Consider the following 144,179-nt stretch of genomic DNA (forward strand, 5'->3'; position numbering starts at 1 on the left):
AATTATGTGGCAAATATGCCAGTGCTTTATAAGCTACAAAATGCTATACGCATACTATTTATTTATTTTTTTTATTTTTTTCGGTATGCAGGCTTCTCACTGTTGTGGCCTCTCCCGTTGCGGAGCACAGGCTCCGGAAGCGCAAGCTGATTGGCCATGGCTCACGGGCCCAGCCGCTCAGCGGCATGTGGGATCTTCCCGGACCAGGGCTCAAACCCATGTCCCCTGCATCGGCAGGCGGATTCTTAATCACTGCACCACCAGGGAAGTCCCTCTACAATTCATTCTTTACTATATTTTTTGACTACATACTCTAACAACTATGAAAATTATTTTGTATTATTTGGCCATGTTTTCTATATGAAAAAAATTTTAATTCAGGTTTTCCTCTGACATGGTTGATCAAAATTTGTTGATTTTTTTTCACTATTATTGCTTATCTAGAAATGTTTATTTCAACTTCACAGCTCATTATTGGTAATGTCATGTAAATTTTTGTAGCATATTATAAGTTTCTTGCTGAAACACAGAAAATATAATAAGTCTATTTTACATAACTCCCATCAGAAAAGAAGACAGACTTTTCATTATATAATTGTTATATGATGTATTATCAAGTATATTCCTGATAAGACAGCATTTCTATTCTAATTAGTCATCCATGGGAACCTCATCCTCCAATTACAATTTTATCATCTGGTGATTAAAATACTCTTCCATAAATTAGCTTCTGGTGCTTTATATTTCAAACATTGTTTCTTCCTGACTACCCTCATAATTCCTGTTTCAAGCACTGTGAGACACACTCATATTAACCCTGCTCCTCCATTCCACGAATGTCAATTGTATGCCCAACTCAACTTCCCCTCAGCTGCACCCCAGAAATGCCTGCAGCCACTCTAATGTCACTTGTCAGAGAGGAAAATGAGATATATGATGATGGTTTAAAAAAAAACCTTAATTTTATAATTTTTACAAAAATATAGGGCCAAGCAAGAGGCCCAGAGTAATGAGGGCTAAGGTTAGTAGGGCAATTTGGCAGAAAATGTACTGTTATTTTTTGTCATTTTTGTTGATTTATGCTGTCATATCCCAGGTTTCTTCCCTAATTACACTGGTCTTATTGATCGTTGTCTGTGATAGAACTGCTAACGGTGTAGAGCTGGTTCCTGTATTGCTACAGACTTTACACACCATGGGACACGAACTGGGTCAAGTCCGTCTCAAATCCAGGACCTTTATTTTATTAGTACCTTTGAGTAGACTAATATATTTGAAATATTAAGTCATGTTTTTCTTCCATTTTGGTCCTCCGCCCCATCTTCCTCCACAATGACTAAGTAGAGGGATATGGCAGGACTAAGTGAAAAACAAAGTCTCTCCCCAGCTCTGCTTTCCGAAAGCCTAAGGTCCTGACAGGAGCTGGTGAATTAAGAAGACTATTCCTAATCTCAAAACTCAGAGAAACAATAATAGACAAGAATTCTGCTTCTGGTCACTAGACAGAAAACATTCCTCCATTAAACAAAGAAAACAGAGTTGGAGGGGACGTGATTAGAGTGTAGGGATCAGACACAGAAGTGGAAGGGGTGAGGACAAGTGACATGAGCCTCGATTTCTGGGCCCTGTGTCCTGTTCTAGACAAATCTCTGGAGAGTCACCAAGATCCCAGAGAGAAGAAGATGCACAGAGAATCTGGGAAGATGTGTGTCAGCATGGTGGTGAATTCAGTACCTCTACACAGCATGGGATCCCATATGCCCACACAGACCACTGAAGGGGCCAACCGGACAGGCAAGAGAGATGTGTCAGACATGACCTGTGTGGACTAAGGACTATGTAGGAAGATGGACATCGATGCAGATATTTGTGAGGACAAATGATATGAAGAGTCTACTCTCCTAAGAGAGAGTAGAGGGGATTCTTTTTTAATCCTTCCAGTTTTACTGAGATATAATAGACATACAGCACTATGTAAGTTTAAGGTATACAGCGTAACAATTTGACTGACATACATCATGAAATTATTATCACAATAAGTTTAGAGAACATCCATTATCTCATGTATCTATATATGAGATACAAAATAAGCAAAAAAGGAAAAAAATTTCCTTGTGATGAGAACCCTTAGGATTTACTCTTAACTTTCATGTACAACATACAGCAGTGTTAATTATATCAATCATGTTGGACATTACATCGCTAGTACTTACTTATCTTATAACTGGAAGGTTGTACCTTTTGATCACCTTCATCCAATTCCCCCTCCCCCCACCCCCTTCTTCTGGGCTATGAGTTTGTTTCTTTTTTAGGTTTTTTTGAAGTATAATTGACCTACAAACACAATGTTAATTCCTGGTGTACAACGTAGTGATTCAATATTTCTATACATTACAAAATGATCACCACAATAACTCATCTGTCATCATATAAAGATATTACATTATTATTGACTGTATTCCCCTGTACAGTACTGTATGCTGTACATTTCATACCCATGACTTATTTATTTTGTAACTGGAAGTCTGTACCTTTTAATCTCCCTCACCTATTTCTCTAATTTCTTCCACCCTGCCAGATTGGCAGACTACAAATAGATATCAAATCAAGATATAAAATATATAAGAATTATAAATAGAATTATAAAAGGATTATAGATATAATTAAGAATTTAAAAAGAAAAACAACAAAAAATGTATACCTGTGCATACACACAAATATACCTTGCATACCTGAACTGTGCCCTGAAGAGCAATCTTCTACATCTGGTTATCAGAGGTGTAGAAGGTGGAATGAATGCCATTCCATTGTAGGCATTCAAAAAATGGCTTTCCCTAAGAAAAATCAAAGAGTTTATTAGTGAAACAAAAATCTCAAAATTCTCAAGAGAATTCTAGGTAACTTTCAGTAATTCAGACAAGTTTCTTTCATGAGGAGAGATATTAATATTAATACATTCTGGGTCTATGTCTGATGGCATATTTCACACTGTAAGTGGGAAAAGGTGTGTTTAGGTATTCATCTATTACTATAAAAGCTAGGCCTTCATTACAACATCTAGCCTTAAAATTCTCATTAACGAGCTAGTTTTTTTAATTACGAACATAATGAGAACGTTGATATTAATTTTAAATATATTAGCTATATTCTGGATTAAGCGACTTTTTATGAGGCTCATATTATTCTTAGCCCTTAAACTTGCATAAATTTCACAGAACATTAAAACATCAATTTTAAATTGGCAAATATGCTAGGTCACTAACTGAATGTGTCTAATTTGGCTGATAATCAAAGGCATATAAAGTTCATTTTTTTCAGAATTGCATTCAATTAGCTGAAACTACAATTTCAAGACAGTTGGCTGCACTGGCTATACTCTCACTACCCTCTCACAAACGGTCTCCACAAAGCCTCACTTACAAGAGATATGCTGAGGGGAATACATACGTATATAAAATAAATTCAATCAAGAGATATATTTCACCTGTGGCCTCATCAAACGTCCTCCAGTAAAAAGTTACCTGGAAATGCTCAACATCATTAATCATTAGAGAAATGCAAATCAAAACTACAATGAGATATCATCTCACACCAGTCAGAATGGCCATCATCAAAAAATCTACAAACAATAAATGCTGGAGAGGGTGTGGAGAAAAGGGAGCCCTCTTGCACTGTTGGTGGGAATGTAAATTGATACAGCCACTATGGAGAACAGTACGGAGGTTCCTTAAAAACTAAAAATAGAACTACCCTACGACCCAGCAATCCCAGTACTGGGCATATACCCTGAGAAAACCATAATTCAAAAAGAGTCACGTACCACAATGTTCATTGCAGCTCTATTTACAATAGCCAGGACATGGAAGCAACCTAAGTGTCCATCAACAGATGAATGGATAAAGAAGATGTGGCACATATATACAATGGAATATTACTCAGCCATAAAAAGAAACGAAACTGAGTTATTTGTAGTGAGGTGGATGGACCTAGAGACTGTCATACAGAGTTAAGAAAGTCAGAAAGAAAAAGACAAATACCGTATGCTAACACATATATATGGAATCTAAATTTTAAAAAAAATTTTTTTAAAGAAAATTGTCAGAAGAACCTAGGGGCAAGACGGGAATAAAGATGCAGACCTACTAGAGAATGGACTTGAGGATACGGGGAAGGGGAAGGGTAAGCTGGGACAAAGTGAGAGAGTGGCATGGACACATATACAGTACCAAATGTAAAACAGATAGCTAGTGGGAAGCAGCCGCAAAGCACAAGGAGATCAGCTCGGTGATTTCTGACCACCTAGAGGGGTGGGATAGTGAGGGTGGGAGGGAGGGAGACGCAAGAGGGAAGAGATATGGGAACATATGTATATGTATAACTGATTCACTTTGTTATAAAGAAGAAACTGGCACACCATTGTAAAGCAATTATACTCTAACAAAGACGTTAAAAAAAAAAAAAAAGTTACCTGGAGACTTGACGACAGAAGGTAGACAAACCCCCGGTTCGGCTGTACCACAGACACGCGGGCACCCAGCTCCCAGTTCCCCGAGGCCACAAGCACCGGCCAGAGCCCTGACAAGCTGCAGTGCCACATTTAGCCCTGGAAAAGAACCTGGAGAAGCCGCTCCACGCGCGCAAGAAACTCAGGCACAGCCTCAAGTGCCGGAAGCCCTGGCTTCACGTGGACTATAGACGTCGTACGCCTGCGCCTGCGCCTGCGCCCACTGCACCCGCACGAGGGCAATGAGCAGGCGCAGCGCCTGGTCAATGACCCGCAGCCTGCAGTGATTAGCGCCTGCAGCCTGCGCCTCCGCCTAGTGTTGGGCACAGGTACCGCGCCCCCAGCCGGGGTGTCCAGCGCTTCCGCACTCAGAGCAGTCTTACAGGCAGTTGGTCCTCCCTCTCCCCTGTTCCACCCTCCTTCCGAGTGCCTTGGAGCAGAACTATAATTTAAAATAACACTACCGGGCTTCCCTGGTGGCGCAGTGGTTGAGAGTCCACCTGCCGATGCAGGGGACACAGGTTCGTGCCCCGGTCCGGGAAGGTCCCACATGCCGCGCAGCGGCTGGGCCCGTGAGCCATGGCCGCTAAGCCTGCGGGTCCGGAGCCTGTGCTCCGCAACGGGAGAGGCCACAACAGTGAGAGGCCCGCATACCGCAAAAAAAATAAAATAAAACACTACCGTTTCAAAATACACACACACATTTTTGTGCTAGCTAGCCCCAATTGCCAGTATCAAATTTCTGTTTGTCCATCGTTTAAAATTATAAGCACCTAAGATGTTAATGTGCATGGTATATCCAACTAAACTTGTTAAACTTGAACAACCAAGGATAAGGTAACAAAAAAACAAACAAACAAAAAAGGCGCCAGTCTGGGAAAGTTCCCAATTTCAGTTTTAATCACCTAAAATCCTAAAATCATTTTAAATGCAGTTGTAGGAGAAGAATTGGTAATAAGAAAGAAAGCTCACTAAGTAAAAATTTCATGGACCTTTTTCTTCTTTATTCTGTTATAGTGTCTCCTGTAGCCACCCGGAGTACTTCAGGACTTCCTGTTCTTTCTACTATGACAGAGAAATGTCCACCCTCCAGCAGCTGACCCTGGAAATAGATGCATTGGAGAAGGATCTGAGGGGAAGAGAACTGGGCCATTTGCCCCTAGCAAATAAGGTTTTGTAAGAATCCAAGTTTGAGTCAGGACTGGGAGAGGAAGTAAGGGTGCAGTGGTGGGTTTTGGAATTGGGGTTGAAGACTGTACACAGCTGTAAATCTCATTATCATTTTCAGGGTAATAAAGGACAAGGAAAATGTGAAGTAAATCACTAAATTCCCCCAGGGAGTCAAGTGTGACAATTCTGTAAATTTTCCACTCCATAAAATTTCATCTCAACATACAAAAACAGGAAAAGATGCAAAGAAAGGGAATTATTTCCTTTTAGCACAGTAATGATTAAAAGAAGCTACCTGGTAGGCTGTAATCCCAAATAGTGCACAAAACATGCCTGCAAAGCAACTGACTAGTCACATGTATAACACTCATTCATTCCCTCATTCAACAAATAAATATTTGAACACTGGATACAATGATAACAGGAAAGATACTGTTTCTAATTTTCATGAAATGTTTAGTCCAGTGTATGTGTGTATGTGTTTGGGGGGGGAGAGGTAGGGATTAATCAATTTCCTCACTGAGCTAATATTTATCAAATGACTGCAGTATGCTAGACTGCTTTTACATGTTAGCAATGAATACATCTCCTTTCCTTGGGATGGCTCACATTCTAATGAGATAAACAATAAATAAACAAATAACATTTAAGGCATTGGCAAATCCTATTAGAAAAACAAAAAACAAGGGAGTGATGAGAGTATGTGTGATTTATGTGTGAGTGCACGCTATTTAAGAATTTAGGATTTGGTTGTTCAGGACAGCTCCTCTTTGGAGGTGATATTTCAGCCGAAATCTTAATAAAATGAGAAAATGAGCCACTGGAATACATAAGGAAGAAACATTTTGAGCAGAGAGAATTTCAGGAGTAAAGGCCCTGGGTTGGAAATATGCTTGCATGTTTAATATCATGGATGACAAATTTATTGAGCACACAATTTATTTAGCTCTGACTATACGCCAGGAACCGAAGACCCAATGTAAGTGAAATCAATATAAGTGAAGTCCTAAACCTCAAGAGGTGTAATGTCATCCCTCAAGGATTATAATAGAAACAAATACCACAAAGCTCCATCATCCCAATCAACTCCAGGAAGTTGGGCAAATTTTCTTAGAAAATCTCTGATAAAGTTAATACATGGAATTAATATCATTAAGGGGTACCAGAAATTGGAATCTGCAAAGTTAAGCCAGCTCTAAGGAAACACATGACCATTAGAAACAAGAGAATTAAATGTCATCAATGGGAGGAATGGGGAGGAGGTATGAGTACAGGAGGAGGAGAAAACACACACTTTTAGAAAAGGTAGGATGAGTAAAAAGGTACTACTGTTACCTCCAATTAGAAACAAATAATTAAAGTGAAGTTGGTTACAATGGTGTCATGTAAACACCAGTCACCACTGATTACAAATCACACCAACTGTTTATATGTGTATATATATGCTATGAATGACTGATGTCTTCAATGTGCTGTTAGTAGGACTGTTAAGACAAATAAGAACATTTAAAATAATAGATTCCCAAGTTTTCTGTTATTAACAACCAAAATCACACAGCTTTATGGGGGAAACAAACCACTTTGGGCATTCCATATAATTTTATTAGAAATTCTTCTACTTCTGGTTTAACTAAGTAATCTACCACCTTCTGAGACGATAGAAGGTTTTTGAAGGTTGTCATAAATAATCTATTCCCTTATCAAAGGGAGTGTTTATGCCACACACATGTACAAACATAGGTCCGGACTTGTCAAAAAGATATAAATGGGGCTGACCTTGCTGAGGTTACTTATCTCTTATTTCTAGAATGCCTCGAATTACTCAGGCAAACTTTTGAGCAGAGGCAACAGAAATGAGGAGAATGGATTAAAAATTGATTCCAAATTTTCTATGAAAATTATTTCATTAGTTTTAAAAATTAAACTACTGATCATTTATAACATCCTTCGATTTTTTTTTTCCTTTGTTAGTTTGGTCAGATTAGAAGTCAACTGGGATTAAAAATTAGTGTATTCTGAGTCATTTCTAAAGAACAGTTGACACCCTTTAAGAACTGTAGCTACAGAAAAAGAGACAACCTACCAGGTAGGTTAAGAATTTAATTAAACTACAACAAAGCCAAGGGGAAGAATTGCAAATCAGTGCTTTCTGAACTTCAGAGATTTACACCATGCTACCCTTTTCAAATTAATACCTGTTTACTGTCCCAGTGCATAAGAAATTCACCTACTCCCTAGGCATTTGTTTGTGTACATAAGCCATGGCAACAGATCAAAATCAAATGTTCTAGTGCCTACTGTGTGCCAACATCTGGCACACAGATATGTGTGAGATATCTGAGATACTCCATGTGCTTTTCTCACCTTAAAGGCTTATAATAAAATACCCTCAAAAATGATTTTTGACAAACTCATTCTTCACCTGCTGTTCTAACTCGAGCTGCTCTCAGAAATAATATCCAAGGAAAGAGAGTAAACCTGAAACTCCATGACCCTAATCATCTACTCTCATTCCTGCAATTGCGAGAAAATAGCCTGTTAGGGGCAAATTCAATTTCTTCTCTGCTGCCAAAAGCCCTACAGCCAAGCCTGTAACTTCCTTAGACACATTTTTATAGAGAGTCAAGTTCACAAAATATGAATGACTATGAAAGGTCTCACTATTAATATCTGATATTCCTGTGTATAAAAAATGCACATAACCTACTCTCACATATACACATGTGCTCACACCATTAACATTATTCATTCAGAATATTTAATCATAGAATTTTCTCTCCACCTAAAATCTCTTGTTAAACAAAAAAGACTAATGTGATTGAGTGATGGCAAGAAAACCCATGTCAGTGGCACTACGAGATGATCCATATGCATAATGTGAAATTAGGAGGCACCTGGGGAACTTTCCAAGGTTTCACTGAAGAAGAACAGCTTTTGGTGGATTCTGAACCATTAATTTTCTCTTTTATTTGAATAATTATATATCTATCAACTGAAAGTGAATTACAGAATGTCATTTGATCATAGTCAATCATTGTGATGGAATCAACCAGGATGCCAGGTGCTCCTGCCATGAAATTAAAAGTTAAAGTTTTTTGAGAACAGTGAAGAATATGAATTCAACACCACACACACACACACACACACACACACACACACACACACACACACAAATCTCACTATGAACATTTATTTCCTATGCACATAAAGTGAATACTTATAAGTCAAATATTACTTTTGCTTTAAATAATAAAATTGAAGCTGTATTTCTAAGAAAGTATAAACAAAAAGGAAGAATATGGTAAATCTTTAAAATCTCCCATTTTTTACATTGTCCTTTAAAACATTTATTCCCTTTAAAGCAATTATTCCATTTCTAGGAACTTACTCTAAGAAAATAATTAGAATTCTACTCAAATAAGGACTTTTTCTGAGCATTATTTATAAGAACAAAATTGTATAAACATCCTAAATATCTCTCACTAAAAGATGAATTTGTAAATTATGGCAAACACATCTAATGGGATATTCATCCTTTAAATAACATGTTTTCAAATAAACTTTGATACTTTAGAAAAATGTTCAGGGTATAATGTTAAACAAACAAAAATTAAAATAAAAGAAGCATATACATTATTTAACATTTCATATACATAAATGTACAGAAAAGAGGGCTTGAAGGGAATAAATTAAAATGGCATCTGTGCTCCACTATGAATAGTAAGATTATATAATTTCCTTTTTATTCTATTATGTACTGTACACATTTCCTATGATAAGCTTTTAATACTTTTTTCAACATAAAGTTATTTTTTGAGAGCAGGCAGGAGGAAACTTTTGGAGGTAATGGATATGTTTATGGCATAGGTTGTGTCGACTGAAAAAAAAATGCACACTTAAAAGTTGAGAGTTATGTTTTATTTGGTGGACAAAACTGAGATGGGATGCAGCCTGGGATGCAGGCTTAAGCCTGGGATGCAGCCTCTCTCTAAGGCACTGCTCTGAAGAGGCAAGGGGGGAGCCTGGATATATAGGACTCTTTGCAACGAGGACCAGGTAGTAGGAACATCGAAAGATTACTGTTAATTAAAGAAAACCAGATATCTCAAATTAATGAATGTAGTGCTTTTCTGTGTATGGAAAGATGCAAGAGTTTGGGCTCACTGAAATCATTCCTTCCATGTGCACCTCAGCTATCTGGGGCCCTACCCTGTGCTTTCTCATCCTGAGTTTCCTCATGGTGCACTGTCGGGGGATGGGGGCGTGGCTGCAGTGGCTGATGATTGGTTGGTGGGCCTTATGTTTCCACCCTGAGTTCCCTCAGGGCTAACATCTGGTGGCTGTAGTGGCTGATGACTGCAACATCCTTTGTTTACTGATATGGCAGGCACCATTTTTAATTCACAGTGGTGATGATGGTTTCACAGGTCTTATCTCCAAACTCATCAAATTGTATACATCAGAGATGTATACCTTTTTGCATGTCAAACATACATCAATAAAGTGTTCTTTTAAAAGATATTTTTAATTGCTAATTGTGTCTAAATCTTTATAATCCTCAAAATTTCATAAACGGTAAGAACTACATTTATGCAAAAATGTCTTGGAAATGACTTCAGAATATTTCATTCAAAAAAAATTTTATGTGCTAGATGCTATGAGTCAACTATTACAATGCTTTATTTTGTTAATAATTTTTAAATTTAAGTAGTACTTTTAGGAGCGATGTTTATTATTATTTTTTGTTTTGTTATATTTTTATTAGTTTTTTCTTCTCCAGAAAGTCTATTTTGTACTTCCACTTGGTAATCATTAACCATGATTAGCTACCCGATTAATATATTTACTTAAGATCTAGTTGTCACTTAATTATGAGTTGAATGTTTGTGCCACAGCAGCATCTTCCAAAGTGCTATGAGAAATTGGTCCCGTTATCAAGTAAGTTTGGAAAACACTGCTTAACATCTCCCACCACTTTCTAACTTAGAAAGTCAGAATTTAAACATGGATATGTCTTGAGAAGTACTGTTGTATAAGAACCTGTATGACTATACTTAGCCGACTCTTCCCCACGCTTGTTTTTTACAGAATCCTTTCCAAGAATATACGTTTTAATAATCTGAGAAACTAGTGTTTGGGAGCAGTGTTTAGCAAGCTTTAATTTGCAAAAGAATCACCTGGGGAAAAGGTTGAAGTTGGTAATCTGATCTAGAAGGTCAAGGGTGAGGCCTGAGATTCTGAGTTTCTAACAATCAGCTTGGTGATGCCTGTTTTGCAGATCTGCTGACCACACTTTGAGTCCTAATAGGAGAGGGAACATACTTCAGGAAGTGGACAAAAGCCTGAAACATACCACACACCCACCCACACATGTACACCCATTTTTTTCTGTAAACTAGCATTCTTTCATCAGATATTTATTGAACACACACACTGTGTGAGGTATGGTATCAGGTGAGTACTAAATGTTAGCTTTAACAATTAGATATCTGAAAAGATAATAGCTTTGGCTTCCAGGAATGCCTTATGTTGTCTTTCCACGTAGGTTAATTCATAGTACAAACAACCTGATTTAATGTGTTACTGAATGGGCACTTACCATTAAATGTCTGAAGCCTAGGTTGGGCTCTTGGCTGTAATAAACTCAGATGGCAGCTCATAGGCATGGAGCACCTTACTTTGTATCAGCATTTCTATTCCTTTGACAAGTCCATAACTGCTTTGCTATGTTAACTTTGAGACCAAGAGTGAACTCTTGCTAATTCTCTAAAGTCATGTAAATTATATTTTAAAAAATCAAAGAATAAAATATATACCTCTTTTTTGAAATGAAGTAATAATGGAAATTGTACTGCTTAACTTTTACTTTCTCTAAAGCAGTAGTCTCAACCAGGGGCAAATTTATGCCTCAGGGGGCATCTGGCATTATCTGGTGACATTTTTGGCTGTCACACTGTTTGCATGGAGGGAGGGGGGTTTCCAGTGGCCTCTAGTGAACAGAGACCAGAGATGCTGCTATACATCCTACAACACACAGGACAGTCCCCCACAACAAAGAATTATCTGGCGCGAATATCAATACCCTATCTAGATTAAGAATTTGTGCTTTTTTTCCTAATATATTCTTTGATCTGATTCAGGTCGTAGATTGGAAAACTCTGAAAAAGAATGTGCTAAGTCCTAGACCCTGTTTCACCTGGAATAGATTTAATGCTGATTTGCAAATAGAAGTGAAGAAGAGGGAAACTACTGGTCGATAGCTCTCCTGAGAAGATGAAGGCATTTAGGCACATTACTAAAATGTTCAGTGGCTGTGGTCACAGTCTCAGGGAAGGAGTTGCGCCATTATCTTGTTATAATTGGTCAGTGTGCCACTTTTCATGTGTACATGTTGGGTTGCTATAAACCAGTGAAGAGGCTAAGATTTTCCAGGGTTCCTTTAGAAAAAAAAAAATATCACAGTTTCCGGGGCTTCCCTGGTGGCGCAGTGGTTGAGAATCCGCCTGCCGATGCAGGGGACACGGGTTCGTGCCCCGGTCCGGGAAGATCGCACGTGCCGCGGAGCGGCTGGGCCCGTGAGCCATGGCCGCTGAGCCTGCGCGTCCGGAGCCTGTGCTCCGCGACGGGAGAGGCCACAACAGTGAGAGGCCCGCGTACCACAAAAAAAAAAAAATCACAGTTTCCAAGTAGGTGCCAAAACAGTCGTGAAAAGTGGCAGACAGTCCTCACAAGTTGAAACTGTATGACAGTGAACAATGTGCTTAACCTCCTTGTTCATATAGACCTGAGCTGCAGATTAAAAGTGAGAAAATACATGATGATGATAATGAATTGCTTTCTGCCCAAATGTCCTTGTTATTCTACACACTGATGCCGACCATTTTCACACCCCAAGCCCAACATAAAGGCTGTTTTAGGAATGTCAGATATTCACTCAGTGTAAGAATAAAGTGGGAATAGGAGTTGGACTGGGTGAATTAGGAAGACGCGGCAAGAGGATAGTGGTCAGAGAAAGCTCCAGGCTGGTACAGATTGGGAACCACTACTTCAAAGCCCAGGGAAACAGAGTAGACATCTGTAAGAATGGCTTGTCCAGACTTCACCATGAAAATGATTGATGACCACATGGAATGTTTCATAGGACCAGGCAATCCTATATGAGCTTTTCATTACACTGAGTTCAGAAACTATGGGTTGTGAATATGCTTATAGTGGGTGTACAGATGACACGCCATTTTTATAAGCATACTAGGCAACCAAAATTACTGTGTTATGTCTCAATTTTATCAACATACAAAACGACTAGAGTAACAAGAAGAAGTATATATATTGGGAATTTTATTTTTTTTAATTTAACCAATAATGTGTATATAAAAACTAACATTGTTTGAACCAGGAAAAAATGTAACAGTGGGTTCTTTAAAATGTGGATTATATAGATTTGAAAATGAAGAATAATTGGACATGGTGGCATGTGCAGAACTAAATGACAGGATTCAAAATGTGCTGTGATGTGCTTGTAAAAATTAATATAGCTATGGCTGGGGAGGAGTGTTGTCCCAGTAGGTTCCTTGGGATGTAGAACATGTAGGTTTGAAGTAAAGAGCAATTGAATGTGGTGGTATCTGGAGAGCTAAGTGACAGAACTCAGATGGTTAATAGGATTTCCACAGCTTTAATCCAGCTGAAATAGCAGAGGCGGGATGCTGCATGCCAGGGCAGCTGAGGATTGCTGGAGAGGCTGTTACATTCAGGGAAAACTGGGTGCACTGGGCACAGTACTGAGGTAGTGAAGAAATTCTAAGGAGGACAGTAGAGGCAGAAAAAAAAAAAAAAAAAAACTGTACTGAGAAAGGACAGGAGTCACTGTGTGCACTGCCATCAGAGAGATCCAATATGTTGAGGAGTCATGACTAGAACAGAAAATTGGACATTTAAAAAGAAAAATCTTACGATGCCACCAAGCTCAGTAGAAAGTAGTTTGAGGTTGGTAGTTGGAAGTTGTTTCTACAGAAGAGCAGTGTGTTTCATGGCTCACCTGCATCAGAAGAATTACCTGGGCACATATTTAAAGTACAGGTAGATGAGTCAGAAACTCCTTGCTGTGTATAGAAAAAAGCTTTTATAAGTTTCCAGTGTGACTGAGGTGCACACTCAAGAATGAGATGCACTGTACCTGAGATGAGAAAGACCACACTGGGGTCAGTGGTCACAGACCTACATGAGCTGGTCAAGGACAGAGCCGGAAGGGGATCTGAAGCCTCTGCAGTGGGGCACTACTGGAATCACTGACTATCGAGGTCCTCCCGGGAGCCTGGTGAGACCATAACTTAAATAAGTAATTTCCTGCATTTATTTTTTTTCTGCTACAATTATAGTAAAATGTAATGTGAAATAGGAATTGTCTCATAAAGGTTAGCATGCCATTTTAGAGGTCGTATTAATTTAGTGAGGTGAGTTCATGACTTGATTTTATGACTTTTATTTTCTTTAGAAAGTGTAAGTCTGGAACATAGGCTATCTCCTAGAGTTCTGTTTTTTTTTTTCTAAAGTTCTATGTTTTTTTTCATTTCCCAGATAGACTAAATTTCTTGAGGGCAAGAATATGCTAATGTTTCTCTACACTAAAATTATGCTCAATAAATACTTGTTTGAAGGAATTAACATATTAACGTACCAGAGAAATATGTATTAATTAACATATTAGAAAAATATGGGAGGGAAAGAAGATGACTGGCTAAAAAATAATATAAAAGAATTGAACACTATTTTATATTCCAACAAGAACCAGTTAAGAAATGAAAGAAAAAATTTCATTCAAAAGTATAACAAGAAAATGAAACAAAAAAAAATCTGAGAGACAAGAAACATTCAGAACCTTTTGAAGAAAAAGTCAGAATTCTACTAAGAAGCATAAAAAATGATAAAAATAGGATATCTTATTCTTGTAAGGCATAGTATTAAAAAGTTGTAAATGTCACCAATCCTAATAAAAACTACAAATAGGTCTCCAATTCCTTTTTATCTTTCTAAGAAACCATTTTATTATGGTCAAATATATATAACAGGGACTTCCCTGGTGGTGCAGTGGTTAAGAATCCGCCTGCCAACGTGGCGGGCACGGGTTCGATCCCTGTTCTGGGAAGATCCCACATGCCGTGGAGCATCTAAGCCTGTGCACCACAACTACTGAGCCTGCGCTCTAGGGCCCACAAACCACAACTACTGAGCCCGCATGCTGCAACTACTGAAGCCCGCATGCCACAACTACTGAAGCCTGCGCACCTAGAGCCCGTGCTCCACAACAAGAGAAGCCACTGCAGTGAGAAGCCCGAACACTGCAACAAAGAGTAGCCCCAGCTTGCCGCAACTAGAGAAAGCCTGCGTGCAGCATCAAAGACCAATGCAGCCAATAATTAATTAATTAATTAATTAATTTTTAAAATATATATAACATAAAATCACCAATTTAACCATTTTTAAGTGTACAGTTCAGTGGCATTAGGTACATTTACATTGCTGTGCAACTATCATCACCATCCATCTCCAGAACTTTTTATTTTCTCAAACTGAAAACTAATAAACATTAATTTTCCATTCCTCCCCACCCTCCAACCCTCAGCAACTCCCATTATGCTTTCTCTCTTTATTAATTTGACTACTCTAGGGACCTCATTGAAGTGGAATCATACAATATTTGTCCTTTTGCCACTGGTTTATTTCACTTAGTATAATATGTTCAAGGTTTATCCATGTTGTAGTATGTGTCAGAATTTTCTTCCTTTTTAAAGCTGATAATATTCCATTGTATGTACATACCAAATCTTGTTTATCCATCCATCAATGGACACTTGGGTTACTTCTGCCTTTTGGCTATTGTGAATAATGCTGTTATGAACATCTGGGCACAAACATGTGTTAGAGCCCTGCTTTCTATTCCTTGGGGTATATACCCAGAAGTGAAATTGTTAGATCATGTGGTAATTCTCTTACTTTCAGATTAATCAATTTCAGATTAATCAATTCAATCTTTTGAGAAATCATCATACCATTTTCCAGTGCCTGCACCATTTTATGTTTCCAAGAGCAATGCACAAGAGTTCCAATTTCTCCACATCTTTGCCAACATCTGTTATTTTCTGGTTTTTATAATAGCCACCTGAATGGATGTGGAGTTGTATCTCGCCATGGTTTTGATTTGCATTTCCTTAATTATTAATGATGTTGAGCATCTTTTCATGGGCTCATTGGTCATTTATATATTTCCTTTGGAGAAATGTCTGTTCAAGTCCTTTGTTTAACCAAGTTGCTTGTTTTTGTCATAGTTATTGAGTTTCAGTAGTTCTTTATGTAGTCTAGATATCAATTATTATCAGATATATGATTTGCAAATATTTTCTACCCCTCCATGGTTGCCTTTTCACTATTTTGATTATGTTATTTGATACACAAATTATCTAATTTTGATAAAGTCCAACTTACCTACTTTTTCTTTGGTTGCCTGTGCTTTGAATGTCCCACCTTTTTTTCCTAATGGCCAACCAATTCTAAAGTTCATCTGGAAAAATAAACATGCACAAAAATAAACTCAAAATGGATTAAAAACTTAAATGTAAGGCCTGAAACTATAAAACTCCTAGAAGAAAATGTAGGAAATATGCTCTTTGACTTCAGTCTTAGCAGTTTTGGGGGGGAATCTCTCTCCTCAGGCAAGGGAAACAACAGCAAAAATAAACAAAGTGGATTACATAAACTAAAAAGCTTTTGCACAGCAGAGAAAACTGTTGACAAAATGAAAAGCCACCTACTGAATGAGAGAAGATATTTGCAAACGTTATATCTGATAAGTAGTTAATATCCAAAATATACAAAGAACTCATACAACTCAACATCCAAAAATAAACCCAACTAAAAAGATGGACAGAAGATCTGAATAGACATTTTTCCAAAGAAGATATACAGATGGCCAACAGGCACATGAGAAGATGCTTAACATCACTAATAATCAGGGAAATGAAAATCAAAACCACAGTGAGATATCAACTCACACCTCTCAAAATGGTTATTGTCAAACAACAAGTATTGGTGAGGATGTAGAGAAAATGAAACCCTCGTACACTGTTGATGGGACTGTAAATTGGTACACCCACTATGGAAAACAATATGGAGTTTCCTCAAAAATTAAAAGTAGAACAACCAATGATCCAGCAATTTCATTCCTGGGTATTTATCCAAAGAAAACAAAAACACTAATTTGAAAAGATATATGTACCCCTATGTTCAATGCAGCATTATTTACAATAGCCAAGATATAGAAGCAACCTAAGTGTCCATCAGTAGATCAGTAGTTGAGTGGATAAAGGAGTTCTGTATATATATGTATACATATATATGTGTGTGTATATATGTATGTATAATGGAATATTACTCAGCCATAAAGAAGAATGAAATCATGCCTTTTGGGACAACATGGATGGACCTAGAGGGTATTATGCTAAGTGAAATAAGTCAAACAAAGAAAAACAAATACTGTATGATTTCACTTATATGTGGAATCTTAAAAAACAAAACAAATGAAGAAACATAACAATATATAAACAGAGTTATAGATACAGAGAACAAACAGGTGTTTACCAAAGGGGATAGGAATGGGGGGAGAAAGAAATAGGTGATAACTATGTAATATTTCTTTTTTTTTTTTTTTTTTTTTTTTTTTTTGCGTTACGCGGGCCTCTGACTGCTGTGGCCTCTCTTGTTGCGGAGCACAGGCTCCGGACGCGCAGGCTCAGCAGCCATGGCTCACGGGCCCAGCCGCTCTGCGGCATGTGGGATCCTCCCGGACCGGGGCACAAACCCGTGTCCCCTGCATCGCCAGGCGGGCTCTCAACCACTGTGCCACCAGGGAAGTCTCTGTAATATTTCTGTATGGTGACAGATTATAACTAGACTTTATCATGGTGATCTGTTTGAAATGTATAGAAATACTGAATCACTCTTGTGTAACAGGAACTAGCATAGTATTGTATGTCAATTGTACATCAAAAACAAACATTTAAGAAAGTGATAAGATTTGTGGTTATCAGAAGTGGGGGGCAGGATAGTGGGAAGAATTGGATGAAGGCTGTCAAAAGCTACAAACTTCCAGTTGTAAGATAAATGAGTACCAGAGATGTAATGTACAACATGTTAAATATAATTAATACTGCTGTATGTTATGCGTGAAAGTTTTGGGGAGAGTGGGTCCTGGAAGTTCTCATCACAAGAAAAAAAATTTTCTATTTCTATAATTTTGTTCCTATGTGAGAGGGTGACTGGACCTGTGATAATCACTTCATGATGTACACGGGTCAAATCATTATGGTGTACACCTTAAACTTGTACAGTGCTGTATGCTACTTATGTCTCAATAAAACTGGCAGGAAAAAAGCAATGGAGTAAATCCCTGTTTACTGGTAAGGTAGATGTTCAAGTTTTAAAAGTTTAAACAGTAAGTTGTTAAGTATTGTTATAATAGGATCCCATTTGTGAAATAATATAGGTGTCTGTGTGTGTATATGTATATGTACATACTTGTATACACATATATGTATATGTATACATATTTATATTTATCCATATATATTTGTATATACATAGAAACTCTGGAAGGTAAACTTAACTGCAGGAGGGACTTTTATGTTTACTTTATACTCTTCTGAATGGTATGATATGTCAATTTTATAATTAAAATTTACTTTTACCATTAAAAATAAATACTTTGTGCTGGGTATAGTAGAGTTCCATTCTTGAAATAGACTCAGTAAATGAGATTGTTATTGAAGAGTGTGGAATGGGAAATAAAGGTACATTTCAGGAACATGGCCAGCTTTAGGTTTGAAAGTACAAAGGGTTCTAGATGGTTTATATTTGGGCAAATCACTTTTCTTCAATTCATTCTCCTTATGGTAATATATGGGAGATTGGACTAGAGGATGACTAAGTTCTCTTATGGGATGACTGAGGTTCCATATAGATTATGAGCCAGAGCAACCAGGAGACCAAAATGCATGGCAAAAGAATAAAGACGCTGTACTAGAGATACAACTTAAATTGTCAACATGATGTGTTTCTTCATGAGATGTCAGCTCCTGGAGTCTGTAGCCAGGCCTTGAATATTGTGGTAATAATATGAAAACAGATTTCTCAAGACACTTGCCCTCAATTCCACCTAATAGTAAATAACTTCTGTTTTGCTTCAATGCAAGATGCAAAGAATTTCAATTTCTTTAATTTTCAAGTTCTTCAAATAAATGTCCTTACCATTTCCCCATTTCAAACATCTTTTCTCATTTCCACTCTTTTAAATACAACCCATTTTTTAAAAAAATTAATTCATCAGCATAAAATAGACCAAAAAAACAAATCACAAGAATGCATATTCACCTCATATTTCAGCTTTCTCCAACCTGCTGATGCTGCTAATATTGTTGCCTCAATAAGTAAACATTTTGCATGTGGTGTAGAATATATTTCACAAACTCAAAATTTATAGGTAAAAGTATTATCACAATTCAAGTATCTTTTTCCCTAGGGTCAAAGTAGGCAGTTCTCAAGTGTCATATGGGCTGTGTCCCAGAATTTAGAGTTTAAATCTGCTAATATAAAAGTGGGAATATACTCCCTAAAGAATCAGTATTGTAAATGCTTCATGTGTTCTCAGCCTAAACCACAGTGACCTACTTAATCCGTAGTGTACCCAAATCGGAGTATTTCTGAGCAATTCTGGAACCTAACAAAGAAAGCAAACACTTTGGAATCAAAACCAGATTGAAATCCTGGCTCTGTTGCTTCCGAACTGAGCAAGTCATTTAAAACCAATGAGCTTCAGTTTATTCCTGTGTGAAACAGTGATCGTAATATTTATTTCCCAGAGTTACCATGAGGATTATCTGAGATTATGTCGGTGGTCACTTTTTTTCTTCCTGCCTCCCCTTCTAGGCTTCTCTTTATGCTAGCTTTTGCTACTCATTTGAAACCAGAGGAGGTTTTTTACTTTATTTGCTCTACACCATAATTACAGTATTAACTAAACTATGAAAATGGGCTGGCCTAATTTCAATCACAGCCCAAGCAACATCTGAAGGATGGGTACTGCTTCAACCCTGGAGAAACAGAACAGAGCCTTGGAGCTGCTGTTATGCTCTTGGGTGGTGACGGCTCATATCACAGCGGCACCTACACTCATCAGTTAGTAAACAGTACAGGCTCTGGCGTCAGAAGGATGAAGTTCAAAATCCTGGAATTACCACGTATGCGAACTTGAACAATGTATTTAACCTTCGTGCCTCAATTTCTTCATTTGTAAAGTAAGACGAGTAATAGTACCTTCTATCTAAGGTCTGTTGAAGATTATATGAAGAAGTGCATGTAAAATATTTACAATAATACCTCTCTGATAACATTTTTCTATAGTTTAAGCTTACTAATTATGGTTTTGATGCTTTCCAACAAAAAAAAAGTTTAAACAAAAAAAGAAAGCATGTATATACTGCTAACTATAAGTTGGGTAAAATATTACAAGTTACTTTCCAAAAGCTTCTTTTTTTTTTTTTTTAACATCTTTATTGGAGTACAATTGCTTAACAATGGTGTGTCAGTTTCTGCTTTACAGCAAAGTGAATCAGTTATACATATACATATGTTCCCATATCTCTTCCCTCTTGCGTCCCCCTCCATCCCACCCTTCCCATACCACCCCTCTAGGCAGTCACAAACCACCCAACTGATCTCCCTGTGCCATGCGACTGCTTCCCACCAGCTATCCACCCTACGTTTGGTAGTGTATATATGTCCATGCCACTCTCTCACTTCGTCACAGCTTACCCTTCCCCCTCTCCATATCCTTAAGTCCATGCTCTAGTAGGTCTGTGTTTTATTCCCATCCTACCCCTAGGCTTTTCATGACATTTTCCTTTTTCTTAGATTCCATATACATGTGTTAGCATACAGTATTTGTTTTTCTCCTTCTGACTTACTTCACTCTGAATGACAGACTCTAGGTCCATCCACTTCACGACAAATAACTCAATTTCGTTTCTTTTTATGGCTGAGTAATATTCCATTGTATATATATGTGCCACATCTTCTTTATCCATTCATCTGTTGATAAACACTTAGGTTGCTTCCATGTCCTGGCTATTGTAAGTAGAGCTGCAATGAACATTTTGGTACATGACTCTTTTTGAATTATGGTTTTCTCAGGGTATATGCCAGGTAGTGGGATTGCTGGGTCGTATGGTAGTTCTATTTGTAGTTTATTAAGGAACTTCCATACTGTTTTCCATAGTGGCTGTATCAATTTACATTCCCACCAACAGTGCAAGAGGGCTCCCTTTTCTCCACACCCTCTCCAGCATTTATTGTTTGTAGATTTTTTGATGATGGCCATTCTGACTGGTGTGAGATTATATCTCATTGTAGTTTTGATTTGCATTTATCTAATGATTAATGATGTTGAGCATTCCTTCATGTGTTTGTTGGCAATTTGTATATCTTCTTTGGAGAAATGTGTACTTAGGTCTTCTGCCCATTTTTGGATTGGGCTGTTTGTTTTTTTGTTATTGAGCTGCATGAGCTGCTTGTATATTTTGGAGATTAATCCTTTGTCAGTTGCTTCATTTGCAAATGTTTTCTCCCATTCTAAGGGTCGTTCTTTGGTCTTGTTAATGGTATCCTTTGCTGGGCAAAAGCTTTTAAGTTACATTAGGTCCCATTTGTTTATTTTTGTTCTTATTTCCATTTCTGTAGGAGGTGGGTCAAAAAGGATCTTGCTGGGATTTATGTCATAGAGTGTTCTGCCTATGTTTTCGTCTAAGACTTTGATAGTGCCTGGCCTTACATTTAGGTCTTTAAACCATTTTGAGTTTATTTTTGTGTATGGATTTAGGGAGTGTTCTAATCTCATACCTTTACATGTACCTGTCCAATTTTCCAAGCACCACTTATTGAAGAGGCTGTCTTTTCTCTACTGTATATTTTTGCCTCCTTTATCAAAGATAAGGTGACCATACATACGTGGGTTTATCTCTAGGCTTTCTATCCTGATCCATTGATCTATATTTCGGTTTTTGTGCCAGTACCATACTGTCTTGATTACTGTGGCTTTGTAGTATAGTCTGAAGTCAGGGAGCATGATTCCTCCAGCTCCGTTTTTCGTTCTCAAGATTGCTTTGGCTATTCGGGGTCTTTTGTGTTTCCATACAAATTGTGAAATTTTTTGTTCTAATTCTGTGAAAAATGCCAGTGGTAATTTGATAGGGATTGCATTGAATCTGTAGAGTGCTTTGGGTAGTAGAGTCATTTTCACAATGTTGATTCTTCCAATTCAAGAACATGGTATATTTCTCCACCTATTTGTATCATCTTTAATTTCTTTCATCAGTGTCTTATACTTTTCTGCATACAGGTCTTTTGTCTCCTTAGGTAGGTTTATTCCTAGATATTTTATTCTTTTTGTTGCAATGGTAAATGGGAGTGTTTTCTTAATTTCACTCTCAGATTTTTCATCATTAGTGTATAAGAATGCCAGAGATTTCTGTGCATTAATTTTGTATCCTGCTACTTTACGAAATTCATTGATTAGCTCTTGTAGTTTTCTGGTAGCATCTTTAGATTTCTCTATGTATAGTATCATGTCATCTACAAACAGTGACAGCTTTACTTCTTCTTCTCCACTTTGGATTACTTTTATTTCTTTTTCTTCTCTGATTTCTGTGACTAGAACTTCCAAAACTATGTTGAATAAGAGTGGTGAGAGTGGGCAACCTTGTCTTGCTCCTGATCTTAGTGGAAATGGTTTCAGTTTTTCACCATTGAGAACAATGCTGGCTGTGGGTTTGCCATATATGGCCTTTATTATGTTGAGGAAAGTTCCCTCTATGCCTATTTTCTGCAGGGTTTTTATCATAAATGGGCATTGAATTTTGTCAAAAGCTTTCTCTGCATCTATTGAGATGATCATATGGTTTGTCTCCTTCAGTTTGTTGATATGGTGTATCACGTTGATTGATTTGCATATATTAAAGAATCCTTGCATTCCTGGAATAAACCCCACTTCATCATGGTGTATGATCTTTTTAATGTGATGTTGGATTCTGTTTGCTAGTATTTTGTTGAGAATTTTTGCATCTATGTTCATCAGTGATATTGGCCGGTAGTTTTCTTTCTTTGTGACGTCTTTGTCTGGTTTTGGTATCAGGGTGATGGTGGCCTCATAGGATGAGTTTGGGAGTGTTCCTCCCTCTGCTATCTTTTGGAAGAGTTTGAGAAGGATAGGTGTGAGCTCTTCTCTAAATGTTTGATAGAATTCGCCTGTGAAGCCATCTGGTCCCGGGCTTTTGTTTGTTGGAAGAGTTTTAATCACAGTTTCAATTTCAGTGCTTGTAATTGGTCTGTTCATATTTTCTATTTCTTCCTGGTCCAGTCTTGGAAGGTAGTGCATTTCTAAGAATTTGTTGATTTCTTCCAGGTTGTCCATTTTATTGGCATAGAGTTGCTTGTAGTAATCTCTCATGATCCTTTATATTTCGGAAGGGTCAGTTGTTACTTCCCCTTTTTTATTTCTAATTCTATTGATTTGAGTCTTCTCGCTTTTTTTCTTGATGAGTCTGGTTAATGGTTTATCAATTTTGTTTATCTCTTTAAAGAACCAGTTTTTAGGTTTATTGATCTTTGCTATCATTTCCTTCACTTCTTTTTCATTTATTTCTGATCTGATCTTTATGATTTCTTTCCTTCTGCTAAATTTGGGAGTTTTTTTGTTCTTCTTTCTCTAATTGCTTTAAGTGCAAGGTTAGGTTGTTTATTTGAAATGTTTCTTGTTTCTTAAGGTAGGATTGTATTGCTAAAAACTTCCCTCTTAGAACTGCTTTTGCTGCATCCTGTAAGTTTTAGGTCATCATGTCTCCATTGTCATTTGTTTCTAGGTATTTTTTGAACTCCTCTTTGATTTCTTCAGTGATCACTTCGTTATCAAGTACTGTATTGTTAAGCCTCCATGTGTTTGTATTTTTTACAGACCTTTTCCTGTAATTGATATCTAGAGTCATAGCATTGTGGTCGGAAAAGATACTTGATACGATTTCAATTTTCTTAAATTTGCCAAGGCTAGATTTGTGGCCCAATATATGATCTATCCTGGAGAATGTTCCATGAGCACTTGAGAAAAATGTGTATTCTGTTGTTTTTGGATGGAATGTCCTATAAATATCAAGTAAATCCATCTTGTGTAATGTATCATTTAAAGCTTGTGTTTCCTTATTTATTTTCATTTTGGATGATCTGTCCATTGGTGAAAGTGGGGTGTTAAAGTCCCCTACTATGATTGTGTTACTGTCAATTTCCCCTTTTATGGCTGTTAGTATTTGCCTTATGCATTGAGGTGCTCCTATGTTGGGTGCATAAATATTTACAATTGTTATATCTTCTTCATGGATCGATCCCTTGATCATTATGTAGTGTCCTTCTTTGTCTCTTGTAATAGTCTTTATTTTAAAGTCCATTTTGTCTGATATGAGAATTGCTACTCCAGCTTTCTTCTGATTTCCATTTGCATGGAATATCTGTTTCCATCCCCTCACTTTCAGCCTGTAAGTGTCCCTAGGTCTGAAGTGGGTCTCTTGTAGACAGCATATATACAGGTCTTGTTTTTGTATCCATTCAGCCAGTCTGTGTCTTTTGGTGGGAGCAATGAATCCATTTACATTTAAGGTAATTATCGATATGTATGTTCCTATTAACATTTACTTAATTGTTTTGGGTTTGTTCTTGTAGGTCTTTTCCTTCTCTTGTGTTTCTTGCCTAGAGAAGTTCCTTTAGCATTTGTTGTAAAGCTGGTTTGGTGGTGCTGAACTCTCTCAGCTTTTGCTTGTCAGTAAAGTTTTTAATTTCTCCATCAAATCTGAATGACATCCTTGCTGGGTAGAGTAATCTTGGTTGTAGGTTTTTCTCCTTCATCACTTTAAATATGTCCTGCCACTCCTTTCTGGCTTGCAGAGTTTCTGTTGAAAGATCAGCTGTTAACCTTATGGGGATTCCCTTGTGAGTTATTTGTTATTTTTCCATTGCTGCTTTTAATATGTTTTCTTTGTACTTAATTTTTGATAGTTTGATTAATATGTGTCTTGGCGTGTTTCTCCTTGGATTTATCCTGTTTGGGATTCTCTTTGCTTCCTGGACTTGATTGACTATTTCCTTTCCCATATTAGGGAAGTTTTCTACTATAATCTCTTCAAATATTTTCTCAGTCCCTTTCTTTTTCTCTTCTTCTTCTGGGATCCCTATAATTCGAATGTTGGTGTGTTTAATGTTGTCCCAGTGGTCTCTGAGACTGTCCTCACTTCTTTTCATCCTTTTTTATTTATTCTGGTCTGCAGTAGTTATTTCCACTATTTTATCATCCTGGTCACTTATTCGTTCTTCTGCCTCAGTTATTCTGCTATTAATCCCTTCTAGAGTATTTTTAATTTCATTTATTGTGTTGTTCAACGTTGCTTATTTCCTCTTTAGTTCTTCTAGGTCTTTGTTAAATGTTTCTTGCATTTTCTCTATTCTATTTCCAAGATTTTGGATCTTTACTATCATTATTCTGAATTCTTTTTCAGCTAGACTGCTTATTTCCTCTTCATTTGTTAGGTCTGGTGGGTTTTTACCTTGCTCCTTCATCTGCTGTGTGTTTCTCTGTCTTCTCATTTTGCTTATCTTACTGTGTGTTTGGGATCTCCTTTTTGCAGGCTGCAGGTTCGTTGTTCCCCTTGTTTTTGGTGTCTGTCCCCAGTGTCTACATTTGTTTCAGCAGGTTGTGTAGGCTTCCTGGTGGACGGGATTAGTGCCTGTGTTCTGGTGGATGAGGCTGGATCTTGTCTTTCTGGTGGGCAGGTCCACGTCTGGTGGTGTGTTTTGGGGTGTCTGTGGCCTTATTATGATTTTAGGCAGCCTCTCTGCTAATGGATGAGGCTCTGTTCCTGTCTTGCTAGTTGTTTGGCATAGGGTGTCTAGCACTGTAGCTTGCTGGTCATTGAGTGAAGCTGGGTCTTGGAGTTGAGATCTCTGGGAGACTTTCACCGTTTGATATTACGTGGAGCTGGGAGGTGTCTTTTCGACTAGTGTCCTGAAGTTAGCTCTCCCACCTAAGAGGCACAGCACTGACTCCTGGCTGGAGCACCAAGAGCCTTTAATCCACCCGGCTCAGAATAAAAGGGAGAATAAGTAGAAAGAAAGTAAGAAACGGGATAAAATAAAATAAAGTAAGATAAAAAAAATAAAGTTATTAAAATACAAAATAATTATTTTAAAAATTGTTTTTAAGTAAAAAAAAAAAAAAAAAAAAAAAAAAAATGGACAGATAGAACCCCAGGACAAATGGTGAAAGCAAAGCTATACAGAAAATATCTCACACAGAATCATACACATACACACTCACAAAACAAGGAAAAGGGGAAAAAATAATATAACAGGCTCTCAAAGTCCACCCCCTCAATTTGGGATGGTTCGTTGTCTATTCAGGTTTTCCACAGATGCAGGGCACTTCAAGTCGATTGTGGAGCTTTAATCCACTGCTCCTGAGGCTGCTGGGAGAAATTTCCCTTTCTCTTCTTTGTTCGCACAGCTCCCGAGGTTCAGCTTTGGATTTGACCCCACCTCTGCATGTAGGTCACCTGCGGGCGTCTGTTCTTCGCTCAGACAGGACGGGGTTAAAGGAGCCGCTGATTCGGGGGCTCTGACTCACTCAGGTCGGGGGGAGGGAGAGGCACAGAGTGTGGGGTGAGCCTGTGGCGGCAGAGCCCAGCATGACATTGCACCAGCCTGAGGCGCTCCGTGCGTTCTCCTGGGGAAGTTGTCCCCGGATCACCAGACCCTGGCAGTGGCGGGCTGCACAGACCGCTGGGAGGGGAGGTGTGGAGAGTGACCTGTGCTTGCACACAGGCTTCTTGGTGGCGGCAGCAGCAGCCCTAGCATCTCATGCCCGTCTCTGGGGTCCTTGTTGATAGCCGCGGCTCCGCCTGTCTCTGGAGCTCATTTAAGCAGTGCTTTTAATCCCCTCTCCTCGCGCACCAGGAAACAAAGAGGGAAGAAAAAGTCTCTTGCCTCTTCAGCAGCTCCAGACTTTTTCCCAGACTCCCTCCTGGCTAGCCGTGGTGCACTAACCCCTTCAGGCTGTGTTCACACCACCAACCCCACTCCTCTCCCTGGGATCCGACCTCTGAAGCCTGAGCCTCAGCTCCCATCCCCAGCCCGTCCCGGCGGGTGAGCAGACAAGACTCGCGCGCTGGTGAGTGCTGGTTGGCACTGATCCTCTGTGCGGGAATCTCTCCGCTTTGCCCTCCGCACCCTGTTACTGCGCTCTCCTCCACGGCTCCGGAGCTCCCCCCTCCGCCACCCGCAGTCTCCGCCCGCGAAGGGGCTTCTAGTGTGTGGAAACCTTTCCTCCTTCACAGCTCCCTCCCACTGGTGCAGGTCCCGTCCCTATTCTTTTGTCTCTGTTTATTCTTTTTTCTTTTGCCCTACCCAGGTACGTGGGGAGTTTCTTGTCTTTTGGAAGGTCTGAGGTCTTCTGCCAGCGTTCGGTGGATGTTCTATAGGAGCAGTTCCACGTGTAGATGTATTTCTGATGTGTCTGTGAGGAGGAAGGTGATCCCCGCGTCTTACTCTTCCACCATCTTTGGCGCCCTGCCCTCCATCTTGATACTCTACTAGATTATGTATTCTGTCCTTCGAAGGACGGATTGTGTTGTTGTTCATACAAACCGTGTCAAAGATAAACAAAGCTCCAGTTTGGGTTTAGGTTTAGAAACTAGCAGAAGCATTTTTAAAGCCACTGCATAGGAGAGACAAAAAGAGGTGGTTGCTTTTTCAAATATCAGCATTTACGCTGACTTTTCATAGAGCTTGTTATAAAAGACCTACCAAGATGAAGTGGGAGAGGTGACAGGGAAAGGAAAAGAAATCACTGTGTTTATTACACAGACATTTAAAATAAAATTAACAACAGATAAAACTTATGAATTGATAGCCGTCTTCCAAGTTTTCCCTGGTTTGTGACTTACTGTAATTTTCTAAAACTATTTCATGAAATGTGAAGTTCATATAAACATACACATTGGGATTTATATTTTTATAAAAAGAAAAAGACAGACTCTGATTATTTGAGAAAGCTCTGTTCTCATCGGAACTTTGGTGTGAACAAACGCAATAGCAGAGTTGAAGCTTCATGAGAAACATGGAGAATAGTAATCTGCGCTTTGACCTAGGACCTTTGATGTTAACCTAATCAATCCTATTCCAGTTATGGTAAACATACAGAGGCAATTCCTTGGGCTGCCCTGGATAAACAGTAAATCTAACTGATTCCTTTATAATTTTCCCATAATTAATGCTAAATCACTTCTGAAAGGTAGATTCAAAGTTGTGATTTCATGTTCTAATCGCAAAGATGGAGTTCATTGTATCTTGTTGCCACACTGGAAATAGCCACTTACTCTCCCTGAATTGGTCTCTTGGGAACCGTAGCACACTCAGGCCTTTTGTATGGCCAGACAGGGAGACAGCCATGAATCTGTGTGAGGCTAACAGGCCCTGACAGAGCTAGAATTCCTCCGGTCAGCCTGCACCCAGGAACATGATTCTGTAACCCACAGGTCTAAATGGCCACAGGCAACAGATACCATTATGCTAGGACTGATTAAACATTAACTGGGAACTAGAAAGTTCTTTGCTTTTAATAACAGCAAGGTGGTGCTTTTTAAAAATTCTCTTCCTTTATGCAACAATAGGAAAATATTCTTGATAAAATCTTAAATTTAAATAAAATGAAAATATATCCCATTTAGGCTATGATTACTGTTATATAAATTTCATAGATATGTGAAAAGAAATGCATTGGAATGTAGAAAAATAGAAGATATTTTATTTTTCAATATTGCTGAATTTCAAGTAATTCCACTTTTTATGTTTTGAATTGCTATTGCTGTTACAATTTTTTTATATAAAACACACACATACACAGTACAAAAACTCATCCTTAAGTTAGAAAAGAATTGTGACTTCACATCTTATCCCAGTTGAGACTCTCTATATTTTAGTTAGCCAGTATTTTTTATATTCCTTAATCCTTTCATATATTTGACCCAAATAAAAAGCGTCTTCAAGTTGGTAACTCACCAACACCTAACTGAAGTTTCTTCCGATTTCCAAGGAACTTTAGAAAATAGGTACAAGTCAAAGAAGTATGTTGAAAATGTCTTCTTGAGCTACTCTTATGAAACATGTTAAAATGTATTTATGCTATTTTGTATTTAATAATTAAAATATATAATATTTTATAAAGCTGAGGTACAGGGAAATTAAGTAGCTTGCCCTAAGGTTGCACACCTAGCAGGAGACATAGACTAGAGTCAATCCAGCAATCTAGTTACAGAGTCCATGCTCACTATCACTTCAAAGTCATCTTCATTATCACCATGTAAATATTGTCCAGTGCAGAATCAACAGTACAAATATTCATGTTAGGATTTTTTCTTGTCCAGTTTTTGCTTCTTTTTCTTGGAATTAATAATTATACCTCTTTTTAACCTGCTTAGTTTTTCTAATATCCTTAATTCTTTCTAGATGCTTAATCATTATACCTACTTTATCAAGTTGATTTTTCCTGGAAAGCTTCCACAAGTGTCCTCTCATTTTATTCTGGACTTCTTGTTCTCTGATCTTGCTGTTTGTGTTGATCCATTGCTTCCAAAATCCCAGTTCTTTCTCTTTTTTAGTGTAATCCCTTGTTTTCTTAGAGCATAGTCTCTGTATCTCCTTAGAAAAGGGTTCTATAAAAGGTTAAATTTCTGAGTTTTCAAAATTCTGATATCTTCATTTTCCCCTGAGGTTTAATTGATAATTTAGAATATTACAATGTGATAGAATATTATAGCTTAAAAGTCATTTTCCATCAGGGTTTTCAAAATAATTCCCACTGCTTTCTAGAAGTGAGAATTGTTTTGAGATAGTCAATGTCATTTTAATTTCCATTCTCCTGTATGGAAGCTTGCTTATATTCTCTCTGAAATAAGACATTGTGATGCCGATGAAAAATGTCACCTGACATATCAGTAAACAAAGGATGTTGCAGCCATCAAGCCATCGGCCACTGCAGCCACTCCCAACTATGCAGCCTGAGGGGATACAGGATGAAGAAGAACAGGATACTGGCCAGAGATAATTAACATGCATATGAAAGGAATGATTTCAAGGAGCCCAGGCTCTTGCATTTTCCCATATATAGAAAAGTACTAAATTCATCAACTTGAGATGTTCGTTTTTCTTTAATTAACAGTAATCTTTTGGTGTTCCAACTACCTGGTTTTTGTTGCAAAAAACCTCATATATATCCTGGCTCCTTCCTTACTTCTTAGGAGCATTCCCTCAGAGCTGAGAGGCTGCCTTCTGGGCTTAAGTCCCCAACAGTCTGTTTAATAAAACATAATTCTCAGAGGGACCTTCAAGATGGCAGAGGAGTAAGACATGGAGATCACCCTCCTCCCCACAAATACATCAGAAATACATCTACATGTGGAACAACTCCTACAGAACACCTACTGAACGTTGGCAGAAGACCTCAGACCTCCCAAAAGGCAAGAAACTCCCCACATACCTGGGTAGGGCAAAAGAAAAAACAGAGACAAAAGAAGAGGGATGGGACCTGCACCAGTGGGAGGGAGCTGTGAAGGAGGAAAAGTTTCCACACACTAGGAAGCCCCTTCACTGGCAGAGACATGGGGGTGGTGTGGAGGGAGCTTCAGAGCCTTCGAGGAGAGTGCAGCAACAGGGGTTCAGAGGGCAAAGCAGAGAGATTCCTGCAGAGAGTATTGGTGCTGACCAGCACTCACCAGCCTGAGAGGCTTGTGTGCTCACCCACCAGGGTGGGTCGGGGCTGGGAGCTGAGGCTTGGGCTTTGGAGGTCAGATCCCAAGGAGAGGACTGGGGTTGGCTGGGTGCACACAGCCTGAAGGGAGCTAGTGTGCCACAGCTACCCGGGAAGGAGTCTGGGAAAAAGTCTGGAACTGCCTAAGAGTCAAGAGACCATTGTTTCAGGGTGCGTGAGGGGTTTCAGAGCACCACCTAAATGGGCTCCAGAGATGGGTGTGAGCCGTGGCTATTGGCGCAGACACCAGAGATGGGCATGAAATGCCAAGGCTGCTGCTGTAGCCACCAAGAAGCCTGTGTGCAAGCACAAGTTGCTATCCACACCTCCCTTGCCAGTAGCCTATGCAGCCTGCCACTGCCAGGGTCCCATGATCCAGGGACAACTTTCCCAGGAGAACACACACTACACCTCATGCTGTTGCAACGTCACATTGGCCTCTGCTGCCGTAGGCTTCCCCACATTCCACACCCCTCCCTTCCCCCAGCCTGAGTGAGCCAGAGTCCCCTAATCAGCTGTTACTTTAACCCGTCCTGTCCAGGTGGGGAACAGATGTCCTCAGGCAACCTACACACAGAGGCAGGGCCAAATCCCAAGTTGAACCACAGGTGCTATGCAAACAAAGAAGAGAAAGGCAAATTTCTCCCAGCAGCCTCAGGAGGAATGGATTAAATCTTCATGAACAACCTTATGCACCCTACATCTGTGGAATACCTGAAGAGACAACAAATAATCCCAAAATTGAGGCGGTGGAATTTAGGAGCAACTGTAGACTTGGGGTTTACTTTCTGCAACTAATTTGTTTCTGGTTTTATGTTTATCTTGGTTTAGTATTTAGAGCTTATTATCATTGGTAGATTTATTTATTGATTTGGTTGTTCTCTTCATTTTAAAAAATATATATATTAAAAAATATTTAATATTTCTAATTTTGTGAGTGTGTATGTCTATGCTTCTTTGTGTCAATTTTTCTGTACAGCTTTGCTTTTACCATTTGTCCTACAGTTCTATCTGTCCTTTTTTTGTGTTTGTATTTTTGTTTGTTTGGGGGTTTTTTAGTATAGTTTTTAGCACTTGTTATCATTGGCGGACTTGTTTTTTGCATTGGTTGCTCTCTGCATCTTTTTTTTCTAATTACTTTTTTATTTTAATAATTTTTTATTTTAATAACTTTACTTATTTTAATTTCTTTCTTTCTGTCTGTCTGTTTGTCTGTCTGTCTGTCTTTTTTTTCTCCTTTTTCTTCTGAGCCATGTGGCTGACAGGGTCTTGGTGCTCCAATCTTGGTGCTCCAAACTTGGTGTAAGGCCTGAGCCTCTGAGGTGGGAGAGCCAAGTTCAGGACATTGGTCCACCAGAGATCTGAAAGCGCCACATAATATCAAATGGAAAAAGCTCTCCCAGAGATCACCATCTCAATGCTAAGACCCAGGTCCACTCAACGACCAGCAAGCTACAGTACTGGACACCCCAGGTCAAACAACTAGCAAGACAGGAACACAACCCCACACATTAGCAGAGAGGCTGTCTAAAATCATAATAAGTTCACAGACACCACAAAACACACCACCGGACATGGCCCTTCCCACCAGAAAGACAAGATCCAGCCTCATCCACCAGAACACAGGCAACAGTCTGCTCCACCAGGAAGCCTACAGAATGCACTGAACCAAGCTTACTCACTGGGGGCAGACGTGAAAAACAATGGGACTACGAACCTGCAGCCTGCAAAAAGGAGACCCCAAACACAGTAAGTTAAGCAAAGTGAAAAGACAGAAACACACACCAGATAAAGAAGCAAGGTAAAATCCCACCACACCAAACAAATGAAGAGGAAATACACAGCCTACCTGAGCAGGAATTCAGAGTAATGAGAGTAAAGATGATACAAAATCTTGGAAATAGAATGGATAAAATACAACAAACTTTTAACAAGGACCTAGAAGAACTAAAGAGCAAACAAACAATGATGAACAACACAATAAATGGAATTAAAAATTCTCTAGAAGGAATCATTAGCAGAATAACTGAGGCATAAGAACTCACAAGTGAACTGGAAGATAAAACGTGGAAATAACTATGGCAGAGCAGAATAAAGAAAAAAGAATGAAAAGAATTGAGGACAGTCTCAGAGACCTCTGGGACAAAAATAAAAACAACATTCGAATTATAGGGGTCCCAGAAGAAGAAGAGAAATAAAAAGGGACTGAGAAAAATATTTGAAGAGATAATAGTTGCAAAGCTCCCTAATATGGGAAAGGAAATAATCAAGTCCAGGTGCAGAGAGTCCGATACAGGATAAATCCAAGGAGAAACATGCCATGAAACATATTAATCAAACTATCAAAAATTAAATACAAAGAAAAAATATTATGGGACTTATGGGGATAAAGTTAACAGCCCATCTTTCAGCAGAAACTCTGCAAGTCAGAGGGAGTGGCAGGACATATTTACAGTGATGGAAGGGAAAAGCCTACAACCATGATTACTCTACCTAGCAAGGATCTCATTCAGATTTGACAGAGAAATTAAAACTTTTACAGAAAAGCAAAAGCTAAGAGAATTCAGCACCATCAAACCAGCTTTACAACAAATGCTAAAGGAACTTCTCTAGTCAGGAAACACAAGAGAAGGAAAAGACCTACAATAAAAAACCCAAAACAATTAAGAAAATGGTAATAGGAGCATACATATCGATAACTACCTTAAATGTAAATGGATTCATTGCTCCAACCAAAAGACATAGACTGTATGAATGGATACAAAAACAAGACCCATATATATGCTGTCTACAAGAGACCCACTTCAGACCTAAGGATACATACAGACTGACAGCCAGGGTATGGAAAAAGATATTCCATGCAAATGGAAATCAAAAGAAAGCTGGAGTAGCAATTCTCATAACTGACAAAACAGACTTTAAAATAAAGACTATTACAAGAGACAAAGAAGGACACTACATAATTATCAAGGGATCAATCCAAAAAAAATATAAGAATTGTAAATATTTATGCACCCAATATAGGAGCGCCTCAATACATAAGGCAAATGCTAACAGCCATAAAAGGGGAAATCGACAATAACAAAATCATAGTAGGGGACTTTAACACACCAGTTTCATCAATGGACAAATCATCCAAAATGAAGATAAATAAGGAAACATATGCTTAAAATGACACATTAAACAAGATGGACTTAAGTGATATTTATAGGACATTCCATCCAAAACCAACAGAATACACTTTCTTCTCAATTGTTCATGGAATAGTCTCCAGGATAGGTCATATCTTGGGTCACAAATCAAGCCTTGGTAAATTTAAGCCTTGTATGAAAGGCTTATGACTAATTATGACTAATTATTATGACTAATAAAAAGCTGATGTATAAAAATATAAATAAAATTCAAAAATTCACACACATAAAAAGATGACAACCAAACTTTAGAACAGAAAAGACCCTTCTTCATTTGGGAGACAGAAGCATTAAACATACTACCTACTCCCCAAAGGGGATTATGAATCTTTGACAGGACTAACCTGGTGGTTCAGTGGTTAAGATCCACCTGCCAATGCAGGGGACACGGGTTGGAGCCCTGGTCTGGGAAGATTCCACATGCTGAGAAGCAATGAAGCCCATGTGCCACAACTACTGAGCCTGCCCTCTAGAGCTCACAGCCAAAACTACTGAGCCCACGTGCCACTACTACTGAAGCTCATGCTCCTATAGCCCGTGCTCCACAACAAGAGAAGCCAACAAAATGAGAAGCCCACACACTGAAACTAAGAGTAGCCCCCACTTGCCACAACTACAGAAAGAGAGAGCCCATGTGCATCAACGAAGACCCAACACAGCCATAAATAAATAAAAAAACAAACAAATAAATAGAAATAGCCAAAAAAAAAGATTCTTTCACCACGGAAATTCAGGTGCAAACATACTAATGCTTCAGAATGTTCACAGCTTCCTCAAGTCTTAAAGGAAGGGTACTATTAGTATATCCTGAGTTATACAGGGAAGTTGTCCTTACCCACTGAGATGAGGTTTCTAATGTTCTCTAGCATCACATCCCAATTAAAAAAAAAAAAAGAAAGAAAGACAATTGAAATCGTATCAAGTATCTTTTTCAACCACAACTCTGAGACTAGATATCAATTACAGGAAAAACACTATAAAAAGTAAAAACACATGGATACTAAACAATACACTACTAAATAACCAACAGATCATTGAAGAAATCAAAGAGGAAATCAAAAAATACCTAGAAACAAATGACAATGAAAACACATGGCCCAAAACCCACAGGATGCAGGAAAAGCAGTTTAAAGAGGGAAGTTTATAGCAATACAATGATACCTCAAGAAACAGGAAACATCTCAAATAAACAACCTAACCTTACACCTAAAGCAATTAGAGAAAGAAGAACCAAAAAATCCCAAAGTTAGCAGAAGAAAAGCTCAGATCAGAAATAAGTGAAATAGAAATGAAGGAAACAACAGCAAAGATCAATAAAACTAAAAGCTGGTTCTCTGAGAAGATAAACAAAATAGATAAACCATTAGCCAGAATCATCAGAAAAAAAGGGAGAAGACTCAAATCAATAGAATTAGTAAGGAAAAAGGAGAAGTAACAACTGATACTGCAGAAATATAAAGAATCATGGGAGATTACTACAAGCAACTGTAGGCCAATAAAATAGACAACCTGGAAGAAATCGACAAATTCTTAGAAATGCACAATCGTGAGAGACTGAACCAGGAAGAAATAGAAAATATAAACAGAACAATCACAAGCACTAAAAATGAGGCTGTGATTAAAAATCTACCAGCAAACAAAAGCCTAGGACCAGATGGATTCACAGGCAAATTCTATCAAACATTTAGAGAAGAGCTAACACCTATCCTTCTCAAACTCTTCCAAAAGATAGCAGAGGGAGGAACACTCCCAAACTCATTCTATGAGGCCACCATCACCTGATACCAAAACCAGACAAGGTTTTCACACACACACACAAAAAAACTACAGGCCAATATCACTGATGAATATAGATGCAAAAATCCTCAACAAAAACACTAGCAAACACAATCCAACAGCACATTAAAAGGATCATACACCATGATTAAGTGGGGTTTATCCCAGGAATGCAAGGTTTCTTCAATATATGCAAATCAGTCAATGTGATAAACCATATTAACAAATTGAAGGAGAAAATCAATATGATCATCTCAGTAGATACAGAAAAAGCTTTTTTCTTTTTTTTATGGTATGTGGGCCTCTCACTGTTGTGCCCTCTCCCATTGTGGAGCACAGGCTCTGGACGCGCAGGCTCAGCAACCATGGCTCATGGGCCTAGTCGCTCCACAGCATGTGGGATCTTCCCAGACTGGGGCACAAACCTGTTTCCCCTACATCAGCAGGCAGACTCTCAACCACTGCACCACTAGGGAAGCCCAGAAAAAGCTTTTGAAAAAATTCAGCACCCATTTATGGCAAAACTCTCCAGAAAGTAGGCATAGAGGGAACTTACCTCAACATAATACAGTCCATATATAACAAACCCACAGCCAACATCGTTCTCAATGGTGAAAAACTGAAACCATTTCCACTAAGATCAGGAATAAGACAAGGTTGCCCACTCTAACCACTATTATTCAACATAGTTTTGGAAGCTTTATCCACAGCAATCAGAGAAGAAAAAGAAATAAAAGGGATCCAAATCAGAAAAGAAGTAAAGCTGTCACTGTTTGCTGATGACATGATAGTATACATAGAGAATCCTAAAGATGCTATCAGAAAACTGCTAGAGCTAATCAATGAATCTGGTAACGTAGCAGGATACAAAATTAATGCACAGAAATCTCTTGCATTCCTATACACTAATGATGAAAAATATGAAAGAGGAATTAAGGAAACACTCCCATTTAACACTGCAACAAAAAGAATAAAATACCTAGGAATAAACCTACCTAAGGAGAAAAGAGACCTGTATGCAGAAAACTATTAGATACTGATGAAAGAAATTAAAGATGATTCCAACAGATAGAGAGACATACCATGTTCTTGGATTGGAAGAATCAACATTGTGAAAATGACTGTACTACCTAAAGCAATCTACAGATTCAATGCAATCCCTACCAAACTACCAATGGCACTTTTCACAGAACTAGAACAAAAAATTTCACAATTTGTATGGAAACACAAAAGACCCAGAATAGCCAAAGCAATCTTCAGAAGGAAAAATGGAGCTGGAGGAATCAGGCTCCCAGACTTCGGACTATATTACAAAGCTACAGTAATCAGGAAAGTATGGTACTGGCACAAAAACAGAAATATAGATCAATGGAACAGGATAGAGAGCCCAGAGATAAACTCATGCCCATATGGTCACGTTATCTTTGGTAAAGGAGGCAAGAATACACAATGGAGAAAAGACAGCCTCTTCAGTAAGTGGTGCTGAGAAAACTGGACAGCTACATGAAAAAGAATGAAATTAGAACATTCCCTAACACCGTACACAAAAGTAAACTAAAAATGGATTAAAAACCTAAATGTAAGGCCAAACACTGTAAAACTCTTAGTGGAAAACATAGGCAGAACACTCTATGAAATAAAACACAGTAAGATCCTTTTTGACCCACCTCCTAGAGGAAAAGAAATAAAAGCCAAAATAAACAAATGGGACGTAGTGAAACTTAAAATCTTTTGCACAGCAAGGAAAACCATAAACAAGACAAAAAGACAACCCTCAGAATGGGAGAAAATATTTGCGATCGAAGCAACTGACAAAGGATTAATCTCCAAATTTTATAAGCAGCTCATGCAGCTCAATATCCAAAAAACAAACAACCCAATCCAAAAATGGGCAGAAGACCTAAATAGACATTTCTCCAAAGAAGATATACAGATTGCCAACACACACATGAAACAATGCTCAACATCACTAATCATTAGAGAAATGCAAATCAAAACTACACCAGTCAGAATGGCCATCATCAAAAAATCTACAAACAATAAATGCTGGAGAGGGTGTGGACAAAAGGGAACACTCTTACATTGTTGGTGGGAATGCAAATTGATATAGCCACTATGGAGAACAGTATTGAGGTCCCTTAAAAAACTAAAAATAGCATGATCATATGACCCAGCAATCCCACTACTAGGCATATACCCTAAGAAAACCATAATTCAAAAATGGTCATGTACCACAATGTTCATTGCAGCACTATTTACAATAGCCAGGACATGGAAGCAACCTAGGTGTCCATCAGCAGATAAACGGATAAAGAAGATGTGGCACATATATACCATGGAATATTACTCAGCCATAAAATTGCTGAGTAACTGCGTTATTTGTAGTGAGGTGGATGGACCTATAGGCTGTCATACAGAATGAAGTCAGAAAGAGGAAAACAAATACCATATGCTAACATATATATATGGAATCTAAAAAAAGAAAAAAATGGTTCTGAAGAACCTAAGGCAGAGAGGAATAAAGATGCAGACATAGAGAATGGACTTGAGGACACAGGGAGGGGGGAAGTGTAAGCTTGGACGAAGTGAGAGAGTGGCGTGGACATATATACACTACCAAATGTAAAATAGATAGCTAGTGGGAAGCAGCTGCATAGCACAGGTATATCAGCTCGGAGCTTTGCGTCCACCTAGAGGGGTGGGATAGGGAGGGTTGTAGGGAGACAGAAGAGGGGGGAGATATGTGGATATATGTATATGTATAGCTGAGTCACTTTGTTATAAAGGAGAAACTAACACACCATTGTAAAACAATTATATTCCAATAAAGATGTTAAAAAAAACCCACATAATTCTCAACTTATAGGTTGTGCATTTTTTTTCAGTTGACATTGCTTTGTTGTGTTTCTGTTCTCATTTATTAGCCCTGACACTTGCTAGATTTTTTTTTTTTGGTGGTATGCAGTCCTCTCACTGTTGTGGTCTCTCCCGTTGCGGAGCACAGGCTCCGGACACACAGGCTCAGCGGCCATGGCTCATGGGCCCAGCCGCTCCGCGGCATGTGGGATCTTCCCAGACCGGGGCACGAACCTGTGTCCCCTGCATCGGCAGGTGGACTCTCAACCACTGCGCCACCAGGGAAGCCCCTAGACATTTTAATATGAAGACTTGTATTCATGTCTCCAGAACGTTCTCCTTTTATTGCTTTGATTCCCTCTGCTCAATCTTCTGTTTTCTCCTATTAGTCAAATGATGCAACTACTATGTTCATCTTCTAAGTCTTTTATTGTTATTTATTTTTTTGAATATTATTCCTTCTTTTGGTCATATTTTCTGAGAAATTTCTTTGAAAAGTTCCCCCTAATTTTTAAAAAGGTTTGCTATGATTTTCACTTTCTCAGTTTAGCTATTCTGTTTTTCCTTTTTTATAGGAATTTATTCTGGTTTTATACATGTTACATGCTTTTATAGTTCTCTTAGGATACAAATTGATTTTTAAATATTCTCTATGTTCTGTTCCCTGCATTATCTGTGTCTCTGATTATTTATACTGCTTTTTCTTTTTAGTCTCTGCTTTAAAGCTAGTAGTATTTACAAAATTACAATGAGGTATCACCTCATACCAGTCAGAATGGCCATCATCAAAATGTCTACAAATAATAAATGCTAGAGAGGGTATGGAGAAAAGGGAAACGTAAACTGTTGGTGGGAATGTAAATTGGTGTAGCCACTGTGGAGAATCGTATGGAGGTTCCTTAAAAAACTAAAAATAGAGTTACCATATGATCCAGCAATCCCACTCCCGGGCATATATCCAGAAAGGATGCAAATTCTAATTTGAAAAGATACATGTACCCCAAAGTTCATAGCAACACAATTTATAATAGCCAAGACATGGAAACAACAAAAATGTCCATTGACAGGTGAATGGATAAAGAAGATGTGGTATATACATATAATACTACTCAGCCTTATGAAAGAATGAAATAATTCCATTTGTAGCCACATGGATGGGCCTAGAGGTTATCATACTAAGTGAAGTAAGTCAGACAGAGAGAAACAAATATATCACTTATATGTGAAATCTAAAAAAAAAAATGGTACAAATGAACTTATTTACAAAACAGAAATAGACTCACAGACATAGAAAACAAACTTATGTTTACCAAAGGGGAAAGCAAGGGGTAAATTAGGAGTTTGGGATTATAATACACATACTAATATATACAAAATAGATAAACAAGGTACTACTGTTTAGTACAGGGAACTATATTCAATGTCTTGCAATAACCTATAATGAAAAAGAACCTGAAAATATATATATATATATATATATATAACTGAAGCACTTTACTTTACACCTGAAACTAACACAACATTGTAAATCAACTGTGCTTCAAGAAAAGTTGTAGTAGGATTTACATGAATGTTTAATGATTTTTATTTGTCTATTGACATATGATTAAAACACTTAAGAATCGGTTTGTTAGTTTTGACTGCAGGGCAGGGACTTATCACTGGAAGTCTTCATTTCTGAGTGATTAGTCATGAAGGTGACCTCTTAATAGAGTTCTCCATGTTTTGGAAGTCTTTTCTCAGGGTTAATTTAGGACCTCCTGAAAATTCTTCAGGCTTCCATTTGTGGTAGGTATAGATGCCAGGCTGTTGCTGTCCTGTGACTGTGATGACAGGAGAGGGAGATTATTATGAACTAAAGTTTGTGTTTCTCCCCCCCCCCACCCTCATCTGCAAAAAATAAAAATTCAGATGTTGAAGCCCTAACCCCCAATGTGATGATATTTGGAAGGGGGACCTTTGGGAGATAAGTTTAGATGAAGTCACGGTGGGGCGGGGGTTCACCATGGGGTTAGTGTCCTTATGAGAAGAGGAAGAAAGACAAGAGCGCTCTCTGTCTCTCTGTCTCTCTGTCTCTCTCTCTCTCCTCTCTCTCCTACACACACACACACACACACACACACACACACACACACACACACTCACAATCTGCTATATAACGACAGAGAGAAAACGCACATCTGAAAGCCAGGAGAAGGGATGTTACCAGGAACCCAATCTCCCAGCACCTGGATCTTGGACTTCGCAGCCTCCAGAATAGTAAGAAATAAATGTACGTTGTTTAAGCCTCCCAGTCTATTGTATTTTGTTGTGGCAGTCCAAGCTAAGACAGAGCTGGTGATCCAATCATTTTTGTTACAGACTCTAAACTCTCTTATGCTCCTGAATCCCAGGCTACTCCCACTAACTTCTCAAAACAGAAAAAAAATTAAGTGTCAGCATTTTGTGTATTCCCTACATAGAATTTCAAACTTCATCCCTGACTTCTTACTCCATTCCTCTTTCTCACCATTCACTATAACTCATGCTTTCAAACCTGGGGTTTTGAAGTGTAAACTAATATCTTATTAATCTCCTCTGCCGAACACATTTTAAATTGTGGCTCCCTGTACACTGTTAACAATAATACATTATCAAAATCTTTTATCAACTGGTGTCCTCATTACCACTAAGTGGAGTCTTGGTTAAGAGAAGAAATAAACATGTGGGTCATTTCTTTACTGTAACAGGGAGGATGGATTTGCGGGGAATCGACTAGTGGAAGGTATACAAATTAAGTTATGGAACTTACCTGAAGGTAGGGTTTGGATATATGATATATGCCTATAGTGTGTGATTGTGAATGGAGACTATGGTTTGAAAGAGATTTAGGAATGGAATCCACAGACATTTGTGACTGAGTAGATATGACAGATGAAGCAAAAGTAAAACTATAATGATGACATTATACTTAAAAGCTAAAGGACAATGCTACCTCTGAAACAGAAAAGAATGAAAGGCTAATTTAAAATGTTAATAAATTTTCAAAGTTGGAAAAGACATAAATATTTGTATTTTCATTCAACAGACAATTATTTAAATTCATTCAGAGGCAGACGGGTAGGCAATGGGCATAAGAAAGATGAAGAACTCTTTCTCAGGAAGGATTTACAGTTTAGCAGATTCAGTTGGAGTTTAAATTTGATAGCTCTTACTGGATTAGAAAGCACCAAAATATATCAACCCCACAGGAAAAAGTGTGTGGTTTTTCTCCAGAATCACAAATCTACTCTAAAGTAGGAGCACATGATGATAAATTAGCGTAGATGATACAGAAGGTAACTGAGATAAATTTCTGAAAGGATTGGTGAGATATAGTTTATGGTTGTATGACATGGGATCCTTATTTGGGTGAAAGAAAATGAGTCCAGAAAGGGACTGATTAACTTGCCTACAAATACTGGATCAAGGAACTGGAGGTTCCAACGAAGTCAGTGAATAGAAATGCAGTGAGAGTTGTAGCAGAAACAGCTAATGGTAGCCCCCAAACCTTTCTACCTTTCTTCCTTTCAGAAACGGAACCTCCCAATTTTCGGCTGAACAAAAGATGCTTAGCTAGGGACTACATTTCCTCGTGTTCCTTTTACCTAGGTGCTATATACTGAATGTTTATGTCCTCTCAAAATTTGTATGTTGAAACCTAATCTCCAATGTGATGCTATTTGGAGTTGAAGCTCTTGGGAGGTGCTTAGGTCCTGAGAGTAGATCTTTCATGAATCGTGTTAGTACCCTTATAAAAGAGAATCCAGAGAGCTCCCTGGTTTCCAGGGATGTGAGAACACAGCAAGAAAATAGCCATCTGTAAACAAGGAAGTGCGCTCTCACCAGACACCAAATCTACCAGCAACTTGATCTTGGATTTCCCAACATCCAGAACTCAGAGAAATAAATTTCTGTGGTTTGTAAGCCACCCAATTGATGGTATTTTGTTTTTGAAGCCTGTATGGACTAAGACATTAGGTATGACCATGTGACCAAACTTTAGCCAACCAGTCATGGGTATAAGGAATACGTGCAACTTTTGGGTCACATCTTTTAATAAGAAAGCAGCTAGTCTTTTATTCTCTGTTTTCCAAGTTCTGGAAAATATATATGATAGTAGTACATCAGCTTCAAATATGGGAATAAAGATAGGCCCCACAAGGGCAGCAGAACTATAAGATAGAAGGAACTTGTGTTCCTTGTTGACCTTGTAGAATAGAGCCTTTTGCCACCCTCGACCACCCACTTCTGAACTGTTACATGAGGAAGAGCCATTGGATTTGGGGTCTGTCCATTTCAACAGCTTACCCTGTAACTAATTTAGGTGGAATAAAGACGTGCAACCTGAAATAATAGGATTATAATCAGAGATTAGGATTTTAGATTTTATGACTTCAGACACAATGTAATTCTGGAGAACAAATGTTCAGGATGGGATCATGGGAATTGTTCACTGAAAGCAAGTGAAGATAAATAGAGTGAAAGATGGAAAGAAAGTATAAATTTAGTAAATTGGGTTAACAATCTATATGGTTATAAAATCACCTGGATGAGAACAGGAATGAGGATGGCAAAACAAAAACAATAAGCCATATGACAAAGTCCTCAATAGATGTTGGAAAACCTTGAGCATCATAACTAAGAGGGACATGGAAGAAAGGCAACTGCTACAGTTGATTGGTGTGAGGCTCAAAGTCCCAGGGATATTTTCCCCAGAGTGGAGGAATAACATTATAGAAGTAGTAATAAAGGCTACTGGTGATTCTAGTCCAGATACTATCATTAATTAACTTTTACATCTCTAAGTCAAAAAACTCTCACCTATGAAAGGAAAATTGCACTAGATTATAGTTAGTTTCCTTGCAGCACTAACATTTCATGATTTTAACTTAGAATTGAATCCAAATTCCCTAATTCTAATAACAGGCCAATCTTCCACTTGCTTTAAAACCATGTCACTACATCTTTCATGGAACATAAACCCAGGGCTAGCGCCTCTTGGGGAGAGTGATGAAATGGTATATAAACAAGTCACTTCCCTTATCTCTCCAGCAGAGAGGCCCAACTTGAAATTTCTTCTCTTTTCATCTGTGAGCTGTGGTTCACAGCTGTGTGAGCTGATTCCCAATTATGATGATTTGAAGGAATATATAAGCCCAGAATGTGATGGGGCCTATGGGAGTATCCAGGCCCAGGTCAGTCAGGCAGTGTCTTGGGTGACCTCTTTCTGACCTGTGCAGTTTTATTACCCAGCTGCTGGTGGAGAGTGGTTGCTTACACAATAGCTTTTCCATTTTCTTCTGCTATTTGGATGTTCTCTCTTTCATTTGTTTTTTGTCTTTTGATTTCTATAATAATTTCCACTTTTGAATAGACTATTTCAAATCATATGTGTATTGTATGTGCATTACACACACATATATACAACATAGCATTACTAACTTCCCAAACTTTCACGTAATCCAACCACAATTTTAATAATTGAGTGCTATAAGTAAGATGATGCTCTAGTACTCTGCTAATGAGTCCCAGGCCTTTCATTTTGGCCTCTTTTACCTTTGGCAATGCTACTTTGCATCTTTCTAAGCCCCTGAGTCTCTTATACTTCCCCTCTTGGGCTTGACCCAGCCAATGTGGGTGTAGAGCTCTTGCCACACACCTGGTCCACCTTCTGTATTTTTTTTTCCTTTTCCAGTAGGATAAACAGCAGCACAGGACAGAGTTAGAATCAATTATTAAGGTAAAGATATAGATTCTATTAGATTGCATTTGTCTTTAATAACCAAGGAATAGGACTATTTCAGATCTATTTTCTTTTCCATTCTCTTCTATTTCTGACTCTTATATGGGGGATCAATATTTCTTAGGTGCTGTGATGAAAACACTGAAGTTAGATTCCCCTCACACCAAAGATCTTTCTGATTCTTTCATTGGTTACCATGCCTACATGAAGGTCTAAAGGTGAACTTTAATATTTTAATGGGGGGAAGAAAAAGGTTAGTTGGGAAAGAGTTGTTGATTATTGTTTACTTGTTCTATAACTAATGCTACCTTTCTTGTTTTGTGTTGATTTTCTATTAAAGAGGGAGATGTTAGTTGTGAAGCTAAGGCTAACAGAGCTTAACATCCTTTAACCCATCAGACCAGGTCTGCCATTGCTGTTTTTTCTTAGCATCTGTATAGATCATTGTAGCACTTATTGCAGTGGTACATTCGTCATTTGAGTTTATTTACTGAAAGTGAGACCTGCTAGCTTGCAATCTCCATCAGGGTTAGAACATATTTTTATTTTTCAGCACTCTATTATGACTTGCAGTTTCTAGGTACTCAAAAATTTGAGTGAATGAATGTAAGAAGCATTATACTGAGTAATATTTTTCAGAGATTTTTTTAAGTGTTCATGTCTGTGAGGCACTCAGTTTCTGGAAGTTCCTGCATAAGTGTTAAGCCCTGAAAATAGTAATAGGTAAGATTTGAACAAGAATTGTTACAACACTCATAACTGCATTGGTAATTTTCAAAGTATCAGGAAAGAACCTACAACACAAAGAATACCCATTCAGAATGCAATATCCTCCTTTTCTTTCTTTTCTTTCTTTCTTTTTCTTTTTTTAATTCAGCAAGCACTCCAGGGTCATCTCTGTTAACGTCTATTATCTCTACATTTTAAATGTGTGGAAGTGTAGCTAGGAAATTCACAGTTAACATCTTGCCATGTAAACCAGGCTTTAGTAGAAAATGTAATATTAAAGTGTCACTGAGCATAATCAGTCACCTATCTCACATCTCCCACTCTGCATTAGCAATCGCTAAGTATTTATTGCTACTTTTTTCTTTTGAATTATTGTATTGATAGACGGTCAGATGTGCAAAATTAATGGGCATAATTCAATCAGGGTGCATCTTAAGCTCAATCATACTCATTTTTTCTAAACTATGGCATAAATGCCAGTATTTCTTATTACATATGCTTATTGTCATTGAAATCTCTCATGTAGATATCAAATACTACAATTTCTGTCTGTTTCAAATAAAATCAGATGAAGGACTACATGGATTGCATAGGACTTTCCTACTAAGTATGCAAACCATAAATGGATGTGTGAATAAATAGCCAAACCTTTAGCACATGCCTATATCATTCAAAGAACAGATCTCCAGAAGAAGGTTGATGACTATTTTTTTTAGCATTTTTAGTAGATAAGTTTTATTTTCTAGTTCTTTTTTAAAAATATTTATTTTATATTGGAGTAGAGTTGATTAACAATGTTGTGTTAGTTTCAAGTGTACAGCAAATTGATTCAGTTATACATACACATGTATCTATTGTTTTTCAAATTCTTTTCCCATTTAGGTTATTACAGAACACTGAGCAGCATTCCCTGTGCTATACAGTAGGTCCATGTTGGTTACCTATCTTATTTTTTTATTTTTTCTTTGGCCGTGCTGCATGGCATGCGCAATCTTAGTTCCTAGACCAGGGATTGAAACCACGCCCCCTGCAGTGGGGCACAGAGTCTTAAACACTAGACCGCCAGGGAAGTCCCAGTTATCTATTTTAAACATAGCAATGTGTACACATCAATCCCAAACTCCCAATCTGTCACTCTCCACCCCAACCCTTCCCCCCTGGGGAAGGGTTGAACCATAAGTTCATTCTCTAAGTCTGTGAGTCTGTTTCTGTTTTGTAAATAAATTCATTTGTATCATTTTTTTTTAGATTCTGCAAATAAGTGATATGATATGATATTTGTCTTTCTGTGTCTGACTTACTTCACTTAGGATGATAATCTCCAGGTCCATCCATGTTGCTGCAAATGGCATTATTTTATCCTTTTTAATGGCTGAGTAATATTCCATTGTATATATTTACCGCATCGTCTTTATCCATTCATCTGTCGATGGACATTTATGTTGCTTCCATGTCTTGGCTATTGTAGACAGTGCTGCAGTAAACATTGAGGTACATGTATCCTTTCAAACCATGTTCTTCTCTGGATATATGCCCAGGAGTGGGATTGCTGGATCATACGGTAGTTCTATTTTTAGTTTCTTAAGGAAACTCCATACTGTTCTTCATAGTGGCTGCACCAATTTACGTTCCCACCAACAGTGTAGGAGGGTTCCCTTTTCTCCACACCCTCTCCAGCATTTGTTGGTTGTAGATTTTTTGATGATGGCCATTCTAACTGTTGTGAGATATGTCATTGTAGTTTTGATTTGCATTTCTCTAATAATTAGCAATGTTGAGCAGCTTTTCATGTGCCTCTTGGCCATCTGTATGTCTTCTTTGGAGAAATGGGTTGATAACTATTTTGACAAAACTATTATTTTCATTCCTCAGTCCATACTTCAATATAATATAATTCTTCTAGATTTAAATGTTTTTGATTGTAGGCTCTCTTGCTTGCAGTTCTTGCAAATTCTAGAAAGCACAAGTCTGTAAGTGTAGATACCTCATTCCAACAAATTCACATTTTTATTCATTTGACCATTAGTACATAGTATTTATTTTACTTAAAAAGTTATTAAAAACTGAATCTGTATTGACATTATTTAATATATTCCCGATATTAAAATAGACATGTCTCTTAGATCTTCCCCCTCCTCTCCCATTCCTATTGTCTTGGAACATCTTTGTTTAAGAACAGTAAAGTGTTACCATTTATAGGAAGTCTAAATCACTGCCTCTCTCAAGCCTTTCCATAACATGACTTCATCCCTCGCCATGTCCAGCTATTTAAGCCTCTCTACACCATATGGCTTCTGTTTTGATAGACTTTTAGTCATTTGTTTAATCCCACATACATTTGCTTATCTTTATCTTTTGCACTTAATATGCCATCCAGCTCTCAATATATCTGCTTGTTTTTTTAATTGCTATTGAAATATAGTTGATTTACAATGTTGTGTTAGTTTCAGGTGTATAGCAAAGTGATTAAGTTATATATATACATATATATGTGTATATATATTCTTTTTAGATTCATTTCCATTATAGGTTATTATAAGATATTGAGTACAGTTCCATGTGCTATACAGTAGGTCCTTATTGATTATCCACTTTGTATATAGTAGTGTTATATTTTAATCCCAAACTCCTAATTTAGATCAGCTTGTTACTCATCCTTCAAGTCAAGTTAAAGTCTCAACTTATGAAAGAGACCTTCTGTTTGGCTCTCCAGATCCACTCTCCACCCTGACCTCTGTCCCAAAGGCTAATGGACTACATTAACAGGTTCCTTTGGCCTAGATGTCAGATAAATTTTGCCAAAGGGGAGCCCTGGCAGATGGGAGGGGAAGAAAGAAAAGAGTAAGATTGTGGTATTTCTTCCACCAATCCCTTTCTATAAGGTAATGTTTATCTCACTGCATCCCTCAACCAAAGGTAGCCCTCTCCACATGACTCCCTTCTTCCAGGTTCCAGGAATTACTCTAATCCTTAGCCCCTTAGTATGGTAATGGCCTGGTTGTCATTAGCCCCATGGTAATGTATTATCCCTTATGGCTTCCACTTATGCTGAATGCATCTTTGTAAATGATACCGTTATTGAACCTTCCTGAAATTATCTATTTCCTGCTAGGATCCTAATTGATACACATCCCTTCCAAGAAGCCTTAGCCAATAACTCCCATTCACTTTTAGATGATGGCATTTATCTTTATCACACTGTGTTGACTTTTCAATATGCCCACAAATTCTTTGGTATTCCTCTCTTCAAAGAATGGAGTCTAAGTCCCCTCTCCTGGAGGCTACAGAAAGTGACAGAAGTGTTGTCACATGACTTCCTTTTTTAGGACACAAAAGGCATTGTGGCTTTTGCTTGCTCTCTCTCTTGGATCGCTCATTCTAAGGAAGCCACCTGCCAATTGACACTGGCCCACATGACAAGGAACTGAGATCTCCTGCCAATAGCCATGTGAGTGACTGAAGCAGATCCACCAGCCAGAGTCAAGCCTTCCAATGACTGCAGCTGTGGTTGACATCTTGACTCAACCTTATGAGAAACCCTGTACCAGAATTACCCAGCTAAGCTGCCCTCAAATTTCTGATTGACAGAAAGTGTGAGATTATAAAGATTTGTTCTTTTAAGCTGCTATGTTTGGGAGGTAATTTGTTATGTAGCAATACATAATACTAATAAATAACTAATATAGCCAGATACACAGACAGAAATATATTCTATTTAAAGGGTTTTAGGCCACAGAGGTATAATGCAAATTCAACATTGGATCACCCTAGAACTCTTTGCCTTTAATTATCTCATTTTTTCCCTATTAAATAATCTTTGGGTCCTCCCAACAACCATGACTCTGAATTCCTCCATAACTTTGCTCTTAGTGTAGCTTAGTGAATCTCCTGCTAATGACACCAGATGTGCCCTATAATTTTGCCTTTTGTGCCATGGATTAAACCTAAGAGTCCCACTCACTACTTCTCCAATCCTGACCATGAAAATATTTTTACTACCAAATCTGTGCCACAAAAGGATAGCACTCTCACATTCTTCTTTTCATTTTCCTATTATATTTACAATATTACATTATTTAAGACTTAAAGCAGTAGTATATGCCTTGCCCTCCTAAATTGAATTGCAAAGGGAGGAATCATAATCTCATGCTTATATTCTATTCCTTTCAATTCTGTTGAATATATAGGAGAAGATAAGGGCTTATAAATGTGGATATCTCATGACATTATGTTTAATAAATGCTCTTTTTTTCTTGCTTCATTCTTCCTTCTGCTGCTACTACTACCCTACCACCCCCAAAATCTATATGTCTCATTTGAGTTAGAAGATTTTTATGTTTCCCTGAGCTCCTCTGCCATCCTCTGGTGCAAATTATTATATATTCTGTATAGATGTTAAACTTTTAGGGGGGGTTTAACCTGTTTATTTTAATTTAGAGCAATTTGCTGGTCAAATACATCACCTTCATCCATAATCCCAGAGTAATTATATAGAAAACATTGCTGCTGTTTGCCACATTCAACTTGGACATAAATGAAGATGACTCTATCCTGATGTTACTGTGTTGGCTCTCGGATAAATAGGAACATATGTGGCATGTCCAAAGTAAATGGATGACTTACTCTCCTAGATAACTTCATTTGTCAAAAAGAAAACAAGGTTTCCTGGCTCTTTTTCCTTTTGTCCAATAAAAATAAGCCTTTGAGACAGCTTTTCTCTCATTGACACACCATTAATTGCCAATATTGCTGGAGCTACACAGTTATAAATATGCAAAGTGTGATATATGTGGGCCTATTTTGCATACTGTGCCTGTGTCCCCAGCTGCCTGCTATTTTTGTTCAAGTCAAACATGCTTTGATGTGCTTATTTTGTTGTTTTTGTTTGAATTCTGTTATACTGAATGATGAAAAACAGTTTATAAAAATCATCAGATATATAAATGTTGCTGAAATATATCCAAAATCTAACCTTCTGTGCTTGAATATAAATATCAATGCTAATATGACAGTAACAGAAATTTGTATTTCATAAAATTCTTCACACATACAGGATTTCAATGATACCTAAATCATATAGACAATGTGCATATAAATTCCAAAAACTCAGTGTGTATAATTAAGTTATGTAATTACAGAGCAGGATGGAAATTCAGAGATATTTGGATTCAACTTTTTCATTTGTGAAGAAGTTGAAGTCAAAGTATATTAGGGTATTTGTTCATGGCTACACAGCCAATTTAATGACAAACTACACAGAATCAGATTTCTAGTGACTCTTGGTTCAGAGTTCTTTTCCTATACAAAAATCAGAAGTAGTAGCTGTGTCATCCAGAAGTAGACAGGGTGGCTTTTATTTGAGAGTGCGTTATTCTCCATGTTCTGGGATGTGCTGCCCTGCCAAGACAGGTGAACCTTGCTCTTTCAATATGCCCAGGGATAAATAAGTCCCTAGAGGCAGAGTCTCACTACATGAAAGGTATTTAACACTGAGGAAGTTATAAGAATGAAATTTTATAATTTAACATTGAGAAATGGAAAATTCTATAGACTATAGGATTCAGGTAAGCATTATCATTACAGCCAAAGCTAGATATACATAGCTTTATTCATTAGCCATGATGAATTAGCACAGATATCAAGAATTTATTCTTATATACTCAGAAAATTTCTCTCTACATTCAGAAGATACAAACTCAAAAACCTATAGGGGCTGGCAGTTAAGTTGCTGAAACAGCTGGGTGTGATAGCACAGGGAATAGTGAAGAATCTGGTAAAATAGAACATAAATATCCTATTTAAAGGGAGCAGCTGCTATTCATCTCTAGACAGTACCTATCAGCTAGAAATTTGGAACTAACATAAAAACTTTCTGTGTTTGGAGAGGAAGCAAGATTGATTAAAAACTACTTTCCCACATTTCTCCAAAGAAGACATACAGATGGCCAATAGGCACATGAAAAGATGCTCAACACTGCTAATTATTAAAGAAATGCAAATCAAAACTACAATGCAGTATCACCTCACACCAGTCAGAATGGCCATCATTAAAATGTCTACAAATAATAAATGCTGGAGGGGGTGTGGAGAAAAAGGAACCCTCCTACACTGTTGGTGGGAATGTAAATTGGTGCAGCCATTATGGAGAACAGTATGAAGGTCCTTAAGAAACTAAAAATAGAGCTACCATATGATCCCACTCCTGGGCATATATCTGGAAAAGATGAAAACCCTAATTCAAAAAGAAACGTGCACCCCCATATTGATAGCAGCACTATTTATACTAACCAAGACATGGAAGCAACCTAAGTGTCTAAGTGACAGATGAATGGACAAAGAAGATGTGGTGTGTATATATATATATATATATATATATATATATATATATATATATATACATACTATGGAATATTACTCAGCCATAAAAAAGAATGAAATAATGCCATTTGCAGCAACATGGATGCACCTAGAGATTATCATACTAAGTGAAGTAAGTCAGACAGAAAAAGACAAATATCATATGATATCACTTATGTGTGGAATCTAAAAAAATGATATCAGTGAATTTATTTACAAAACAGAAATATACTCACAGACATAGAAAACAAACTTATGGTTACCAGAGGGGAGAGCAGGGGTGGGGTTGGGGGATATAAATTAGGAGTTTGGGATTAACATATATGCACTACTATGTATAAAACACATAAACTAAACAGACTTACTGTATAGCACAGGGAACTATATTCAATATCTTATAATAGATAACCTACAATGGAAAAGAATCTGAAAGAATATATATATTATATATTATATATATAGCTGAAATATGTTGCTGTACACCTGGAGCTAACACAACATTGTAAATTAACTATATTTCAATAAAAAATAGTTTTTAAAAACTACTTTCCCAATTTTTATATACTCACGATGATTTATGAATATTTATTTTAATTACATAACACAAAAAACTTTTGGTCTGAATTTGGTCTCTGGGTCTTCACTTTACAACATTTCCTATGCAGACTTACATAGAAAGTCGAATCATAACCAGATGTTTTCTCACATATAATAGAGTCAGAACAAGGAGAGTTATGATTATTTAATGTCCCAGGTCTAATAAAGTCCCATATAGAGTTTCCATTAGGGATAATGCTGCCAATGAGGAACAGAAATATTATAAATTCACTCTCTCCATTCCTTGCATCTATGTCCAAACCAAGGAGGGACTTGCCATCGACCCAGAGATACTCCTGCTCCAATAGTTGAGACTCCTTTTCTCTTGTATTGTACATATGGCTATATCCAACTTAACTTCAACAATTCTCTAATTTTTCTGGAGAAAAAAAGTGGCCAACCCCCTTCTGATTAAAAACAATCTCTTCTATAGATATTTCTATAGAAGATTATTGCTAATGAATAGAAATAATACATTATTTCTTATAAATGTAAGGTTGGTTGGCCTGGGAATAGTCCTGTTTCCTTCAGGTGAATTTGGATTTGCCTGTTCAGATCCTTCCTGTGTTGATTTTATATTTAACTTTGAGTGTTAACACTACCTTTCTCATGTCCAAGTTCTCAGAGGACTACTTTAATGCAGCTTCTAATTCTGACTTTTTAAGACCAGCTAATGACACAGTGTTCTCAAGTTCATGGAGTGACATGAATTTCCAAATACTCAAAAAATTAATAGGTTAAAAATTACTTTATGTCTAAAATATCAAACCAGTTGCTGAACTGGGTGGCATTTACAGTATCCTGTATTCTCCCTTCCAAATCTTGATGCATGCTAGCAACCCACTACCATTTGCACAGAAGTGGTTAAGATCTTAGTATAGTCCTTAACAATCAGGGTACACTGAAATTTATCAGGCACCCAAATTACTGCCTCAATTTTTCCTCATTCTTGACACACAAAAAGTGCGTACAAGAGAGGGAAAAAAGCACTGGATTTGCAAACAGAACAAACCATGTTCCCTATGAGATCTTGAGCTGGTGGAGTCATGAGCTAGTTCTTTAGTGGGGAGTGACAATGCTATCTCAATATTCTACTTGCTTAGGTACCAAGGAACTTGTCGTGGAGACCACTTGCCAGATAGCAGCTCCAAGTTTCCTGTCAGTGTCGCCAGAGGAGAGGAGTCAGATAGGCAGGTGGTATCTTAATTGCCTTTAATAAAGTTCCAAAAATCTTTTAACTATAATCAGCTTATATCAGCTCTAATTATTCTGTCCCATTAATTAAGAATTGTAGCCTTCCCCCTTTTTACTTAACCTTGAAAACTATACTTAGACCCAGTATAGTATTATGGTATGGATTCCAAAATAAAACTGACTTCACAGCTTATTCTGCCACCTAAAACACCTCTGCCTCAGTTTCTTCAAAAAGGTATTAACATAGCGTCTATGTCATAGAGGTTATTGTAACTATTAAATGAGTTAATGTCTGATACTTAGGATAGTGCCTGGCCTATGATAAGCACTATATACATTTTATTTAAGTATTTTTTATTATCAACTACATTACTGTCTCTGCAGCTGTGCCTTTATAATTTTTTTCCTGATGATTCTGTCCTAGTGCCTTCGTAATCTCATACATATTTGTCAAGCAGATGTCCAAATTTCTGGTTTGGAAAATATGTTCATCATAATTAAAGAAAACATATTTCTAAAATAGTACTGCTGTTCAATTTTCCGATCCTTAAATGCCAGCTGCAGAGTCCCCCGGCAGGAAGTATCTCTGGATGTCTCCTAGTCCCTAGTACTCTGCACCTCTTCAGTGGCTTGGTCCATAAACAGGTAATTTCTTTAGACACTTTTGCTCAAAATCAAATCTCAAATGTCAAACAATGAGTGTGTTTTTTTAAAAAGCCACAAAAGGATACTCAGCAAGCTGATCCAATCCTTTGCTTCTAGACCATGCACTCTTTCCAAATTAATGAGGCTTTTTAAACTCCACTGTCATTTTCATTTTGGCTCTGTTCAGGATAACTAGACTTCTGGTCATTAAAAATAATTTTTAGAAAAACTCTGTTGGATCAGAGATAATCATTACTTTAATATAACAAGCTAGTCTATCCAGTGTGTCATGTGGGATTCATTACTTTTCACATGTTGCTTTCATTATTCAAAATATTTAAGGAAGATACAATGTTACCTATTGTTATGGAGGTAACTTTTTCAGCTATCCATTGCTATGTGATAAATCACCTCAAAATTTAGTGTTTTATGATAACAGCCATGTTAGTATCTCTCATGTTTCTTTGGGCTGACTGGCATCATTTGGACAGTTCTACTGTTCCATAGGATATTGGCTGGATCTACAGTTGTCTGGGGGCTCAACTGCACTGGAACAGGCAAGATGGCTCACTCTCAGGCTGGCAGTTGGTACTGGCTGTCCACTGACAGCGTACCTTGGCCTGTAAACCAAAGCACCTCAGGTCTCATGCTGCTAATGGCATGACAGCTGGGTTTTTCAAAGGACCATCGCAAGAGTGAGTGTTCTAAGAGGAAAGGAATAGAAGCTGTTAGTCCTTTTAAGACCTAGACTCAGAAGATCCAGAACATTCTAATAGTCAAAGCAGTCACAAGAGCAGCCCAGCTTCAAAGGGAGGGGATATTGTCTTTTCCTGTGAGAAGTGACATACAGTGCAGAGAAGGTAGAAATTGCAGGGTCCATCTTTGGAGACTGGCTACCATGGAAACTAAAACCACCCTCTTCTCCCCAGATTTATTCTGTCTGTTGATGGACAGCAAATGGAGTAAGAATTAAGAAAGTAGTTCAGTAGGTCCTTGTTGTTTATCTATTTTATATATAGTAGTGTGTATCTATTAATCCAAAACTCCTAATCTATTCTACTATATAGCACAGGGAACTATATTCATTATCTTGTAATAACCTATAATGGAAACGAATCTGAAAAAGAATAAATATGTATGTATAAATGAATCACTTTGCTGTATACCTGAAACTAACACAACATTGTAAATCAACTATACTTCAATTAAAAAACAACATTAAAAAAAGAAAGTAGTTCAAAATACAAAATAAGTTACAAATTATGTCTTTAAACTGTATTGAAATTGAATAGAAAGAAATATGATCTTGGAATCAGAACATTGGGGTTCTAGTCCAGGCTCTACAATTTGTAAGCTAATGTGACCTTGAACAATTCGCCTAAACTGAATACCTTAGATCATTCTCTTACAAGAACAGATGGAGAAAAAACAGGCAAGAAACTGACCCTGGGAATGAAAGTAAAATAACTGATAAATGGACCAACATATAACTTACAAAGAGAAAATCATTAATCAGACTTAGGAAGACAAATTCAGTGTCTCAACATTGTCTCAGGATACTGTCAGGCTCCTCTGATTGTTGTCATAACCACAAAACATAAAAGCCACATGGATGGGTCAGTCACTGTGGAAGGTCAAAGACAAAAGGCAAAACTCACCAGGATAGACTGAGGAACTGGGATGCAGGCATGGGTCAGACAACAGGGAGAGACAAAGAGATTAGCACAGTCCTGGTCTCTCTGCATTTTTATTCAGATATTCTGAATTAATAAGCAATTCTAAATTTAAAATTTTCAACTCTAGTTCTACATCAAAACTGCCTGTGTGACTTAAAAAAGCATAAGTCCACATCGTGCACACTATTCCTCCACCTGGAATATGCTTTTCTCCTGGTTAATTCCAATCCATCCTTTAAGTCTCATCTCAGTAGTCACCGTCTCCCAAAGGGCTTCTGAAAGAACCCTTCAACCCAGGTCACAGTCTGTATACCTCCTTTGTTCTCCCAAAGATTATCTTTTTTTTTCTTTCGGTACGCGGGCCTCTCACCGCTGTGGCCTCTCCCGTTGCGGAGCACAGGCTCCGGACGCGCAGGCTCAGTGACCATGGCTCACGGGCCCAGCCCCTCCGCGGTATGTGGGATCCTCCCGGACGGGGGCACAAGCCCATGTCCCCTGCATCGGCAGGCGGACTCTCAACCACTGCGCCACCAGGGAAGCCCAGATTATCATATTTAATATGCCCTATTTTCTGTTTCTCTTCAGTATACTGTGAAGCTAATAAATTTCTAAGGTTTAACACAGTGCCATCATCTGCCACCACCAAGATAGGTGATAGGTAGATAGATGATGGATGGAAGAAATGCAGGAAGGAAGGGAGGAAGAGGGGAAAGATGGAAGGAAGGAGAAGGGAGTAGAAGAAGGAAGGAAAGAAGAGAAGAAGATGATCACATTCCTAGCTTCTTTCTACCATCTCCAATACACATATGCATAAACATTTACACCCTGGCCACCACCGCAAGATTCTAAATCAATGGATATATATTTTTATAGATTCTATTCCTGATGTATAGTCAAGGTTGATATTTATTGTTTTATGTTTGACAAGCAGAAAGTCAGCTTGTACTGGCACAAGAATCTTATGTGGTCCAAATGTTGGGCATGAAATCCAAGGGTAGGAATACTATGTGTTTTTCTTGGTCCAGATATGGAAACCAAGGGAACTAACTAACTAATATTTTTTTAGCATTCATTATTTGTCAAGCAGTGTTCCAAATGTCCTAAATATACTTTATTCTCACTGTAATGACAACAACCCTATCTTACCATCTCCATTTTTACTGATAAGGAAGTTGGGGAATGATACAGAGAGAATAATTCAGCAGGTAACATAGAGCCTGGTACACAAAAGCAACCATAGCAGCTTAGGGACTGTGTCCCATTAGATTCTCTGTATACTGTTGTATACGAGACTATAGACAGATTGATGGTCAATTCATGTTTATCAGCAGCAGCACATGGTTTACTTGTCTCCTTTGTAGTCAGAAAACATACTAGTGCATATAAAATGAGTAAGGCAACAAGTATATATTCAACTACAGTGCTACCTCTGAGAATGGCAAGATGGCAGAAGATGGAACATGAAGTAATGCAGCAGAAAAAGTAATGACCAAATTGAGTAAAATGTTTTCTAAGCAATAGGTGAGACACTTTCAAGGGGCATCTATATGGGTCGGTGTTCTTTCCTTCCCACAAAATCCAATACCAGTGCCTACTTTATGGTGCACAACTTGTGGAGATGCACAGGGCCCATGGTTAGAAGGCAGGCTCCTCTTGGTTTAATGCTCTGCTGTCACTCTCTCAAAAGTTTTAATAAATTTTGAAAAACCACCCATTTACAGTTTACATTTAGTCCCACCAATTATGTAGTCAGTCCTGTCTAGGAAATCCTATAAAGCCCCTCACTGCAGAGCAATATGTAAGGGAGACACTTTGTAATAGGTGGCCACAGCCAACATGTTTGCAAAAATGAGAAAAGTTGCTTAAATATCTGTAATAATAAATAAGAAGAGAATTGTTAGACTCATAGAAATAAAGACAGAGTCTTAAAAATCCTCATAATTAGCATATCAGCCTTAAATCAAAGAAGTGACAAGGCTGACATGAAGCAGATTGGATCAGCAGGCATTGGCCCAGCATGGAATACAGAAATGGATCAATGGACAACAGTGAACAAGGATGGTGAGAAAACAGACATGGATAAAAATTAGAAGGACAATATCCTTAGCAGTAGAGGCAGAGTATTTTTTCAAAACCTCTGGAAAAATAAATTGGTAATAAATGTAGGGAAGGGCATTCATTTATCTGGATATCATTTTTAACTGTGTTATGCTTAAGTGAACTACTTAGTAATCTATACATAATTTAATTTCATGATGTGAATTCAGTCATTCTCAATTAAACATTTTTGACGTCTTTGTAAACTACTGAGTTACGAGAATCTATTCAAGAATTATTAATCACAGGAAAGTAACTGGATATTTGTGCTGACATTCTTATTGCTCAGAGGGAACAAATGAGGCAAGAACATAATACTGAAGGATCCCATGGAGACTTGTTTCTGTTTAAGTAAGCTAGTTGCTTAAGACATTCATAGGGAAGAAACAGGTATTCATAACAATGCCTAACATCTAAGGGCTTTTGTGCATTATTTGTTTAACCACTTTAAGAACTCTATGAGGCAGATACTATTTTAATCCCCATATTATTTTTTTCATTCATTTATTTCATTTTATTTATTTATTTTTATTGAAGTATAGTTGATTTACAATGTTTCAGGTGTATAGCAAAGTGATTCAGATGTGTGTGTACATATATATATATGTATACACACACATATTTAATTTTTCAGATTCTTCTCATTTATAGGTTATTACAAGATATTGAATATAGTTCCCTGTATTATACAGAAGGTCCTTGTAGTTTATTTTATATATAGCAGTGTGTATATGTTAATTCCAAATTCACAATTTATCCTTCTCCCCTTTTCCCTTTGGTAACCATAAGTTTATTTTCTATGTCTGGGAGTCTACTCCTGTTTTGTAAATAAGTTCATTTGTATCAATTTGTTTTATTTCACATATAAGTGAAATCATATGATATTTGTCTTTTTCTGACTTACTTCACTGACTATGATAATATCTAGGTTCATCCATGTTGCTGCAATGGCATTATTTCATTCTTTTTTCTGGCTAATATTCCACTGTATATGTGTCACATCCTCTTTTATTTTTTAAATTGAAGTCTAGTTGATTTACAATGTTGTATTAATTTCTGCTGCACAGCAAAGTGATTCAGTTATACACATATACACATTCTTTTTTATGTTCTTTTCCATTATGGTTTATCTCAGGATATTGAATACAGTTCCCTGTATATATACCACATCTTCTTTATTCATTCGTCGATGAACATTTAGGTTGCTTCCATATCTTGACTATTGTAAATAGTGCTGCTATGAACATTGGAATGCATGTATCTTTTAGAATTAGAGTTTTCATCCTTTCTGGATATATGCCCAGAAATGGGATTGCTGGATCATTTGGTAACTCTATTTTTAGTTTTTTAAGGAACCTTCATACTATTCTCCATGGTGGCTGCACCAACTTACATTCCCACCAACAGTGTAGGAGGGTTCCCTTTTCTCTACACCCTCTCTAGCATTTATTATTTGTAGACTTTTTGATGATGGCCATTCTGACCAGCGTGAGGTGGTACCTCACCCTAGTTTTGATTTGCATTTCTCTAGCGATATTGAGCATATTTTCATGTGCCTGTTGGCCATCTGTATGTCTTCTTTGGAAAAATGTCTATTTAGATCTTCTGTCCATTAAAAAAATTTTTATTGGAGTATGCTTGATTTACAGTGTTATGTTAATTTCTGCTATACAGCAAAGTGTTTCAGTTATACAAACATATATATATTCTCTTTTATATTATTTTCCATCATGGTTCATCACAGGGTATTGAATATAGTCCCCTGTGCTATATAGTAGGACCTTGTTGTTTATTCATCCTGTATATAATAGTTTGCATCTGCTGATCCCAAACTCCCAATTCTTTCCTCCCCCACATCCCCTTCCTCCTTGGCAACCACAACTCTGTTCTCTATATCTGTGAGTCTGTTTCTGTTTCATAGATATGTTCATTTTTGTCATATTTTAGATTCCACATATAAGTGATATCATGTGGTATTTGTCTTTCTCTTTCTAACTTTGGTATGATAATCTCTAGTTCCATCCATGTGGCTGCAAATGGCAATATTTCATTCCTTTTTTTATGGCTGGGTAGTATTCTGTTGTATATATGTACCACATCTTCTTTACCCATTCATCTGTTGATGGACATTTAGGTTGTTTCCATGTCTTGGCTATTGTAAGTAGTGCTGCTATGAACATAGGGGTGCATGTATCTTTTCAAATTACAGTTTTGTCTGGATATATGCTCAGGAGTGGGATTGCTAGATCATATGTTCAGCCTCTTCACTAAAGAAAAGATATAGATGGCTAGTCAGCACATAAAGGATGATCAACATCATTAGCACTTGGGAGATGAAAATTAAAACAAATGAAATACCACCAGACTCTCACTAGAATGCTTACACTAAAAGACTGTCTAATATCAAGCTTCAGTGAGGATGTGGAGCAACCAGAACTCTCATATACTGCCACTGGGAAAGCAAAATAGACATTTTTGCTTTTAGCCATTTTGGAAAACAGTTTAGCAGTTATTCGTTTGCATTAAGAAGATACTTATTATGTGACCCAGCAATTCTACCTCTAGAAATTTACCCAAGAGAAATGAAAACATATGTCCACACAAATAGTAATTCATAACAGGTTTATTCATAATTGCCAAAAACTGAAAAGAACTCAAATGTCCATCAACTTGTGAATGCATATATAAGTTGTGGTATATCCATACAAAGGAATATTACTCATCCATAAAAATAAACTACTGATATAGACAAGAACATAGATTAATCTCAAAAGCATTATGCTAAATGATAGAAGCCAGACACAAAAGACTTTACACTCTATACTCTTACTTATATAACATTTTTAAAAAGGCAGACTGTAGATACAGAAAGCTGATGAGTGATGGCCAGAGCCTGAAGGAGAGGATTGACTGAAAATGGTCATGAAAGAAATCTTTGGGATGATGAAAATATTCTATATGATGACTGTGGCAGCTACACACTGTACATATTTGTTAAAAATCATTAAGTTGTACACTTAAACTATGTTAATTTATGCAAATTACATCTCAATAAAACTGATTTTAAAAACCTCTTTAGTTAATTATAATGTAGCGAATTTGTTGAACAGCTACATCGTAACAAAATTGTGAACCTAAGTAATATTATATTTCATCTTCATTCATCTGTAATTTTTGACAGGTAATTGCTTGCTCATTTATTGTTTCCAGTACCATTTTATAATCACACAAATTACATAACAAGTATTTTCTGATGAAACACATTTGCTTTGAAACACATATGTTTCATTAAATCACAGATACTAGATTTCATAAAGATGAAGTATTGTTTTTGCACTGCCAGCATTTAATCAGCATATGGGGTGGGGGAGCTTCTTGATTTCCATGTATAACATACTGAAGTCATCCCATCTTTTCCATCCCATCTCAATCACTTGTGGTGATTGTTTATATAGATGGCTACTGCCCAGATGAATTTAGCAAAATCTTAAATGCTCAGGATTCATCTTGATTCATTGTTTAGTGCTTGTGGATGAAAATCTGCCAGCTAAATTCCTTTTTTCCAAACACTCACATTTCAGATGAGGGAAGGTCTGAAAGCCCAGATACTTGTTTCCTGCTTCTACTATCATCCATGTCCACACATATGTAGATGCCAGCAGGAGTCTGGACCACTGCTGTATCTTAAAAACGGACTTTTAGAGAATTGATTGAACCCCAAACCTAAACAAAATACTTTTTCATTCCCCTTTCCAAATCAAGTTTTTTAAAGTAATATAGATAAAAACAAAAGTGTTTCAAAGTTCAGCAGCGAAAATAATAATTTTTTTAAAATAATAATAATTGTGTCATGCTCTCTGCTTAAAAATGCCTTCTTATACATTATCTCCAATCAAACCAAACCACCAGAGGATCAGCCACGATTTAATATTAACTCCTCAGTAATATTTTTTTCTTTGACTACAGAACATTTCTGGAAAATTTCCTAACACCAGCCTGCCCTGAGATAGCTCAGCATAATACACCCCTCACTGCACAGATGACACATGTCCTTCCTTTATAACCTGTGCATACCACTTCCACACATGGAATGCAAGGAGAAAGACCAGACCTCTTTGGTTGTTAGTGAGAATACACTTAAAAGGGGCTTTTTAAAAATTAATTAAACCCATGTCATTTCCAAATACAACCAAGTTCCTACTGTTTCCAAACAGCTAATATCTCAAAGCGAAGCATATTTGGCACAGCCAAATCCAGATTACACTTTCAGGCTCCATTCCCTGGATTTCTTCCAGGAGGAAAGTCGATTTGTCTGATTAAAAATGATGAGATTCCACTGGATACACAGACTTTGGGAAAAGTCAGCTCTAGGATGAATGGTGAAGTAGGAAAATTCTCATTGGGGATACATAAATGGAGATATTGGGGTGTGCTTCAAGACCCTGAAAATAAGGTGAGTTTTGAAGAATTAAATTAATAGTAATTCACATTTTCATATGCAGCAGTAAAGTAAAAGATTATCTGTCATATGATGAAGAGTTTAGGCACATTAGAAATCTAATCAGGGTAGTTTATTCATTTTATCCTTTTCTCCTCCTTAAGAAAAAAGAATTCAAGGTAGCACACAGAAATATATACAATACAATAAGAGGGTAATAGATAAAAAATAAATGTTGACACCTCTACCTATTAGAATGGAGACTTGAGCACACAAATCTACTTTTGCTTTCTTCTCAAATCCCACTAAAATAATAGAATAGAGACTTTAAGGTATAAGAGCAAAAGATGGAAGAACTGGGGGTAATAGCAACATTTTGGAAGAGATGGGCTACTGGTAATGATATAAACTTATAAAAGTCTCATAAATTGATGGTACCAGTTCACTTTGGAAACGATAATAAAGTGAGTATCCTAAAATGAGGAGGATGGCTTGAAGCAGCAATTCTTCAAATCCTCTCTCCTAACTCAGCAAATGACTGAAGTTTTATGTATTAGAGAAGTTAAAAGAAAGAGATTCTGGATTTAGGAGGCGGTGGTACAGGTGAGGGTAGAAGTATGAAACCAAATACAGAGAGATTAAGTACCACATCCTCACTGGATTCTTAGACCCCAGTCTACTTTCCCTACTCAGATCTCAGAATGTTGGCAACTGATGGACCTTCTACATGCATGTAGAAGATGTGAAGAGTGTTCTTCAGAGAATCTTACTAGTTAAGAGAAAAGATCTGGAAGATACCAACATTAGAGGTCGATCCAAAAAAGGCCCAGCCAGATTGCCCTATAGTAAAACTCATGGTACACCAACTCTAAATTCACCCTCAAACCTTATAAATGGCTTTTTAGACTCTGACTATTAAATGGAAGCAGCAAACAAAAATTACCAACATCTGAATAAAGGCCCTGATGCAAAAGATGACAATTTGGAGGAAACAAGGACTAAACAAAGAGAAGAAAGAGTAAAAGTTATTAATATACTCAAAGAGATAAGATAAGCTATTGCATAGAGACAGAAACAGTGCTGTTAGGAACATTCCAAAAACAAGCCCCCAAAAAGAGCTCTTTAAAATTAAACATGATTATAGAAGGGAAAAACTCAGTATAAGTATTGAAAGACAAAATTGAGTAAAGAAGGAAAACAATCCAGAAAGAGGAAAACAAGAAATTAAGGCAAAAGAACATACTCACTAGAGATACAAAAAGAATTCTCAAGTGATGGTAAAGAAAGTTTCTATACTAACAGCTGTGCCCCAGCAAAGAAGGAAAACAATCCAGATTGGAGCAGAGCAGAAAGTTCTTCAGGAAGAGATTTCTTTAAGTAGATGAAACTGATAGAACACCTGATATATTTCAAAATCTTGAGAAGATATTCAGACAATATGACCTCCAGGGAAAACATAAAGTTGTGCAAGAAAAGCAAAATTATCAAGATTTACTACACAGCTCAATTGTCAATTGTGTTTATCAAGGGGACATGGGCTGGGAAGTAGTATTTGTGCAGTGGAGACTGGAAGTGGTTAAAAAGAGCTAAATCTGTAAATTTTGTAGTTAGAAGTCAGTAAGTCATGCCTAAAATTGACACACCAAGAAGTGGCAATAAACCATGATATTCAGTGACATAGAAATATATCCCAAAATAATCCACCAAAAGTAAGGCAAAGTACACTACTGGTTTTCATAACAAACCTTGTAAGAACTACTGGTCTCTTTAAACTGTGGATATATAACTTTGACATAAATTAAAACTAAGAGCAATACAGCAAGTAGTTACTTATGGAGATTATGAACGTACACCAACAGAACATATAAGAGCACCAACCTCCTAATGCGATGCAAGTAATTGTAGTGCAGAATGAATTTTCACTGACATCATACATAAAATTAGCAAGTGCATATCTCAAAAAATTTAGATGGAAGTGAAGATGACATTGTCAAATATCCAGTAGCCCAAGACCTAAAGTGAACACTGTTACACTCCATTCCTTTGACATAACATGGAAACTGATCAGAGGTAGCTTTTTCAAATTAGTTATATTTATTATAGAAATACACAACACAACAAAAAGATTCAATTTTAAAACCACCAAATCAATCTAAACTAAACTTTTCTATTAATGAACTCACCGTAACCACACATATTTCTTTAAGTAGGGGTGTAAGGCCACACAGGTGGGTGTCTGTGACAGGCCATTATTTGACTTGTAGGGATAGATGATTTTGCTTTTCCAAGGGGTTGCTAGCCATGCTTGTGGATTGCATCTGGTACAAGTGCTCTCCAAAGATTATTCCAGAGGCTCTGGACAGATTCTCAACCCCTAGGCATCAGGAGAATGAGAGAACAGCATATATATTTGCCATAAGATCAACCAGTGACATTGAGCTATGTAAGCTCAGGATGCTTATACTTAGTGAACTTTCTTTTATATGCTGGTCTTAAATATTATTACTGTATATTTCACCTCTTCTACCCTCACCAATCAATCTGTAGGTTTCATGTCTATATAAATTAAGAGATTCTATTATGTGGATCCTGATAAGAAGTAGGGTCCCTCATTACTGTCAGATTTATGGGTTGAAAAAGATATGGTGCTGTGGTTAGAACTGGACTTAGAGTTATAATTCATACATACATTCTGTGGATATTTTCTGGAAAATTGTCTTTTGATTATAGAGGTATTGATGGCAAAGATGCATGTGAATAATCTGAACTAAACCTCTACTTAAAACATGTAGAATCTAAAAAATAAAACAATTGAACAAAAAAAACAAAACACAGAGTCATATAAACAGAGAACACACAGGTGGTTGCCAGAGGGGAAGAGGGAGAAGACTAAGAATGAAATAGGTGAGGGATATTAAGAGGTACAGCCTTCCACTTACAAAATAAATAAATCACACAGATGACATGCATAGCATGGGAAATAATTCAAAAAGATGCATGCACCCCAATGTTCATTGTCGCATTATTTACAATTGCCAAGATGCAGAAGCAACCTAAATGTCCATCAACAGATAAATGGATAAAGAAGATGTGATTTCAGGACCTTCAAGATTGTGAAAGAGTAAAAAGTGGAGATCACCTTCGTCCTCATAAATACATCAAAAATACATCTACATGTGGAACAATTCTTACACAACACCTACTGAATGCTGGCAGAAAACCTCAGACTTCCCAAAGGCAAGAAACTCCCCATGTACCTGACTGTGTGGCTGACAGGGCCTTGGTGCTCCAGCTGGGTGTCAGACCAGAGTCTCGGAGGTGGGAGAACTGAGTTCTGAGTTCAGGATATTCGACCACCAGAGACCACCAAGCCCCACATACTATCAATCAGCAAGAGCTCTCCCAGAGACCTCTGTCTCAATGCTAAGACCCAGCTCCACTCAAAAACCAGTAAGCTCCAGTGCTGGACACCCCATGCCAAACAACTAGCAAGACAGAAATGCAAACTCACGCATTAGCAGAGAGGCTGCCTAAAATAATAGTAAGATCACCGACACCCCAAAACACACAGCCAGATGCAGTCCTGCCCACCGAAAAGATAAGGTCCAGCCTCATCCACCAGAACACAGGCACCAGTCCCCTCCAACAGGAAGCCTGCACAACCCAATGAACCAACCATACCCACTGCGGGCAGACACCAAAAACAACAGGAACTAAAAACCTGCAGCATGCAAAAAGGAGACCCCAAACACAGTAAGTTAAGCAAAATGAGAAGACAAAGAAATACACAGCAGATGAAGGAGCAAGGTAAAAACCCACCAGACCAAACAAATGAAGAAGAAACAGGCAGTCCACTTGAAAAAGAATTCAGAGTAATGATAGTAAAGATGATACAAAATCTTGGAAATAGAATGGAGAATATACAAGAAACCTTTAACAAGGACCTAGAAGAACTACAGAGCAAACAAACAATGATGAACAACAAAATAAATGAAATTTAAAATTCTCTAGAAGGAATCAATAGCAGAATAACTGAGGCAGAAGAATAGATAAGAGACCTGGAAGATAAAATAGTGGAAATAACTACCACAGAGCAGAATAAAGAAAAAAGAATGAAAAAAATTGAGGACAGTCTCAGAGACCTCTGGGAAAACATTAAATGCACCAACATCAGATTATAGGGGTCCCAGAAGAAGAGAAAAAGAAAGGGACTGAGAAAATATTTGAAGGATTAGAGTTGAAAACTTCCCTAATATGGGAAAGGAAATAGTCAATCAAGTCCAGGAAGTGCGGAGAGTCCCATACAGGATAACTCAAAGGAGAAACATGCCAAGACACATATTAATCAAACTATAGAAAATTAAATACAAAGAAAAAATATTAAAAGCAGCAAGGGAAAAGCAACAAATAAAATACAAGGGAATCCACACAAGGTTAACAGCTGATCTTTCAGAAGAAACTCCGCTAGCCAGAAGGGAGTGGCAGGACATATTTAAAGTGATGAAAGGGGAAAACCTACAATGAAGATTACTCTACCCAACAAGATCTCATTCAGATTTGACAGAGAAATTAAAAACTTTACAGACAAGCAAAAACTAAGAGAATTCAGCACCACCAAACCAGCTTTACAACAAATGCTAAAGAAACTTTTCTAAGTGGGAAACACAAGAGAAGAAAAAGACCTACAAAAACAAACAAAAACAATCAAGAATATGGTCATAGAAACATATATATCGATAATTACCTTAAATGTGAATGGATTAAATGCTCGAAACAAAAGACACAGGCTCACTGAATGGATACAAAAACAAAACGCATATATATGCTATCTACAAAAAACCCACTTCAGACCTAGAGACACACACTGAAAGTGTGAAAGTGAGGGGATGGAAAAAGATATTCCATGCAAATGGAAATCAAAGGAAAGCTGGAGTAGCGATTCTCATATCTGACAAAATAGACTTTAACATAAAGACTATTATAAGAGACGAAGAAGGATACTACATAATGATCAAGGGATCATTCCAAGAAGAAGATATAAAAATTGTAAATATTTATGCACCCCAAATAGTAACATCTCAATACATAAGGGAAATACTAACAGCCATAAAAGGGGAAATGAACAGTAACACAATAATAATGGGGGCCTTTAACACCTCACTTTCACCAATGGACAGATCTTCCAAAATGAAATAAATAAGGAAACACAAGCTTTAAATGATACATTAAACAAGATGGATATTGATTATAATAATTAATAATATATTATTAATTATAATTAATAGTATTATTAATAATAATTAATAGTATTATTAATAATAATTAATAGTATTAATTGATATTTACAGGACATTCTATCCAAAAACAACAGAATACACTTTCTTCTCAAGTGCTCATAGAACTTTCTCCAGGATAGGTCATATCTTGAGTCACAAGTCAAGCTTTGGTAAATTTAAGAAAATTGAAATCATATCAACTATCTTTTCTGACCACAATCCTATGACACTAGATATCAATTACAGGAAAAGATCTGTAAAAAATACAAACACATGGAAGCTAAACAATACACTACTTAATAACCAAGAGATCACTGAAGAAATCAAAAAGGAAATCAAAAAATACCTAGAAACAAATGACAATGATAACAAGACGACCTAAGATCTATGGGATGCAGCAAAAGCAGTTCTAAGAGGGAAGTTTAGAGCCTACCTTAAGAAACAAGAAACATCTCAAATAAACAACCTAACATTACACCTAAAGTAATTAGAGAAAGAAGAACAAAAAAAGCCAAAGTTAGCAGAAGGAAAGAAATCATAAAGATCAGATCAGAAATAAATGAAAAAGAAATGAAGGAACAATAGCAAAGATCAATAAAACTAAAATCTGGTTCTTTGAGAAGATAAACTAAATTGATAAACCATTAGCCAGAATCATCAAGAAAAAATGGGAGAAGACTCAAATCAATAGAATTAGAAACGAAAAAGGAGAAGTAACAACTGACACTGCAGAAACACAAAGGAACATGAGAGATTACTACAAGCAACTATATGCCAATAAACTGGGCAACCTGGAAGAAATGGACACATTCTTAGAAAAACACAACCTTCCGAGACTGAACCAGGAAGAAATAGAAAATATGAACAGACCAATTACAAGCACTGAAATTGAACCTGTGATTAAAAATCTTCTAAAAGACAAAAGCCCAGGACCAGATGGATTCACAGGCAAATTCTATCAAACATTTAGAGAAGAGCTAATACCTATCCTTCTGAAGCTCTTCTAAATACTAGCAGAGGGAGGAACACTTCCAAACTCATTCTATGAGGCCTCCATCACTCTGATACCAAAACCAGACAAAGATGTCACAAAGAAAAAAACCTACAGGCCAAAATCACTGATGAACATAGATGCAAAAATCCTCAACAAAATAATAGCAAACAGAATCCAACAGCACATTAAAAGGATCATACACCATGATCAAGTGGGGTTTATCCCAGGAATGCAAAGATTCTTCAATATATGCAAATAAATCAGTGTGATACACCATATTAACAAATTGAAGGATAAAAAACATATAATCATCTCAATAGATGCAGAGAGAGCTTTTGACAAAATTCAACACCCATTTATGATAAAAAACCCTCCAGAAAATAGGCATAGAGGGAACTTACCTCTACATAATAAAGGCCATATATAACAAACCCACAGCCAACATCATTCTTAATGGTGAAAAACTGAAGCCATTTCCACTAAGAACAGGAACAAGACACGGTTGACCACTCTCACCACTATTATTCAACATACTTTTGGAATTTTTAGCCACAGCAATCAGAGACGAAAAAGAAATAAAAAGAATCCAAATCAGAAAAGAAGTAAAGTTGTCACTGTTTGCCGATGACATGACACTATACATAGAGAATGCTAAAGATGCTACCAGAAAACTACTAAAGCTAATCAATGAATTTGGTAAAGTAGCAGGATACAAAATTAATGCACAGAAATCTCTTGCATTCCTATACAATAATGATGAAAAATCTGAAAGAGAAATTAAGGAAACACTCCCATTTACCACTGCAACACAAAAAGAATAAAATACCTAGGAATAAACTTACCTAAGGAGACAAAAGACCTGTATGCAGAAAACTGTAAGACACTTATGAAAAATAATTAAAGATAACACAAACAGATGGAGAGATACACCTTATTCTTGGATTGGAAGAATCAACACTGTGAAAATGACTCTACTGCCCAAAGCAATTTACAGATTCAATGCAATCCCTATCAAAGTATCAATGTCATTTTTCACAGAACTAGAACAAAAAATTGCACAATTTGTATGGAAACACAAAAGATCCTGAATAGCCAACACAATCTTGATGAAGAAAAATGGAGCTGAAGGAATCACACTCCCTGACTTCAGACTATACTACAAAGCTACAGTAATCAAGACAGCATGATACAGGCACAAAAACAGAAATATAGATCAATGAAATAGGATAGAAAGCCCAGAGATAAACCCACACACATATGGTCACCTTACCTTTGATAAAGGAGGCAAGAATATACAATGGAGAAAAGACAGCCTTTTCAATAAGTGGTGCTGGGAAAACTGGACAGCTACATGAAAAAGAATGAAATTAGAACAATCCCTAACACCATACACAAAAATAAACTCAAAATGGATTAAAGACCTAAATGTAAGGCCAGACACTATAAAACTCTTCAGGGAAAACATAGGCAGAACACTCTATGACATAAATCTCAGCAAGATCCTTTTTGACCCACCTCCTAGAGAATGGGAAATAAAAACAAAAATTAACAAACAGGACCTAATGAAACTTTAAAGCTTTTGCACACCAAAGGAAACCATCAAAAAGGTAAAAAGACAAGCCTCAGAATGGGAGAAAATATTTGCAAATGAAGCAACTGACAAAGGATTAGTGTCCAAAATATACAAGCAGCACATGCAGCTCAACATCGAAAAAACAGACAACCCAATCCAAAAATGGGCAGAAGACCTAAACAGACATTTCTCCAAAGAAAATATACAGAGTGCCAACAAACACATGAAAGGATGCTCAATCACTGATCATTAGAGAAATGCAAATGAAAACTACAATGAGGTATCACCTCACACCAGTCAGAATGGCCATCATCAAAAAATCTACAAACAATAAATGCTGGGGAGGGTGTGGACAAAAGGGAACACTCTTGCATTGTTGGTGGGAATGCAAATTGATACAGCCAGTATGGAGAACAGTATGGAAGTTCCTTAAAAAAATAAAAATAGAACTACCATATGACCCAGCAATCCCACTACTGGGCATATACCCTGAGAAAACCATAATTCAAAAAGTGTCATCCACCACAATGTTCATTGCAGCACTATTTACAAGAGCCAGGACATGGAAGCAATTTATGTGTCCATCGACAGATGAATGGATAAAGAAGATGTGACACATATATACAATGGAATATTACTCAGCCATAAAAAGAAATGAAATTGAGTTATTTGTAGTGAGGTGGATATATCTAGAGTCTGTCTTGCAGAGTGAAGTAAGTCAGAAAGAGAAAAACAAATACCATATGGTAGCACATACATATGGAATCTAAAAGAAAAAAAATGGTACTGAAGAACCTAGGGACAGGACAGAAATAAAGACGCAGATGTAGAGAATGGACCTGAAGACAAGGGGAGAGGGAAGGTAAGTTGGGAAGAAGTGAGAGAGTGGCAATGACATATATATACTACCAAATGTAAAATAGATTGCTACTGGGAAGCAGCTGCATAGCAGAGGGAGATAAGCTCAGTGCTTTGTGACCACCTAGGGGGTGGGACAGGGAGGAGGGGAGGGAGATGCAAGCGGGAGGGGGATATGGGGATATTTGTATTTGTATAGCTGACTCATTTTGTTATACAGCAGAAACTAATACAACAATGTAAAGGAATTATACTGCAATAAAGATGTTAAAAAATATATATAATAGAAAAAAAGATGTGGTGTATATATATATATATATATATATATATACACATATACGTACATATATACATATATATCACATATATATATATAATGGAATACTACTTAGCTATAAAAATGGAATTATGCCATTTACAGCAACATGGATGGACTTGGAGGGCATTATGCTAACTGAAGTAAGTCAAACAGAGAAAGATAAATACTGTATGATATCACCTACATGTGTATCTAATAAATACAACAAATTGATGAATATAACACAAAAGAAACAGACTCACAGATATAGAGAATAAGCTGGTGGCTACCAGTGTGCAGACAGAAGGGGGGAGGGGCAATAAAGAGGAGGGAGGCTCCCTGACTTCAGATTATACTACAAAGCTACAGTAATCAAGACAGTATGGTACTGGCACAAAAACAGAAATATAGATCAATGGAATAGGATAGAAAGCCCAGAGATAAACCCACACACATATGGTCACTTATCTTTGATAAAGGATAGAAGAACATACAGAGGAGAAAAGATAGCCTCTTCAATAAGTGGTGCTGGGAAAACTGGACAGGTACATGTAAAGGTATGAAATTAGAACACTCCCTAACACCATACACAAAAATAAACTCAAAATGGTTTAAAGACCTAAATGTTAGGCCAGACACTATCAAACTCTTAGAGGAAAACATAGGCAGAACACTCTATGACATAAATCAAAGCAAGATCCTTTTTGACCCACCTCCTAGAGAAATGGAAATAAAAACAAAAATAAACAAATGGGACTTAATGAAACTTAAAATCTTTTGCACAGCAAAGGATACCATAAACAAGACCAAAAGACAGTCCTCAGAATGGGAGAAAATAGCTTCAAATGAAGCAACTGACAAAGGATTAATATCCAAAATTTATAAGCAACTCAGGCAGCTCAATAACAAAAAAACAAACAACCCAATCCAAAAATGGGCAGAAGAACTAAATAGACATTTCTCCAAAGAAGATATACAGATTGCCAACAAACACATGAAAGAATGCTCAACATCATTAATCATTAGAGAAATGCAAATCAAAACTACAAGAGATATCATCTCACACTGGTCAGAATGGCCATCATTAAAAATTCTAGAAACAGTAAATTCTGGAGAGGGTGTGGAGAAAAGGGAACACTCTTGCACTGCTGGTGGGAATGTAAATTGATACAGCCACTATGGAGAACAGTATGGAGGTTCCTTAAAAACTAAAAATAGAACTACCATACGACCCAGCAATCCCAGTACTGGGCATATACCCTGAGAAAACCATAATTCAAAAAGAGTCACGTACCACAATGTTCATTGCAGCTCTATTTACGATAGCCAGGACATAGAAGCAACCTAAGTGTCCATCAACAGATGAATGGATAAAGAAGATGTGGCACATATATACAATGGAATATTACTCAGCCGTAAAAAGAAATGAAACTGAGTTATTTATAATGAGGTGGATAGACCTGGAGTCCATCATACAGAGTGAAGTAAGTCAGAAGGAGAAAAACAAATACCATATGCTAACACATATATATGGAATCTAAGAAAAAAAAATGTCATGAAGAGACTAGGGGTAGGATGGGAATAAAATACAGACCTACTAGAGCATGGACTTGAGGAAATGGGGAGGGGGAAGGGTAAGCTGTGACAAAGTGAGAGAGTGGAATGAACATATATACACTACCAAATGTAAAATAGATAGCTAGTGGGAAGCAGCCACATAGCACAGGGAGATCAGCTCAGTGCTTTGTGACCACCTAGAGGGGTTGGATAGGGCAGGTGGGAGGGAGGGTGACGCAAGAGGGAAGAGATATGGGAACATATGTATATGTATAACTGATTTACTTTTTTGTGAAGCAGAAACTAACACACCATTGTAAAACAGTTATACTCCAATAAAGATGTTAAAAAAAAAAGAGGTAGGGAATTAAGACATACAAACCATTAGTTATAAAATCAGCTACAAGTATGTATTGTACAACACAGGGAATATAGCCAATATCTTATAGTATCTATAAATGGAGTATAATCTTTAAAAATTGTGAATCACTATATTGTACACGTGTAACTTACATAATATTGTACATCAACTATACTTTAATTAAAAATTAATTAAAAATAACAATGTAATATCTTTGTATGGTGACAATAACTAGACTTATTTTGGTGATCATTTTGTAATGTACAGAAATATCATATCACTATGCCATACACCAGGAACTAACATATTGTTGGTGTGCAATCATACTTCAAAAACAAACAAAAAGCAAACAAAGTCATAAAAAAAGCGATCAGATTAGTGGTTACCAGAGGTAGGGTTGGGGGGTGGGGGAACTCGATGAAAGTGATCAAAAGGTACAAACTTCCAATAATAAGAAAAGTATGTATAAGGGATGTAACGTACAACATGATTAGTATACAATTAACACTGCTGTATGTCATATGTGAAAATTGTTGAGAGTAAATCCTAAGTTCTCATCACAAGGAAAAAAAACATTTTTTCTTTTACTTTTATTTTGTATCTATAGGACATGATTGTTCACTAACTTTACTGTGATAATCATTTTCTGATGTATGTAAGTTAAAGCATTATGCTGTACACCTTAAACTTATACAGTGCTGTATGTCAATTACAACTCAATAAAACTGGAAAAAATTAGTGAAATAATTCTAAATTAATAAACTATATATTTCATTATATGTAATAAAAGAAACAAGTGAATTACATATACATTTTTTAAAAGAGAATGTTTGGGAAAATAAAGGAAGCCAGAGAAAAGGCCAGGGATGCCCAGTGCAATTCATCAGATCCTTCAAGATCACTTGCTGGTCCTCCTCAAGGAAACATGGGATTCTGAGAATGACAACGTTATACGACGCTCCTACAGCAAATAACAACAGTGATTTTCAATGAGTTGTCTGATGGCAAATACCAAAGGACAGGTTAGTAAAAGTAATATTATGAAGAGCCAAAGCAACCTATGTCATATTCACAATTCTCTGATGGTCTCTTGTAAGAGGAAGAGTGTGTGGTGAAAAATGCTTAGGACTAAGATTTTTAAAATCCAGGTTCTCATCCCAGGTCTGCCACTTATAAGATATATGACTCCTGGGCATATATCTGGAAAAGATGAAAATTCTAATTCAAAAAGACACATGCACCCCAATGTTCATAGCAGCACTATTTGCAATAGCCTGGAAGCAACTTAAGACATAGAAGCAACTAATAGACATGGAATCAACTTAAGTGCCCATCGACACATGAATGAATAAAGAAGATGTGGTATATTTATACAATGCAATATTACTCAGACATAAAAAAAGAATGAGGGCTTCCCTGGTGGCGAAGTGGTTGAGAGTCCGCCTGCCAATGCAGGGGACACGGGTTCGTGCCCCCGTCCGGGAAGATACCACATGCTGTGGAGCGGCTGCGCCTGTGAGCCATGGCCGCTAAGCCTGCACGTCCAGAGCCTGTGCTCCGCAAAGGGAGAGGCCACAACAGGGAAAGGCCCGCGTATCGCAAATAACAAAACAAAAAAACAAACAAAAACAAACAAACAAACAAAAAGAATGAAATAATGCCATTTGCAGCAACATGGATGGTCCTAGAGGTTATCACACTAAGTGAAGTAAGTCAGACAGAGAAAGACAAATATCATATGGTATCACGTATATGTGGAATCTAAAAAAATGATACAAATGAACTTATTTACAAAATAGAAATAGTCTCACAGACATAGAAAACAAACACAGTTACCAAAGGGGAAAGGTGGGGGGAGGAATATATTAGGAATTTGAGGTCAACATATACACACTACTATATACAAAATAGATAAACAACAAGGCCCTCTGTATAGCACAGGGAACTCAATTCAATATCTTGTTGAGGGCTTCCCTGGTGGCGCAGTGGTTGAGAATCCGCCTGCCGATGCAGGAGACACGGGTTCGTGCCCTGGTCCGGGAAGATCCCACATGCCGCGGAGCAACTAAGCCCGTGAGCCACGGCCGCTAGGCCTGCGCATCCGGAGCCTGTGCTCCGCAACGGGAGAGGCCACAACAGTGAGAGGCCCGCATACCGCAAAAAAAAAAAAAAAAAAAAAAAAAAAAATATCTTGTTGAATAAATAGTTGAAAAGAATCTGAAAAAATCTGAATCACTTTGCTGTACACCTGAAACACTGTAAGTCAACATACTTCAATTAAAAATGACATGAAATACACATTTTAAAAAAGATATATGCCATTGGCAGTTTGGTCATGGTAAAATACTATGATTTGATTGTTCTACTGTGATTTAATGTAACAAGATAACTCTTTATATCCAGCAGAAATAAGTCCCATGGGAGATAATGGCAGCTGAGATGAAGCAATTACAGGGGGGCCTTGAGCTTCATAAGGACATTGGTATATTAGTTTCCTAGGGTGTCTGTAACAGAATTCCACAAACTGAGTGGCTTAAACAACAGAAATTTGTTTTCTCACAGTTCTGAAGGCTAGAAGTCCAAGATCAAGGTGACAAGAGGGTTGGTTTCCTTTGAGGGCTCTTTCCTTAATTTGTAGATGGTCACCTCTTGCTGCCTCTTCACATGGTTGTCTCTCTGTGCACACATGCCCTTGGTGTTTCACTTTCTGTATCCATATTTCCTCTTCTTACAAGGACACCACTCAAATTGTATTAGGGCTCACCTTAATGGCCTCATTTTAACTTAATCGCCCTGTCTCCAAATATAGTCACATTTTGAGGTACCGGGGGTTAGGACTTCAACATATGAATTTAGAGAGGATGTTACTTAGTCCATAAAAACTGTGAAGAAGACGGGACTTCCCTGGTGGTCCAGTGGTTAAGAATCCGTCTTGCAATGCAGGGGACACTGGTTTAATCCCTAGTCGGGGAACTAAGATCCCACATGCCACAGGGCAACTAAGCCTGCATGCCACAACTAGAGGGCCCACGTGTTCTGAAGCCCGCCCACCACAACTAAGAGAAGCCATGCACCACAAGTAGAGAGAAGCCCCCGCACCGCAATGAAGAGCCCGCGCGTAGCAACAAAAGATCCCGCGAGCCACAACTAAGACCCGACACAGACAATAAATAAATAAATAAATATTTTTTTAAAAAAACAAAAAACTGGTTAGCAGACAAACCAGTGGATGCTAGAAAGGCAATAAATGAGAGGCGAGAAGACACCAAAACCAGGAGTGGTGTCCTTCCCCACCCGGATGCACGTTGGCTTCAATTGTTCTCTCCTCTCAGCTGTCTTCCTGCAGAGCTCAGAGAGAGCCTGAGAGGGAAAAAAAATCCTTGAGCTCACCCTCCAACCCTGCGGAGTGTGGGGATGATGAAGCAAGGAGGTGAATGGGAGAAGAGAATGGGAGCCAGCTGCATTATAACTCTCCAGTGTGCCACAGATGACAGGAGAGTTCACGCAGGGTCACTAAAACTAGCCCTTTACCGCTAAACCTTTCAGCCCATCTGTAGCACACATCATGGAGAGGCCTCCCTCTCTCTTTTTATTTTTCACTAGCCCCATGAGCCGGCTATGGGGATCCTCCAGGACTATGCATGAAGGGAAATCGTGCAGGGAGACAGAAATGACATAATGCTGCGCACATCCACAGGCCCATAGATTTAGTGCACATCACTGCACCCTTGCCTATTTGTTCATCCCATAGGACAAATGTCATCCCTTAATTTTCAGCATAACCTCTTCAGAAATTCTATTGCTTTGGATTCTAATCTACTCAAAGAGTTGAAATATATGCTGCTACTGATGGCAGTAATGGCATTAGTTAAATATTACAGTAAAAAATGTGTAACACACACTCTGACACCTATGCATTTATAGCATTTGCTGAATTTCAAGATAGCAAGCTATTTCCCTTGGAAAAGTTTTCCACCTTCTGCTGTCCTATGATATTCCTATCAGGTAAAATGGAATGGTTTTAACACCTCAAAATTACCAGTAACCATTTTTTTCTGGGAAAAAATTATGGGAGTATAGTTTTCTAATTACAGCAATTTGCCACTAACGTTTAAAATGATTTCATGTATAAAATCCATAAAATTGAAGAAAAATATATCTCTGACACATGCAAAATGTTGTGGTCGGTTTTTCAGAGTGTTAATCTGTGGCAGCATAATTAGACGTGCGCACATTTGACAATCCATGTAGGTGAATTGTCTGACTTCCAATTAATATTTTTGTGTCCAATCCTTTTACTACTAAATTGTTTGTTTTTTAAGAGTAACAGCTCTCCTCTGTCTCAGTTTTACACAATTTGTGTCTGACACCAGAGTTTTCCATTGCAAGGTACCTATATGGTGATTTACAGATGCAACAAACTGAACAACCTGGGTCCAGCAGCCACCGTATTTCACTACCATATTATAAAGTTGTTTTTGCACCTCAGAAAATATTCAGCAAAAATTCACAATGAGCTCTCTAACCTGGGGCCAAATGCAGTGACAGGATTCAGCCATCAAATATAATATATTCCTGATTCTCTGTGTGTGTGTGTGTCCTAGTTTTTATTCTCATTACCATGAGTCCAATTTAGGCATTCATTAACCTATTCTTGAATTATGGCAATACCTTCTTAACACATTTCCTTAGTTCAAGGTCTACTCAATCTCTGTACTACTTTGTCTTATATCCAACAGCACATTAATCCTGCTACAGCACTGCTGTCATCCTACTACTCTCCACCCCCACTACTTTGTTTTCTGAAAAACAGTTACAATCAATTTCAAAATAGAACACAGATTCTATAACCTGTATTCAAGACCTTCTATTATGGACTGCATGTTTGTGATCCCTCCCAAAATTTATGTATTGAAACCTAAGTCCCATTGTATAGTACTTGGAGGTGGAGCCTTTGGGAGGTAATTAGGTCTTGAGGGTGGAACCCACATAAATGTAATTAGTGCCTTTACAAGAAAAGACCCAAGAGAGGTTGCTTCTCTCTCTGTTCTCTGCCATGTGAAGGTACAATGGAAAAACAGCCATCTGCAAGCCAGAAAGCAGGCTCTAACCAGATCCCAGATATGCCAGCAATGTTGCTGGACTTCCCAGGCTCCAGTACTATGAGAAATAAATGTTTGTTGTTTAAGCCACTCAGTCTATGGTATTCTATTACAGCACTCTGGGCAGACTAAGACACTCTCCAAAAACTGTGTCATAATTCCAATCCCACTTTTCAGTCACCCAACCCAAATCCTAGTTTCAGATCCATTTCTACATTGGCTCCTGCCTGTATGGTATTTATAATTCCCCATCTTTCCTCATTTTTCTACCAACCTAGAAAATTCTCTTATCCTTATTACCAGGCAGCCAGATTAGTCACTGGATAGATGACAGTACTGGAAGCTGGGGGACCTGAATTATAAACAAGGCTCTTTGGTGAAAGTTTCACCTTCAGTACTAAAACTATGTCATCCCTGGCTATCTATAACTGCATGTCCAAATTCTCCTTCTCAGTTCAAGCTCTTTATCTTTGTCATCTCTGCTATTTTCCTTCCTCTTCCCAACACCCAAATGTTTCTGCCTCAAACTCAGTTCAAAGACTTTGAGATATTCTTGACCCATATTTCTTTCGTCCCTTAGAATCAGGCTTCAAATCCTGTCAATTTAAAACTGTTCCTTTCTTTACATTCCCACTACTACTACCCTTTTCTGTGAGCTTATGACATCCTACTTAGATTCTGACGGTAGTTTCTGAAGTCAAATGAAGAACCATATGCTAAGCACCTACCACAATAACCTGAACATACCAGATGCTTAATAAAGGTAATTCCCTTCCTCTCTCATCGCTGATTTCCTTGATTTCAACAGGCTCTCAGTAACAGATCCCCAAACATTTAACACATTTTTTTTGCATATGTCAGTCTCTGCTTGCAAACTTTCAATCTGCCCTCTATCTACCTCTCGCAATTTGTAATATATTAAACATCTAAAGAAACACTACACTTAATCCTACCAATCCTGCTTACTATTCCCCAAAGGGTCATTCACATTTTTATCTCTATGTCATTGTTCATTTATTCCATTTTCCTACTGTCTACTAATATGTGTAACTCTTCCATTAAAGTGTATCTAAGACCCATATTCTCCATCTACTTCAGGCTTTGGTATTTGTTGCTGAATTATTTTGGCATTTACAATACTTACAATCATTAGGTTCTGAAAGGCTGTTTGAAATCTCATCTATTTGTAAGGCCATACTGACTTGTACAAGAGGCTATCAACACCACCTGCTTTTGGCACGCTGGGTTGGCAATCTTTTGCTCTGGCAAATAGCATAGTTCATATCAGTGATGTTTCCTACTGGGATTTCCCTGGTGGCCCAGTGGTTAAGACTCCATGCTTCCACTGTAGGGGGCACAGGTTTGGTCAGGGAACTAAGATCCTGCATGCCTCTCAGGGTGGCTAAAGAAAAAAAAAAATGATGTTTACTACTTTGAAAGTTTGTAAGAGGAGATGCTTCTGTAACTTGAGCTCCTCTCAATATACTTAGCTACATTTTGCATTATTATTTAGCTTTTAGTGAATAAGTCTTCTCTGTTCCATCTAGCATATAAGTGAGAGGCTTATCCAACCTTAAAAATCTTTGCTTCCTACTTCCCTAGCATAATAAAATCTCAATCAATATTTGTTGATGATAATAAAAAGAATATTAAAATATTTCCCCATTTATATCACAGGAATATTGTGAAAATACATCTTTAAAGCACCATGAACTCCTCTGAGATACACAATTTACACTGGAGAAAAAAATATTTATTTTTTTAAAACTCTTTAGGCAGTATTAGATTTTGAGGAAAAAGGATAGCAATACAAACCTGCCATGTCTCAAAGGCAAAATTTTAGGTCTTTAAAATCTGTTAACTCTGTATAATTTGTATAATTATTTGGGAAAGACAAAATCATATTCATTAGCTGAAAAAACTGAGAGATACTTATGACCAGGTTGATTTTACAAATGGAGCTTGAAATATATACTGACGACCCTGAACACAACATAAAGGACAATATCTGCTTCTAGTTCAAGGCAAAAAGTAAATTGTCAATTAAGCTGGCATGTGACAGCCTCTAGGAGCAATATAAAGGAGAGATATACAACATTCTTACAGAAATGGTGAAAATCAGATACTCAGAGACTAAGATAGAACTGCTACACTAAATTCCATACTATGCGAATGCATATTCTTGTAAACCCCAAAATGCGTTCATGGTGGACAAAATACTAAATTCAAGATCGAGATAAGTAAGAAATTTAGATAAAGAAAAGCAATTTTCAAATTATTTAAATAATAAGAAATCAAAATGAAAAGTACATATATAAGAGGTCATCAGAACACTAACATATTCTGATAGGATAGGGACATATATCCAGAGATCCATATTTTAAATTTCGTATAGACTGTAAGAAAAGCTTAGGTCAGAGACTTACAGTTTAGAAATAGTTTAGTCATCTTTTACTTTGTCACCTTCTCTCAGCAACTCAGCTTCCTCTATAAACTGTTGGTACACATCTTTCTTCCCTCTAATAGGTTGCTATAAAGAAAATATTTTACGGGAGCGAGAAGATGGCAGAGGAGTAAGACGCGGGGATCACCTTCCTCCTCACAGATACATCAGAAATACATCTACACGTGGAACTTCTCCTATAGAACACTCACCGAACGCTGGCAGAAGACCTCAGACCTCGCAAAAGGCAAGAAACTCCCCACGTACCTAGGTAGGGCAAAAGAAAAAAGAATAAACAGAGACTAGGGACGGGACCTGCACCAGTGGGATGGAGCCGTGAAGGTGGAAAGGTTCCCACACATTAGAAGCCCCTTCGCGGGCGGAGACTGCAGGTGGCGGAGGGGGAAAGCTTCGGGACCGCGGAGGAGAGCGCAGCAACAGGGTGCGGAGGGCAAAGCGGAGAGATTCCGCAGAGGATCGGTGCCGACCAGCACTCACCAGCCTGAGAGGCTCGTCTGCTCACCCGCCGGGGCGGGCGGGGCTGGGAGCTGAGGCTCGGGCTTCGGACGGAAGCCGGGAGAGGACCGGGTTTGGCGGTGTGAACACAGCCTGAAGGGGTTAGTGCACCACAGCTGGCCGGGAGGGAGTCCGGTTGAAGTCTGGAGCTACCGAAGAGACAAGAGACTTTTTCTTGCCTCTTTGCTTCCTGGGGCGCGAGGAGAGGGGATTAAGGGCACCGCGTAAAGGAGCTCCAGAAACGGGCGCGAGCCGGGCCCCTCGGCACGGACAGTAGAGACGGGTGTGGGACGCTAGGGTTGCTACTGCCGCCACCAAGAGGCCTGTGTGCGAGCACAGGTCACTCTCCACACCGCCCTTCCCGGGAGCCCCATGACCCGGGGACAGCTTCCCCGGGAAAACGCACAATGCGCCTCAGGCCGGTGCAGCGTCACGCCAGCCTCTGACGTCACAGGCTCGCCCCGCATCCGTGCCCCTCCCTCCCCCCGACCCCCGGCCTGTGCCAGAGCGCCCGAATCAGCTGCTCCTTTAACCCCGTCCTGTCTGAGCGAAGGGCAGACGCCCACGGACGACCTACACGCAGAGGCGGGGCCAAGTCCAAAGCTGAACCCCAGGAGCTGTGCGAACAAAGAGCAGAGGGGGAGGTCTCTCCCAGCAGCCTCAAAAGCAGCGGGTTAAAGCTCCACAGTCAACTTGAAGTGCCCTGCATCTGTGGAAAACCGGAACAGGCAGCGAAATATCCCAAGTTGAGGAGGTGGACTTTGGGAGCAAGATATACTATTATTTTCCCCTTTTTTCTTTTTGTGAGTGTGTATGTTTGTGCTGCTGTGTGAGATTTTGTCTGTATAGCTTTGTTTTCACCATTTGCCCTAGGGTTAGACCGACCCGTGGTTTGTTTTTTTTTTTTTTCTTTAATAGAAATTTTTCTTCGTAATAATTATTTTTTATTTTAATAACTATATTTTATCCTACTTTATTTTGTCTTCTCCCTTTCTTTCTTCTTTTCTTCCCTCCTTTCCTACTTCCCTCCTTCCTTCCTTCCCTCCTTCCTTCCTTCCTTCCTTCCTTTCTTCCTTCCTCCCTTCCTCCCTCCCTCCTTCCTTCCTTTCTTTCCTTTCTATTTTTTTCTCCCTTTTATTTTGAGCCATATGGATTAAAGGCTCTTGGCACTCCAGCCAGGTGTCAAGGCTGTGTCTCTGAGGTGGGAGAACCAACCTCAGGACACTGGTCCACAATAGACCTCCCAGCTCCACGTAATATCAAATGGCGAAAATCTCCCAGAGATCTCCATCTCAACACCAAGACCCAGCTTCACTCAACGACTAGCAACGAACAGTGCTGGACACCCTATCCCCAACAAAGAGCAAGACAGGTCTACAGCCCCATCCACTAGCAGAGAGGCTGCCTAAAATCATAATAAGGCTACCAACATCCCCAAACACACCACCAGACGTGGACCTGCCCACCAGAAAGACAAGAGCCAGCTTCATCCACCAGAACAGAGGCACTAGTCCCCCCAACCAGGAAACCTACTCAACCCACTGAACCAACCTCAGCCACTGGGGACAGCCACCAAAAACAACGGGAACTACGAACCTGCAGCCTGCAAAAAGGAGACCCCAAACACAGTAAGATAAGCAAAATGAGAAGACATAAAAACACACAGCAGATGAAGGAGCAAGATAAAAACCCACCAGACCTAACAAATGAAGAGGTAAGAGGCAGTCTACCTGAAAAAGAATTCAAAATAATGACAGTAAAGATGATTCAAAATCTTGGAAATAGAATAGACAAATTGCAAGAAACAGTTAACAAGGACCTAGAAGAAATAAAGAGGAAGCAAGCAATGATGAGCAACACAATAAATGAAATGAAAAATACTCTAGATGGGATCAATAGCAGAATAACTGAGGCAGAAGGACGGATAAGTGACCTGGAAGATAAAATAGTGGAAATAACTACTGCAGAGCAGAATAAAGCAAAAAGAATGAAAAGAACTGAGGACAGTCTCAGAGACCTCTGGGACAACATTAAACGCACCAATATTCGAATTATAGGGGTCCCAGAAGAAGAAGAGAAAAAGAAAGGGACTGAGAAAATATTTGAAGAGATTATAGTTGAAAACTTCCCTAATATAGGAAAGGAAATAGTCAATCAAGTCCAGGAAGCACAGAGAGTCCCATACAGGATAAACCCAAGGATAAACACGCAAAGACACATAATAATCAAACTGTCAAAAATTAAATACAAAGAAAACATATTAAAAGCAGCAAGGGAAAAACAACAAATAACACACAAGGGAATCCTCATAAGGTTAACATCTGATCTTTCAGCAGAAACTCTACAAGCCAGAAGGGAGTGGCAGGACATATTTAAAGTGATGAAGGAAAAAAACCTACAACCAACATTACTCTACCCAGCAAGGGTCTCATTCACATTTGATGGAGAAATTAAAACCTTTACAGACAAGCAAAAGCTGAGAGAGTCCGGCACCACCAAACCAGCTTTACAACAAATGCTAAAGGAACTTCTCTAAGCAAGAAACACAAGAGAAGGAAAAGACCTACAAGAACAACCTGAAACAATTAAGTAAATGGTAATAGGAACACACATATCAATAATTACCTTAAATGTAAATGGATTAAATGCTCCCACCAAAAGACACAGACTGGCTGAGGATACAAAAACAAGACCCATATATATGCTGTCTACAAGAGACCCACTTCAGACCTATGGACACTTACAGACTGAAAGTGAGGGGATGGAAAAAGATATTCCATGCAAATGGAAATCAGAAGAAAGCTGGAGTAACAATTCTCATATCAGACAAAATAGACTTTAAAATAAAGACTATTACAAGAGACAAAGAAGGACACTACATAATGATCAAGGGATCGATCCATGAAGAAGATATAACAATTGTAAATATTTATGCACCCAACATAGGAGCACCTCAATGCATAAGGCAAATACTAACACCCATAAAAGGGAAAATCGACAGTAACACAATCATAGTAGGGGACTTTAACACCCCACTTTCACCAATGGACAGATCATCCAAAATGAAAATAAATAAGGAAACACAAGCTTTAAATGATACATTACACAAGATGGATTTACTTGATATTTATAGGACATTGCATCCAAAAACAACAGAATACACATTTTTCTCAAGTGCTCATGGAACATTCTCCAGGATAGATCATATATTGGGTCACAAATCTAGCCTTGGCAAATTTAAGAAAATTGAAATCGTATCAAGTATCTTTTCTGACCACAACGCTATGAGACTAGATATCAATTATAGGAAAAGATCTGTAAAAAGTACAAACACATGGAGGCTAAACAATACACTACTTAATAACGAAGTGATCACTGAAGACATCAAAGAGGAAATCAAAAAATACTTAGAAACAAATGACAATAGAGACACGACAACCCAAAACCTATGGGATACAGCAAAAGCAGTTCTAAGAGGGAAGTTTATAGCAATACAATCAAACCTTAAGAAACAGGAAACATCTCGAATAAACAACCTAAATTTGCACCTAAAGCAATTAGAGAAAGAAGAACAAAAAAACTCCAAATTTAGCAGAATGAAAGAAATCATGAAGATCAGATCAGAAATAAATGAAAAAGAAATGAAGGAAACAATAGCAAAGATCAATACAAGTAAAAGCTGGTTCTTTGAGAAGATAAATAAAATTGATAAACCATTAGCCAGACTCATCAAGAAAAAAAAAAGGGAGAAGACTCAAATCAATAGAATTAGAAATGAAAAAGGAGATGTGACAACCGACACTGCAGAAATACAAAAGATTATTAGAGATTATTATAAGCAACTCTATGCCAATAAAATGGACAACCTGAAAAAATGGACAAATTCTTAGAAATGCACAAGCTACCAAGACTGAACCAGGAAGAAATAGAAAATATGAACAGACCAATCACAAGCACTGAAATTGAAACTGTGATTAAAAATCTTCCAACAAACAAAAGCCCAGGACCAGATGGCTTCACAGGCAAATTCTATCAAACATTTAGAGAAGAGCTAACACCTATCCTCTAACTCTTCCAACAGATAGCAGTGGGAGGAACACTCCCAAACTCATTCTATGAGGCCACCATCACCCTGATAACAAAACCAGACAAAGACGTCACAAAGAAAGAAAACTACAGGCCAATATCACTGATGAACATAGATGCAAAAATCCTCAACAAAATACTAGCAAACAGAATCCAACAGCACATTAAAAGGATCATACACCATGATCAAGCGGTGTTTATTCCAGGAATGCAAGGATTCTTCAATATACGCAAATCACTCAACGTGATACACCATATCAACCAACTGAAGGAGACAAACCATATGATCATCTCAATAGATGCAGAGAAAGCTTTTGACAATATTCAACACCCATTTATGATAAAAACCTTGCAGAAAGTAGGCATAGAGGGAACTTTCCTCAACATAATAAAGGTCATATATGGCAAACCCACAGCCAGCATTGTTCTCAATGGTGAAAAACTGAAACCATTTCCACTAAGATCAGGAACAAGACAAGGTTGCCCACTCTCACCACTCTTATTCAATCTAGTTTTGGAAGTTCTAGCCACAGCAATCAGAGAAAAAAAAAGAAGTAAAAGGAATCCAAATAGGAAAAGAAGTAAAGCTGTCACTGTTTGCAGATGACATGATACTATACATAGAGAATCCTAAGATGTCACCAGAAAACTACTAGAGCTAATCAAATGAATTTGGTAAAGTAGCAGGATACAAAATTAATGCACAGAAATCTCTGGCATTCTTATACACTAATGATGAAAAATCTGAGAGTGAAATTAAGAAAACACTCCCATTTACCATTGCAACAAAAAGAATAAAATATCTAGGAATAAACCTACCTAAGGAGACAAAAGACTTGTATGCAGAAAACTATAAGACACTGATGAAAGAAATTAAAGATGATACAAATAGGTGGAGAAGTATACCATGTTCTTGGATTGGAAGAATCAACATTGTGAAAATGACTCTATTACCCAAAGCAATCTACAGATTCAATGCAATCCCTATCAAATTACCACTGGCATTTTTTACAGAACTAGAACAAAAAATTTCACAATTTGCATGGAAACACAAAAGACCCCGAATAGCCAAAGCAATCTTGAGAACGAAAAATGGAGCTGGAGGAATCAGGCTCCCTGACTTCAGACTATACTACCAGGCTACAGTAATCAAGACAGTATGGTACTGGCACAAAAACAGAAACATAGATCAATGGAACAGGATAGAAAGCCCAGAGATAAACCCACACACATATGGTCACTTATCTTTGATAAAGGAGGGAAGGATATACAGTGGAGAAAAGAGCCTCTTCAATAAGTGGTGCTGGGAAAACTGGACAGCTACCTGTAAAAGTATGAAATTAGAACATTCCCTAACACCACACACACAAATAAACTCAAAATGGGTTAAAGACCTAAATGTAAGGCCAGACACTATCAAACTCTTAGAGGAAAACATAGGCAGAACACTCTATGACATCAATCCCAGCAAGATCCTTTTTGACCCATCTCCTAGAGAAATGGAAATAAAAACAAAAATAAACAAATGGGACCTAATGAAACTTAAAAGCTTTTGCCCAGCAAAGGATACCATAAACAAGACCAAAAGACAGTCCTCAGAATGGGAGAAAATATTTGCAAATGAAGCAACTGACAAAGGATTAATTTCCAAAATTTATAAGCAACTCAGGCAGCTCAATAACAAAAAAACAAACAACCCAATCCAAAAATGGGCAGAAGAACTAAATAGACATTTCTCCAAAGAAGATATACAGATTGCCAACAAACACATGAAAGAATGCTCAACCTCATTAATCATTAGAGAAATGCAAATCAAAACTACAATGAGATATCATCTCACACCGGTCAGATTGGCCATCATCCAAAACTCTAGAAACAATACATGCTGGAGAGGGTGTGGAGAAAAGGGAACCCTCTTGCACTGCTGATGGGAATGTAAATTGATACAGCCAGTATGGAGAACAGTATGGAGGTTCCTTAAAAAACTACAAATAGAACTACCATACTACCCCGCAATCCCACTACTAGGCATATACCCTGAGAAAACCATAATTCAAAAAGAGTCATGTACCAAAATGTTTGTTGCAGCTCTATTTACAATAGCCAGGACATGGAAGCAACCTAAGTGTCCAACAACAGATGAATGGATAAAGAAGATGTGGCACATATATACAATGGAATATTACTCAGCCGTAAAAAGAAATGAAACTGAGTTATTTATAATGAGGTGGATAGACCTGGAGTCTGTCATACAGAGTGAAGTAAGTCAGAAAGAGTAAAACAAATACCGTATGCTAACACATATATATGGAATCTAAGAAAAAAAAATGTCATGAAGAGATTAGTGGTAGGACAGGAATAAAACACAGACCTACTAGAGCATGGACTTGAGGATATGGGGAGGGGGAAGGGTAAGCTGTGACGAAGTGAGAGAGTGGCAGGGACATATACACACTTCCAAATATAAATTAGATAGCTAGTGGGAAGCTGCCGCATAGCACAAGGAGTTCACCTCTGTGCTTTGTGACCACCTATAGGGGTGGGATAGGGAGGGTGGGAGGGAGGGTGACGCAAGAGGGAAGAGATATGGGAACATATGTATATGTATAACTGATTCACTTTGTTGTAAAGAAGAAACTAACACACTATTGTAAAAGTTATACTCAAATAAAGATGTTAAAAAATTTTAAAAATAAAAAAGAGACACATTTTTGATCTACCCATTAAAAAAAAAAAGAAAAAATTGTAAGTGTTTGAATGTAGTTTGATCTCTTTGAAAAATCTGCACACATAAGTACAAGGCATTCCAATAGGCACACGAAAAGATGTGCAACATCGCTAATCATTAGAGAAATGCAAATCAAAACTACAGTGAGGTACCACCTCACGCCAGTCAGAATGGCCATCATTAAAAAGCCTATAAATAACAAATGCTGGAGATGGTGTGGAGAAAACGGAACCCTCCCACATTGTTGGTGGGAATATAAGTTGTTGCAGCCACTGTGGAAAACAGTATGGAGGTTCCTCAAAACTAAAACTAGAATTACCATATGATCCAGCAATCCCACTCCTTGCATATATCCAGAATGAACTATAATTCAAAAAGATACTTGCACCCCTATATTCATAGTAGCACTGTCTACGATGGCCAAGACATGGAAACAACCTAATGTCCATTGACAGATGAATGGATAAAGAAGATGTGGTACATATATATACAATGGAATACTACTCAGCCATAAAAAAGAACAAAATAATGCCATTTGCAGCAACACAGATGCAACTAGAGTTTATCATACTAAGTGAAGTAAGTCAGAAAGAGAAAGACAAATACCATATTATATCATTTATTTGTGTAATCTAAAATATGACACAAATGAACCTATCTATGAAACAGAAACAGAATCAGGGACATAGAGAATAGACTGGTGGTTGCCAAGAGGGATGGTGGGTGGGAGAGGGTAGGAGTGGGAGTTTGGGATTAGCAGATGCAAACTGGTATATATAGAATGGATAAACAACAAGGTCCTACTGTATAGCACAGGGAACTCTATTCAATATCCTGTGATAAAGCATAATGGAAAAGATTATGTAAAAGAATGTATCTAGGGCTTCCCTGGTGGCGCAGTGGTTGAGAGTCCGCCTGCCGAGGCAGGAGACACGGGTTCGTGCCCTGGTCCGGGAAGATCCCACATGCCGCGGAGCAACTGAGCCCGTGAGCCAAGGCCGCTGGGCCTGCGCGTCCGGAGCCTGTGCTCCGCAATGGGAGAGGCCACAACAGTGAGAGGCCCGCATACCGCAAAAAAAAAAAAAAAAAAAAAATGTATCTATATGTATAACCAAGTCACTTTGTTGTACAGCAGTAATTAACAACACTGTAAATCAATTATACTTCAATAAAAAATAAATAAAATTTTAAAAATAGATAAAGGCATTCAACTATAGGTGGTTGTGAATTTATTTAATGTTCCCCAAGCTACTAATAGCTCAAAAACAGCTAATCAAAGCTGTTCAGTTAGGAAACAGATGACTTTTCTGCTTTATTGATCTGTTTCTGATCTGAACTGAGCCAGGCAGGTATGTTCCTATCGTTAATGGCACATTTTAACAGATTTTATTTAACTAACTAAATCAAAAGTCCATTACTTCCCAATTTGATTTGAAAATAACTGCTGGAACAGGGATCTTGGATAGTTTGGACACCTGAGCTTCTGCATTAGCTAGCATAAAAGACAACAAGTAATTGTATGAACCAAACACAACCAATTTGTACAGCTAATCATCACAAAGTCCATTTTCTATTATTTATCAGTATGGAAGTATCCGAATGTCTTAGCTGAATCTACATTGGATTGCTTTTTGTGCATTGTCACCTGCAGATGTCTATTTGTGTCTATGGATGTGAGGGAGGGGTTTTAATTTTTTGATTGAAGGAGAAAGTGGAGATTTTATTGTTGTTTATGGTGATAGTACTGGTAAGACAAAGACCCATGGGGGAAGAGTCTTGATAAACACCGTGAAAGCATAGACATTGTGCTCTCCCTTTACTTGAACTGATTAACCAGCTCCAAACCTCTGTAAAAGAAGGGTTAAGAGTAGAAACTTGCAGTTATGTTCATAAAAGATGTTATGAGACTCAGCTTATTCAGTGCTGTTTTTAGGTCCAACTGAGAATTAAAGGAGGAAACAGAGTAAAGAATTTGTACTGAGAAGACTCAAATATTTGGGAGTAGACTGAGGCTCGCCCCTCAAAATGGTTTGAGTATTGGAACAATTGAGATTTAAATGTTAATGTGAATGGTATTAAGTATGTTCTCCCAGGATAGTGAAACCAGTTACATATACCCAACCTATTTACATACACAAACTGTATCTATTCCAATGTATTTTCTCTTATTTATCCAGCAACAACCCAATAATCCATTTCAAGGGTAAACTATACATACCCAACCTTATATATAATCTAAATCTCTTTAGCTGAAGTGATATTCTTTTTCTGTCTCATAAAGACCCCACATAGGTCATCTGAGTATTGAACTTTATACAAGCATAGTGACTACTCTGAATATTTATTATTTTAAATAAATAAGCCATCTTTATAAATAACAACGTGATATTAACCATTTTGAGACTAGGGACAATAGAAGAAAAGGTAATTATTGTTAAAAGTGTTTGAGCTGTAGGAGACCCCTGCTGCAATAGAATTTGCAATTCCTCATGAGCACTCAGCAAATACAACCCTTCCTGTATTTGTGGAATCCCCTAATCATAAAAGTTGAAAATGCCCAACATTCACCATCCTACATCTTTGCAATGAGGACCTGAGCATACCACCTAGACTCTGCCAATCAGATTTGGTGGTTCTGGATTTCCACTAGTGAGATGACATGAAGCAGTGGAGACCAGAGAATGTTCTCTGCTGGCTGAACCAGTTGCTTCAAAGCTCAAGTTCCCTGCTCAGCACTGTTAGAGGTTCCAGCTATTGGGGTTCTAGTTCTTGTTAACAGCACTGTGTTTCTCATCAGACCACTTTTTCATCTGACCTGGCTGTATAAGTCTGCACCAAGTTTTTCAACATTCTTTGAGCATCTGTAAACTATCCAATTTGCTTTTACTAAATTACATTTCTGTCCCTCGCAACAAAGAACTCTGATTAGTAAATCTGGGAGTGAGGAAGCTTCTTCTAAATAGTTCAAAAAATGTCAAACTATTATTTATTATCTATTAAGCTGCACAGGCCCTTCTACCAGACAACGCCACTCTCTTGGTCTCTTTATTAAAAATCTCTGCCAAAAGTCACCTTATCAGACTTTTCTAAAAAGTACTCCTGATCAATTCTACACCTTCAAGCCCTGCTGAATTTTTCTTGATATCACTTGTCTCTGACCCCATATTATATTATTTCTTGTCTTATTCCCCCACTGGTACATAAGATCCATGAGAGCATAGGCTTAGTATGAGTTTTCTATCACTTCCTTTACTGTAGCCTTTTTTATATACTTTAAAATTAGAGCTTGTAGGAAAGGCAATTACATTCTAATATATTTTATGGTGATCCACTTGTATCAGCCACTCAAGTAGCTGTTGTAATTTGTAATTTCTTTAAAATCCAACATTGGATATGGTATGGGAAATTAAGCATTATGGAAGCAATTTGACATAAAATCAGAAAATTTAATGATGATGCACTGCTGGAATATTAACTGTTTATATATGACTTAATCCATATTTTTAGGAAAGGACAATATAAATGCTTGCCTTTCCCCTCCATTATTCTGGTGTAATCTTTAATATATGTATATAATTTAAAGTACTATCAAGCTGAATTACTAAAGCAAAAACACTACTGTTGGCTTCTTACATTAAAGTGTTTTAGGTTATTTTACACATTAAAGGATATTAGCAGCAGCCCGATCGTTTTAGTGAAGAGAAGTTTCTGTCCAGTGTAAAGTAAGGCTACTGTGTTGCAATTCCACATGCTGATTATTAGATCTGCTTTTTACATAACTGTACCAAACCCATATTTTTCTGAAGAGCTCAAATATTTTACAGAAAATTCCGTAATTGCAAAATTTTAATGTAAAAAAGGCAAATCCCAGTCCCCAGATACAGGAAAGTGTTATGGCCTCCCCTCAATCTCCAAACAAGGCTCCTCATAAGTCAGAATCAGGAAGTCTGTTGTCACTGTCAGGTAAGTGCTTTGAAACAGTGTAGGCAGCACAGGTGTGGTTGTTCTGAAAGGGGTGGTGACAGCTGTGGAAAGAGCATTTGGTGAGGGTTAGGAGATCTCAGCTTGAATTTCGGCTCTCTCACTAACCAGCTGTGTGATTATGGGCCTCAGTTTTCTCATCCAAAAAATAGGGAAGTTGATTTTCTTCTTACTCTGAAATTCTATGAGTTTTTCAGTCTAGAGAAAAGGTCAGATGTCTGCTTTAAGAATAATAATACTAAAACTGATTCCTGGACAGCGAATCAAATCTAGTTGTACAGAATATCCTTTTCTAGGTTTAGCAATTCAGGGGCCCTTGAACTTCAGTCACTGGGTACAGTCACTTTGATCACAGAGCTCTTCTAGGGAGCAGGAGAGGGGAGAGTGCCGTCATGTTTGCTCATTCTTGTTAGTCATCTGTCTCTTGAATAAAAGATAACAACATTGTGGACAAAATGGAGAGAGAAGATGCTACTGACCTGGCAAAATCTGGGGGAACTCTAGGGCACTTGAGATACGAAGGGTTCTCCATGGGCTCGCCTAGCTTCCTTTCCAAGGACACTCTGTATCTATGATTGCTTGTAGCTCACACTCTGTTGTCACTCACCATTCAGTTCTCAGGGATGAGGAGGTAAAATACCTCTTGTTCATTGACCTAAATTGAGGATGGCAGGTGAAAAACCAAGCATTTGTATTTCTTGTATAAAGTTAGTAAGTATAAAAGCTTTCCTGTCCTCAGGCAAAGATCTAAATTGTGAATCAACAGGGTGATACATAGATATGAGTACAGAAACCTCAGAAACCTTTTATAAGTCTCAAATGTCCATGTCTGCAAGCAGGTTATAGCGTCAAACATTCAAGTACTGGCTGGGGTTGGGATCTCAAATCATTTTTTTAAACATCATAGTCCTCAGAGCTATCAACTAGGTATCCAAATAAACTGAAGCCTATCTTTTATCTACAGGTCTTACCTAACATGGGCATCATTGAAATAAACACCTCTGCCATAGGCCGTGGTTCACTGCAAAGCTATTGTAAAGAAACATGTGCTAAGGAGGGAAAAGGAGCTACTTTGGGTTTTCCCTTCCCATGGAACAGTGGTATGCAAATATCACTGCACACTGGAATCACCTGAAGATTTTTAAAAACCCCAATGCCTGGGTTCTACTCCTGGACATCCTGACATAATTGGCCTGGGTGGGGTCTGGGCATCTGTATTTACAGAGCTCTTTGGGTATTGCCAGAGCTAAGAACCATTGCTTATCGAGGCCACCAGTGAAGGGGCCATTTGGTCCTTTTAGTGATTGTTAGCTTGGATGCAGAATGCGTGTTTACTAAGAAATTGGGCTGAGGTGGCAATTCATTCTGTTCAGAGCACAAGATCACAATCAGCTGTTAATGGCTTTTTTACTGCACTGACCTATGCTGGATTCAAACCAGCAGTGACCTTCATTTTCCATTGTCTGTAATTAAGGATGTCTGCCACCACCATGATCCAGTTTGGGGCCTGATTAATTCTCATAATTACCAAATGCATTTTGGCAGCTGTAGAAAAAGAAGGCCTAGGCCACCGAAATGAGATAGAGCCATGATGGCAAAAAATAAATAACAATGATGTTTAGCGTTTATTTCATGTTTAATCATTATTTTTTATGCTCTTGACATTTATTAACTAGTTATTCCATATGATGTCCTGGGGAAGTAATGCAGGATTACTATTTGCATTTTATGTTAGTCAGTGGGGCAGAAAAGTATTTTGTCAGGTCTTAGGAGTCGTAATTTTTAAATCCTTTGGTGCATGATGAAGCTTGTGGCTTCCCATTAAAGAAGGGACTCAGAGACAGTGAAACGTGCACTGATCTCAATAAATAACCTCTATCAAAGTGGACAAATTAATGATGGATTTTATGACTAGCTCATTATTATTATGGTCTACTTTCCTTTTCAGGGTACACTAATAATCTCTAAGGGATTTTAAAAGTCTCCATGTTTGGTGTAAAGAGCCAAAATCTTTTCACCTAAACAATAACTCAAATGTTGTACCCAAAAAAGCAGATAGTGCAATTTTTTAAGTTCCAGACCTTGTAAAGGAAGATAGGAAATTCCCTGCCTTTTCCCACTTCCAACTCCCAATTTCAATATTCTCCAATACTCACTTCTGACCACAAGGGGCTGAACATGTAATATTTTTATCATATTCCATTTATTGGGTACTTCCCACACCTAATATTGTGCTACACACCTTTATATACTTTAACACATTTACTCTCAAATTGTGTACTGGGTAGCGGTTATGATCCCCTCCCCAGGCTATGGATAAGAAAGCTAGAGCTCAAAGAAATGTAGGAACTAGTACAAGATATAACAGATAAGAACAGGATTAAAGCCCAGGTCTGTTTGACGCCAGAAACCTAAAAACAAAACAAAACAAAAACCCTGTAGAAATTGTTGATGTTTATCTTTGGGCTTTCCCATCTCATCTTTCTAAATATTCCCTCAGCAAATTCCATCCACTGCAGTGACCCACCCTGTGTCTGAAACTTAGCCTCCTCTCCTTCCAAAGAAGCTCCTATGACATTCTCTTCTGTCAGACGCTCACAAACTGGCTAAATCCAGCCTGTTACAGCCTAGAAAGGAATCATGTTGCGATCCCTCCCTCAGATCCCTGGATTCCAGCTGATCACTATTTCTGTCCATCATTTCCTATTGATGTTGATTCTAGTTCTTTCATTACTACTTTTAGTCCAGGCTCTAGAACAGCCTCCCCTCATTCTCAGCATCTCCTGCACAGCCGATTATTGCCTCTGGACCAAGAATCCCCAAATGCTACCTTCTGACTCAAAAACCCTCCATGGATCCTCATTTCCTATCATAGCAACGCTAAACCTTTGAATTTGGTTTTCAGTGCATCTCATATTATTTCCCCACACTATTAACGATTTCCATTTCCTATGCAATTTAATTTCAGCTTTATTAAGATCTCATAAGTTGTCATTAGATCTCTTAATTAGTCATTGTTAGATATGATCATTAGTGAATTACTAATTATTAGATCTTAATGATTTATTAGTTACTAATTTTAGATACCATAATTAACTAATTGTGGGTGGCATGCAGGGTTGTCCAGTGAATGATCGTAGGTGATTCTGTGTTGCCTGGCAATGAATGAGAAGGGACCAATGGCTTCTACTCCCAGTGATCTCTACTTCCCCCAAGGTTTTCAGGAGCTGGACAGCAGGCATTCCCAGAATCTCATTCAAGCTCGAGACGTTTGACACCCAGACTCAGGCCATTCCTCTTACACGGCTACTCTCACAGTTGCCCTATAAGCAGAGAGCAACATGAGGTGGGGCTGCTCTCCTAGAGAACAGACTTGGTGCATACAGCTGCCCCTGACTCAAACTTGCCTCTGAGAAGGATGCTGTGTCCATAAAGAGTGCTGGCATCAGCAGACTTTTAAATGGAGAAATGGGCATGGCCTTGTTCAACAATTCAACATGTAATAGGGAAGAACCTTTGTATTCTATTACAAGTTCATCACTAAAAAGGGATGTTGCCTGTAAGCTTAAAGTACACATAATGGCCCATCTCTAGGAACCCTGCCTCCTAGGTAATGAGCTTTAGGCTAAAATACCTTTGTTTAGCTCACGGGAAGCATCCCGACCAGGGCCACCTGTGAATGGCTGCCGGAAGGAAAAACTTAACACATCCCCTCAGGGGTCTGGTCAGAATCAGGACTTTACCTCCTCCCCTTTTAATATAAAAGAAGCCTGAATTCTAACTCAGGGAAGATGCTTCTTTGGGACACCAGTCTACTATCTTCTCGGTCTGCTGGCTTTCCAAATAAAGTTGCTATTCCTTGCCCTAACATCTCGTCTCTTGGTTTATTGGCCTGTCATGTGGCAAGCAGTTTGAGCTTGGACTCGGTAACGAAAACATCAGATTAAGAGTTGAAGACCTCAGAAACTGTACTATCCAAGAACTATCCAAAATGAGTTTAAATTAGAACAGAAAGGAGAACTCTGCTGATTTATAAGCGTGTGTAGTTTTTGTAGTTATTGCTGGAGTTTCACACAGATGGCAGCTACTGAATTATAGCAGATTTACTTTCCATCAAGTTCAAGTATACAGTTTGCAATTCAGAAAGTCAAAAAGAAATGACACTATGAGTAGTGAACAAAAAGAAAAGCAAAGCAATAAGGAAACAGAGTTCCAGATGAGCTTAAACCTAAAACTCATGGTACCTAAAAGAACAAGAGTAACAAGAAAGGACAGAGAGACAGAAACAGAGAGGAAGGGAATTCACTTCAGATCATATTGGGGTGAATGAGATAGGAAAATTGATATTAAGCTGTAAAACAGTCATGATGACATATAAAGAGCTATACAATGGATTATAATACAAAGATGATATATAAAGGGTAGAAACAATAGCAATAATAGGAAACACATTTATTGAGGGCAAACTGTGCACTACACAGAGTCTAAATACTTTATATGGATGATTTTATTTAATCTTTAAAACAAATCTATATGATAGATGCTGCTCTTTTTTTCTGATTTTAATTTTTTATACAATTTTTAAAGGTTATACTCCATTTCCAGTGCCTATCATACACCCAGTAGTTTGTCCTCCCACTCCCCTACACCTATATTGTTCCTCACCCACTCCCCACTGGTTACCACTAGCTTGTTCTCTGTATCTGAGTCTGCTTCTTTTTTGTTATATTCACTAGTTTGTTGTATTTTTTAGATTCCACACATAAGTGATATCATACAGTATTTGTCTCTCTCTCTGCCTTATTTCACTTAGCATAATGAATTCCAAGTTACCTGTGTTGCTTCAAAAGGCAAAATTTCGTTCTTTTTTATGGCTGAGTAGCTTTCCATTGTGTATGTGTGTGTGTATTTATATATACACACATACATACACAAAAAATAATTAAAACCGTAAGCTGCCTCTATCAGCAGTCTGTGAGGGAGATCATAACACCTGGTTGGGTCACCTAGTTACACTCTCACTTTGGTTGGAACTTCAGGGGGTGAGAGGGGAAGATGGATATAATAGTGCCAAAACTTACCTATAAATTAAGAAGAGTTTTTATTACAATTTTTCACCACTGCTCCTATTCCTCCTCCTTTGTCCTTTTTTCATCCTTTTTCTCTTCTCTGCATCAGTGCATGACATTTAATGCTACATATAGTCCCAGCTGATGCCAATAATAAAAGAAAAGAAACCACACACACACAAAAAGCAACCTAAGTGTCCATCTGTTGATGGACACTTAGGTTGCCTCCATATCTTGGCAATTGTACATAATGCTGCTATGTACACTGGGGTGTCTGTATCTTTTCAAATTAGTTGGGGGGGGGGTTATATATACCCAGGAGTGGATTTGCTGGGTCATATGGTAGTTCTATTTTTAGTTTTTTGAGAAACCGCCATACTGTTTTCCACAGTGGCTGCACAAATTTACATTTCTACCATCAGTGTACAAGGGTTCCCTTTTCTCCACATCATTGCCAACATTTGTTACTTGTTATTTTTTATTCTTTTTGATGACAGTCATCTGACAGTTGTGAGGTGATATCTCATTGTGGTGTTGACTTGCATTTCCCTGATGATTAGTGATGTTGAGCATCTTTTCATGTGCCTGTTGGCCATCCACATTTTTTAATTTTTTGTTGCTAAATAAACTGAGGTTCAAAGAGCTTAAGGATTTTGTGCAAGTTTTTCAACCAAGAGAAAAGATTAAAGGGAGGAGGGGGGAGAAGTCATTTCCCCATGGTCACACAAACAGCAAACAGCAGAGGCAGAATTCAAAACCAGCTCTTCTGATTCCAGGTCATGTGCTTCCAGCCAGTATATAAACACATGCAAACTTAATGGAACCATGCTGCAACTACTGCCTCCTAGATGTATTTTTTTGCCTATACTATGGACTCCCAATGGGAGTTGTCCCTAATCCTCTAGCTTGCAAGTTGTGTGGGGAAGAAGAAATAAATGGATTTGACAGAAGAGGTAGCACTGCCACAGTCCTTCGCCTCTGGTTAATTAGGAGCAAGCATGCAGGACAGAAAGATAGTTAAGGTATTGGAAAGAAATCAGATTTAACTGCTCAGAGTTAGAGAACACCCTGCTGTGAAGATGGGCACCATGGAGAGGGCAGAGCTGCAATGCTCACGGGACTTTTACTGATGTAACATCACAAGCAGCTTTTAAATTAAGATGATTTCTTCCTGAACCATGAATAAAGGAAAGCTAGAAAACAGAAAATGAGAATGGTAAAATGTCTGGAAATTAGGTTTTATTTAATGTATTCAGTCAGGCAGGCAGGCTGTTGGTTAACAAATATTTATGAAGAGTTTGCTCTCTGTGAGGGTCACTGAAAGCTATGAAGAACATAAAAATACATAAAACACAGTCTATCCTCAAGGAGCTTATGGCTAGGGAGATATTATATGGCACAATGTACCAAACTGTGCACAACATAAAGACCTGACAATCTGACAAGGTACACGAATCCATTTGAGCCATTTGATTCCCCAGTATCTAATGTCATACTTAGTGCAAACATACCTGCCCAGCTTCATTTAGTAATATATGTTGAACACACTAAGCTGAGTAGGCATATTTGCTTCCCAGGAATAAACAACTGTAATATAATAAACTAGGATATAATTTTCCTTCCTTTCACTGTTTTGTTTAAAGTGCCATAGATAAAGAAAGATCATCTTAAGCAAAGTTTAAATCAGTCTTGCAATTAGTTTAAAATCATTCAGGCCACTGATATCTCTTCTCAGTTCAGCTATTAGCTCTATACTTCACAATTTCTCCCATCAACCCACTTCCTTTTTCTACTTCTTCAATCATCAATTCAATATTTGGCAAGAAAAAGGATAATTATACACTGGAAATATTCTTATAGCTTCTCTCCCCCCACCAAAACAAATTGAAATATCAAAATTTTTAAAATTCAGAAGGGCAAGGGCTGGTTGGCTTTCATTAGCGTAACTGATTTACTTTAAGTTATGGGTATTGGAATGAAGACATAATTTCAGAAGAAAGTAAATTTAGCTAAGAATTGGAAGAGAGTAGATTTAGCTAAGAATTGAAACTACCATGTAAATTTCCCTGAGTCTACAGGATCAAACCACCAAAGAAACAAGGTTATTAGGCAAAGATCTCTATAGTACCAGTGCATGGCTGAAAACAAACCAAAAGGCACAAAAAATTTGATCATAAGGGAAACATTAAGTTATTAATAAAGGTTCCCATTCACTAAGTGCCTACTCTACACCAGATATTGTGTTAATTGCCTTGCTCTATGCTTTAGCACATTGCAGGCTCTTAATAAGTATTGGTTGATTTAACATCTTATTTTTAACCTTTACCAAAAAACCTGCATGTTCCATTTTCCATGTGAGAAAATCAGGTCAAATAGCTAATAAATGGTATCTAAGCATTTTTCTCTAGGCTGAGCTGCCCCTCACCAGGCGAAAGAAATCTGATTATTCTATATTCTGCATTGAATATACAAAAAAATTGACTTTGTTTTTTGTAACTTAAATGCCCTTAAACTGGGCATTTGAAAGACTCTTCTAAATTGCAAGCATATAGAAAATACAAATGCATCATTCTACGTGCATAACTGAGTGGTTAAAAATGCAAATACTTGACCTTCCGTTGTTGTGGATTTGCACACACAATTTGGAGGTCCTTTGAAGAAGACAGAGCAAGACATCAAAAATATTACTTAACTTGATAATCATTATCATAGCAAACACAACTGTAAATAATGTATAATTGTATTTCCAACTGAATTAATTTGTAATTATGGAAGATTATATATAGAGAGATTATACATGTATATATATGAAGAGAGATTATATATGTACATGTATATTTATATATATATATATGAAGACAGAGAGATGGAACACTTGACATTTGGCCTCTATAGCCTTTTCTACCTCTAACATTTTAGAATATAAATTGCCAATAATGTAAAATTGTACCCACTTTATTTTTTTTTCATTGGAAACAAATTTGACATACCTTCTTCCTTCTTTTTATTTCTATTGCTATACCTATATAGTATACTATCCTCCCTCAAACTCATATCATCATCAATTTAAAAATCAGTTTAATTGATGGCAAATCACTATGGATATTTTCATATTGGAGATGGAGAAATTACAATAGGGAAAATTTGTGATTAACCAAGATCTTGAATCAAATGAGGAAAACATAAACATAAGAAAACAGACAACAAGTTGCTTCAACACCATGATGTATATCCTAAAAATTAAAAATGTTATTGATTACTCTTGTTTTACTCTTGTTTTTAATGCACTGTCACAACTGTGAAGTGACAATTACATATTATGATACATAAGAATAGATATTTCTAATATAAAACAAATCATATGTGCATTTTATTTCTACAGAATTTTGATTTTTTAAATATTTATATTAAATCTAAGCAGAGATAAATCAAATATTAAGCATAATATAGTATTAGATTACCTGTATTTGAATTTTATTTACCAGTAATTGAGGTAGAAAGATTATACATCAATAAAATCTATTTATATTCCCTCTACATTATTTGTGAGGTTTGGACTGACCTTAATAAATTAAATATTATGAATACATTAGCCCTCAGAAACAAGAATAAAGAGGATGTAGACATTCTCTTGAAAATCTATGACCTTGCTTGCTTGAAAGATTCAGTAACTGTCGCGGCCATGCCAGTTTGAATGATGGATATTTTACAATGTTCCAGGGAACACACAGCAGAATCCTTCATAGAAAGCAACAATGGCTTTACATAAAATCTGCCCAATGCAGACATAATTCCTGAGATTCAGTAGACAGCCAGGAGTATGGGAAGAAAGACAGGACACTCAAGGCAGTCGTGGATTTGAAGTTCTCTCCACAACTTAGTGAACATAGGACCTTGGGCAAGTTATTTCCTTGCTCAAAGCCTCAATCTCCTCATTTTCAAAATAAAGCTAATAACACCAAACCTGAAGAGTTATGACAGGAAAAAAAGGCACCTTGACAGACATGCTGATTTCATTAACTGCATAACTAAGGCTTCAGGATGGGAATCTGTAAACTGCAGCTTAATTTTCCGCAGGACACAGGCTTCACATGTGTGCTTTGTCAAGTGGTAGCTCAGTCTCTCCATCTGACACATGACCCCTCCCTCGTAAGTATAAGGTGAGAACTTCTTGGAATAATAAACTTGTAGGGATTTATATTGCATATTATTTACTTTCATTTTTATTTATAATTTTGAAGGAAAATTACAGTTTTTCACTATAGGAGTTCAGTTAGGTGAAATAGAGTTCCATAGTATTTGCAGTTTGGAAGTGGAATTGGGGGAAAGGGAAGAAGGAAATAGTCAAAAACATTCCAAGTGACCTCTAATAAGTACCCAGAGTTATTGAATTACATGATTTCAGTAGGTCGTGGAAACCTCTGCTGATATACCCAACACCTTTAGACAGTCGCTTGAAAGGTTTAATTCCCTGTGATAAATAAAAAAACTTTTATCTCAAAATCTGAGAAATGTAATGCATGTCTAATTCTGATCCACAGACACATTGATCAACTGGCATCTCTAATCTACATGTTGAGCATTTTACCTTTTCACTTGCATTTACTTATTTATCTCTTTGTTTACATAGTTACAGTATTGTTTCCTTCCTACTTAAGAATGAAAACTGGCAGCTCATTAAAGCTGGAAAATCAGAGGCATTAAATGCAGCAAGAGCAAGAAAGGAACAATTACCCACAATAAACAAAAAAAAAGTTTTCTCTGAGAGCTACATTAAGCAGCATGTTTTTGACAGCTTTTATGCTCTGTCAACTTCCAGGCAGGCCATTAGAGGAAGAGGGAGGAGAAAGAAGACAAAAAGACCTCAAAGCAGTTGGCCAGTTTTCCATAATGAGCTTCCTGTCTAACTCTGCAATGAACAATAAAGACCAGCTCCAGTAACGAGTCCCGGGTGAATTTGAGGTTCCTAATCCACATGTGTTGCTCCATACAGCTGCATGAGGAAAAGAGGGACCAAAAACTATCCCCACCTTTTATACAGCTCCTTAAAGGCAAGGTCCAAGACATGATTCATCTCTCTATCCCCAGCTCCTGCCAGGATTAGGTGTTTGTAGGATCAATTTGAATATGATTATGTGTTTTTGAGCATGTTAGATTAAAAGATCCTTTAAATGACTTATTTATGAAGCATATTTTTCCCCTGACCAAACTATGTCAATTCCAATGACTGTGTTAATCCATGTTGATCAGTGAACCTCCTCCACCAGATACACAAACATTTGCTATAATCTAGTCCTGTTTCTCACCTGCTTATCCTCATATTTAACGAATCAACCATTGACTTTCAGACTTCCTTTCCAGTCCAGGTGCTTTGACTAGTTTCAACCTTACCTAAGACATTCCAGTAGCCAGTCTCTAAGGTTATCCTTGATCCCCTCTCTTCCTACATGGTACAGGAAAATGAACCTAAGAACATTCTCCCAAAAAGCTGGAGGCTTGGGCCTACTCCCTCTAGCCCGCTCCTGCTATGCCTAGCAGGCTTTTGAAGGACCACACCATCAGCAAGAATTCTAGCATTCTCACTAGCAGCCTTCTTTCCAGACCCACCTGCCCCACTTACACCCATCTACCACCGAAGCTCCAGGAGAACCCTATGTCCTCCACAGTAAGAATCCACTTGGAGTTGAGCTTCTTTATTTGCAGCAGTTTGGCTTTTGAGCAGTGACTGCAGTCAGTAATAGAGGCAACAATGTCCCCACAGGACAAGGTCTAAGCAGCAGCACTGCAAAGGCAGGCATTGAAGACTTAGTGACGTGTTCTGCGTTCAAGGTGCTGAAGGTGGTCTCAAGCAGTGCCTGTGAGCTCCTCATCACTCTGCCATGAGGCAGGTGGTGTTTCAGAAGGTTAAGGTCTCATATTATGCTAAAAGGACCTGAGTCATCAACTACTGACTGCAATATGTGCATCAACAAATTCTCTCAACAAGCAGAGGAAAACCTGCCACCATCACAAATGCCACTGTAATGAAGCAATTCTGCTCAACAATGCCATGGCCAAGACCCAGGTAAAGCTCCCCTGAAAAAGCGACATTTTTAAGAATTATTTTTTAGAACAGATTTAGTTCCATAGCAAAATTAAGACGAAGGTACAGAGATTTCCCACATAACCCCGGCCCCCCCACATGCATAACCTTCCCCATTATCAACATCCCCACCAGAGTGGTACATCTATTGTAACTGATGAACCTACATTGACATCATAAACACCCAAAGTTCACAGTTCACCTTAGGGTTCACTCTTGGCGTTGCACATTCTATGGGTCTGAACAAACGTATAACACCATATATCCAGTGTTACAGTATTATACAGATTATTTTCACTGCTTAAAACAATCCTCTGTGCTCCGCCTATTCATACCTCTCCCCTACACCCTAACTCGTGGCAACCACTAATCTTTTCACTGTTTCCATAGCTTTTGCCTTTTCCAGAATGCTCAGATGCATAGTTGGTATTATAGAGTGTACACCCTTTTCAGATTGGCTTCTTATACTAGTAATGTGCCTTTAAGGTTTTCCATGTCTTTTTTTTTAAAATTAACATCTTTATTGGAGTATAATTGCTTTGCAATGGTGTGTTAGTTTCTGCTGTATAACAAAGGGAATCAGCTATACCTATATAAATATCCCCATATACCCTCCCTCTTGCCTCTCCCTCCCACCCTCCCTATCCCACCCCTCTAGGTGGACACAAAGCATCAAGCTGATCTCCCTGTGCTATGCGGCTGCTTCCCACCAGCTATCTATTTTACACTTGGTAGTGTATATATGTCCATACCACTCTCTCACTTCGTCCCAGCTTACCCTTCCACTTCCGCATGTCCTCAATTTCATTCTCTACCTCTGCATCTTTATTCCTCTCCTGCCCCTATGTGTTAGCAGATGAAGGAACTGAGGGCTGTCTCAGCTAATAAGTTGTCCAGCAGTCAAGTCCTAGTCTGTGCTCTTAACTGCTAACTTGACTGCAAGTTCCTACTTGTGTAAAATAACTGCGCCTGTAAGGGCAGATGTATGTAGATTAGGGAAGGAGAGTGAAATATGGAAAAGGCACTGTTGAAACGGAATTTTATTCTTTAATGTAAATACTATGATCTTGTTTGAATTTTTACAGCAATCAGTCCTGTGTCAGTTACGAAGCAGATGCTGAGAAGTCAGAAATGCAAGTGGTTTATTGGGAGGTAACGCTTGTGAACGATAAAGCGGAAGCAAAACTGGGCAGGGAGAGCCTCAGACTATCAAATAGACGGGCCTAAATCTAAGCCAACAGTGGAGAGCTCTGAAGTGAAGACTGCCTACTCAATCTCATGTTGAGTAGAAATGGCCAGGCCCTGGTAGTCCCATCATGTTCAGTCATGGGCTGTGGACCACTTGGAAAAGCGAGCCCTCACCTTGAAAAAAAGCCCAAAAGGATCCGGAAGGCACTGCAGAGAAAGGCTGTCAACCACCGGCACTGTAGCAGAACAAGCTCTCTCTTTAAAGAGATCTGAACAGCTCTCCTCCTTGGCTGCCACACCACCAAATGGGAAGAATATATTTTCTTACAAAGTTCTTAAGTGTACAGTGTTTCCCAGAACTGCTTGGGAGGCAAGTGGAAGATCCGCAATGATGATAAAGCATTGCAGATCTCAGTGAAATAGAAATGAGCAAATATATCCATTAGACAAACTACTCCAACTACTGATAAGAAGGTTTGGAGAAATATCCATTTCTTTTTTTTTTTTGCGGTACGCGGGCCTCTCACTGCTGTGGCCTCTCCCGTTGCGGTGCACAGGCTCCGGACGCGCAGGCTCAGCGGCCACGGCTCACGGGCCCAGCCGCTCCGCGGCATGTGGGGTCTTCCCGGACCGAGGCACGAACCCGTGTCCCCTGCATCAGCAGGCGGACTCTCAACCACTGCGCCACCAGGGAAGCCCTATCCATTTCTTTAGTATATTTTTTTCCACCCTGTGGAGAAGAAAAAGCAAATGCCCAAGTATACTGAACCTTCTCCAAAAGAAACTGCTTCTTTATACCTGCCCAGTGTGGAAGACAATTCAACCACTCCCTCTAAACAAATCCTCCTCAAGAAGGTCTTACACTCTGTTTGATAATACTATGTGAGATAGAACTCCTATACTAGTATTCATTTATTATTATATTTATTATTGTTGTTATTGTTGTTGTTACAGCATTTAGCAGGTTCCATGCAAGGCAGAACAAGTCAAGGTGGAATCTAAAGTCATCAATGCAAAAGAGTCCATTTTTATTTTCAAATTCAATTGAGTGAGATATGCAAGTAAACATGCTCAAAAAGGGAAATACATTTGTTATCCCTAATACTTTCCCAATCAAGGAAAAGGGAATAAATCTCCAGAATATTGAGTGAAAAGGACATGGTGAAATATCTTGGCCAGTCTGTCCTGCCAAGTAAAGCAGTCTCCAAGTAAAGAGGTTGCATTACTGAGCCATATGAATAATTAAGCAAGCTCTTGCCACCTGTAGGAAACAGAAAATGAAGGATAATATCAAGTGCTTCTCAACTCTAACTGCAAAAAAAAAATCTTTTTTTTTTTGGAAAATCAGTGGTTCCAACATGATAAAACTGACACAAAATTATTAATTCTCTATATTTTACAAATTGAGACACAGCGCTTTTCAAAAGTTTATCTCCTCATCTTTGATGGTTATACATTCTTCCCTATGTTCTCTCTTTTTCAATCAACTTCCATCCCCTCAACACACACACACAACAATATTTTAAGCTTGTAGTATGATTATGGAAATAGATTGTGAATCAGAAGAACAAGGTTTGATACTCATATCTGCTACAGAGTATTCTGTCTTAAGTTAATTTTTCATTTAAATTAACTTTGACACAATTTTCTCAAATGGCCAAGTAATGACTAAAATATAAATATTCAAACAAAGATACACTTTCTGTATTCTGCCTCCAAAGCACCAGCCACAGTCTCTCTGTTCAAGTAGTGTTTCATCTATGAAAAAGCAAGAACAAACATAAAATCTATGGAAAAATGTTAAGGAAAAGGAAACCATCCAATTAGGAATTATGAGCCCCTTGCCTGTATATATGCGATGGCTATAGCCAGACAGCACTTTGAAATACCTGCTTAAGATGAATCTGATTGTGCATACATCAAAAGACAAAGCAAAAATTCAAGACTGTGACTCAGATAACATTTAAAACTAAGTACCCTTCATTGAGCTTTTTGCTGTGTCTCAGATTCTGTGCTAAGACTTTACTGACATTATTCCTTTTAAATAACAATGTTAAAAAGTAGATATGAAAATCTTCATTCTAGAGATGAGAAAAATCAAAACTTAAAGGAGTAAATATCTTACACAGTAAAAGTTCCAGAATTCAAAGCAGCTTTGTTTTATTCCTAAACCTGTACTACAGTGACTCCATATAAAACAAAAGAACACTGTCAGTGGCCCGCAAACATTCATGTGCATCAAAATCACCTGAAACACCTATTAAAACAGACTGCCAAGCCCACCCTCAAAGTTTCTGATTCAGTAGGTACTGCAGCTGGAGAATCTGCATTTCTATCCAGTTCCTAGAAGATGCTGATGCTGTTAGTCTAGACGCTACATTTTGAGATGCACTGTTCTAAACTAATGGTTTCTAGACCTCTAGATTTCAGATAGTAAAAAAAAAAATTTAATAAAGTTTGACAGATCACCAAACTTTATTATACTAAGTTGCTACATAAATACACACACCAAAACAAAACAAAACAAAAACCTATATTCTAGGATCTCTATAATTTTTTTTCAATTAAGGCATAATTTACATATTGGAAAATTGACACTGCAAGTTTTGACAAACATATAGTCATGTAACGGCACTACAATCAAGATATAGAATAGTTTCTTCATCCCAAAGAATACCCTGTGCTTCATTTTAATAAACCCCTCGCCCACCCCCAGCCCCTGGCAACGACAGATATGTTTTCTGTTTCTATAGTTTTACCTTTTCCAGAATGTCATACAAGTGGAATCATACAGTATGGAACCATTTAAGTTTGGCTCCTCTTCCTTAGTATAATGAATTTGAGATTCATCTAGTTTGTTTTGTGTAATTTGTATACTGGTATACAGTCTAGAAATACAGGTATTCCCCGCATTTTGAAAGTTCGCTTTACACCTCTTCCCTATTCCAAAAATCCTACATTAGTATCTGTTTTCGTTAACGAAAAGAAATTCAAAAAAGAATTCTGCTTTTACAAAAAAAGGTGGATAGCGTATATAGTGTTCAGCGTTTGTTTTGCAGCAAGGCATTATAGAGGCAGCGTGTGCCCTGAGCAGGGAGTGGCCCTGCCAGACTCCTTCCCCAGAACTACACACAGCATCTCTGCATCAAGCCGCTGTAGCTTTGAACTGTGTCTGTGAGCCTCTAAGCTTTATCTCAATTTATTTTGTGTATCCGTTAGGAAGATGTATCCTAAGGTAATTGCTTCTTCTCTTTATACTATTTTGACTGTCTTACAGAAGGTTCCATAGGAACTCTCTAGTTTCGAATAGCAGGAAAAGCTGTATTCCATTGTATGGATATGTCACAGTTTGCTTAGTCCCTAGCTGAAGAGTATTTGGGTTGTTTCTAGGTTAGAGCAATTATGATAAAAGCTGTTATAGGGGCTTCCCGGGCTTCCCTGGTGGCGCAGTAGTTGAGAGTCCGCCTGCCGATGCAGGGGACACCGGTTCGCGCCCCGGTCCGGGAAGATCCCACATGCCGCGCAGCGGCTGGGCCCGTGAGCCATGGCCGCTGAGCCTGCACGTCCAGAGCCTGTGCTCCGCAACGGGAGAGGCCACAGCAGTGAGAGGCCCGCGTACTGCAAAAAAAAAAAAAAAGCTGTTATAAACATTCACATACATGTTTTTATGTATGGATTAGGAATGGGGTAGCTGAATGATATGGTAAGGGTAATTTGAGCTATACAAGAAACTCCCGAACCGTTATCCAAGATGGTTGGTTGCATCATTTTACATTCCCACCAGCAATAGAGTTGTTCCACATACTGACCAAGACAAGATTGTCAGTTGGGGCTTCCCTGGTGGCGCAGTGGTTGAGAATCCGCCTGCCGATGCAGGAGACACGGGTTCGTGCCCTGGTCCGGGAAGATCCCACATGCCGCGGAACAACTAAGCCCGTGAGCCATGGCCGCTGGGCCTGCGCGTCTGGAGCCTGTGCTCCGCAACGGGAGAGGCCACAGCAGTGAGAGGCCGTGTACCGCAAAAAAAAAAAAAAAAAAAAAAGATTGTCAGTTGTTTTGTTTGTTTTTAACCTTAGCCATTCTAACAAGTGCATAATGAGATCTGACTGTAGTTATAATCTGTACTTCCCTAATGAATAATCATGTTGAGCATCTTTTTGTGTCTTCAAAACTTGTTCTTCTTTTTCGAAGTTGTTTGTCTATTCTAGTTCCTTTGTTTTTCTAGAGTCGGCTTGTTAATTTCTATTAAGAGTCCTGCAGGGATTCTGAATGTCATTAAACTGACTCTAAAGATCAATTAAGTTATGAACAAAATTGGTTCTGCCAGTCCACAAATATGGCATAACTCTCCTTGATTTCTTTCATCAGTATTTATTTGTTTTCAGCATACAGATCTTGAAGATATTTTGTAAAATCTACACCTAAATGTTTCATTTTTTGGTGCTACTGTAATGATACTTCTAAAATTTCAATTTCTAATTTTTCATTGCTAGTATATCAATAATTTAATTTTCAAAGATGTTTTAGTGCTGAAAGTGAGAAAGGTGTACAGTAGTGTCAATAACTATTTTTGGTTTAGTGAATAAATTAATAAGAAAGTAAACTGAGGGAAAAACACAATAAGGAGCTTCAGGTTCTAGACAATGGGGTAAACCTAAGGACCAAGAGGTCTAAATTCCATCCTGATGTCATTCAGCTATCCTCTGGAGCTTCTCTCATGTTTCCTAGACCCTCAGATATGTGCCTCCTTCTTGACAGTCAGGTCTCAAATTACATGCAACTCAGACAGCCCAATCTCAGCCCTACCCCTTATCATTTTCTGTCAATCCACCCTGTTTTTGTTTTTTCCTAACCTTTTTTATTGCTTGATCTTTGCTTTTTATTGACTTATTTGATTATTTTTGGTCTTCCCTCACTAGTTTTGTTTACTGCTATATCAAAGTACTAAGAACGATGTCTGACACATAGAAGGCATCAGGATGTGTTTATTGAATGAAAGAAGGAATGAAGGCTTAGTTACAAGAATGAGCTGCAAAAATAACCATTTTTAAACATAACAAAAAAATAAAATGCACTTAAAAGAGCAAAAAAAAAATCAAGTACTAGAAATAATTTTTTTAAGTGTGCAAGACCTTCATGGAAGAAATAGAAAATATTTATTGCAAACATAAAAGAAGTCCTGAATAAACACCATATTTATGATTGAGAAACTCAAAGTCACAAACTATATTAATTTTCCCTAAATAAAATTATAAATGCATGTGCTTCCCAAGTCACCACAGTGAGAGGAGTGAGGGAAGTGAGGGCCTTCACAAGAGTGCAACATTTAAAAGGACACCAAAAAACTCAGTAGTCAAGATCAAAAATATTTTAATTCAATGTTTCTTAAAAATCAAAATTAATCAAAAAATTAGTAATTAACAAAGTGTACAAATTTTCAAGAATGGATGAAAGACAGGATCAGCCTTGACTTTCCATTTTGCCCCTGCCTCCAGTATGGCTTGACATTGTAACTATTACTGATACGATCTTTATTAAAAAAATTTAATATTTTGTTATCAGGTACTTTCGGCATTCATTTTTATTTCTAAAATATTATTTATCTTGATTATTGAGCTTTTTTGGGAACCCCCTTATATTTTGCTCTTTAGATAAATGCATCACTTGACTCACCATGGTTTTGTCTAAAAAAAATTCTATGAAAATTACATGGGATTTTTATTTATCAAACTGATTCTGAAGTTTATATATAAGAACACAGATCTGAGAATAGTCAAAAGGCACTGATATCTAACTAGGCAATCCTTGGAAAAACTACTAATTTGTTATCATCACAGGTCAGGGCATAACCCTCATTCACCTCAGGAAGGACAGAGATGAGGCAGAGTAGCTGCAGAGTGTTGCCAAGAGAACAGGACAGGAGCAGCAGGGGCAAGAGGATGAATCTGAAGCAACTTTTGCTAAAAGATGCCTCCAAGTGTCCATACAGAGCATACCTATGACCCAGAAAAGCACCAGGAAACAGAGTAACAGAGTGGATGGAGGACTTGGAGGGAGGGCCTGGAGTCCCCATTCACTAGGTAGTGTCAAGAAGACATGGGATATCTTTAAAACAATCCAGGTACAAAAATGTATGTTCAGGAAGCAGTTGAGAAGAATCACCAACCAGATTTACAGTACATGTCCCTCACCAATCTCCATGTATACACCCTTGCTATGTGGTAGCTTTGGATGGCCCCTTGGATTTGACTCACTTTGATTTCTTGACTCCTACCTTGGATTCACCCCTATTGCCATGATAGCTTGGGTCATGGGTTCATCCTTTTTTTTTTTTTGGTTCATCCCTTTTGACTTTCAGACTTCCCCTGTCCCCCTGGCACCTTACCTGGCAATTATTACTCTGCCCACATCCTTAATCCCACCCCACCCCACCATCTCCCAATTGGCTTTCCAGTTATAATCTTCACCCACTCCTACTTCTAGTTCCTCATGAATAGGTCACATGCAGGGCTGTGTGGCCCATGGAGGAAGAATCAAATGTATTTTCCTATCCACAAAGTGAAGTATAAAAATCAGTTATGAGAAAAAGAGAGACTCTTTTTATTGTGGAAATTAAGTTACTATTTAAAAAATTGATTAAAGCTGAACTAAAATTTTGGGGAAAAATAGAGCAATTTTATCTGCTGTTAAATTGAATACAAAATTTAAAAGGGATGCTGGGATACAGAATTTCTACTGATTACTTTATCAGCACCTAATGCTAATACATTTCTGAGAGGCAACCATGTGCAGCAAGTATACAATTCATCACAAAACTGAACAAAGAAAACTGTCTACAGTCAAAGAAGGATTTTTTTCCCCCTCTCATTTGGCCCTCTCTAAAGCCTCCTGTAAACATGAGAAAGACAAGCTGACTATGCCTTTTCTACCATCAGACGAAACCACTGGTTTTCTGAAGTGTAGCAGCATCTCTGTCCTAATAAAACAAAGCTCTTACGGTGTGAAATTTAAGCCAGGTCGGTGAAAACTGACATGGTTAGCACACTCATTACTGCCCATATCTGGAAACAACACAGTAAAAAAGAACATTCGCTGAGGCCAACTAACCATCTCAGCAGGACACATTTCCTATCTTCCCCAAAGCATTAATAATCTCATTTATCAGTTATTAGACATTTATTTCTGGTAGATTCCTTTCTAATGAAATTCACCTTACCAAACCAGAAGTAGTTTAAGAAATGCAAGTTATATAATGAGTGCAGTTACAAAGATACTGTCCAGAGAAATTTATTTTTCCAGTGTTAATTTTTGGCTTGACATAAATTGCTAGCACAAGCCCTATAACAGTGCCACATCTAAGCATGCTGGATGCTTTATGATGCCTTATTTGTGATGTCCTGAATACATTCTAGAGCTTATTATATTTTTCCCTATTTCTGACTCCCCAAAGATGGATTTTTATATATTTTCCTCTTTGTACTGTTTCATTTGCTTGATATTATCAACAGGAAAATGAGACTGTATTCTATAGGTCATTTTTCCTTTATTTCTTATAATCCATTCAAGGCAGATTACCAATATATTTTCAATTAGTAATACCAGAATCACAGGGCAAGAGGTAACATTGTTTATGTAGCAACTGGGCTGGGAATACTAATAAGCTTGGCACATCAATCATGGCAACATCCTATAATTCCAAAGTTCACCTTGAAATTTGCATTGCATTTTGTCATTCCTTTTAAATGTGTGTCTTTGTCAAAGCAAGGGATGCAACTTTTTCTTTCATTCTATTAGTAATCCTTAAAAACTAAATATTAAAGTCAATGCCAAACCATAGTTTTATCAATATGCTAAATTTCCCAGTAACGTAACATATTTTGGGCTCAAAACATTTTTCTTTCTTAATTTCCTTGTTTTTACTAATGCATCCTAAAACTGCATGCAGATACACTTTCTTTAAAAAGATGCAAAAACTAGTCTCCCAGAAAGCATAGAATAATATTTTTGTTCTTTTATTGGATTCGCATTGACTAAATAACCATGGTAGCTCCAGACTGTGACGGGTGGTGGATAAAGCAATCTTCCATAAGAGTTTTAAATATTATTCAAATTTGGTAATATGACACAGATTTACTATCACAAATATGTAATTTTCAAATCAATTTAACTTGTCTTATAAATTCCATGCCTTACTAGATTAAATTAGCAACTTGGTACAAATTCTCATTCTTTTTTAGAACTTAAAGTTACAAATTCTTTTTTGTTTATAGTAAGGCAGATCAAATTTTCACAGATTATAAGATAGTAATATGAGATTACTACATCCTATAGTGAAATATTCAAATATTATGAATACCTACTATGTGTTATGCTCAACCTAAGTATTGGAGTACACCACTTACAAACTAGACAAAAATCCTTCTTTTAAGACATTATAGTTTAGTTGAATGGGGGCAGAAAACAAATAAATAACATTTAACATACACTGTGTTGTAAGGGGTTAAGTGCTATGAAAAAATAAATCAGGAAAAAGGAATAGGGTCTACAGGAAGCAGCACTTGTTGCATTTTTAAATAGGCCAGAGTAAGAATTACTGAGACAATAATTTTATGTTAAAACCTGTAGAATGCACGGAAGAAGCCATGCATATCTCCGACGGGAAAGCACAGAGAACAGCAGGGCAATGGCTGTGAAGAGTATTTGGCAAGTTTGAGTACTAGCAAGTATGTCAAGGGGATTGGAATAGAATAAATAAAAAGAGAAGTAGTAGAAAAGGAAGTCAGAGAGATAAAAGGAGGAAGTGGTGGGCTTCTGTTATGACTCATCCTATTCTATATGGTGACACCCTCTGTAGTTGTACACTTGTTCATGGCAACTAACTCCAGGATTACATAGGGCTTGGTGGGTCCCAAAATGACTTTGGCTTTTACTCTGAGTAAAGCGAAAAGACACTGGAAGATTTTGAGCCACATAGCAAAATGTTCAGACTTAAAATTTAGTAGGATTACACTGGCTGCCTAATTTCTTTTCTTAAAAATAAACAAAAAAGGGACTACAGAGGAAGCTGGGAATCTTAATAGGAAGCTGTTGAAATAATCCAGGCAAGAGATGGTGATGGCTTAGATGAGAGGAATAGAAATGGAGACTGTGAGAAGATATTAGAGCCTGATTATACTTTTCAAGATTTGCTGGTAGATTGACTAAAAGAAAAGAGATAAACAGAAGAGGGAGGGACGGCCCCAAGATCTTTGGCCTGAGAACTAGAAGAGCAAGACTGTCATTGACTGAAGTGGGAAAGATTGCCAGAAGAATGCGTTTCAAGGTGAAAAGCTCTGAGCTCTTTTCAGACGTATCAAGACATCCAAGTGAAGATGTAAAATAGACATCCAGACAATGATCTGAAATTAAGAAGTCTGGAGTGAAAATATACATTTTAGAGAATACATTTATAAGAGAGAAGTTATTTAAGCCATAAGACTAGATAAAATTACCAAACATGTACTGAATGCACTGGTACAGGATCCAGAGGACCTGAGTTTTGGTTTCAGCTATGTGGTTTTGGACATCAGTGAATTTCACTGTGGCTCTAGTTTCACATAGTTAAAATAAGATTATTACCACTTCTACATCATAAAGGTATTGTGAAAAACAAATAAGATAGTATTTCAAGTAAAACAAGTTAGAAAACATAAGTAATTATCTGAATAATTCAGGAATGCAAATATTTTAAGATAAAAATAAAGATAATTATATTAGTTTTTCAGTTATTGTCTGTTAGGTTCAAATCCAACTTCTATACTCTGCAAATCATACTTCTGCAAATGGGAGGTATTAGAGGAAGACCTCAAAAATGGAGGATAAACAAGGGGCCTACCTTTTCCCATTTGCTCATTTTTGGCCTCTTGTGTGCATCTTGTTTCTTTTAGCATCACCCCAGGCTTGCTTCTTCAGCCAAGCAACAGTGATTTGTTTCCGTAGCCTCAGTTGAATCTATTTTGCAGTGTTACTAACACTTGCAGAATCTACCTTATTATGTGCCTTCAGAGACCCTGGAAGAGCCAGCCATCATTCCCCTCCTCAGTGGGCTGAGTCCCAGCCTCATAGACCCCACCTCTGAGCTTAGAGACAAAAGCACCATTTGACAAGCCCCTTCAACTGTGAGGCCAGGATTTCAATTTGATGGAGTCCCTTCTAAAATTATCCAAGTTTTAAGCATTCTATCTTCTTTCCTTTCTTCTTCCAAAACTAGGAATGGTGGCTACTTCTTGCAATTGCTATTTCCATGATACCATCATGTTCTTTTTTTGTGTTTTCTCAGTTATAAATATCTAGTCAACAATTCTTTATGTTGAATTTCCTCCATTAAAGTAACTTGTACAGTTTCTATCTCCTAATGAACCTTGACTGACACAATGCTATGGAGCCATTAGCATGAAGAGTGGATCTAAAATATTTTCAATAAAAACTTCACACAGGGCTTCCCTGGTGGCGCAGTAGTTGAGAGTCCGCCTGCCGATGCAGGAGACACGGGTTCGTGCCCCGGTCCGGGAAGATCCCACATGCTGCGGAGCGGCTGGGCCCGTGAGCCATGGCCGCTGGGCCTGCGCGTCCGGAGCCTGTGCTCCGCAACGGGAGCGGCCATAACAGTGAGAAGCCCACGTACCACAAAAAAAAAAAAAAAAAAAAAAAAAAAAACCAACAAAAAAAAAACTTCACACAAAGGAAACACTTTTGAAGAATTGCAACTTAGATCCTTAAAAATAAAATGCATATCCTTCATTAAAACCTAATAAAATAAAATAAAATAATTTTTAGAAATAAATCCACAAGGACAAAGTAACCAGGAGAAGAGACACTAAACAGAAAATTTTGAAAAACTGGAAGCAGATGGAAAAATGACAACTGACCTAGAAAACCTGAGAATACTAAAACCTAAGCCCCAAGGGAAGAAAAAGCACAGAAGCAAGCCAATTTGCACATTAGAATCAAAGAAATATTTCAGCAACTAGAGGCATGGGTACTTATGAGCAATGAGTTCCCTGTGTTTTTTTTTTTCTCTCCTCATATATCCCAGACTGGGTGCTGAAGCAGCAGGCAACCTAGAAATAACAACAGGCACAGATAAATAATTCCCTTAAGGAAAGCCTTCCCAATCCAGCCAAAGATTCAGAAAAGGGGTAAACTATCAAGATTTTTTAAAATTACATAATAACCACTCTACTCCAGCCAGAAATATAGAAAAATGGTGATCTCCATTCACAGCTCTGCCATCAAAAGCCAAGTGAGGAAACTAGAATTCTAGCCTCACCAGGCTGTAATAAGTCACCCCAATTCTTCTTCCAGGGAGGTTCCAATGAAGGCTAAGAAAGAATATGGGACTTTTATCCCTAGTGAATGGTAATAAGGTTACCATGTGGGAAACCTGGTCTTCCACCCCCACCCATAGGTATTGACCCATAGGTATTGACGTCCCTCTCATTTCCTGCTGAGTTGGTATCAGATAAGGCCTAGTACAGAGTCAGGTCTTTTGCCAACACCCAGTAATAACAAGGTACCACCCCCCCAACAGTGTCAGGGATGCCATGTGGGGAGTAATGAGGACCCCTCCACTCCCAGCCAGACTGCTATTAGTGGATGCACAATAGAGAGCCTTGACCCCCATCCTTACCCAGAAGCAACAAAGCACCTCTCTACCACCAGTGTCAGTGGAAGTCAAGTTAGGAACCTGGACTTTTAACACTATGTGACACTATGAGGTGATATCCCTCTTTCCTCATTGGAATGGTGTCACAGGATGCCTGCTATACTAAAAATTTAAGTAAGATCCAAAATTTCACAACGTAATAACCAAAATGTCCAGGATTCAATAAAAAAAAAAAAAATCACTCCTCATACAAAAACTAGGAAATTCTCAACTAGAATGAGAAAAAACAATCAACAGATGCCAACATTCAGACCAGGTGTTAGAACTACCTGACAAGAATTTTAAAGTATCCTTAATAAAAATGCCTCAATAACTGTGAACAGACATGTTAAATATAAAGAAGGTCTGAATGCATTTTTAGAACTAAAAAATAAAATAAAAATTTTAAAACTCAATGAAGCTGCTCAAAAGCATAATGGAGAGAACAGAGGAAAGAATTAGTGAACTGGAAGTTAGAACAACAGAAATTAACCAATCTGAACAACAGAGAGAAAATAAACTAAAAAAAAAATAACAAGGACTTATGGGACTTTAACAAAAGCTCTAACATTCTTGTCATAGGAATCCTGGAAGGAGAGAAAAAAAATGGTACATCTGAAAAGTATTCAAAGAAATAATTGCTGAAAGTTTCTCAAATTGGTAAACAACAACAACATAAGCTTACAAATTCAAGAAGTTATGCAGACATGAAACAAAATAATCCCAAAGAAATCTACACCTAAGCACATCACAGTCAAACTCTGAAAGCTAAAAACAAGAAATCTTGGAAGCAAGAAGAGAGAAATGACACCTTACCCATAGGGGAAAAATTTCACATAAGATCAGATTTCTCATCAGAAACCATGGAGGCCAGAAGGAAGTGGTATACTATTTTTCAAGTGCTGAAATAAAAGGACTTCAAACCCAGAGTTCTTTATCTAGCAAAAATACCCTTCAGGAATGAATGGGAGAAATGTTCTCAGATGAAGAAAAACTAAGAGAATTTTTCATCAGCCAGCTGAACTACCCTAAAATACTGGCTAAATGAATTTCTCTGAACAGAAAGGAATTGATAAAATAAGAAGTCTTGGAACATCAGAAAGAAAGAAAGAACAACAGAAAAAGAAAAATTATGGGTGAATATGATAGATTTCTCATCCTCTTGAATCTTCAAAGTTATGTTTGATAGTTGAAGCAAAAATTTTAATACTGTCTGATGTATTATAAGCCAGTCTAAATATATTAGAAAATATGTAAGGCAATTATATTATACATGGATGAGGGTAACAGGACATAAAGAGAGGTAAGATTTCTATAGTTCAATTGAATACCAGTAGACTGATAAATTATGTATATGTAATGTAATATCTTGAGAAACCACTAAAAAGCTATACAAAGAGATACTCTAAGAATAAAATACATGGATAAATCAAAATGGATTTCTAAAATATGTCCAAGTAACCTATGTAAAGCAAGGAAAAAGAAAATGGAGAAGTGAGAAACAGAAAGAACAAAGAGAAACAAAACAGCAGACATAAGCTTTAACTTATTAGTAATTATATTAAATGTAAATGATCTAAATATACAAATCAAAAGACAGAGTTTGGCATACTCAACTATATGCTGTCTACAAGGAACTTCAATCATAACAATATAAGTAGATAAATAGAAAGAAAGAAAGATATGCCATGCAAACATGAATTAAAAGAAAGCAGGAATAGTTCTATAAACATCATATAAACTTGACTTCACAGCAAAGAAAATTACCAAGGATAGAGAAAGACATTACATCATAATAAAAGGGTAAATCCACAAAGAAGACATAGAAATCCTAATTGTCTATGCATCAGACAACAGAGTCTCAAAATACATGAAGTAAAAACTGATAGAACTGAAAGGAGAAATAGACAAATCCACAATTATACTTGAGGATGTCAACACTCCCCTCTCAGCAAATGATAGCATTAATAGACAGAAAATTGGCAAGGGTCAAAAAGAACTTAACAACATCATCAACCAACAGGTTCTAATCAACATGCAGAGAGCAGTCCACCCAACAATAGAAGAATATACTTCTTTTCAAGCTTGCATAGAACAAATACCAAGATAAACCATATGCTGGGCCATAAAACATTAAAATCATACAGAATGTGTTCACTGGTAATAGTGGAATTTAACTAAAAGTCAATAACTAAAAGATAACAGAAAAATAACCAAATGCTTCAAATCTAAGCAACATGCTTCTAAGTAGCCCAAGGGTCAAAGAGGAAATCTCAACGGAAATTTTTAAATACATTGAATTGAATGAAAATGAAAATACAACATACTAAAATTTGTGTGACACAACTAAAGCAATGCTGCTAGAGAAACATATAGCATTAAATAATTACATTAGAAAAGAGAAAAGTTCTCAAATCAATAATACAGTTTCCTACTTCAAGAACCTAAAAAGAGAAGAGCAAAATAAATGCAAAGCAAACAGAAGGAAGGAAATAATAAATATAAGAGCAGAAATAAATGAATTGAAAACAGAACAACAACTGAGGAAATCAGTGGAACTGAAAGCTGGTTCTTTGAAATGACCTTCAAAAATTATAACCTCTAGCAAGAGTGTCAAAGAAAAAAAGAGAGAGAGAAGACACAAATTAGCAATATCAGGAAGGAAACAGACCCTGCAGACATCAAAAGGATAATAAGGGACTACTATGAACAACTATCCATGCATAAATTGGACAATTTAGATGAAATGGACCAATTCCTTGAAAAACATAATCTAGCACAATTCATGCAAATTGAAGTTAATAATTTGAATATCCCCATAACTGTCAAAGAAATTGAAATTAATAATTTAAAAACTCCCCAAAAGGACACATCCAGGTCCAGATGGTTTCACTAGAGAATTCAACCAAATGTTAAAAGAAAATTTAAAACTAATTCTACACATTTTCTTATAGAAAATAAATGAGAAGGCAACATGTCCCCATCATTCTGTGGAGGCAGTATTATCCTGATTCCAAAGAAAATATAGAAAATGAAAACTGCAGACCAATATTCCTCATTAAATAGCCACAAACAAAACTTTAAAAAAATATTAACAAATACGTTTTCAGCAATAAATTTTAGAAATTATGTACCATGGCCACATGATATGATTACTCTAAGGAGGCAAGACTGGTTCAATATTAGAAAACGAATCCATGTAATCCACTGTATTAACAGCCTAAAAAGAAAAATTGTATGATCACATTAATTGATGCAGAAAAGGAAGTTGGCAACACACACTACTCATTTAAACTAAAAAGTCTCAGAAAACTAGACATAGAGAGAACTTTCTCTACTTGAAGAAAATCATCTAAAAAAAGCCTCCATCTAACATCATATTTAACGGTAAAAGACTGAAAGCTTTCCCCTAAAATCACAACAAGGCAAGGATGTCTGCTCTCATCATTCTATTCAGCATAGTTCTGAAAGTTTTACCTAGCACATTAAAGCAAGTAAAGGGAAGAAAAAGCATACAAATCAGAAAGAAAGAAGTAAAATTTTCCCTGTTTGTAGATGACATGATCATCTATATAGGAAACTCAAAGAAATTTATTAAACTGCTTAGTGAGTTCAGCAAGGTCACAGGATATAAGATCAGCATACAAAAGTCAGTTGTATTTGTTTATGTTAGCAATGAACACAAGACACCAAAATCTAAAATGGAATACGTCTATAATCACTAGAAAAAAGAAAAGAAATGCTTTAATGTACATTTAACTAAACACATACCGAGTCTGTATGCTGATAATCACAAAATGTTGATGAAAGAAGACCTAAGTAAGTGGGGAGACATACTGTGTCATGGATTGGAAGACAACATATAGAGATGTCCAGATTGATTAAAGTTTATCATAATCACTATCAAAGTCCCAGCAAGATTTTTTGAATATATAGACAAGACTATTCTAAAATATGTGGAATGGCAAAGGAATTTGGATATCTAAAATGATTTTTAAAAATAATAGAATGGGAAGAATTATTCTATCTCACTTCAAAGTTTATTCTATAGCCAAAGTAATCAAGACTGTGTGGTACTGACAGATTAGAAACATAGATCAATGGAATGTCATAGAGAACAGAGAAATAGACCCACACAAGTCAGGCAATTAATTTTCTACAAAGTGCAAAAGAAATTCAATGGAAGATGTATAATATTATGGTACTGAAGTAAATGGACAACCATAGGTAAAAGAATGAACCTTAATCTAGACCTCAAACCTTATATAAAAATCTGAAAGGTCATAGCTTTAAATGTAAAACATAAAACTATAAAAATACAAAGATAACATAGGAGAAGATCTTTAGGATCTAAGGCTTGGTAAAGAGTCCTCAGACATGACACCAAAAGTATGGTCCAGAAAAGGAAAAACTTGATAAACTGGACTTCATCAAAGTTAAAACAGGGCTTCCCTGGTGGCGCAGTGGTTGAGAGTCCGCCTGCCGATGCAGGGGACGCGGGTTCGTGCCCTGGTCCGGGAAGATCCCACATGCCGCGGAGCGACTAAGCCCGTGAGCCATGGCCGCTGGGCCTGCGCGTCCGGAGCCTGTGCTCCGCGGCGGGGGAGGCCACAGCAGTGAGAGGCCCGCATACTGCAAAAAAAAAAAAAAAAAAAAAAAAGTTAAAACAGAAAGAATTCCCTGGTGGCACAGTGGTTAAGAATCTGCCTGCCAATGCAGGGGACACAGGTCCAATCCCTGGTCTGGGAAGATCCCACATACTGTGGAGCAACTAAGCCCGTGAGCCACAACTACTGAGCCCACATGCCACAACTACCGAAGCCCACACGCCCTAGAGCCCGTGCGCCACTACCACTGAGCCTGCACTCTCTAGAGCCCACATGCCACAACTACTGAGACTGTGTGCTGCAACTACTGAAGCCCACGCGCCTAGAGCCCATGCTCCGCAACAAGAGAAGCCACCGCAATGAGTAACCTGTGCGCAGCAAGGAAGAGTAGCCCCTGCTCGCCACAACTAGAGAAAGCCCACACGCAGCAACAAAGACCCAAAGCAGCCCAAAAAAAATTAAAAAAAAAAAAAAGTTAAAAAAGAAAGTTTGGGGCTTCCCTGGTGGCACAGTGGTTGAGAGTCCGCCTGCCGATGCAGGGGACGTGGGTTCGTGCCCCGGTCCAGGAAGATCCCACATGCCGCGGAGCGGCTGGGCCCGTGAGCCATGGCTGCTGAGCCTGCACGTCCGGAGCCTGTGCTCCACAACGGGAGAGACCACAGCAGTGAGAGGCCCACATACAGCCAAAAAAAAAAACCCCCCCAAAAAAAAAACAAAAACAAAAAAGAAAGTTTGCTCTGTGAGAGACTGGTAAGAGGATGAAAAAACAAGCTACAGAATAGGAGAAAATATTTGCAAACCATATATCTGACAAAGGACTTAAATCTAGAATGTATAAAGAACTCCCAAAAGTTACCAGTTAGGGCTTCCCTGGCAGTCTAGTGGTTAAGACTCCACACTTCCACTGCAGGGCGGGGGTTCAATTCCTGATGGGGGAACTAAGATCCCACATGCTGCACAGCCAAACAAAGATTTTTTAAAAAACAAAAACTCACCAGTTAAAAAATCCAATTAAGGGCTTCCCTGGTGGCACAGTGGTTAAGTCCGCCTGCCGATGCAGGGGACACGGGTTCATGCCCTGGTCCGGGAAGATCCCACATGCCACAGAGCACATAGGCCCGTGAGCCATGGCCACTGAGCCTGCGCGTCCAGAGCCTGTGCTCCACAACGGGAGAGGCCACAACAGTGAGAGGCCCACGTACCGCAAAAAAAAAAAAAAAAAAAAAATCCAATTAAAAATTGGGCAAAAGATGTAAAGAGACATTCAACCAAAGAGAATCTATAATGGCAAATGTAATACTACTTTAATTAAACTCCTTTTTATGGGATATAGGGAGAAAAGAGAAATACAGGGTGTTTCCCACCACTATCCAACTCCAAAACATGGGCAGTACAATTAAAAGAGCAACAATATATTTTATGTGTACTTACATCCCTCAGCCTCCTTCCAACCCCAGAACATAGTCTAAAAAATTGCAATCCAGTTTTAGCTAATCAACACATCAAACTTGGGAAAGTGAATTAAGTATCTTTATGCCTACTACAAGTAAGACATACATATGCTAGGTGCTTTCTCATTGACTATTCATTTAAACTTCCCAACAACCTTGTGAGACAGATATTATCCTCCTCATACAAATGAAAAAATGAAAATTCTGGAAGTCTATGATAAATTGTAAGTCCATAAAGTTAGTTAAATAATGAATTCTGAACATGTTAGATTCTGTACAAATAACTAATTTTGTTTCTATTTATAATAGGAGATGACAGTACAATGTAATTTTAAAACACAATACTAGAGACTTCCACTTTGGGCCAAGATGAAGTAATAAGGATTGCATTTATCTCCTCACCTGAAATAACTTTAAAAAGTATACACAAAATGTGAAATGACACACACTAAGATATTGGATGTCACTCAATGAAGAGGCCATGACACAAGGAGAACAAACTTAGAGGCAAGTGGTCTCCCTGACTTGGAGTGATGAGGCTGGGAGAAAAGGAGGCCAAGGAAACCAGAGTTTGTAAGGGAAAGTGCTAGAAAAAAGAGAGTTGAACAAAGAAACACTCTGAAAATCTGCACAGTCTCTCTCAGTTAATCAGTTTAGTACTAATTAGCACATGCATGTGAAGAAACTAATCAAGTCTGGGGAAAGGGCACCTAAGGGATTAGAGAAGGAATGAGCAAACTGCAGCCAGTAAGCCAACCATCTGTTTTTGTAAATAAAGTTTTTATTGGAACAAAGTCACACCTATCATTCACAGGTTGTATATGACTACTTCGTGCTAAACTACCAGAGTTGAATAGATGCAGTAGAACCTGTACGTCTCACAAGCCTAAAATATTTACTATCTAGTCCTTAAAGAAAAAGTTTGCCGACCCCTGCATTAAAATGACCAATCCTACAAACCAGAACTGGGACTACTGTAAGGCAAGCATGGCGTCCAGGACACAAAATTTTAGGAGGCACTCAGTCTCAGGTGAAGACTACACTTGGATGAGCCTCAGAGAGACTACCACCTTAAATTTTTTACCCTTGATAACTTCCTCACTTCACCCTAGTTCCAGCTTTCTTCCATACAGGGCTAGGAAGATAGCAGTTCACACCAGCTACAGAGCAAAAGTTCATAATTCACAGGGCATTGGGTAGAGTAGTCAGAGCAATTTGGCCTTAGTACTGGAAAAAAATTAGCCATAGACTAGAAGTCTCTCTGGTTCCACCTAAGAGAACTTAAAGGTAAGACTAAAATGGATTGAACTGCTTTCAAGTAACTTAACCAAGTCCCAGAACAAAGCTCAAGAGTATTTAAAAGAATATAAATATATCAAGCACCCAACAAGGTAAAATTTTAAATGTCTGGCATCCTATAAAAAATTACCAGGCATGCAAAGAAACAGAAAAACAGGCCCATGGTGAGGAGAGGAATCAATCAAGAAACTGCCCCAACCCTTCTACACTGTTGGTAGGAATGTAAATAGGTACAGCCACTGTGGAAAACAGTATGGAGGTTTCTCAAAAAGCTAAAAATAGAACTACCATATGATCCGGCAATTCCACTCCTGGGTATATATCTGAAAAAAACAAAAGTACTAATTTGAAAAGATACATGTACCCCAATGTTCATAGCAGCATTATTTACAATAGCCAGATAAAGAAGCAACCTGAGTGTCCAGAGTGTCCATCAACAGATGAATGCATGAAGACATGGCATGTATGAAGAAGACACACATATTCACAAGGAATACTACTCAGCCATAAAAAAGAACAAAATTTTGCCATTTACAGCAACATAGATGGACTTGGAGGGCAATATGCTAAGTGAAATAACTCAGAGAAAGACAAATACTGTATGATATCACTTATATATGGAATCTAAGAAATACCACAAACTAGTAAATATAACAAAAAAGAAGCAGACTCACAGATATAGAGAATAAGCTAGTGGTTACCAGTGGGGAGAGGGAAGAGAGGAGGGGAGAAACAGGGAGTAGGGGATTAAGAGTTACAAATTATTAGGTATAAAATAAGCTATAAAAATGTATTGCACAAGGTAGGGAATATAGCCAAAATATTATAATAACTATAAATGGAGTATAACCTTTAAAAATTGTGAATCACTATATTGTACACCTGTAACATACAATATTGTACAGCCACTATACTTCAATAAAAAAGAGAAACTGTCCCAGGAATGACACAGAGGACAGAATTAGTAGAAAAAGAATGTTAACAGCTATTTTAGTTGTATTTTGTACGTTTAAGAATCTAGATGAAAGACTGACTATATGAAGTGGAGGCACAGAAACCCCCCCAAAGAGGCACAAATCCGACTTCTAGAGATGAAAAGACAATGTCTGAGAGGAAAACTCATTGGATGTGGTTATAGGAAATGAAACATTGCAGAAGAAAATGATTACTGAACTCAAATACATGGCAATTAAAATTATTCATTATAAAACTCAGAGAAAATGTACTAAAAAAATAAACAGAGAATTGATAAGCTGTGGTGCAATTTCAAGCAATGTGAAATATATGTAATTAGAGTCCCAAGAGAAGGAAAGAGAAAAGAGGAGAAAGGAGGAACTATAAATCCACAGATCCAAAAAAACCTCAAACTCAAGCACACACAAAAAAGAGAGAAACTACATGAAAATACATCAAAATCAAATTCTTCTAAACTATTGATAAAAGAAAAAATATCTAAAACAGCCAGAGAAAAACTACATGTCATGTATAGAGGCAAACAACCTCTGTTGACATCATATTCAATACTTGGATGACAGCACATTTCACATTGGAAACAATACAAAAATGACAGGGAAGCATTGAAAGAAAAAGTGAAAAATGTCAACCCATAATTCTTTATCCAAGGAAACTATTTTTGCAAAAGCAAAATAAAGATCATTTCAGACACACAAAACAAAAAAAGAATTCAGATGTGCATTACAAGATATTAAAGCAGAAGGAACAAGATACCGGATAGAAATATGGATATATACAAAAGCACAAAGCACACAGGAAATGATAACTACATGGGTAAGTATAAAGACTCATTTATTTATTTATTTATTTACTTATTTTAAACAGCCTTGCTTCACTGTGAGCCATGCACTCTGACTGACCTAAGGACTCTTTTACTATTAAAATCCCTTTAAAAGATCATTAAAGCTGAAGTGGCTATATTTTTTCAGACAAAGTTGATTTCAGAATAAAGAATATTAAGAGAGACAAAAAGGGATTTCATACTGATATAGGGGTCAATTCATCAAGCAGATACATGATACTGAACCTTTATACAGCTAATAGAGAGCTTCAAAATATATGAAATAAACACTGACAGATCTTCAAAGTAAAACAGACAAATCCATATAGTTATTTCTAAAAACCCTAGCTCCATAGAGAAAGAAAAACATTAAGAATACAGGCCTACCTCAAAGATACTGTGGGTTTGGCTCCAGAGCACAATAAAGCTAGTAACATGAATTTCTTGGTTTCCTAGTGCATATAAAAGTTATGTTCATACTATTCAGTAGTCTTTCAAATGTGAAATAGCATTATGTATTTAAAAAATGCACATACCTTAATTAAAGCACTTTATTGCAAAAAAATGCTAACCACCATTGGACAAAGCAGTTTGTTGCAAACTTTCAATTTGTAAAAACTGCAGTATCTGTGAAGCGCAATAAAACAAGATGTGTTTGTATGTGAGACTTGCACATTACCAATCTACTCGACTGAATTGACACTTATAGAACATTCCACTCAACAACTGCAGAATACACATTTTTTTCAAGTTCACTCAGAACACTTAACAACACAGACCATATTCTGGCCCATGAAACAAGTCTCAACACGTTTAAAAGCAATCAAATTACCACCACAGAATTATATTTGAAACCAGCCACGTTAAGATACCTAAAAAAAAAAAAATCCCCAAATATGTAAAAGCTAAATAGTACACATAAATAATTCATAAATCAAATAAGAAATCAAAAGGGAAAATGGAAAGTATTTTGAACTGAATTTTTAAAAAATACAACATATCAAAGTTTTGGGGATGCAGATAAAGCTGTAATTACAAGAAAGCTTAGGGCACTATTTACTTTAACAGGAAAAAATATCCCAAATCAAAAACCACAACTTACACCTTAGAAAACTAGAAAAAAAAGCACAAATGAAATCCAAATAAGCAGAAGGAAGAACAGAGTGGATATCAGTAAAATATAAATCAAAAAACTATGTAGTAAATCAATGAAAACAAACAAAGGCAATCAACAACATGTAAATACACCCTATAGCATGGGAGAAAATATTTTCAGACCATATATCTGATAAGGGATTGATATCCAAAATATATAAGGAACTCAAACAATTTAATAGACAAAAACCAAATAAACCAATTAAAAATTGGGCCAAGCACCTGAACAGATATTTCTCCAAAAAATACTTATAATTTCTAACAAGTGTATGAAAATATGCTCAACATCACTAATTATCAGGGAAATGCAAATCAAAACCACAATGAGAATCACCTCACACCTGTTAGGATGGCTATTATAAAAAAAAAAGATAACAAGTACTGATGAGGATATGGAGAAAAGGGAACCCTTGGATACTATTGGAGGGAATGTAAATTGGTACAACCACTATGGCAAACAATATGGAGATTCCTCAAAAAATTAAAAATAGGGCTTCCCTGGTGGCGCAGTGGTTGAGAATCCGCCTGCCGATGCAGGAGACATGGGTTCGTGCCCTGGTCCGGGAAGATCCCACATGCCGTGGAGCAACTAAGCCCGTGAGCCATGGCCGCTAGGCCTGTGCGTCCGGAGCCTGTGCTCCGCAACGGGAGAGGCCACAACAGTGAGAGGCCCGCATACCGCAAAAAAAAAAAAAAAAAAAAAAAAAAAAAAAAAAAAAAAAATTAAAAATAGAGCTACCATATTACCCACAATCCCATTTCTGGGCATGTATCGAAAGGGATAGAAATCTGGATCTCAAAGAGATAGTTCTTTCCCATGTTCACTGTAGCATTATTTACATAATCAAGATATGAAAACAACTAAATGTTCATTAATGGATGAATAGATAAAGTACAATGAAATATTATTCAGCCTTAAAAAAAGAAGGCAGTGGGAGTCCAGGAAGATGGTGGAAGAGTAAGACGCGGAGATCACCTTCCTCCCCACAGATACACCAGAAATACATCTACACGTGGAACTGTTCCTATGGAACACCCACTGAACATTGGCAGAAGACCTCAGACCTTCCAAAAGGCAAGAAACACCCCACGTACCCGGGTAGGGCAAAAGAAAAAAGAATAAACAGAGACAAAAGAATAGGGACAGGACCCACCCCAGTGGGAGGGAGCTGTGAAGGAGGAAAGGTTTCCACACACTAGGAGCCACTTCGCGGGCGGAGACTGTGGGTGGCAGAAGGGGGAAGCTCCAGAGCCATGGAGGAGAGCGCAGGAACAGGGGTTCAGAGGGCAAAGCGGAGAGATTCCCGCAGAGGGCCCGTGCCAACCAGCACTCACCAGTCTGAGAGGCTCGACTGCTCACCCGCTGGGACGGGCGGGGGCTGGGAGCTGAGGCTCGGGCTTCGGGCTTCGGTTGCTTGGAAGCCAGGAGAGGACTGGGGTTGGCTGCATGAACACAGCCTGAAGGGGTTAGTGCACCACGGCTAGCCGGGAGGGAGTCTGGGAAAAAGTCTGGAGCTGCCAAAGAGACAAGAGACTTTTTCTTGCCTCTTTGTTTCCTGTTGCATGAGGAGAGGGGTTTAAGCACGCCGCTTAAAGGAGCTCCAGAAACGGGCGCGAGCCGCGATTATCAGCGCGGACACCAGAGACGGGCATGAGACACTAAGGCTGCTGCTGCCGCCACCAAGAAGCCTGTGTGCAAGCACAGGTCACTCTCCACACCTCCCCTCCCGGGAGCCTGTGCAGCCCGCCACTGCCAGGGTCCCGGGATCCAGGGACAACTTCCCTGGGAGAATGCACGGCATGCCTCAGGCTGGTGCAACGTCACCCCGGCCTCTGCAGCCACAGGATCACCCTGTATCCATACCCCTCCCTCCCCCAGGCCTGAGCCAGAGCCCCTGAATCAGCTACTCCTTTAACCCCGTCCTGTCTGAGCGAAGAGCAGACGCCCTCAGGCAACCTATGCACAGAGGCGGGGTCAAGTCCAAAGCTGAACCCCAGGAGCTGTGCGAACAAAGATGAGAGCAGGAGGTCTCTCCCAGCAGCCTCAGAAGCAGTGGATTAAATATCCACAATCAACTTGAAGTGCCCGGCATCTGTGGAATACCTGAATAGACGGCGAATCATCCCAAGTTGAGGAGGTAGACTTTGGGACCAAGATATATTATTATTTTCCCCTTTTTCTCTTTTTGTGAGTGTGTATGTGTGTGCTGCTGTGTGAGATTTTGTCTGTATAGCTTTGCTTTCACCATTTATCCTAGGGTTCTGACCGACCCTTTTTTTTTTACTTTTTAAAATTTTTCTTCTTAGTAATTGTTTTTTATTTTAATAACTTTATTTTATCCTACTTTATTTTATCTTCTGTTTCTTTCTTTCTTTCTTTCTTTTTTCCTTCCTTCCTTCCTCCCTTCCTTCCTTCCTCCCTTCCTCCCTCCCTCCCTTCCTTCCTTCCTTCCTTTCTATTTTTTCTCCCTTTTATTCTGAACCATGTGGATTAAAGGCTCTTGGTGCTCCAGCCAGTCACCAGGGCTGTCTCTGAGGTGGGAGAACCAACTTCAGGACACTGGTACACAGGAGATCTCCCAACTGCACATAATACCAAATGGCGAAAATCTCCCAGAGATCTCCATCTCAACACCAAGACCCAACTTCACTCAACGACTAGCAAGCTACAGTGCTAGACACCCTATGCCAAACAACTAGCAAGATAGGACTACAGCCCTATCCACTAGCAGAGAGGCTGCCTAAAATCATAATAAGGCTACAGACACCCCAAAAGACACCACCAGACATGGACCTGCCCACCAGAAAGACAAGATCCAGCCTCATCCACCAGAACACAGGCACTAGTCCCCTCAACCAGGAAACCTACTCAACCCACTGAACAAACCTTAGCCACTGGGGACAGCCACCAAAAACAATGGGAACTACGAACCTGCAGCCTGCAAAAAAAGGAGACCCCAAACACAGTAAGCAAAATGAAAAAACAGAAAAAACACAGTAGATGAAGGAGCAAGGTAAAAACCCACCAGACCTAACAAATGAAGAGGAAATAGGCAGTCTAACTGAAAAAGAATTCAGAATAATGATAGTAAAGATGAACCAAAATCTTGGAAATAGAATAGACAAATTGCAAGAAACATTGAACAAGGACCTAGAAGAAATAAAGAGGAAGCAAGCAATGATGAGCAACACAATAAATGAAATGAAAAATACTCTAGATGGGATCAATAGCAGAATGACTGAGGCAGAAGAACAGATAAGTGACCTGGAAGGTAAAATAATGGAAATAACTACTACAGAGCAGAATTTTTAAAAAAGAATGAAAAGAACTGAGGACGGTCTCAGAGACATCTGGGACAACATTAAATGCACCAACATTCGAATTATAGGGGTCCCAGAAGAAGAAGAGAAAAAGAAAGGGACTGAGAAAATATTTGAAGAGATTATAGTAGAAAACTTCCCTAATATGGGAAAGGAAATAGTCAATCAAGTCCAGGAAGCACAGAGAGTCCCATACAGGATAAATCCAAGGAGAAACACGCCAAGACACATATTAATCAAACTATCAAAAATTAAATACAAAGAAAACATATTAAAAGCAGCAAGGGAAAAACAACAAATAACACACAAGGGAATCCCCATAAGGTTAACAACTGATCTTTCAACAGAAACTCTGAAAGCCAGAAAGGAGTGGCAGGACGTATTTAAAGTGATGAAGGAGAAAAACCTACAACCAAGATTACTCTACACAGCAAGGATGTCATTCAGATTTGATGGAGAAATTAAAAACTTTACAGACAAGCAAAAGCTGAGAGAGTTCAGCACCACCAAACCAGCTTTACAACAAAAGCTAAAGAAACTTCTCTGGGCAAGAAACACAAGAGAAGGAAAAGACCTACAAGAACAAACTTGAAACAATTTAGTAAATGGTAATAGGAACATACATATCAATAATTACCTTAAATGTAAATGGATTAAATGCTCCCACCAAAAGACACAGACTGGCTGAATGGATACAAAAACAAGACCCATATATATGCTGTCTACAAGAGACCCACTTCAGACCTAGGGACACTACAGACTGAAAGTGAGGGGATGGAAAAAGATATTCCATGCAAATAGAAATCAGAAGAAAGCTGGAGTAGCAATTCTCATATCAGCCAAAATAGACTATAAAATAAAGACTATTACAAGAGACAAAGAAGGACACTACATAATGATCAAGGGATCGATCCATGAAGAAGATATAACAATTGTAAATACTTATGCACGCAACATAGGAGCACCTCGATACATAAGACAAATACTAACAGCCATAAAAGGGGAAATTGACAGTAACACAATCATAGTAGGGGACTTTAACACCCCACTTTCACCAATGGACAGATCATCCAAAATGAAAATAAGTAAGTTTTAATAAACACAAGTTTTAAATAAACACAAGTTTTAAATGATACATTAAACAAGATGGACTTAATTGATATTTATAGGAAATTCCATCCAAAAACAACAAAATACACATTTTTCTCAAGTGCTCATGAAACATTTTCCAGGATAGATCATATCTTGGGTCACAAATCTAGCCTTGGTAAATTTAAGAAAATTGAAATCATATCAAGTATCTTTTCCGACCACAACGCTATGACTCTAGATATCAATTACATGAAAAAGATCTGTAAATAATACAAACACATGGAGGCTAAACAATACACTACTAAATAACCAAGAAATCACTGAAGAAATCAAAGAGGAAATCAAAAAATACTTAGAAACAAATGACAATGGAGACATGATGGCCCAAAACCTATGGGATGCAGCAAAAGAAGTTCTAAGAAGGAAGTTTATAGCAATACAATCCTACCTTAAGAAACAGGAAACATTCGAATAAATAACCTAACTTTGCACCGAAAGCAATTAGAGAATGAAGAATAAAAAATCCCCAAATTAGGCACAAGGAAAGAAATCATAAAGATCAGATCAGAAATAAATGAAAAAGAAATGAAGGAAATGATAGCAAAGATCAATAAAACTAAAAGGTGGTTCTTTGAGAAGATAAACAATGTTGATAAACCATTAGCCAGACTCATCAAGAAAAAAACGGAGAAGACTCAAATCTATAGAATTAGAAATGAAAAAGGAGAAGTAACAACGAACACCAGAAATACAAAAGATTATTAGAAATTACTACAAGCAACTCTATGCTAATAAAATGGACAACCTGGAAGAAATGGACAAATTCTTAGAAATGCACTACCTTCCAAGACTGGACCAGGAAGAAATAGAAAATACGAACAGACCAATCACAAGAACTGAAATTGAAACTGTGATTAAAAATCTTCCAACAGGGCTTCCCTGGTGGCGCAGTGGTTGAGAATCCGCCTGCCGATGCAGGAGACACGGGTTCGTGCCCTGGTCCGGGAAGATCCCACATGCCGCGGAGCAACTAAGCCCGTGAGCCATGGCCGCTAGGCCTGCGCGTCCGGAGCCTGTGCTCCGCAATGGGAGAGGCCACAACAGTGAGAGGCCCGCATACCGCAAAAAAAAAAAAAAAAAAAAAAAAAAAAATCTTCCAACAAACAAAAGCCCAGGACCAGATGGCTTCACAGGCGAATTCTATCAAACATTTAGAGAAGAGCTAACACCTATCCTTCTCAAACTCTTCCAAAAGATAGCGGAGGGAGGAACACTCCCAAACTCATTCTATGAGGCCACCATCACCCTGATATCAAAATCAGACAAAGACGTCACAAAGAAAGAAAACTACAGGCCAATATCACTGATGAACATAGATGCAAAAATCCTCCAACAAAATACTAGTAAGCAGAATCCAATAGCACATTAAAAGGATCATACACCATGATCAAGTGGGGTGTATCCCAGGAATGCAAGGATTCTTCAATATACGCAAATCACTCAACGTGATACACCATATCAACATACTGAAGGAGACAAACCACATGATCATCTCAACAGATGCAGAGAAAGCTTTTGACAAAATTCAACACCCATTTATGATAAAAACCCTGCAGAAAGTAGGCATAGAGAGAAATTTCTTCAACATAATAAAGGCCATATATGACAAACCCACAGCCAACATCATCCTCAATGGTGAAAAACTGAAAACATTTCCACTAAGATCAGGAACAAGACAAGGTTGCCCACTCTCAGCATTATTATTCAACATAGATTTGGAAGTTTTAGCCACAGCAATCAGAGAAGAAAAGGAAATAAAAGGAATCCAAATCAGAAAAGAAGTAAAACTGACTGTTTTCAGGTGACATGATACTATACATAGAGAATACTAAGGATGCTACCAGAAAACTACTAGAGCTAATCAATGAATTTGGTAAAGTAGCAGGATACAAAATTAATGCACAGAAATCTCTAGCATTCCTATACAATAATGATGAAAAATCTGAAAGTAAAATAAGAAAACACTCCCATTTACCATTGCAACACAAAGAATAAAATATCTAGGAATAAACCTACCTAAGGAGAGAAAAGATCTGTATGAGAAAATTGTAAGACACGGATGAAAGAAATGAAAGATGATACAAATAAATGGGGAGATATACCATGTTCTTGGATGGAAAGAATCAACATTGTGAAAATGACTCTACTACCCAAAGCAATCCACAGATTCAAAGCAATCCCTATCAAACTTCCAATGGCATTTTTCACAGAACTAGAACAAAAAAATTCACAATTTGTATGAAATGCAAAAGACCCCGAATAACCAAAGCAATCTTGAGAACGGAAAACAGAGCTGGAGGAATCAGGCTCCCTGGCTTCAGACTATACTACAAAGCTACAGTAATCAGGACACTATGGTACTGGCACAAAACAGAAATATAGATCAATGGAACAGGATAGAAAGCCCAGAGATAAACCCACTCACATATGGTCACCTTATCTTTGATAAAGGAGGCAAGAATATACAGTGGAGAAAAGACAGCCTCTTCAATAAGTGGTGCTGGGAAAACTGGACAGTTTCATGTAAAGTATGAAATTAGAACACTCCCTAACACCATACACGAAAATAAACTCAAAATGGGTTAAAGACCTACATGTAAGGCCAGGCACTATCAAACTCTTAGAGGAAACATAGGCAGAACACTCTATGACATAAATCCAAGCAAGATCCTTTTGACCCACCTCCTAGAGAAATGGAAATAAAAACAAAAATAAACAAACAGGACCTAATGAAACTTAAAAGCCTTTGCACAACAAAGGAAACTGTAAACAAAAAGACAACCCTCAGAATGGGAGAAAATATTTGCTAATGAAGCAACTGACAAAGGATTAATCTCCAAAATTTATAAGCAACTCAGGCAGCTCAATAACAAAAAAACAAACAACCCAATCCAAAAATGGGCAGATGAACTAAATAGACATTTCTCCAAAGAAGATATACAGATTGCCAACAAACGTGAGAGAATGCTCAACATCATTAATCCTTAGAGAAATGCAAATCAAAACTACAATGAGATATCATCTCACACCGGTCAGAATGGCTATCATCAAAAAATCTACAAACAATAAATGCTGGAGAGGGTGTGGAGAAAAGGGAACCCTCTTGCACTGTTGGTGAGAAAGTAAATTGATACAGCCACTATGGAGAACAGTATGGAGGTTCCTTAAAAAACTAAAAATAGAACTACCATATGACCCCGCAATCCCACTCCTGGGCATATACCCTGAGAAAACCATAATTCAGAAAGAGTCATGTACCAAAATGTTCATTGCAACTCTATTTACGATAGCCAGGACATGGAAGCAACCTAAGTGTTTATCAACAGATGAATGGATAAAGAAGATGTGGCACATATATACAATGGAATATTACTCAGCCAAAAAAAGAAATGAAACTGAGTTATTTGTAGTGAGGTGGATGGACCTAGAGTTTGTCATACAGAGTGTAGTAAGTCAGAAAGAGGAAAACAAATACCGTACACTAACACATATATATGGAATCTAAGAAGAAAAAAAAAGGTCATGAAGAACCTAGGGGCAAGTCGCGAATAAAGACACAGACCTACTAGATAATGGACTTGAGGATATGGGGAGGGGGAAGGGTAAGCTGTGACAAAGTGAGAGAGTGGCATGGACATATATACACTACCAAACGTAAAATAGATACCTAGTGGGAAGCAGCCTCAGAGCACAGGGAGAGGAGCTCAGTGCTTTGTGACCACCTAGAGGGGTGTGATAGTGAGGGTGGGTGGGAGAGAGACGCAAGAGGGAAGAGATATGGAATCATATGTATATGTATAACTGATTCACTTTGTTGTAAAGTAGAATTTAACATAACATTGTATAGCAATTATACTGCAATAAAGATGTTTAAAAAATAATAATAATATGGGAATGTTTCAAGTCCAAATTAATGAAAAACAGTTATGTCTTTAAAAACACTTTTCAGTGTAACACAGAAATGGTATTAAAAAAAAAAACAGACCTTAAGTTTTAACATCAGTATTAAGTCACCTAGTATTTTTATGAGATTTTAACCTTATTGTTTCACATTTACCAATAGTTTCATTTGTAGCCATCCTGTCTACTAACTGGATTTGAAGTTCTTCAGTAGATCTGCCCCTCCGCCCACCTCCCCCAGCACTTATCATCTCATTTAGCACAAACTAAGTATGGTTTTTACCATGAGGATTTCTGAAATCTTGGAAATAAGTAATGCATTCTATGAATTAAATATTAGAAACTCCAGAGAGCCACATGTGGAAGTAAACCAAGGGCTCACTTGTAAAATTTTTATTAAAGAGCAGACAGATTCAAAATTCCAAACACTTTGCCTTGTTTACAATCTTAGAAAGAGAGATGTTGGAAATCATTATCATCTAGTAAGTGGAAACCTGCTCAGTTTTATTGTGTCTATGCAGAAAAGGGAAATGGTTAGCCTGACGGTTAATTTTACGTGTCAACTTGACTGAGTTATGAGATGCCCAGACATTTGGTCAAACATGTTCTTGGTGTTTCTCTGAGGATATTTTTGATGAGCTTAATACTTAAATTGGTAGACTGAGTAAAGCAGATTGCCCTCCCTAATGTGAGCGGGCTTCATCCAAACAGTTAAAAGTTTGAATAGAACAGAAAGGCTGACCCTCTCCAAAGTAAGGGAAAATTCTCCTACCTGACTGCTTTGAAACTGGGACATTGGTTTTTTTCCTGCCTTTGGATTTGAAGTGAAACATTGGCTCATCCTGGGTCATGAGCCTGTCAGCCTTTGGAATGGAACTAACACCATAGGTTCTCCCAGCTGTCAGGCATTCTGACTCGTATTGGAACAAAATCATTGGCTTTCCTGGGTCCCTAGCTTGCCAGCTCACCCTGCATATCTTGGGACTTTTCAGCTTCCATAATTGCATGAGCCAATTCTTTATAATAATTCTCTTTGTATATACGAATATAAATATATACCTTCTACTGGTTCTGTTTCTCTGGAGAACCCTGACTAACACAGTTAGCATGGAGCATAGAAATTGGTAGAACAAAGAGGCAAAAGGTGGCTAGTATTCCCACAACTAATGAGAGTAAAGGGGGAGTTCTAGCCTGGTTCACAGGCTCCACCTTCCTGAAATCTATTCCAAGCATGATCTTATTATGGCAATTTTTCAGCTACCACAGCTCACCACAACTTAACCTCAAACCAACTATGGGTCTGTGTTCCAATTCCATACTCACCAAACAATCTCTGGTTTCAATTTAGCTTTTCATGAACAGCTTCTCACCTGGGAAAATCCCCTCCTCATGCTAAGTATTTCAGACTGTGTGACACACTGTATGGGCACCTATTCTTTTTGCCTAGTTGGCGTTCATTCAGACTTCTTTTGGTGAGAGCATTTTTATTTCCCTCAATCCATTTTTGTGGAAGGATGATTCAGCCTTCCAGATGTAGAACTAGGAATATGACTTAGGTCTAGATAAATCCAAGTTTCCGTGATTGGTTGAGTGATGGTAAGAGACCAAATCTAGACCAATGAGAATCAGCCCCCCCAAGACTTTTGCTAGAACCATTTGCAAATATGTGGAATGAGATGTGCTCATTCTGCTGGAGTTGCTAAACTGCTAGAACATAAGCCTGGAATTCTATAGCCAACTTAGCCATATTTACTTGCCTGAGAACAAAGCCAATGCAGAGGAAAACAATGCCAAGAGATAGGTTAATATCTATGCTACTTAATCTAAATTCTCTGCCTTATGCATTGGTCTCTGTGAAACTGGTTAGTAAGCCCACTCTTGGTGTGCTGACAGATCAGATTTTTGAGTGTACAGAACTGAGGACCAGACCCTGGACTAGGACAAATTCACCAATTCAGATGCTGGTCTTAGGGGGTGTATAGTGTAGGAGGTAAGAGCATGCCATAATAAAGACTTGCATTGCAATACATCTTCCCCATTTACTCAGTGAGAGTTCTTGGGCAGGCAAGTTATTTAACCTCTCTCAGTCTCAGTGCTCACATTTGTTAAGTGAAGCTAATAAAATTCCATTTAATTAATACTCATAATACATACTGAGAGGACTCAGTAAGAATATAGGTAAGAACAATAACTAACAGTTACTGATCACCCAATATGTGCAGCTCATTGCTGTAAGTCATATATGTGTGTGTGTGTGTGTGTGTGTGTGTATGTGTGTGTAAAACAAGCAAGAACTGCTTTTTAATCTTAGAGAGTCGTAATTCAATAAATACTTTTGTTTATTGGTTATTTGGGGTTTGGGATTTTCTTGACTTTTTGATCAGAATTAACAAGATACAAGAGAGTATTATTGCTTATCGCTTTTGGTTTTGGACCCTTCTATTCTCCTTGTATAAAAAAATAAAAAGAAAAATTCAAGTCCTTCCATATGATTAAAAGAGTTCATCTAGAAATAGAAAAAATGAAAATAAAATATCAAAAAAGAAAATATTTCAGCCCATCATCTTGCTAATTTAAAGTTATAATTTGTCCAATTTTAGCCAGTCTGAGAAACTGTATAATATTCTAAGCCTCCAAAACTCAGCAGCTAGTCATGAACAATAAAGAAAGCTCAGTCAAAATCCTTTTGTGGCGTCCCTGAACTCATGAACTCTAATCCCTTTTCTGGCTCTTTTTTGTGCAGTTCATCTTGTAACAAAGGTGACAGCTTTCAGAAAGAATGGTTCAATCAGTAACCAGAATGTGCAGCTTATGAGAACAGAGCTCTAGGTTCAATCAATTGGTTTCATGGACAAACTGGTTTCATGAAATGAAAAATCCAATTCCATAACTACTATCAACACTGCTATCTCAAACCAGCATTCTTCCAAATACTTGTACTTAATTGCAGCAGCAACCTGGTAAGAGAATATGAGTGTCTCAAAATCACCCATCAGAACTATGAGAAGAAACAATTGCAGCAAAGGACCTACAATTTACTTCCTACCTGCTTTGTATCAATTGTCCCATTTAGGGACATAGACCATATTGAACATCTACTTGAAGCTATAGGGATTTACATTCTAGTGTGGAACTTAAAACACTCGTGAAACAACTGTAGAACAGTTTTGCAGGTGAAAATGAATAATTAGACTTAATAGTCAGGCCGTATAAGAGTTTACTGTGTAGCCATCTGTTTCTAAGAGCTGGTCATTTAACTTGTAAGATGACACTGAGTTAAGGACTGAATAGATGAGGAAGCTGAAGCTCAAAGCACTTAAGAGATTTGACTGATATCACCCAGTTTAAAGTGAGAAGGCGGGATTTGACCGAGTTTTATGTAAGGTCAAAATCACTGCTCTTAACCACAGTGCTGTAGTGCTTTCCTAATAGAGCAGTACGAACAGTACAGAGAAAGCCAAGCAGCTAAGTCTTTTGGTGCAAATGGGATCTACTGAATGCGGCAGCGTAGTTAGGAGGCAGCCTTTCATGCTTAAGGGATTATCTGTGTCTTCGGCAAGCAATTGCTTCTGACCAGAGAATTAAACAGTAGACTTCCATAAGATTGATTGGAACAGAGTGATCATTACTTTTCCAAAACTGCCCATGGCACCTTGGCAGGTATTTATGTTTTTCTCAAACAGGAAAATGCCCAGAAGCACTGCCATGAATCTAAATGAACAGACCTTTTAGCAGGATTCTTAGGGAGCGACTTTATAAGTGCCTGAAATAATGGCTAAAGCAATTTTTTAAAATGTATTCAAATAACAATTGTGAGCACAGTCAGATTGTTCCATCTAAGAAGCAAAAGAAAGGTAATTACCTGTAAAACTCATAAAATGTATATTGTTTACTTATCATTAACTCTGAACACCTTTATGCTAATGGTAGACTAAGACGAGCTTCTAGCTATAAGGTAAAAGAAACAGCCAGAGTAAGTCAAAGGAACACAAAGACCTTCCCAGCTGAGTGAATGACATCCCAGTAACCTTGAAGAATCCCTGTAACCAGCCACAACCTTCAATCATCTGTGGAAACAGTAAATAATGGGAGAAAATCCAGTAGGCACTAGAGACCACTTTACAGACATGAGCTTGTCCTTACACAGTCTCTAAGGTGAGAACAAACCACATATTAGGCAAAGACCAGAGAAGCAAGGAAGAATATAAATGACAAGCTCCAACAGAAAAGTCAAAGTCTTAATTCTTTGAATCCCAAGAATCTTTAATTTTTTTTTTTTTTTTTTTTTTCAGTACGTGGGCCTCTCACTGTTGTGGCCTCTCCCGCTGCAGAGCACAGGCTCTGGACACGCAGGCTCAGCGGCCATGGCTCACGGGCCCAGCCGCTATGCGGCATGTGGGATCTTCCCGGACCGGGGCACGAACCCATGTCCCCTGCATCGGCAGGCGGATTCTCAACCACTGCGCCACCAGGGAAACCCTTAACTTTTTTAAAATTTAAGTATAGTTGATTTACAATATTGTGTTAGTTTCTGGTGTACAGCATACTGGGAAGCACATTTTAAGGGAATGCACAGAAGTTAATTAATGTTCACTGTGTTCCTGCATTGTACCAGGCAACTTATATACAATACATGCAGAAACACGTGTTCTCAGTAAACCTTTTGGTGCTTTTCTCCTTTCATAATTTATCTTTCCCTACTGGAAGCAGAAATTATCCAAGGAGCCATTGCAAAAATGTAAGCAGAATAATAGGACAGTACAAGTCATTCCTGATTTTGACATTTTTCTTTTTTATGTGGTAGCTTTGGTCAATTTTGAAAAGAATTTTGAGAACAAGAGTCTGATTTTTATCAAGCACTTTTACTTATCTTATGACGACTTCAGTAATAGAGAAAGAACTAGGTTGCCAATAACTAAAATAATTTCATTGAAATAATTTATAATGACAGATGGACAGATATGGATATACTGATAGATATAGATATATAATCTCCACTTTAGTCCCTTTCCTTTCTCTGTAAATCTCATAGCAAACACTATAGTGAGGCAAAGATTTCATCTTACAGAGGTATCAGTGGAAGGTTAAAACATAAAACTGAAACATATTTCTCCAGCAGAGTGATACAATTAGAACACTTCTAAGTGTCCAGTGCAAACTCAAGTGAGAAAGGACTTAATTTTCAATTTTTGAGCCACATCTAAAATGCGTCACATCTACACTCAAAAAAACTTCTTAATAACAAGGTCCTGGGACTTCCCTGGTGGTCCAGTGGTTAAGAATCTGCCTCCCAATGCAGGGGACGCAGGTTCGATCCCTGGTCGGGGAACTAAGATCCCACATGCCGTGGGGCAACTGAGCCCATGTGCTGCAACTACTGAGCCCACACACCACAAATACAGAGCCCATGCGCTCTGGAGCCTGCACACCACAAGTAGAGAGAAGCCCGAGAAGCCCATGTGCCACAGTGAAGAGCCCGCGTGCTGCAATGAAAGACGTGCTGCAACTAAGACCCAATGCAGCCAAAAATAAATAAATAAATAAATTTTTTAAAAAAAAACAAGGTCCTACTGTATAGCACAGGGAACTATATTCAATAGCTTGTAATAACCTATAATGGAAAAGAATCTGAAAAAGAGTATATATAACTGAATCACTTTGCTGTAGACCGGAAACAAACACAACATTGAAAATCAACTATACTTCAATTTAAAAAAACAAACTTGCCAAGTCAAAAACTATCTTTGATTCTAGTAACTATGTTTTGGGCTAATATGAGAGGCAATATATCATAATGTTTATGAACAGAAATGCTTGAATCAGTTGCCTAGGGTTTAACTCTTGGGTCTACCGTTCAGTAGCTCAGTGATTTAGCACAAGTTACCTAACCTTTCAAACCTCAGCATCCTCATCTATAAAATGAGTGTAATAGAAGTATATACTTCATGTGTTGTTGTAAGAATAAAATGAAGTACGAAAATAAAGAACCTTAGAACAGTGCCTGGTATATTCTATACACTCAACAGATGTCAGCTAATATGATTACCAAATTTCACAGTATTGCAATTGTGGCAGGATAATTTGAGATATTAATCTGTTTTATATTGTTCTGTTCTCATTGATGCAGAAGATTCAAAAGGCTGGGAGTGATTTTGTATATTTATATCTTTCCTCCTTCAAGAAAAGTATCAAGATTTTCAGTCCTAGCATGTAAGAATTTCTCTTGCCCCAGGAGAGAATTAGCAACTTCTGTTTTCTAAAACCTTTAATGAAGCAATAGGGCTGAATTTCATTTGGGAAGGAATAGGAGAGATGAAGGAGAAGAATGTGGCCTGGAAGAAATGAGAGGGTGAGCATCCCTCAGACCTAGAGCTAGATGGGGTTGGATTTGTGGCAAGTGGATGAGATCCGTGCCCCTGCTGCACACAGGTCTCCAGATGGGAGACAGAGAGGGATACCTGAGGTCAGCGTCTAGGGTCTAGGCCTGGAGAGAAGCATCTCTTGTGTGGGCCAGAAGGAGGATCACTCCAACAGTGATCTCTGGGCAGACCCAGAACAGTCCCGCCAGAAAAATGACAGAAGACCAATCTGTGTAAAAGCATCATGCAACAGAACAAACAACGGTAGTGACAAAGACAATACGGGCTATTGACCAGGTCACTTGCTCATCTCCACTTGCCCCAATTCAAGTCTTACAGAGCCATAAGAAAGAGAAGCCCCCAAATCAAGACTTATATTGTGTTTCTTACTGCCCTGGTAATTTGAACTAGACCCATAATTAATTTGTTTTAAAAAGATGACATTTGGGAATTCCCCGTGGTTAGGACTGGCGCTTTTGCTGCCAAGGGCCCGGGTTTGATCTCTGGTTGGGAAATAAGATCCCACAAGCTGCAGGGCGTGGCTAAAAAAAAAAAAAGATGAAGTTCTTCAACTTCAGCAATACAGAGCAGAGACGTATGAGTTTTGGAGTTATTTTGACCTCAGTTTAAATACTAGCTATGTGTGTAACCATGAGTAAAGGACTTAAAGTCACTAAAACTTAGTTACCTATTTATAAAATAATAACATATCAAAGCATATGTTTAAAAATTAATAATTCATAAGTTGATGGGTACATCATATGGCGCATTGTGGGTGCTCAGTAAATGGTAGCTATTATTATTATTATTATAAAAATGTGCTCCATTAGGCAGAAAAATAATTGTCACTGAAAGATGACCCTGCCATAAAAGGGTGCCTGTCAAAGGTACAGTTGTAAACAACTCAGATCCCCTTCAGGACCAAGGCACTCTTGAACTAGGCTACCTGAAATGTGAATCACATACCACATGCTTTAGCAGGATCTGGGAAAGCACATTTAGACCTGTATCTCCAGGTGCTGGAATGGGGGAATGGAACAGAAAGTTCAATAAGGGAGAATTTATCAGTATGGAAGCACTATCCTATGACACAGGATTTAACACTCTGCAAGGACCTAAGGAGATGGTGCTAGTGTGCTGCTCAGATAACCTTGGAAGCACAAATAAAGTGATCACCTATATTAGGTGAATTAGAAATACCAGAAATTCCTCATTTATGTATAGATTGGCTCAGTATGCGTGGGCAAGCTGAAAATTGCCAACTCCTGCATCTCACTCAGAGATTGATAGGGGCAGAGTAGAGAGACAAAGTAGGTAAGTAAATAGGTAATTCCACTAGGGGATTGTAAGTAAAGAAAAAAGTACAGTGCATGCTGCAACCAAAGGAGCCCGCATGCTGCAACAAAGATCTCACACGTGGCAACAAAGATCCCATGTGCCACGACTAAGGCCCAGTGCAGCCAAATAAATAAATATTTTTTAAAAAGAAAGAAAATAGTATGGGAGACCCCTGTACGTTAATGATCACTCAAGAAAGTAGGTTTGCTTAACCACAAAACCAAGCAGGCTTACCTAGGAACAAAACCATGAAACAGAAGCATGAGACATGACCCAAGACAATAAAACAGTGGTGTCATGAGACCCACATCCTGCCCAATGAGCTCAGTAAGTTCATTGTTATTGGCCTAAGAGTTATTGGTGTAATTAAGGTTATTTGTATAAGAATAAATCTTAGTACAGGGGGGTATCTTTCTTTTCCTTTCTTTTTATATTTTAACTTCCTTTCACCAGAGCTTAACAGAAATCTGAAATCATGTATATCCCAACAGATAGGGGGCCGGTGAGTTTGAGAGGATTTCAGGCAACGTGGTGATTCAAACTTCTCACTGCTCTTCGAATATGAAAATGTAATGAGAAGATTGCTCCATCTTCTGGGTAATATTCCTGAAGATGAATTATTACTATCTTTGTATTCCTCTAGAAAGTCTTTTTGTAGCATTTATTTAAAATGACTACTGTATCCCATCACACACAATATTTTGTTATTCAGAGAAAGGAAGGAAGTTTCTCTATAAGTATATCTTAGATAGAGACTTCAGGGGTACCTCTGGAAATGGCACCATGTCACCTCTTCATGCTGCAGTTCAGAACTCCAGAATGAGATTTCCCCAGGCTCTTCTTGGATTCTACTTTTGTTTTCTCATTGTTCTGGATGAAAGTCATTCCTCCACTACCAGGGACCCCACCTAGCCTATGATAGTTGTGAGTCCCTCCTCAGCAGTTTTGTTCAATGATACAAAATTCTCTATTTCCCAAGAGACTACTACTTCAGGCAGGAAGAAAATTTTTATTGCCACATCTGGTTTGCTCTATTTTTAATAAGAATCCATACAACTAGGGCTTCCCTGGTGGCGCAGTGGTTGAGAGTCCGCCTGCCGATGCAGGGGACGCGGGTTCGCGCCCCGGTCCGGGAAGATCCCACGTGCCGCGGAGCGGCTGGGCCCGTGAGCCGTGGCCGCTGCGCCTGCGCGTCCGGAGCCTGTGCTCCGCAACGGGAGAGGCCCACGTACCACACACACACACACAAAAAAAAAAAACCAAAAAAAAAAAAAAAAAAAAGAATCCATACAACTAGAAAATCCTTTAAACTAGAACTATTTGACTAGATTAGAACAACTCAGCTTCTAGCTCACCAAACATAGATACTAAAGTAAGAAGTCAATCCAGCCAGTACCGCCTTTTCCCACAAAACAGACTTGGGAGTGAGAGTAAAACACGTAACAAAGAGCTGTAAACTTCTAGAATTAATGTAGGTTTAATCCATTGAGTCCTTGTAGTATTTTTTAAAGTCCTGGTGATGCCAGATGGTTGTCTTAATAAGATGATGCAGAAATCCGGTGTGTCAAATTCACGGCTACTTAACACTATTTAAATTAGCTATGTAAAGCATGCTGCACCTTTCCAAGTGGGGTTTGCATTGGGGAAACTGTGAGGGTCAGGATTTGAAGACTGTTCTGAATTTCATTAAAACTGAGTTACTGGTTCATTTGTGTATCCCTGGGCAAATCATTTCAGCAGTTAAAAAAAAATAATGCTCAAGACTAAAAGATTAAATCCCCTAATAAAAAATGAGCAAGGTAGGGCTTCCCTGGTGGTGCAGTGGTTGAGAATCCGCCTGCCGATGGAGGGGATACGGGTTCGTGCCCCGGTCTGGGAGGATACCATATGCCGCGGAGCAGCTGGGCCGCTGAGCCTGCGCGTCCGAAGCCTGTGCTCCGCAACGGGAAAGGCCGAAACAGTGAGAGGCCTGCGTACCGCAAAAAAAAAAAAAAAAAAAAAGAGCAAGGTAAATGATAATACTATTATGATAAACATTGTCATTTATTGTTATGGCTTTTGGGTCTAGCT

This window comes from Kogia breviceps, chromosome 5, assembly GCF_026419965.1.
Source record: "Kogia breviceps isolate mKogBre1 chromosome 5, mKogBre1 haplotype 1, whole genome shotgun sequence".
NCBI lineage: Eukaryota > Metazoa > Chordata > Mammalia > Artiodactyla > Physeteridae > Kogia > Kogia breviceps.